This window comes from Tachyglossus aculeatus, chromosome 11, assembly GCF_015852505.1.
Source record: "Tachyglossus aculeatus isolate mTacAcu1 chromosome 11, mTacAcu1.pri, whole genome shotgun sequence".
Classification (NCBI taxonomy): Eukaryota; Metazoa; Chordata; class Mammalia; order Monotremata; family Tachyglossidae; genus Tachyglossus; species Tachyglossus aculeatus.
In genome coordinates, this window is record NC_052076.1 from 34,079,475 (window position 1) to 34,221,923 (window position 142,449).

The window sequence follows — 142,449 nt, forward strand, 5'->3', positions numbered from 1 at the left end:
AGAGGGTGGGAAAGAGCCCAAATGAAGGTTCTGGTCAAGGCCTTCCCTATCCTGCAGGAAAGGGAGGGTGCTTGTGGCTTCCCCTCCCCACAGCACTTGTATATATTTAGATTTATTCCTCTATTTATTTTACTTGTACATATTTACTACTCTATTATTTTGTTAATGATGTGCATATAGCTGTAATTCGATTTATTCTGACGGATTTGACACCTGTCTACGTGTTTTTTTTGTTGCCTGTCTCCCCCTTCTAGCCTGTGAGCCTGTTGATGATGATGATGGTGGCATTTGTTAAGCGCTTACTATGTGCAAAGCGCTGTTCTAAGCGCTGGGGGAGGTTACAAGGTGATCAAGTTGTCCCACAGGGGGCTCACGGTTTTAATCCCCATTTCGCAGATGAGGTAACTGAGGCACAGAGAAGTGAAGTGACTTGCCCCAAGTCACACAGCTGACAGTTGGCAGAGCCGGGATTTGAACCCATGATCCCTGACTCCAAAGCCCGGGCTCTTTCCACTGAGCCACGCTGCTTCTCCTGTTGTTGGGTATGGACCGTCTCTACATGTTGCTGACTTGTACTTCCCAAGCACTTAGTCCAGTGCTCTGCACACAGTAAGCGCTCAATAAATACGATGGAATGAGTAATATTTATTTATTTATTTTGCTTGTACATATTTATTCTATTTATTTTATTTTGTTAATATGTTTTGTTTTGTTGTCTGTCTCCCCCTTCTAGCCTGTGAGCCTGTTGTTGGGTAGGGACCGTCTCTACATGTTGCTGACTTGTACTTCCCAAGCGCTTAGTACAGTGCTCTGCACACAGTAAGCGCTCAATAAATACGATGGAATGAATCGTATTTATTTATTTATTTTACTTGTACATATTTATTCTATTTATTTTATTTTGTTAATATGTTTTGTTTTGTTGTCTGTCTCCCCCTTCTAGCCTGTGAGCCTGTTGTTGGGTAGGGACCGTCTCTACATGTTGCTGACTTGTACTTCCCAAGCGCCTAGTCCAGTGCTCTGCACACAGTAAGCGCTCAATAAATACGATTGAATGAATCGTATTTATTTATTTATTTTACTTGTACATATTTATTCTACTTATTTCATTTTGTGAATATGTTTTGTTTTGTTGTCTGTCTCCCCCTTCTAGCCTGTGAGCCTGTTGTTGGGTAGGGACCGTCTCTACATGTTGCTGACTTGTACTTCCCAAGCGCTTAGTCCAGTGCTCTGCACACAGTAAGCACTCAATAAATACGATTGAATGAATCATATTTATTTATTTTACTTGTACATATTTATTCTATTTATTTTATTTTGTTAATATGTTTTGTTTTTTTGTCTGTCTCCCCCTTCAAGACTGTGAGCCCGCTGTTGGGTAGGGGCCGTCTCTATATGTTGCCAACTTGTACTTCCCAAGCGCTTAGTCCAGTGCTCTGCACACCGTAAGCGCTCAATAAATACGATTGAATGAATGAATAAAGTTGAAGATGACAGGCTGCCTTCCTTGTGTCAAAGCCCTCACAGAGAAACCCCTGAGAAGGGGAAAATGGTGGATGACCTAAGGCAAACCCACTCAACTCCCCATTTCTGAATAACTAGAGCATTTGCCACAGAGAAGTGAAGTGACTTGCCCGAAGTCACACAGCTGACAAGTGGCGAAGCCGGGATTTGAACCCACGACCTCTGACTCCAAAGCCCGTGCTCTTTCCACTGAGCCACACAGCTTCCAAGCATAGAGTAACATGGTACCCTCCCAAGCATAGAGTAACAACTCAATAAATACCATTAATTGGTTGATTGCCTAGACTGTTGCCAACTTGTACTTCCCAAGCGCTTAGTACAGTGCTCTGCACACAGTAAGCGCTCAATAAATATGATTGATTGATTGATTGATTGATTGACTGTGAGCCCGTTGTCTGGACCGTGAGTCCATTGTCTAGACTGTGAGCCTGTTGTTGGGCAGGGACTGTCTCTATATGTTGCCAACTTGTACTTCCCAAGCACTTAGTCCAGTGCTCTGCACCTAGTAAGTGCTCAATAAATGCGATTGAATTAATTTGCCAGTTTGGCATAGTGCTCCGCCACCTCTGCCCTAGAAGCAGCGAGACTTCTTGGCGATGCCTCAGCCCATGTGGCAAAGGAGAAGAGAGGCCTTTGGGGGAAACCTGGTTTCCAGAAAGGGAACTCCGTGTCTTTTCTCAAAAGGGGAAACGAGATATTTTTCGGGATGTGGGAAGGCCCGAATGGAGGAAGGAAATGGGGGGAGAGAATTCTTGGTGAGAGGAAGTGGGGCGCTGGCTAAATGTCACCTCATGAGTGCTTAGAACAGTTCCTTGCACATCGTAAGCGCTTAATAAATGCCATTATTATTATTATGAGACAGTGCCGGGATTCAAGCCGAATTGATTCGGTTCATTCATTCAACCGTATTTATTGAGCGCTTACTGTGTGCAGAGCACTGTACTAAGTGCTTGGGAAGTACAAGTTGGCAACACATAGAGACGGTCCCTACCCAATAGTGGGCTCACAGTCTGGAAGGTTCTTGTGTATATTTGTACATATTTATTATTCTATTTTATTTTAGAGGAGAAGCGTGACTCAGTGGAAAGAGCACGAGCTTCGGAGCCACAGGTCATGGGTTCAAATCCCGGCTCCGCCGCTTGTCAGCCGGGTGACTTTGGGCAAGCCACTTCACTTCTCTGGGCCTCAGTTCCCTCATCTGGAAAATGGGGATTAGGACTGTGAGCCCCACGTGGGACAACCTGATCACCTTGTTCATTCATTCATTCATTCAATGGTATTTATTCAATCAATCGATCAATCGTATTTATTGAGCACCTATGTGCAGAGCACTGTACTAAGCGCTTGGGAAGTACAAGTTGGCAACCCCCAGCGCTTAGAACAGTGCTTGGCACATAGTAAGCGCTTAACAAATACCATTATTATTATTATTATTATTATTATTATTATTTTTAACGGCCCTTTTCCTTCAACGGGGCGCGCGCCCCGCCCCCCCATTGGCCTTTTCCCTTTAACGGGCCGTACGCCGGCGCATGCGCTCCGCCCCACCATCGGCCTTTTCCCTTTAAGGGGGTCGCGCGCCGGCGCATGCGCCCCGCCCCTTCTGGGCCGAGCCCCGCCCAGCAACGCCCATGCGCGCCCCTCCCTCGCCGTCTACCCTTCCCTTTAACGGGTCGCGCGCCGGCGCATGCGCCCCGTCCCTTAGGGACCGCGCCCCTCCCTAGCCGCCGACCCTTTCCTTTTACGGGGCGCGCGTCGGCGCATGCGCCCCGCCCCTTAGGCCCCCCCCCAGCCATCGTGCTTTTCCCTTTAAAGGGGCGCGCGCCGGCGCATGCGCCCCGCCTACAAACGCCTGCGCTGCACTGCTGTCGTCCCTTTCCTCTCCCCCTCGTCCCCCTCTCCATCCCCCCCGTCTTACCTCCTTTCCTTCCCCATAGCACCTATATATATGTTTGTACATATTTATTACTCTATTTATTTATTTATTTTACTTGTACATATCTATTCTATTTATTTTATTTTGTTAATATGGTTTTGTTCTCTGTCTCCCCCTTCTAGACTGTGAGCCCATTGTTGGGTAGGGACTGTCTGTATATGTTGCCAACTTGTACTTCCCAAGCGCTTAGTACAGTGCTCTGCACACAGTACGCGCTCAATAAATACGATTGATTGATTAATTTTAACGGGTCGCGCGCCGGCGCATGCGCCCCCCCTCTCCCCCATCGTCCCTTTCCCTTTAACGGAGTGCGCGCCCCCAGCCATCGTCCCTTTCCCTTTAACGGACAGCGCGCCGGCGCATGCGCCCCGCCCCTTCGGGGCCGAGCCCCTCCCAGTAACGCTATAGCGCCCCCCCCCCCCACGTCCCCGTCTACCCTTTCCTTTAGCGGGGAGAGCGTCGGCGCATGCGCCCCGCCCCTTAAGGGCCGAGCCCCCGTCGTCGACCCTTTCCTTCAACGGGGCGCGCAACACCCGGCCTTCTTTCTTTAACGGGGCGCGCGCCGGCGCATGCGCCCCGCCGTCGGCCCTGTCCCTTTAACGGGGCGCGCGCCGGCGCTCAATCGAGCGCTTACTGTGTGCAGTGCACTGTACTAAGCGCTTGGGAAGTACAAGTTGGCAACATCTAGAGACGGTCCCTACCCAACAGTGGGCTCACAGTCTAGAAGACTGAGCATGCGCCCCGCCCCTTAAGGGCCGAACGACTAGTACTTCCCAAGTGCTTAGTCCAGTGCTCTGCACCCCCCCACCCCCTGCCGTCGACCCTTTCCTTTAATGGGGCGCGCGCCCCCAGGCAATATGGCCCAGTGGAAAGAGCCCGGGCTTTGGAGTCAGAGGTCATGGGTTCGAATCCCGGCTCCACCACATGTCTGCTGTGTGACCTTGGGCAAGCCACTTAACTTCTCTGAGCCTCAGTTACCTCATCTAAAACGGGGATTAAGACTGTGAGCCCCACGTGGGACAACTTGATCCCATTGTATGTCTCCCCCCCGGCGCTTAGAACAGTGCTCTGCACATAGTAAGCGCTTAACAGATACCATCATTATTATTATTATTATTGTTATCGGCCCTTTCCCTTTAACGGGGCGCGCGCCGGCGCATGCGCCCCGCCCCTTAGGGGCCGAGCGCCCTCCCCCTCAACGCCGTCGACCCTTTCCTTTAACGGGGCGCGCGTCGGCGCATGCGCCCCGCCCAACGACGCCCGCGCGCGCTCCCGCCTCCCCGCTGTCGGCCTTTTCTCTTTCATTCATTCATTCATTCAGTTGTATTTATTGAGCGCTTACTGTGTGCAGAGCACTGTACTAAGCGCTTGGGAAGCACAAGTCGGCAACATATAGAGACGGGCCCTATGCAACAGCGGGCTCGCAGTCGGAGACAGACAACAAAACAAAACATTAATAAAATAAATAGAATATGTACAAGTAAAATAAATAGAGCAACAAATATGTACAAACACATATACAAGTGGTGTGGGGTGGGGGAGGAGGGGGAGAGAAAGGAAGGGACTCAGTCTGGGAAGGCCTCCTGGAGGAGGTAAGCTCTCAGTAGGGCTTTGAAGAGAGGAAGAGAGCTAGCTTGGCGGATGTGCGGAGGGAGGGCAGCGTGGCTCAGTGGAGAGAGCCCGGACTTTGGAGTCAGAGGTCATGGGTTCAAACCCCAGCTCCACCAATTGTCAGCTGTGTGACTCTGGGCAAGCCACTTCACTTCTCTGGGCATCAGTTACCTCATCTGTAAAATGGGGATGAAGACAGTGAGCCCCCTGAAGGACAACCGCACGCAGGGGCATCCGCCGTCGACCCTTTCCTTTAACGGGGCGCGCGCCGGCGCATGCGCCCCGCCCAGCAACGCCCGCGCCCTACCCCCCCCACACCGTATCGTCCTGTTCTCTTTAGCGGGACGCGCATCGGCGCATGCGCCCCCCCCCCCCCGCTATCGGCCTGTTCTTTTTAATAGGGCGCGCGCCGGCGCATGCGCCCCGCAGTCGGCCCTTCCCTTTAACGGGGCGCGCGCCGGTTCATGCACCCCGCCCCCCCACCCAGCTATCGGCCTTTTCTCTTTAATAGGGCGCGCGCCGGCGCATGCGCCCCGCCCCCCGCTATCGTCCTGTTCTCTTTAACGGGACGCCCGCCGGCGCATGCGCCCCGCCCCCCATCGGCCTTTTCTCTTTAATAGGGCGCGCGCCGGCGCATGCGCCCCGCAGTCGGCCCTTCCCTTTAACGGGGCGCGCGCCAGCGTATGCGCGCGCCCCCACCGCTATGGGCCTTTTCTCTTTAACGGGGCGCGCGCCGGCGCATGCGCCCTCCCCCCCCACCGCCGGTATCGTCCTATTCTCTTGAACGGGGCGCCCCGCTCCTTAGGCGGCCGAACGACTTGTACTTCCCAAACGCTTAGTTCAGTGTTCTGCACACAGTAATTGCTCAATAAATACGATCGAATGAACTGTACGAATGAGCCCCCCTCCCTCCGCGCCGTCGACCCTTTCCCTTTAACGGGGCGCGCTCCCACCGCTATCAGCCTTTGCTCTTTAATGGGACATGCGCCCCCCCGCTATCGTCCTGATCTCTTTAACGGGACGCGCGCCGGCGCATGCGCCCCGCCCCCCCATCGGCCTTTTCTCTTTAATAGGGCTCGCGTCGGCGCATGCGCCCCGCAGTCGGCCCTTCCCTTAAACGGGGCGCGCGCCTGCTGATGCGCGCGCCCCCTCCGCTATGGGCCTTTGCTCTTTAACGGGGCGCGCGCCGGTGCATGCGCCCCGCCCCCCAGCAAGCTATCGGCCTTTTCTCTTTAACGGGGCGCGCGCCGGCGCATGCGCCCCGCAGTCGGCCCTTCCCTTAAACGGGGCGCGCGCCCCCTCCGCTATGGGCCTTTTCTCTTTAACGGGGCGCGCGCCGGCGCATGCGCCCTCCCCCGCCTTCGGTATCGTCCTGTTCTCTTGAACGGGGCGCGCGCCGGCGCATGCGCCCCGCCGCCGGCCCTCTAACAGGGCGGGCGTCGGCGTATGCGCGCGCCCCCTCCGTTATCGGCCTTTGCTCTTAAATGGGGCGCGCGCCGGCGCATGCGCCCCGCCCCCACCCAGCCATCGGCCTTTTCAATAGGGCGCGCGCCGGCGCATGCGCCCCGCAGTCGGCCCTTCTCTTTAACGGGGCGCGCGCCAGCGTATGCGCGCGCCCCCTCCGCTACGGGCCTTTTCTCTTTAATAGGGCGCGGGCCGGTGCATGCGCCCCGCCCCCACCCAGCCATCGGCCTTTTCTCTTCAATAGGGCGCGCGCCGGCGCATGCGCCCCGCAGTCGGCCCTTCCCTTAAACGGGGCGCGCGCCAGCGTATGCGCGCGCCCCCTCCGCTCTGGGCCTTTCCTCTTTAATAGGGCGCGCGCCGGCGCATGCGCCCCGCAGTCGGCCCCTCCCTTTAACGGGGCGCGCGCCGGCGTATGCGCGCGCCCCTCCCCTTATCGGCCTTTTCTCTTTAATGGGGCGCGCGCCGGCGCATGCGCCCCGCCCCCCACCCAGCTATCAGCCTTTTCTCTTTAATAGGACGAGCGCCGGCGCATGCGCCCCGCAGTCGGCCCTTCCCTTAAACGGGGCGCGCGCCCCCGCCGCTATCGCCCTTGGCTCTTTAGCGGGACGCGCGCCGGCGCATGCGCCCTCCCCCCTCCGATAGCGTCCTGTTCTCTCGAACGGGGCGCGCGCCGGCGCATGCGCCCCGGCCGTCGGCCCTGTCCCTGGAACGGGGCGCGCGCCGGCGCATGCGCCCCGCCCCTTCGCCGGCGGCCGCTTCTCGTCAGGCCCCTGAGGCGGCGGCGGCTGAGGCGACGGCTGTGGCGGCTGAGGCGGCGGGGACGCGGGCCCTTCTCCTTCCTCCTCCTCCTCCGTCCTCCCCGGGGCCATGGCGGGCAACGTGAAGAAAGGGTCGGGGTCCGCCGGCGGCGGCGGCGGGGCCGGGGGCGGCGGGGCCGGGGCCGGGGGCGGCGGCGGCGGGGGCCTGATCGGGCTGATGAAGGACGCCTTCCAGCCGCACCACCACCACCATCACCATCACCACCACCACCATCACCTCAGCCCCCACCCGCCCGGGGCCGTCGACAAGAAGATGGTGGAGAAGTGCTGGAAGCTCATGGACAAGGTGAGAAGGGCCGCCCGGGACCCTGAGGGATCAATCGATCAATCAATCGTATTGATTGAGCGCTTACTGTGTGCGGAGCACTGGGCCAAGCGCTTGGGAAGTCCAAGTGGGCAGCATATTCATTCATTCAGTCGCCTTTATTGAGCGCTTACTGTGCACTGGACTAAGCGCTTGGGAAGTACAAGTTGGCAACATATTCATTCATTCAATCGTATTTATTGAGCGCTGACTGTGTGCAGAGCACTGGACTAAGCGCTTGGGAAGCACAAGTTGGCAACGTATTCATTCATTCAGTCGCATTTATTGAGCACTTACTGTGTGCGGAGCACTGGAGTAAGCGCTTGGGAAGTCCAAGGTGGCAACATATTCATTCATTCAGTCGCCTTTATTGAGCGCTTACAGTGTGCAGAGCACTGGACTAAGCGCTTGGGAAGTACAAGTTGGCAACATATTCATTCAATCGTATTTATTGAGCGCTTACTGTGTGCAGAGCACTGGGCCAAGCGCTTGGGAAGTCCAAGTTGGCAACATAGAGAGACGGTCCCTACCCAACATTCATTCATTCATTCAATCAATCGTATTGATTGAGCGCATACTGTGTGCACAGCACTGGACTAAGCGCTTGGGAAGTCCAAGTTGGCAACATAGAGAGACGGTCCCTGCCCAACATTCATTCATTCATTCAGTCGTATTGAGCGCTTACTGTGTGCACAGCACTGGGCTAAGCGCTTGGGAAGTACAAGTTGGCAACATATTCATTCATTCAGTCGCCTTTATTGAGCGCTTACTGTGTGCAGAGCACTGGAGTAAGCGCTTGGGAAGTCCAAGTTGGCAACATAGACGGTCCCTACCCAATATTCATTCATTCATTCACTCGTATTGATTGAGCGCTTTCTGTGTGCACAGCACTGGGCCAAGCGCTTGGGAAGTCCAAGTTGGCAACATATTCATTCATTCAGTCGCCTTTATTGAGCGCTTACTGTGTGCAGAGCACTGGAGTAAGCGCTTGGGAAGTACAAGGTGGCAACATATTCATTGATTCAGTCGCCTTTATTGTGCGCTTACTGTGTGCAGAGCACTGGAGTAAGCGCTTGGGAAGTCCAAGTTGGCAACATATTCATTCATTCAATCGTATTTATTGAGCGCATACTGTGTGCAGAGCACTGGAGTAAGCGCTTGGGAAGTACAAGTTGGCAACATATTCATTCATTCAGTCGCCTTTATTGAGTGCTTACTGTGTGCAGAGTACTGGAGTAAGCGCTTGGGAAGTACAAGTTGGCAACATATTCTTTTATTCAGTCGCCTTTATTGAGCGCTTACTGTGTGCAGAGCACTGGAGTAAGTGCTTGGGAAGTCCAAGTTGGCAACATATTCATTCATTCAGTCGCCTTTATTGAGCGCTTACTGTGTGCAGAGCACTGGACCAAGCGCTTGGGAAGTCCAAGTTGGCAACATAGAGAGACGGTCCCTACCCAACGTTCATTCATTCATTCACTCAGTCGTATTTATTGAGCCCTTACTGTGTGCAGAGCACTGGACCAAGCGCTTGGGAAGTCCAAGTTGGCAACATAGAGAGACGGTCCCTACCCAACAGCGGGCTCACAGTCTAGAAGGGGGAGACAGACAACAAAACAACACATATTAACAAAGTAAAATAAATAGAATAAATACGAACAAGCAAAATAAATAGAGTAATACATGCATACAGACATATATGCATTCTTTCATTCAGTCGTATTTATTGAGCGCTTCCTGTGTGCAGAGCACTGGACCAAGCGCTTGGGAAGTCCAAGTTGGCAACATAGAGAGACGGTCCCTACCCAACATTCATTCATTCATTCATTCAATCGTATTTATTGAGCGCTTCCTGTGTGCAGAGCACTGGACCAAGCGCTTGGGAAGTCCAAGTTGGCAACATAGAGAGACGGTCCCTACCCAACATTCATTCATTCATTCGTATTTATTGAGTGCTTACTGTGTGCAGAGCACTGGACCAAGCGCTTGGGAAGTCCAAGTTGGCAACATAGAGAGATGGTCCCTACCCACATTCATTCATTCAATCGTATTTATTGAGCGCTTACTGTGTGCACAGCACTGGACTAAGCACTTGGGAAGTACAAGTTGGCAACATATTCATTCATTCAATCGCATTTATTGAGCGCTTCCTGTGTGCAGAGCACTGGACCAAGCGCTTGGGAAGTCCAAGTTGGCAACGTAGAGAGATGGTCCCTACCCAACATTCATTTATTCAGTCGTATTTACTGAGCGCTCACTGTGTGCACAGCATTGTACTAAGCGCTTGGGAAGTACAAGTAGGCAACATATTCATTCATTCAGTCGCATTTATTGAGCGCTTCCTTTGTGCAGAGCACTGGACCAAGTGCTTGGGAAGTCCAAGTTGGCAACTTAGAGAGACGGTCCCTACCCAACATTCATTCATTCAGTCGTATTTATTGAACACTTACTGTGTGCACAGCACTGGACTATGAGCTTGGGAAGTACAAGTTGGCAACATATTCATTCATTCAATCACATTTATTGAGCGCCTGCTGTGTGCACAGCACTGTACTAAGCGCTTGGGAAGTACAAGTTGGCAACATCTAGAGACAGTCCCTACCCAGCAGTGGGCTCACAGTCTAGAAGGGGGAGACAGAGAACAAAACAAAACATATTAACAAAATAAAATAAATAGAACAAATATGTACAAATAAAATAGAGTAATAAATATGTACAAACATATATGCATTCATTCATTCAATCGTATTTATTGAGCACTTACTGTGTGCAGAGCACTGGACCAAGCGCTTGGGAAATCCAAGTTGGCAACGTATAGAGATGGTCCCTACCCAACAGCGGGCTCACAGCCTAGAAGGGGGAGACAGACAACAAAACGTATTAACAAAGTAAAATAAATAGAATAAATACGTACAAGGAAAATAAATAGAGAAATAAATACATACAAACATGTATACATGCATTCATTCATTCAGTCATATTTATTGAGCGCTTACTGTGTGCAGATCACTGGACCAAGCGCTTGGGAAGTCCAAGTTGGCAACATCTAGAGACAGTCCCTACCCAACAGTGGGCTCACAGTCTAGAAGGGGGAGACAGAGAACAAAACAAAACATATTAACAAAATAAAGTAAATAGAATAAATATGTACAAGTAAAATAGAGTAATAAATACGTACAAACATATGTACAGGTGCTGTGGGGAGGGGAAGGAGGTAAGGTGGGGAGTGGGGCATGGAGAGCGGGAGGAGGGTTCCAAGGTGATGAGGTTGTCCCCCAGGGGGCTCACAGTCTTCATCCCCATTTGACAGATGAGGGAACTGAGGCCCAGTGAATAATAATAATAATGATGATGACATTTATTAAGCTCTTGCTATGTGCAAAGCACTGTCCTAAGTGCTGGGGAGGTGACAAGGTGATCAGTTTGTCCCACAGGGTGCTCACAGTGTTCATCCCCATTTTACAGATGAGGGAACTGAGGCCCAGAGAATAATAATGATAATAATGATGGCATTTATTAAGCACTTACTATGTGCAAAGCACTGTTCTAAGCGCTGGGGAGGTTACAAGGTAATCAGGTTGTCCCACAGAGGGCTCACAGTCTTAATCCCCATTTTACAGATGAGGTAACTGAGGCCCAGTGAAGTGACTTGCCCAAAGACACCCAGCTGACAATTGGCGGAGACGGGATTTGAACCCATGACCTCTGACTCCAGAGCCCGGGCTCTTTCCACTGAGCCACCCGGCTGCTTCTAAGCGCTGGGATGGGGGAGGGGGTACCTGGGGTGGGGGGCTTTAGCCCTGGGACAATAATAATAATAATAGTAATAATGATAACAATGGTCTTTGGTAAGCGTTTAATCAATCAATTGTATTTATTGAGCACTTACTGTGTGCAGAGCACTGTACTAAGCGCTTGGGAAGTCCAAGTTGGCAACATATAGAGACAGTCCCTACCCAACAGTGGGCTCACAGTCTAAAAGGGGGAGACAGAGAACAAAACCAAACATACTAACAAAATAAAATAAGTAGAATAGATATGTACAAGTAAAATAAATAAATAGAGTAATAAATATGTACAAACATGTATACTCTGGGGAAAGCACTGTTCTAAGCGCTGGGATGAGGGCGGTCGGGAGGTGGGGGAGAGGGGCTCTATCCCTGGGGTCGGGGCTGTTAAATCCACTCTGGGCCCAGACCTTTAGGGGCGGCCCAGCCGATTCGAGGGAACGGTTGTCGTTATGATAATAGTAATAGTCACTGGTCAGCGTTTACTATGTGCCAAGCACTGTGTTAAGCGCTGGGATGGGGGAGGGGGTGCCTGGGGAGGGGGGTTTTAGCCCCGGGGTCGGGGCTGTTAAACCCACTCTGGGCCCGGACCCTTAGGGGCAGCCCAGCTGATCCCAGGGAATGGCCTTCATAATAACAATAATAACGATGGCATTTGTTAAGTGCTCACTATGTGCCAAGCACTGTTCTAAGCGCTGGGATGGGGGAGGGGATGCGTGGGTCGGGGGGCTTTAGCCCTGGAGTCGGGGCTGTTAAACCCACTCTGGGCCCGGACCTTTAGGGGCAGCCCAACTGACCCCAGGGAACAGCCTTCATTATAATAATATATATGTATATAAGTTTGTCGGGGCTGTTAAACCCACTCTGGGCCCGAACCCTTAGGGGCAGCCCAACTGACCCCAGGGAACGGCCTTCATTATAATAATATATATGTATATAAGTTTGTACATATTTATTACTCTATTTATTTGTTTATTTATTTTACTTGTACATATCTATTCTATTTATTTTATTTTGTTAGTATGTTTGGTTTTGTTCTCTGTCTCCCCCTTTTAGACTGTGAGCCCACTGTTGGGTAGGGACTGTCTCTGTATGTTGCCAACTTGTACTTCCCAAGCGCTTAGTCCAGTGCTCTGCACACAGTAAGCGCTCAATAAATACGATTGATGATGAATAATAATAATAGTAGTAGCCGTCTTTGGTTAGCACTTACTATGTGCCAAGCACTGTTCTAAGCTCTGGTTTGGGGGAGGGGGTGCCTGGGGCGGGGGGCTTTAGCCCTGGGGTCGGGGCTGTTAAACCCACTCTGGGCCCGGACCCTTAGGGGCAGCCCAGCTGACCCGAGGGGGCCGAACGGCCTTCATAACAATAATAATAATAATAATAATAATAATAATAATAATGGTCTTTCGTAAGCGCTTACTTTGTGCCAAGCACTGTTCTAAGCGCTGGAGGCACATACAAGGTAATGAGGTTGTCCCACGTGCGGCTCACAGCCTTCATCCCCATTTTACAGATGAGGGAACTGAGGCACAGTGAAGTGACTGGCCCAGAGTCACCCAGCTGACAGGTGGCAGAGCCGGGATTCGAACCCACAGCCTCTGGCTCCCAAGCCCAGGCTCTTTTCACTAAGCCACAGAAGGGGGTGGGGAGGAGTGGGAGGTGGTGCCTGGGGCCGGGGGCGTATATGTTTGTACATATTTATTACTCTATTTATTTTACTTGTACGTATCTATTCTATTAATTTTATTTTGTTAGTATGTTTGGTTTTGTTCTCTGTCTCCCCATTTTAGACTGTGAGCCCACTGTTGGGTAGGGACTGTCTCTATATGTTGCCAACCTGGACTTCCCAAGCGCTTAGTACAGTGCTCTGCACACAGCAAGCGCTCAATAAATACGATTGATTGATTAGCCCTGGGGTCGGGGCTGTTGAATCCACTCTGGGCCCGGGCCCTTAGGGGCGGCCCAGCTGACCCGAGGGAATGGCCTTCATAATAATAATAATGATGGTATTTGTTAAGTGCTTACTATGTTCCAAGTGCTGGGGTAGATACTGGGTGATTAGGTTGTCCCCCGTGGGGCTCACAGTCTTCCTCCCCATTTTACAAGTGAGGTAACTGAGGCTCAGAGAAGTGAAGTGGCCTGCCCAAGGTCACACAGCGGATAAGGGGCGGAAGCGGGATTAGAACCCATGGCCTCAGACCCCCAAGCCTGTGCTCTTGCCTGTAAGCCACGCTGCTTCTGTCCATTCATTCAGTCGTATTTATGGAGCTCTCACTGGGGGCAAAGCACTGTACTAAGCGCTTGGAAGGTACACTACAGCAATAGAGACAGTCCGTGCCCTCAACGGGCTTACAGTCTGGGGGAGAGGGGAGGCAGACATCAAATCAAGTAAGCAGGTATCAATATTCATTCATTCAATCGTATTTATTGAGCACTTACTGTGTGCAGAGCACTGTACTAAGCGCTTGGGAAGTACAAGTTGGCAACATATAGAGACAGTCCCTACCCAACAGTGAGCTCACAGTCTAGAAGGGGGAGAAAATAGATTATAGATAGATCTATTTATCTATTGATTCCTGCCTACTGGTTTTGTTTTGTTGTCTGTGTCCCCCGTCTAGAGTGTAAGCCCATTGTTGGGTAGGGATTGTCTCTCTCTCTTGCCAAATGGCACTTTCCAAGTGCTTAGTACAGTGCTCTGCACACAGTAAGCGCTCAATAAATATGAATGAATGAATATAGACATAAGTGCTGTGGGGCGGGGGGAGGGCAAATTGAGTTGAGGTGACAACGAAGCAGCGTGGCTTAGTGGAAAGAGCACGGGCTTTGGAGTCAGGTCACGGGTTCAAATTCCGGCTCCACCAATTGTCAGCTGGGTGACTTTGGGCAAGTCACTTGACTTCTCTGTGCCTCAGTTCCCTCATCTGTAAAATGAGGATTGACTGTGAGCCCCCTGTGGGACAACCTGATCACCTTGTATCCTCTCCAGCGCTTAGAACAGTGCTTTGCACATAGTAAGAGCTTAATAAATGCCATTATTATTTTATTATTATTATGTGGAGGGGAGGGGGAACTGAGAGAAAGGGGGCTTAGTCTGGGAAGGCCTCTTGGAGGAGGTGAGCCTTTGGTAGGGCCTTCGTTCATTCATTCAATCGTATTTATTGAGCGCTTACTGTGTGCAGAGCACTGTACTAAGCGCTTGGGAAGTCAAAGTCGGCAACATCTAGAGACGGTCCGTACCCAACAGCGGGCTCACAGTCTAGAAGGGGGAGACAGACAGCAAAACAAAGCATATTAACAAAATAAAATATGTACAAGTAAAATAGAGTAATAAATACATACAAACACATATACAGGTGTTGTGGGGAGGGGGAGGTAAGCAGGGAGCTCAGTGTGGGAAGGCCTCTTGGAGGAGGTGAGCTCTCAGTAGGGCTTTGAAGGGATGGAGGATGGATGGAGGACGGGTCTGGGTTCTAATCCTACCATGATGGGGGGAAGAGGGGTTGGTTGGTGGATTTGAGGAGGGAGGGGTTTCCGGGCCAGAGGTAGGACCTTGGGCCAGGGGTCAGTGGGGAGACAGGTGAGATGACTGTGAGCCCACTGTTGGGTAGGGACTGTCTCTATATGTTGCCAACTTGTACTTCCCAAGCGCTTAGTACAGTGCTCTGCACACAGTAAGCGCTCAATAAATACGATTGATTGATTGATTGACGGAGGCCCAGTGAGAAGGTTAGCCGCACCAGAGGAGCGGAGCGTGCGGGCTGGGATGGAGAAGGAGAGACCGGGCAAGGTGATGGAGAGCTTTAAAGCCAATAGTGAGGACTAGGGCGGTAGGATGGAGGCTTCCCATGAAGGAATAACCTTTAGAGGTCCCGGGTGCTCCGTGCTGGGAAGAATTTAAAACCATCGGTTCTGGGATTTGAGGGGGCTTCAGTTCAGAGACCGGGATGGAATTTCCCCTCCATATATAGTAGCCGGATCTGGCGCCGTTTCCTGTGGGAACGTTGACTCCAATCCACTGCTGAGGTTGAGCTTTTGTATTCGGTGGTCTCCTGATCCCGTGCATCACCACCCTAAAGATGCACGGCGGAGGGCAAGGAAGTTAAGCAGTGCATCTCACACTTTTGGCCTGGTTTTTTACTTATTATTCCGATAGAGACTGTATCCTCTGAGCCTACCCCAAGCCCCGCACTCTGTTCTCGGGCCCTCACAATGATTTGTCTAGTTCCATTTGTGCAGCTCAAGTGAGCTTCCCTTTTGCAAGAGCGAAAAGTATTTCAGCACTGCAGAATTGTTCAACCAGTTTGGGTTTGGAGATCATCACCAGTGATATTTACTGAGCACTTCTTGTGTGCAGAGCACTGCCCTAAGCCTTTGGGAGAGTACAATACATAAAGTTGGTAGACACGTTCCCTGCCCACAGCGAATTTACAGTCTAGAGGGCTGGACTGATGTTTAACTTTCTCCCACAGGCCGATTATTGGAAAATAGCCCGGGTTAGTCCAGGGAATTTGGAGTTGTCAGTCTGAAGTATTGGAGAACTGCATTTTAATAACAGTAATAGTGGTGTTTAAGCGGTTACTATGTGCCAAACACTGTACTAAGCTCGGGGGTAGATACAAGCTAATCAGGTTCCGCATGGGGCTCCCAGTTTAAGTAGGAGAAAGAACAGATATTGAATCCCCATTTTGCAGATGAGGGGATTGAGGCACAGAGAAGTTAAGTGGCTTGCCCAAGGTCACACAGCAGGCACATGGTGGAACCGGGATTCGAACCTAGGTCCCCTGGCTTCCAGGCCCATGCTCTATCCAATAGGCCACCCTGCTTCTGACATTTTTCACCTTTGTTAATGACAGTGGGGCTAAGGTGATTTCAGGAATTAGTCAATCAGTGGTATTTATTGAGTGCACTCATTAACTCTGGTGGAATTTAGCCTGGATTCCACATCAGTAAAATGAAAATTCCTCAGGGGAACATTTGGATAACAACGAATAAAAACCTCTTGTGAAGCACTTTGCAAAGGTAAGCGTGTTCTAGAAATGCTCAAGAAATCTTGTCACTAATACCACTCTTTTACATACCAGGGATTTAGAATTTGTTCAATCATTTATTGAGCGCTTACTGTGTGTAGAGCACTGTACTGAGCACTTGGGAGAGTACAATATACCAATAAGCAGACACATTCCCTGCCCACAGCGAGCTTACAGTCGAGAGGACTACTTCTCTAAACTATTTTCCCTGTTACTGGCTTCTGTAATTTTAGAGAATGTCCACCCTAGCTGAAGACCCAACTGTGTGTCAGATTTGGATTTAAAACCCTGGCCAGAGACCGGGCTTTCCCTTGGGTTGTGCACCCCTCATATTGGTTTAGAAATGGTGATTTTATCATCACTCCCAAAGCATAGGTCTGTTATTTCCATTCAGAACTGGCTTCTGAAATTGTTTTTTAAATGAGTCTTACAGCAAAGAGACCTTAGGCTTTGTTACTAATGCAGAGACCTTTGTAAGAGAGTGCGGGTGCGGTAAGTGCAAAATATTGAAAATTCAGTATTCCAAAGAACTACAAGTGTTCCTGGCAGTTCCCATTCCCAGGAATGAGGGGACATAGCCCTTAAGTACCCTTGTTCTGTGGGGTGGTGCGTTTAAAAAGGGCCCCATTAATTTTTCCCCTTTGATAGCTAAGAATTTGTGCGTTGCGTTGCGTTTTGAGCTTTTTACATCTGTAGAAGCTTTTGAGGAAGGTGGGGGCAAAAAGCATCAGATCTGGAGGTTCAAACCCGGTTTTCAAACTAAGACAGGTTTTTATTTATGTATTTTTTACCCAAAGCAGGGCTGCTGAAGTGATAGATGTATTCAGTAGCATCTTGTCTTTGAACAAGCGGGTCATCCCACTCTTCCCAGAAGGTTCAGCGTCTCACTTGGGATCCCACCACAACAAGATAGTGGCAGAGGCAGAGTGAAGTCTGTCCCAGTTCATTCATTCATTCAATTGTATTTATTGAGCACTTACTGTGTGCAGAGCACTGTACTAAGTGCTTGGGAAGTACAAGTTGGCAACATATAGAGATGGTCCCTACCCAATAGCGGGCTCACAGTCTAGAAGGGGGAGACAGACAACAAAACAAAACATATTAACAAAATAAAATAAATAGAATAAATATGTACAAGTAAAATAAATAGAGTAATAAATACATACAAACATATATACAGGTGCTGTGGGGAGGGGAAGGAGGTAAGGCAGGGGGAGGAAGGGGAGAGAAAGGAGGGGGCTCAGTCTGGGCAGGCCTCCTGGAGGAGGTGAGCTCTCAGTAGGGCTTTGAAGGGAGGAAGAGAGCTAACTTGGCGGATATGTGGAGGGAGGGCACTCTGGGCCAGGGGGAGAACGTGGGCCAGGAGTCGATGGCGGGGACAGGCGAGAACGAGGCACAGTGAGGAGGTTAGCTGCGGCAGAGGAGCGGAGGGTGCGGGCTGGGCTGGAGAAGGGGAGAAAGGAGGTGAGGTAGGAGGGGGCGAGGTGATGGAGAGCCCTGAAGCCGAGAGTGAGGAGTTTTTGCCCGATGCGTAGGTTGATTGGTAGCCACTGGAGATTTTTGAGGAGGGGAGTAACATGCCCAGAGCGTTTCTGCACAAAGACGATCTGGACAGCGGCGTGAAGTATGGATTGAAGTGGGGAGAGACAGGAGGATGGGAGATCAGAGAGGAGGCTGATGCAGTAATCCAGTCGGGATAGGATGAGAGATTGAACCAGCAGGGTAGCGGTTTGGATGGAGAGGAAAGGGCGGATCTTGGCGATGTTGCGGAGGTGAGACCGGCAGGTTTTGGTGCCGGATGGGATGTGAGCGGTGAACGAGAGAGCGGAGTCGAGGATGACACCAAGGTTGCGGGCTTGTGAGACGGGAAGGATGGAAGTGCCGTCAACAGTGATGGGAAAGTCAGGGAGAGGGCAGGGTTTGGGAGGGAAGATAAGGAGTTCAGTCTTGGACATGTTGAGTTTTAGGTGGCGGGCAGACATCCAGATGGAGATGTCCTGAAGGCAGAAGGAGATACGAGCCTGGAGGGAGGGAGAGAGAGCAGGGGCAGAGATGTAGATTTGGGTGTCATCGGCGTAGACATAGTAGTTGAAGCCGTGGGAACGAATGAGTTCACCAAGGGAATGAGTGTAGATAGAGAACAGAAGGGGACCAAGAACCGACCCTTGAGGAAGGGATGGGAGGGGAAGGAGGATCCCGCAAAAGAGACCGAGAATGAACGGCTGGAGAGATAGGTGGAGAACCAGGAGAGGACAGAGTCTGTGAAGCCGAGGTTGGAAAGCGTGTTGAGGAGAAGGGGGTGGTCCACAGTGTCGAAGGCAGCTGAGAGGTCGAGGAGGATTAGGATAGAGTAGGAGCCGTTGGATTTGGCAAGCAGGAGGTCATCGGTGACCTTTGAGAGGGCAGTTTCCGTGGAATGTAGGGGACGGAAGCCAGATTGGAGGGTGTCGAGGAGAGAGTTGGCGTTGAGGAATTTGACGCAGCGCATGTAGACGACTCGTTCAAGGAGTTTGGAAAGGAATGGTAGGAGGGAGATAGGGCGATAACTAGAAGGTCAGGTGGGGTCAAGAGAGGGTTTTTTGAGGATGGGAGAGACATGGGCATGTTTAAAGGCAGAGGGGAAGGAACCAGTGGAGATTGAGCGGTTGAAGATGGAGGTTAAGGAGGGGAGAAGGGACGGAGTGAGAGATTTCATAAGATGAGAGGGAATGGGGTCAGAAGCACAGGTGGCCGGAGTAGCACTTGAGAGGAGGGAAGAGAGCTCAGTTGCTAATGTACAGTTCAGCTGTACCATCTCCCATGCTCATGCGCCTGCAGTTTGCTCCTTTAACGGTAATACTGTAGTATTTGTTCAGCATTTACTGTGTGCTAAGTACTGGGGTAGATACAAGGCAATCAGATTGGGCAGAGTTACTATCTCACATGGGGCTCACAGTCTAACGAGGTGGAAAACCAGGTTTTGAATCGCCATTTTAACAGAGGAGGAAAAGGAGGCCCCGAGAAATTGTGACATGACCCAAGTCACCAACAGGCAAGTTGGTTTTAAGGACTTTTGAGAGCACAACAAAATAGTAGTCATAGTAGACTTGATCCTTGCTCTCAAATAATTTACAAAATAGCTGGAGAGCAGGACGGTAAAATAATTCACAAAGTGGGGAAGAAAGAAAAGGGGATGTAGTTTTTGGCACTAGTCCACACCCAATGGAACATTGTAGTCACTCTGTGATTCTTCAAAGCTTTTTTTCCCCTAGGATTAAATGATTCTAGAATGACAGACCGTTGGGAGGTGATGGGCAAATCTTCACATTTTACCCTCTGAAATCCGTCTGTAATAACCGGCCACGATGCACTTCCATTTGCCTGTATTCAAAAATGAACGTTGTCAAACTGAAATGGCTAAAAATATATTTCTGTTTTTTCTCCCTTAGCTCCTTTTCCTCCTCACCCTTACCCCCACCCCTGCCCCAAATCTATACAGATCTTTTTTGATATTTCTGTTTGGTGTCAAGAAGAGCTTATCAGGTGTGGTGTTTGGGTACTTCTCAGCCACCTGCTCAGGCTGAGAGACACTCTTCTACCCTGCCTCGTTATGAAATGAGAGAGGTGATATGGGGTTTTCTGCAGAGGTTGGTGTGGGCACTCAATGTTAGGAGGTTTTTGAGGCATGGGATAGGATCATGCACCTGGGAGATAGTGGATAGAGCCGTGTTTCCTAGCTGTGTGAGCACTGTGAATTTGCCACACCACTGGCCTGGGCCTGCCCAGCGAAATAAAAGATGGCAGCAGGGCCCCAGGTCTGGGCACCGCCACCTCCGATTTCACGCAAAAGCAGTCGAGTGTTTGGGAGTTTAAATGCACGGTGAAATCTGAAGATGGTGGCATCCAGAACTGGTGGGCCGTAACTCACAAAAATGGGAAGTTTTGAGTATTTCCAAAGATGTTTTGAAAGGTCACTCGGAACTTTTTGGTGACTGTGTTGGTTCGAAAGCTGACTGCAAACTCAGGACGCCCCCACTAAAATATGGGGCTTGAGGTCCATAACATTTGCCCGCATCTCAAAGATCTTGTACTTCCCAAGCACTTAGTGCTCCGCACACAGTAAGCACTCAATAAATATGATTGAATGAATGAATGAATCCCCAACAGTTGTTCCTTCCCTACCCAATGAAAGCCGAAACTTCTGACTGTTGACTTTAAGGCCCTCAATCAGCTTTCTCCCCCTTACTTATCTCTGTTCCTCTCCCACTCCACCTCCAGCTTGCCTGCGTCACTCCTCTGCTGAGAGCTCACCTCCTCCAGGAGGCCTTCCCAGACTGAGCCCCTTCCTTCCTCTCCCCCTCGTCCCCCTCTCCATCCCCCCCATCTTACCTCCTTCCCTTCCCCACAGCACCTGTATATATGTATATATGTTTGTACATATTTTTTACTCTATTTATTTATTTTATTTGTACATATCTATTCTATTTATTTTATTTTGTTAGTATGTTTGGTTTTGTTCTCTGTCTCCCCCTTTTAGACTGTGAGCCCACTGTTGGGTAGGGACTGTTTCTATATGTTGCCAATTTGTACTTCCCAAGCGCTTAGTACAGTGCTCTGCACATAGTAAGCGCTCAATAAATATGATTGATGATGATGATGATGATGATGAACCTACTCCCTGTGCCTCCTTCTCGACTCTTTCTCCTCCGACCTCTTGCTAGCATCCTCCGCTCGGCCTGGAACTTAATTCCTCTTCTCATCTGGCAGATGGTTCCTCTACCTGACATCAAAGCCCTTCTGAAAGCCCCTAGGAAGTTTTCTCCAGTTAACTCTCATGACCCCAACTTATTTCCTCCCTACAACCACTTTAGCACTTTCCTGCCACCCTTCAGAACTCACCCATCTGCCCACCCCCCATCCCTTAGCATTTACGTTCATCCCTTTATATTCTATTGCTTCCCCGTATCTGCAACCTGTTTTACTGTCAGTCTTCCCAGACTAGACAGCAAGATCCTTGAGGGCAGGCATTATGGTCTACCAGCTCTACTCTCCTAACAATAATTATCATTATTATGGTGCATGTTAAACACTTACTATGTGCCAAGAACCGTACTGAGCACGCTGGGGTTGCTGCAGAATAATCAGGTTGGACACAGTCTGTGCCCTACATGGGACTTCAGGTATTTGAATCCCCGTTTGACAGATGGGGAAATTGAGTCACAGAAGTTAAGTACTTGCCCAAGGCCAGACAACAGACAGGTGGCAGGGGACGGAATCAGCACCCGCGCCCCCTGATTCCCAGCCCTGTACTCTTTCCATTAAGCTATGCAGCTTCTCTTGGTGTAGTCTCTCATGGGCCTAGTGTAATGCTCTGCACAGGATGAATGCTCAGTAAATGCTACTGTTAGGTTGATTTGACCAAGCTATGATACGTTCCTTTTCAGTCTGGGAGCAGATAAAGAAGATACCGGAAATTCCTTTCCCCGACCTTTAAGCCCTGCTTGGGGACGATGGGGCCTTGGAGACGAAGGGAATCCTTGTCATCGTATGTAGCGGGACGATGGAAAACTACAAGATGGGGTGAAGGGATTTCCTAATCCTACACTGGGAGTCCCCAGATTTTCTAAAAAAATATTTTTGCCAGGGAATCAGTCTGAAACGACAAGGTTTATAGTGGAGTTCTCCTGGAAGAGATCTCCAGCGATGAACCTGAAGCCTCTGGAGGCTAACTGAAAATCAAGGGGCCGGAGTTGCCGGAACTCTCTTACCCGTGTTCGTTTTCCTAATCCGGAAAATGGGGAGAAGAACTGATTCTTAACTTGTAAGAAGAAAACAAGACTAAAAGGGAGGTGGTTTCAGAAGTGCTAAACATTGAAGAGTGTTCTCTTTTTTGGCAGAACTGAGTTGAGATAGCCCTCATTGCCTCTCGGAACCCCCTTTACGGGGATCTGTGTCCCTTTGGCAGGGAGGTGGCAACCCTGGGGCTCCCAGGGAGGGAGCTGTGGCAAGCGGGAAGTGGTGGGATGCTCTTCCAGAGGTCTTTCCCCCACCCAGCTGTCTCCTTCATCACCCCCGTGATGCCCAAGCAACCAGCCCCCGCCATCGCTGCCGCCCCTCTCCCATTGGGTAGAGAAGCAGTGTGATTCAGTAGAAAGAGCACGGGCTTTGGAGTCAGAGGTCGTGGGTTCAAATGCTGGCTCTGCCACTTAGCTGTGTGACTTCGGGCAGGTCACTTAACTTCTCTGGGCCTCAGTTACCTCAGCTGTAAAATGGGGGTGAAGACTGTGAGCCCGCTGTTGGGTAGGGACCGTCTCTGTATGTTCCCAGCTTGTACTTCCCAAGTGCCCTGCACACAATAAGCGCTCAATAAATACGATTGAATGAATGAATGTGGGACAACCTGATCACCTTGTAATCTCCCCAGCGCTTAGAACAGGGCTTTGCACATAGTAGGCGCTTAATAAATGCCATCCAAAAAAAAAAAAAGGGCTCCTTGCCATGGGCACAGGCCCACACATGGAGCAGCAGCTGGGCCAATTAATTCAGTGTCCCTCCCCTCTCCTCCCTTGCCTTTTATTGCCCCCCCACCCTGCTTATTGAGAGCTTTTTCTTAGAGCACATATCTTGAGCTGTAAATTGTGCAATGTACAGATCTGAATTCATTAACAAAGGTTAAGTGGTATCAGAGTATGGAGCCAGCCCTGCTCCGAAGATCTTTGCAGGGGCGGGGTTCCATCTTGCCTCGTTTTTTTTTAAGGAATATCTTTACTTAAGATGGACAATGTATTCCCTTTATACCTCGGATTTGGAGAAGGTGTCAAGCTTGATTTGATACTCCCAAACCTTACTGCAAACGATCAGGTTATTTCTAAGAGGAGCGGTATGGCCTAGTGGAAAGAGCAAGGGCTTGGGAATCAGAGGACCTGAGTTCTAATCTATCTCGGCTCCCGCACATACCTGCCTCTGGGCCTCAGTTCTCTCATCTGCAAAATGGGGATTTGGGCCTCGGTTCTCTCATCTGCACAATGGGGATTCAGTACCTGTTCTCCCTTCTACTTAGACCCTGAGCCCCTCATGGGATCTGATAATTGGTATCTACAGTACTTGGCACTTAGTGCTTAGCAAATACTACCGTTATTATTATTATCGTTGTAAATAATAATGATGAGGGTGGTGGGCTGTGAATGCTTCTGGGCCTCAGTTCTCTCATCTGCAAAATGGGGATTCAGTAGCTGTTCTCCCTTCTACTTAGACTGTGAGCCCCTCATGGGATCTGATAATTGGTATCTACAGTACTTGGCACTTAGTGCTTAGCAAATACTACAGTTATTATTATTATCGTTGTAAATAATAATAATGAGGGTGGTGGGCTGTGAATGCTTCTGGGCCTCAGTTCTCTCATCTGCAAAATGGGGATTCAGTACCTGTTCTCCCTTCTGCTTAGACTGTGAGCCCCTCATGGGATCTGATAATTGGTATCTACAGTACTTGGCGCTTAGTAAGTGCTTAGCAAATACTACAGTTATTATTATTATCGTTGTAAATAATAATAATGAGGGTGGTGGGCTGTGCATGCTTCTCAGTTGCGTTTGGATGGAAGTTGTTTTGATATAGGAAAGAGATGGCCAACTGTAGGACTCGTTTTCCCTACTCCCTCTCCCTTCTGTGTTGCCAGTGCATTTGACTCTTTCCCCTTTAAGCGCTTTTTTATTTGATTTTATTGGTATTTGTTAAGTGTTTACTATGTGCCAGGCACTGTACAAAGCGCTGGGGTAGATACAAGGTAATCAGGTGGGACACAGTCCATGTCCCTCACGGAGCTTATAGTCTTAATCCCCATTTTACACACGAGGAAACTGAGTCACGGAGAAGTTAAGTGACTTGCCCAAAGTCATCCAGCAGACAAACAGCGGAATAGGGATTAGAATCCAGGTCCTTCTGATTCCCAGGCCCCCTGCTCTAACCACTAGGCCATGCTGGATCACTTGATAATCACTCCACCCCCAGCCCCATAACACTTAGGTAAAATAATTTATTTTAATGACTGCCTCCCCCTCTAGGCTCTTGTGGCCAGGGAGCATGGAAGCAGCATGGCCTAATAATAATAATAATAATAATAATAATGATGGCATTTATTAAGCACTTACTATGTGCAGAGCACTGTTCTAAGTGCTGGGGAAGTTACAAGGTGAGCAGGTTGTCCCACAGAGGGCTCACAATCTTAATCCCCATTTTACAGACGAGGTAACTGAGGCCCAGAGAAGTGAAGTGACTTGCCCAAAGTCACACAGCTGACGATTGGCGGAGCCGGGATTTGAACCCATGACCTCTGACATCAAAGCCCGTGCTCTTTCCACTGAGCCATGCTGCTTCTCTGTAATGGGGAAGCAGCTCGGACTAGTGGATAGAGCCCGGGCCTAGGCAGCCAGCAGCACCTGTGTTCTAATCCTGCCTCCCCCACTTATCTGTTTTGTGACCCTGGGCAAGTCACTTCACTTCTTTGTGCCTCAGCTCCCTCATCTGTAAAATGGGGATTAAGAACTGTGAGCCCTATGTGCGGCAGGGGTCGGATCCAACCTGATTAGCTTGTGTCTAGTACAGTGCCCGGCGTATATTCATTCATTCAATCGTATGTATTGAGTGCTTACTGTGTGCAGAGCAGTGTACTAAGCGCTTGGGAGAGTACAGTACAACAATAAACAGACACATTCCCTGACCACAACAAGCTTACGGTCTTGGGGGGCGAGGGGGCAGAGATAGATATCAATACAAATAAATCATCATCATCATCATCATCAATCGTATTTATTGAGCGCTTACTGTGTGCAGAGCACTGTACTAAGCGCTTGGGCAGTCCAAGTTGGCAACATCTAGAGACGGTCCCTACCCAACAGTGGGCTCACAGTCTAAAAGGGGAAGATAGAGAACAAAACCAAACATACTAACAAAATAAAATAAATAGATATGTACAAGTAAAATAAATAAATAGAGTAATAAATATGTACAAGCATATATACATATATACAGGTGCTGTGGGGAAGGGAAGGAGGTAAGATGGGGGGATGGAGAGGGGGACGAGGGGGAGATAAATTACAGGTATGTATGTAAGTAGGAAGCACTTAACAAATACTATAGAAAAATCCCAAAAACTTTGTCTCATTTGGACTCTCCCAGTGCTCTGTACAAAGTGCTTAATAAATGCTGCTGATGGATGGACTCACTGCCGTCTGCCTTTTGAATCTAGCCACTGTTATCGAACAGGATGTAATTAATGGTGATTTTTCCATCAGGTGAGCAGGTCCCCTCACTGGCATCCACTCCACCTCAGTTCACAGGAAATATCTGGTTCACCAGTCACTTGCAACATCCTCAGGGTCGAGACCAAATAGAGCTCTCAACCCACTTGGCCAATCAGTGGTATTTATTGAGTGCTGCCTATGTGCGGAGCACTGTACTAAATGCTTGGGAGAGTCCCATGCAACAGAATTGGCAGACACGTAACCTGCCCAATCAATCAATCATTTATTGAGCGCTTACTATGTGCAGAGCACTGTACTAAGCGCTTGGGAAGTACAAATTGGCAACACATAGAGACAGTCCCTACCCAACAGTGGGCTCACAGTCTAAAAGGGGGAGACGGAGAACAAAACCAAACATACCAACAAAATAAAATAAATAGGATAGATATGTACAAGCAAAATAAATAAATAAATAGAGTAATAAATATGTACAAACATATATACAGGTAACACAACGAGCTTATGGCCTAGAGGGGGGTCAGTGGTCCATTTAGGATGTCTTAGTATTTACTCATTCATTCATTCGATCGTATTTATTGAGCGCTTACTGTGTGCAGAGCACTGTACTGAGTGCTTGGGAAGTACACATCAATCAGTGGTAACTTACTGAGCGCTTACTGTAGGCAGAGCACGGAACTAAGCCCTCGGGAGAGTGCAGGACACCAGAGCTGGTAGACACGGCCCCTGCCCACAGCGAGCACGCGGTCTAGAGTGTCGATGAGCACACGCTTGCTCGGCTTCCTTGGATGCTTTCGGAAACGTCCTCAAATTGTCAAACCAGCGGACGCTCCCCGCCCGTCCTTCGGAGGCGGTTTCTGGGTGCTTTTTCCACTCGCCGCTGTGAGATCATCATCATCAATCGTATTTATTGAGCGCTTACTGTGTGCAGAGCACTGTGCTAAGCGCTTGGGAAGTACAAGTTGGCAACATATAGAGGCAGTCCCTACCCAACAGTGGGCTCACAGTCTAAAAGGGGGGGACAGTGTCGAGCGACTGTGCAAAGTGCAGGAGGATACTGCTCGGTAAGTACAAAGCTCATTTCCTCACATAGCCTCAAGCCAAGGCCGAAAATATGGAAGAGGACTCGGGCCACTCTAGGATTTCCCCCATCTCTTTGATTTGTCGAGCTGCATTTTTCCTCAATGAAAGTTCAGGAAGGTTTGACGGGAGATAACGTGCACTCGCGAGATACCTGAAAGCGATGGGATGGGTAATTAGCTATTTGCTGCAGATGATCACTGATAGAGTGCTTTTAATAAGGGTGGTTCTGCCATAGGGTGGTATTTGAGGCATCTGATGTAGCAATTATTGCTCGGAACCTGAATAGAGTTTTGATAAGTGGGTGAAGGAGAACTGTAATTAAGAATTTAAGGGCCTTTTTGGGTGCCCATTACTCAGTGATACAGCTTCATTGAAAATAAAATGCAAGTTACTAATTGCTTTGTTTTAAAAAATTATAATCACTTTGAGACTGTGAGCCCACTGTTGGGTAGGGACTGTCTCTATATGTTGCCAACTTGTACTTCCCAAGCACTTAGTACAGTGCTGTGCACACAGTAAGCGCTCAATAAATACGATTGATAATGTCAACTTGAATTGCAGGGTGTGTATTTAAAAGCTGTACTGAGCCTCAAGTCACTGATTAAAAAAAGTCACATGAAGGAGAAAGACTCTAACATGCATCCTATCAATCCATCAAGGGTATTTATTAAGCACTTACTGTGTGCAGAACACTGTACCAATTCATTCATTCATTCAATCGTATTTATTGAGCGCTTACTGTGTGCAGAGCACTGTTCTAAGCACTTGGGAAGTACTGATCTGCAATTATGTCAAGGACAAAGGGTCTGGGCACTCTGGGGCTTTTGGTAGCCCCAAGGTTTGTGGGGACTGATGAGATTCATTCATTGTCGTATTTATTGAGCGCTTACTGTGTGCAGAGCACTGTACTAAGCGCTTGGGAAGTACAAGTCAGCAACAGATCGAGACGGTCCCTACCCAGCAACGGGCTCACAGTCTAGAAGGGGGAGACAGACAACAAAACAAAACATGTAGACAGGTGTCAAAATCGTCAGAAGAAATAGAATTATAGCTATATGCACATCATTAACAATATAGAATAGTAAATATGTACAAGTAAAATAGAGTAATAAATCTGTACAAATATGTACAAGTGGCAGCCCACCCTCCTCATCGTTGCTGTACCTTAACTCAGCCTGCTGCCTGATGAAAATACTCAGAGCTTGGGTACGCCACACCCGTGAGGAGGAAAGCCCGCAGACCAACCCCATGGGTTTGAAATATAACAATAATATTGTGTTATTTGTTAATCTCTTGCTTACTATGTGCTGAGCGCCAGGGAAGATCCAATCCAGTTGAGAAGTAGCTGTGGCTTAGTGGTTAGAGTCTGGGCCTGGGACTCAGAAGGACTTGGGTTCTAATCCCAGCTTTGCCAATTGTTCGCTTTGTGTTGGGGCAGGTCCTCAACTTCTCCGGGCCTTAGTTACCTCGTCTGTGAAATGGGGATTCAGCCCTACCTCCCTCTTAGGCTGTGAGCCTCATGCGGGACAGTTGAGAAGCAGCGTGGCTTAGTGGCAAGAGCTCGGATTTGGGAGTCAGAGGACGTGGGTTCTAATCCCGCCACTTGTCTGCTGTGTGACCTAGGGCAAGCCACTTAACATCTCTGTGCCAGAGTTACCTCATCTGTAAAATGGGGATTAAGACTGTGAGCCCCAAGTGGGACAACCTGATTAGCTTGTATATCTACCGCAGCACAGTGCTTGGCACGTAGTAAGCGCTTCACAAATACCATCATTATTATCTAACTACCGACGTAAGTAACGCGTGCCTATCTCAGTCCTTAGATCAGTGTTTGCTGCATAGGGAGTGCGGTAAAAAATACCGTAAGACAATATCAGGTTGGACATATTCATCCCCATAGTTGGTGTTTAGGTATTCAGGGCTCCTGGGGAGCTTGGGGTCTGAAAATCAACGTGGTGGGAGCTCTGAAAAGTGAGGTAATGTCCATTACAAGGGCTTGTCCCCCCTTGGTCTAGCCTAAGAAAGTCAAAGCGGATAGCGAGAGGGTACCTTCTAGACTGAGCCCGTTGTTGGGTAGGGACTGTCTCTATATGCTGCCAACTTGTACTTCCCCAGCGCTTAGTACAGTGCTCTGCACACAGTAAGCGCTCAATAAATACGATAGATTGAAGGAATCTTCTGAGTGGCAAAAGTTGAGCGCTTGTAGTAGTGGGAATGCCAGTAATAATAATGATTGTTGTATTTGTTAAACTCTTACTGTGTACAAAGCACTGACCTAAGGACTGGGATTCATTCAGTCGTATTGAGCGCTTACGGTGTGCACAGCACTGTACTAAGCACTTGGAAGAGTACAACAGTAAACAGACACATTCCCTGCCCTCAACGAGATTACAGTCCAGAGGATGATCGGACGAACAGATTGGACACAGTCCCTACCCCACATAGGGCTCACAGTTTGGGAGGGAGAATGTGTGTTTTATCCCCACTTTACAGATGAGGTAGCTGAGGAAGTGAAGCGACTTTCCCAGGGTCACACATCAGGCAAGGGGCAGGGCCGGGATTAGATCGTAGAACTGCTGAATCCCAGGCCTATTATTCCCCATCCACAAGATCACAGAGATGCTCAGGACTGCTTCTGGAGGAGCGCGGGGCGGGACTTGGAAAAGCAGAAGCAAACTCCTTTCATCATCATCATCAATCGTATTTATTGAGCGCTTACTATGTGCAGAGCACTGTACTAAGCGCTTGGGAAGTACAAATTGGCAACATATAGAGACAGTCCCTACCCAGCAGTGGGCTCACAGTCTAAAAACAGTGGGCTCACAGTCTAAAGCTCCTTTCAGAGCTTGAAGGACTCGCAAGGAGTCCGAAACTGAATTAGACGCTCGTTTTCTCTCCCAAACTTTAACTCTTTAAAGCTAAATTTTAAGGCTGAAGCTCAGCGCTTCATCTACCACGATTGAAGTCATTTTCCAGTTTTCTCCTGCAGATTCGAGACTCCTTCGGGCGGCCGAGGGAGCAACCCAGGGAAAAGAGGACTATGTATGGGAAAAGGAGTATAGGGTATGGAACGGGGCGCTGCTGGTCTGTCTCCCAGGGCTGTGCACATTCCTTTGACGTTGTCGGGAATGATGCCGCAAGTACCCAGGCCGAGAAGTAAACAAAAGGCAGCCATTTGTATTGCTGCAGGACTAAGAAAACAATATAAAGTTTGCCAAATGGAGGACAAACTCGGTAGCAAGGCAGTTGACGTTGCAGCTCTTTTCTTCCTTGCTCTTGACAATGGAGGGTTGCGAATGCTTTTCTCCCCCGCTTCTATTGTTAAGGAAGTTGTGTTTCCTAATTCAGGGGTGGAAAATTAAGCCGGCCAATGCCCAGACTCATTGGAGCACTTATCCATGCCGCTAATGTTAACTTCGGATGTGAAACGTTCACTTGGGACCCTTCCTGAAAGCTTTTCTAGAGGGGGCGGGTTGTCAAGGCTTGTTCCTCCCTCTCTCTTTTCCCCTCTCGCTCCCCAGGGATTTGCCTGATGCAAGTTCCTCCGTTCATTTGAAGCGTAGTCATTTCTGCCGTACCACCGTAGTTGTGTTCTGGAAGAAGCTTGCATTATGGGAATATTGCATTATAATGACCATTGATTCAGTGGGAATTAAGGGGTTGCGGGTAAATGTTTCCCGACGCAAATTCCTCTGTCGTGGCATCCGTCACTCGCAGAGGTGATTTACAGTCTTGGCATTCACTGTTCTGTCCGTGTATCTAAATCAATCACTCCTTCAGTGGCATTTATTGAGCACTTACTGTGTGCAGAGCACTGGATTGAACGCTGGGGAGAGTAGAATTCAGTAGAGTCGGCAGGCATGATCCCTGCCCTCAAGGATCTTACAGGCTAGAGGGGGAGACAGACGTTAAAATAAACTACCGGTAAGGGAAATGGGAGAGTTCAAGGATATCCTCTAGACTGGAAGCTCAGTGTGGGCAGGGAATGTGCCTGCCAACTCTGTTATATTGTATTCTCCCAAGTGCTTAGGACAGTGCTCTGCCCATAGTAAATGCTCAATGAATGCCATTGACATTTTTAGACTTTTAGACTTTTAGACTTTAGTCTTTTAGACTGTGAGCCCACTGTTGGGTAGGGACTGTCTCTATATGTTGCCAACTTGTACTTCCCAAGCGCTTAGTCCAGTGCTCTGCACACAGTAAGCGCTCAATAAATACGATTGATGATGATGATGTACATCTTGTAATACCGTAAAGCTTCAAAAATCCAGAGAATCACAAAGGACAATACAGTAAATAAAACGTTATGCACTGTAATAAGAAAGATGTTGTTTATTAAGTGCTTACTCTGTGTCAAACCCTAGGGTATGTTCCCCATAATCAGATTGGAGATTGTCCCTGCCCCAAGCAGGACCCCCACTGTAAGAAGGAGGGAGAGCGGGGAGTTTGTCCCCGTTTATAATAATAATAATAATAGTGGCATTTATTAAAACGCTTACTATGTGCAAAGCACTGTTCTAAGCGCTGGGGAGGTTGCAAGGTGATCAGGTTGTCCCACGGGGGGCTCACAGTCTTCAGCCCCATTTTGCAGATGAGGGAACTGAGGCCTGGAGAAGTCAAGTGACTTGCCCAAAGTCACGCAGCTGACAATTGGCGGAGGTGGGATTTGAACCCCTGACCTCTGACTCCAAAGCCCGGGCTCTTTCCACTGAGCCACGCTGCTTCTCAGCAGCTTGTTTATGAGGAGGCACAGAGGGATCAATCAATCAATCAATCAATCGTATTTATTGAGCGCTTACTGTGTGCAGAGCACTGTACTAAGCGCTTGGGAAGTACAAGTTAGCAACACATAGAGACAGTCCCTACCCAACAGTGGGCTCACAGTCTAAAAGGGGGAGAATGAAGTGACTTGCTCAAAGCTGCAAGGTGGGCAAGAGGTGGGAGTCTGTAAGCTTGCTGTGGGCGGGGATTGGATCTGTTTATTGTTATACTGTACTCTCCCAGGCAATCAATCAATCAATCAATCAATCGTATTTATTGAGCACTTACTATGTGCAGAGCACTGTACTAAGCGCTTGGGAAGTACAAATTGGCAACACATAGAGACAGTCCCTACCCAACAGTGGGCTCACAGTCTAAAAGGGGGAGACAGAGAACAGAACCAAACATACCAACAAAATAAGATAAATAGGATAGAAATGTACAAGTAAAATAAATAAATAAATAAATAGAGTAATAAATATGTACAACCATATATACATATATACAGGTGCTGTGGGGAAGGGAAGGAGGTAAGATGGGGGGATGGAGAGGGGGACGAGGGGGAGAGGAAGGAAGGGGCTCAGTCTGGGAAGGCCTCCTGGAGGAGGTGAGCTCTCAGCAGGGCCTTGAAGGGAGGAAGAGAGCTAGCTTGGCGGAGGGGCAGAGGGAGGGCATTCCAGGCCCGGGGGATGACGTGGCCCGGGGGTCGACGGCGGGACAGGCGAGAACGAGGTACAGTGAGGAGATTAGCGGCGGAGGAGCGGAGGTTGCGGGCTGGGCTGGAGAAGGAGAGAAGGGAGGTGAGGTAGGAGGGGGCGAGGTGATGGACAGCCTTGAAGCCCAGGGTGAGGAGTTTCTGCCTGATGCGCAGATTGATTGGTAGCCACTGGAGATTTTTGAGGAGGGGAGTAATATGCCCAGAGCGTTTCTGGACAAAGATAATCCGGGCAGCAGCATGAAGTATGGATTGAAGTGGAGAGAGCACTTAGTACTGTCCTCTCCACACAGTAAACGCTCAATAAATTCTATTGAATGAGTGACCGGGACTAGAACCCGGGTCTCCTGACTCCCGAGCCCGGGGTGCCTCAGACGGCTGAGGCAGAGGTTGGGGCACACGACCGCTTCACCCTTTGACCCTTTGATAGTCTTTTAGACTGTGAGCCCACTATTGGGTAGGGACTGTCTCTATATGTTGCCAACTTGTGCTTCCCAAGCGCTTAGTACAGTGCTCTGCACACAGTAAGCGCTCAATAAATACAATTGATGATGATGATGATGACCGACACTCCCTTTCTCCTCTCCCCGCCGGGATGTCCACACACTGCTTCTAGCTACGCCGGTTGTATTTGCACCAACCTATCGATCCTGTATTCCAGAACACATTCCTGTCCTAGGGAGAACATTCCCTAATTCTTTGAGCGTGCTCTAGCTCAGTCGTGTAATGAAAGCATCCATCAGGGCAGAAACGACTAGACTGGCTCGATTTCAGGAGCCAAAGAAGTTCTCCGTAGCGAGAGGCTCAGAAAAACGTGCCCTGCGCAGTTTTATCCCGACTCTTTGATCAAGTGGATGATCTCACGAACATCATCAATCGTATTTATTGAGCGCTTACTATGTGCAGAGCACTGTACTAAGCACTTGGGAAGTACAAATTGGCAACATATAGAGACAGTCCCTACCCAACAGTGGGCTCACTTCACACTGCTGCCCAGGTTATTTTTCTAAAGCATTCTGCAGAGATTTCTCCACTCACTAAATCAGTCAATCAGTCGTATTTATCGAGTGCTTACTGTGTGTATTTGGGAGCCATTCCACACCCGCATGGAGCTGTAACTCTTGAGCATCGGCATTAGTAGTTATGGTATTTATTGAGGGCCTCCTGGGTACTGTACTGAATGCCTGGGAGACACATCAGGAGCCTCTGTAAGACATGATACTTTTTTATGGTATTAAGTGTTTACTTTGCCCCAGGCACTGTACCAAGCGCTGGGGTCTTGCCTTTCGCCATCGAATCGTCTTCGACCCACAGCGGCGTCATGGATGCATCTCTCCCCAAACCCCCCACCTCCATCTGCAGTCATTCTGGTAGTTTATCCATAGAGTTTTCTTGGTAAAAATGCAGAAGTGGTTTACCACTGCTTTCCTCCGCGCAGTAAACCCGAGTCTTCGCCCTTGATTCTCTTCCTTGCCACTGCCGCCCAGCATAGGTGAGTTTTGACTTGTAGCAGTTGCCTTCCGCTCGGTAGCCACTTCCCAAGCTGGGAATGAAATGGATATGCCTCTGCCCGACTCTCCCTCCTGTAGTCGAGACTGGTAGAGTACTGGGAACGCTCCAGTTGTGACCCTGAGAGGGGAAGTGGTGGGTTAGATACAAGGTATTCAAGGTGAAAGTAGTCCGTGCCCCTCTTGGGGCTCACAGTCTCAATCCCCATTTGACAGGTGAGGTAACTGAGGCACAGAGAAGTGAAGTGACTTGCTCAAGTTTAAACAGCCGACGTGTGGGAGAGCTGGGATTAGAACCCAGCCCACTCCCAGGCCTGTGCTCCATCCACTGCTTCTCGGAGCGTGAGAAGGTACTGACCACAGGGAGTCTGCACTCTCCAACTGAGCAGATATACATGGAAATATCAAATATGCCTATATTTAAACAAGTGCCGAAGATGAACATCATTGAATAAACCATACACAAGTACGAGAGGGAACTGACTGAAGGTTTGATGAGATTTGGCCAAACTATTTTTTTTTATTATTAAATGGTACTTAAGTGCTTACTATGTGTTAAGCTTTGTACTAAACACTGGAGTAGATAAAGGATTGGGTTGTCCACAGTCCCTGTTCAACAGTCTAAGTAGGAGGGAGTAGGATTTAATCCCCGTTTTACAGATGAGTTACCGTAACAGGCACAGAGAAGTTAAGTGATGTGCCCAAGGTCACACAGCCAACAAGTGGCAGAGCTGGGATTAGAAGCCAGGTCCTCGGACTCCCAGGACTGTCCACTTTGTAAACTCGTTGTGGTCAGGAAACATGTCTACCAACTCTGTTATACTGAACTCTCCCAGGGCTCTTAGTACAGAGCTCTGCACACAGTAAGCACTCAGTAAATACAATTAATTGTTCTACTGATTGGTTTACTCCAGGCCACCGGCTTAGTCGGGGAAGGCTTGTCGGAGGAGGTGGTGGAATTTTTGGAGGGCTCTGAAGGGGCTTTAAGGCCCTCCGTCAGCCTTCTCCCTCTTACTCATCAACTGTCTTCTCCCGCTATTCATCCCTCCCAAGCTAACTTTCTCACTGCACCTCATATGTTGCCAATTTGTACTTCCCAAGCGCTTAGTACAGTGCTCTGCACATAGTAAGCGCTCAATAAATACGATTGATGACGATGATGATGATCCTATTCCTCCTTCTTTCCTCTTCCACCTCTGATCCCTTGCTCCCATCCTTCCCGCTACCTGAAAATTCCTCTCCCCTTCAAATTTACCCATCTTCCTCAGCTTCAAAATCCTCCTGAAATCCAACCTCCTCCAGGAGGCTTTCCTAGATTAATTTTCCTGCTCCTCAGGTCACATCTTCCCATCTACTGCCTCAGCTCTTAATATCTGATCGTTGTTTTGCGTAGCCTTTTTACCTTTCAAGGTGCTTTCACATCAATTGTTTCACTTGATCTCTCAATTAAGCATCATCTCAATACTTGGGCACTCTAAACCACCCATAGTACTTTTGTGCGTATCGATTTATTCATCGTCATCTCCACCTCAGTCATCATCAATCGTATTTATTGAGCGCTTACTATGTGCAGAGCACTGTACTAAGCGCTTGGGAAGTACAAATTGGCAACATATACAGTCCCTACCCAACATTGGGCTCACAGTCTAAAACTTGTACTTCTACCTCAGTCAGTGGTATTTATCGAGCGCTTGCTGGGTGCAGAGCACTGTACTAAGCGCTTGGGAGAGCACAGTACCACAGAATTAGCAGACACAGTCCCTGCCCACAATGAGCTTACAGTTTAGAGAAGGCACAGTACTTATTCATCTCTGAAGGATGTGTACCAGTTGTAGTCTTTCATCCCCCTTCTAGACTGTCTCTGTATGTTGCCAGCTTGTACTTCCCAAGCACTTAGTACGGTGCTCTGCACACAGTAAGCGCTCAATAAATACGACTGAATGAATGAATGAACATCTTCTCCACAGGACAGGTTATGGTGGGAATGAGCTCAAGTTTGTCTTGGCCAGACCTAATTCTCTTCAGATGCAAAATAGCCAATTTTCTAACCTCCCACTCTCCTTTTCCTCCTCTCTGTAAATAATTTTGGGCCTGTGTTCCCCATTAGTCTGCAGCCTCCCTGAAGGCAGGGGTCATGTTTTTGTTGCCTTGGTAATACTTTCCCTAGCACTTAGTACAGTTCTTTACCCCTTTAATCAGTATTGGTTTACTGATTAAAGTAGCTAGCAACCTTTAGATCTGACGACTATTTTTAGAACTCAAAGCTCCCCAAACCCCACCCTCCATGAAGCCTTCCCAGAGTGACCCTTCCTGACTCGAGGCATCGCTATTGCTCAGCAGCCTCAGTCAGTGGTATTTATCGAGCGCTTACTGGGTGCAGAGCACTGTACTAAGCGCTTGGGAGAGCACAGTACCACAGAATTAGCAGACACAGTCCCTGCCCACAATGAGCTTACAGTTTAGAGAAGGCACAGTACTTCTTCATCTCTGAAGGATGTGTACCAGTTGTAGTCTTTCATCCCCCTTCTAGACTGTGAGCCCATTGTTGGGTCGGGACCGTCTCTATATGTTGCCAACTTGCACTTCCCAAGCGCTTAGTACAGTGCTCTGCACACAGTAAGCGCTCAATAAATACGATTGAATGAATGAATCATATCTTATGTTTCTTTTTCACCTTACTTATGTTTTCTGTTAAACTGTATATTAGCCTTCTGCACACCCAAGGGTAAGCTTCACCCTTAGTGGCCTCGCCATTGAAGACAAAAAAGACGATAACGTGTATCCGTGAACTTGGTCTGGTCTCTCAAATTAGAGTTTCTGATTCCGGACGGCGCCACTTGGCTCTCCTTCTTTGTTAGTCATTGCTGTGTGTAGTGTAGCACTCTCCCCACTGTGGACACACAATCAAAAGGGGTTAGCTTTCTGACTTCTACATTTCTATCGTCTAAGAAACCACACGTTCAGGGCGGCTGTGGTATTTGTGTAACAATGTTAACCAGGATATTGGTGTGACTCTGTAGTGCTATCTTTTATCTACCTCAGCACTCAGAACAGTGTTTGATGAGAGCTGAACAAATACCATAACGATAATAATCTAAGAGGCTTTGAGTTTCATGGAGGCTCCATATAAATGCAAGAAATTCTTGAGTTTGAATCAATAAAGTCAGGTGACTCAGACGTTTTGTTTTGTCGTTTGTCTCCCCCTTCTAGACTGTGAGCCCGTTGTTGGGTAGGGACCGTCTCTGTATGTTGCCAACTTGTACTTCCCAAGCACTTAGTACAGTGCTCTGCACACAGTAAGCGCTCAATAAATACGATTGAATGAATGAATGAACATCTTCTCCACGGGACAGGTTACGGTGGGAACGAGCTCAAGTTTGTCTTGGCCAGACCTAATTCTCTTCGGATGCAAAATAGCCAATTTTCTAATTGGAAGCAAGAGAGAAAAACCAAATGGCCTAGTGGAGAGGAACGGAAAGCAGAAGTGACTGGAATGTATAGATTGTTTTTACCATTAAAATGTCATCCTTCCTGCAGGTGGGAGTTTGGATAGCTCTGCCTTCAGTGTGCGATACTGATCTTTGTTCGGTCTTCGTAGCCAGCATTATATCAGTCAGTCAACCGTATTAATTGAGTGCTTACTGTGTGCAGAGCTCTGTACTAAGCGCTTGGGAGAGTATAACAGTTGGCAGACGTGTTCCCTGCTCACGATGAGCTTACAGTCTAGTCTTATATTGTCTGCATGTTTTTGTTCACCTGTGTACATGTTTTTTGTTGTCTGTCTCCCCCTTCTAGACTGTGAGCCCGTTGTTGGGTAGGGACCGTCTCTATATGTTGCTGACTTGTACTTCCCAAGCGCCTAGTACAGTGCTGTGCACATAGTAAGCACTCAATAAATACGATTGAATGAATAGTGTTTGTTCTGTTATACTGTACTCGCCCAAGCGCTTAGTGCAGGGCTCTGAACACAGTGAGCACCCATAAATGCCAATGATTGATTAATTTTGAGATTAATGTGTAGTGTAAATGAGAACTAATGTGATCATCATCATCATCATCAATCGTATTTATTGATTTCAGCTGCCTTCCTGGCAGAGTAAGTGCTCAATAAGTACAACTGATCGATTCCTTTCCTTCTAGTATGCATTATGCGCTCTTTTCCCTGAAGTATTTAGAAAGTGGCACTGGGTTCCTAAAATATGATTTATTGTCATGTGCTTACACATTTTTCTGATTCAACATATATCGCTGCCCAGAAAGTTCAAGGTATTGTTTTTTTAATCGAGATTTAGGCAGTGGGGCACGGCACACCCTCCTCGGGCCCTCTTTCGGTTTTGAAGACTCAGTTATGGGACCGTTCAGTGAGTTATTTGCTCGTAGCTTTTAAAGTGCCCCAGACAGCCAAGTGACTTCTGGTCAATTTCTTTCAGGTGGTGCGTTTATGTCAGAACCCCAAACTGGCTTTAAAGAACAGCCCGCCGTATATCTTAGACCTGCTGCCAGATACCTACCAGCATCTGCGCACCATCTTGTCAAGATACGAGGGTAAGATGGAGACGCTTGGAGAAAATGAGTACTTCAGGGTCTTCATGGAAAACCTGATGAAGAAGACCAAGCAGACCATCAGCCTCTTTAAGGAAGGGAAAGAGCGAATGTACGAAGAGAACTCTCAACCCAGGTAACGGCGACACTTTATAAATTCCTGCGAATTGGATATGTGTGTGTGTGTGCTAGAATATGCTTTCTGACCTGGATACGTGCTAAACGATCCGATCCAGGCTTCCCTGAATTCTAGGTATCGTGAGTTGCTTTGGAGGCGGGAGGGGAGGAGAGTGAGTTAAGGGGAAGGTGGCAGGCCATGATTTTTAAGACCCCTGTGCAAATGGAAACAGGAAGCGTTTTTCCTCCGGAGTGGAGGCTGCCTTCTGCATTAGCAAATGAACAGAGAAAACACCGAATACCTTAGCTGCAAAAGTTTAGTCTTGCCTCATTTGAAATCTAAAGAATAAGCCTGGTGTAGTTTGTCTTGTTCAAATCACCTTGCCCTGCTTCAGGCTGGGAATAATGTTTCTTGTCCCAATTACCTTGCAGCTATTAGCCACAGGTGTCTGAGCCCAGCTGTGTGTGGGGATAATGTTCAAGTGCTTCCCGTTTGTTCAGGCTGAACAGCTTTAGGAAACTGGGTGGGATTGTATTGTTAAAAAATGTATTAGAAAAAAAGTTCCTTTTTCAGTGTAGCGAGGCTCTAGGGTTTGGAAATGAGAAATGGTTTTAAAGAATTTTTCCCAGAAGCTCAGAACAGAAAGGGAACTGGGTTGGTTCGTTTTTCATGCAATCTCCTTTCTGTTAGGACTGCGAGCCAGAGAAATGTGGAAATAACACCAGAGACAGTGTCTTAGTAGTGGCTGGCAGGAGGGAAGATGTCTTTGCAGCGATAGTTTCTTTCATTTGAATTAAAAGCACACATGCAAAAATAGATTTCTATAATATGATTTTTCAGTATGGATTGTGGTATTCCCTTTTGGCTCGGTTTCCTGTGTCTCCTCATGAACTGAGCTAGTGTAGTTTGTGGGTGGTGCATTTTATAAAAATAGTCGTTTCTCCCTACCCGATTTCCTCATTTTGGTGCTTCTTGTGTAGGAGGAGAAAGCAGAACATAGCATTGAACAGATCATCTTTCGTTTTGGCTTTAGATGAAGGTTGCAGATGGATTACTCTTTTTTTTTTTTAATGGTATTTGTTAAGCGCTTACTACGTGCCAGGCACTGTACTAAGCACCGGGGTACATACTCATGTGGTTTATGTTCATCTCTTCAGCTGGGATTCCATAACTGCTGAGTCTGCTTGGGGCAAGCCTAATGGCAGCTCGTGAGCATGTACAGAATGGTGTTTAGTACAGTGCTCTGCACACGGTAAGCTCTCAGTAAATACCATTGATAAATTGATTGATGTCACAGATTGTGCCCAGAGCTGGACGGTATTTGATTTGTTAGTTTGAAGGCAATAGGGGAGGATTTGCTAGTAGTTCACTTTTGTTGCAGTTCGTCACAGCAAGGCCTGAAAAATGTTAAGATTGAGGTCATGCAGATGGGATATTTTTTCTGCAAAAGTTTAGCCTTGCCTCATTTGAAATCTAAAGAATAAGCCTGGTATAGTTTGTCCTGTTCAAATCACCTTGCCCTGCTTCAGGCTGGGAATAATGTTTCTTGTCCCAATTACCTTGCAGCTATTAGCCACAGGTGTCTGAGCCCAGCTTTGTGCCGGGATAATGTTCAAGTGCTTCCCGTTCGTTCAGGCTGAACAGTTTTAGGAAAATGGGTGGGATTGTATTGTTAAAAAATGCATTAGAAAAAGCATTCCTTTTTCAGTGTAGCCAGTCTCTACAGTGCATACGTCCTAGTATTGGAACTTTGAATTTGCCTAATGCTCTTCTATTTTCAAAGCCCTTTCACATCAGTGATCTCATTCCATCCTTGCACCGTCCCCGGGAGGCAGGAGGAGGTAGGCCTTGTCCTTATTGTACAACTAGGGAAACTGAGGCTGAGAAACCGGAGGGTGTACGTTGGGCCAGTGACAGAGCTTAGACTATTGGTGGTGCCTCAGAATGAGCTCTGTCCCACACCTGCCTCATTTAAACAGGATTCCTGTGGTCTTGGGCCCTCTGAGATCTGCCCCGAGGTTGCCCCAAAGTGGCAGCAGAAGGGGGTAGAGGACTGGGGTCTGGCCAAGCCTGAAGTGCAATGTGTCGGTCAGTTAGGAAAGTTGAATTCCAGGCCCCGGGGGCTGACTTGGAGTCAGGACTAATGGTATTTGGTTCCAGGAGCAATGAACTCAGCAAGACCTGCAAATGGTAGATTGGCCCCGGACAGATTTGGGCCGGAGTTTACCTGCAAAAATACGCATGCTCCAAGATACTTTGCTATAATATTGTTTCCTGTGCAGCCACCTACTTCGTAAAAGAAACTTTCATTCATTCAGTCAGTCGTATTGGTTGAAAGCTTACTGTGTGAAGAGCACTGTATTGAGCGCTCGGGAGAGTACGATATACCATAAAACAGACACAGTCCAGGCCCACAGTGAGTTTACAGTCTAGAGGGGGAGACAGGCGTTAATATAATTAAATAAATTACTGATATGTACATAAGTGCTGTGGAGCTGGGACAGGGGAAACTGTTTCTCCTTTATCCGAGATGGAAGACTTAAGAGTTTGGACAGAACGTAGAACTAAGTGGTAGTACTGTCTTTTAAGAAAGATTAGGGTGTCCTAAAGGGGACTCATTTTCTAGAAATTAGGATTGGAGAACAAATGGGGGAATGGAAATACCAAACAATGCTTGTTACCCTGGGAAATGTCACCATTTGCCCAAGCAGGCATGCGGTGAAGGATCGTCATCAGCCTCCCAGCGGGGACCCCGTACAGTGGCAGGCCGCCATCTTTTCTGGGATTCCAGATCTTGTTTTCTACCTCCATGGAAAGAGCTGGAGCAATTGTCAAGAATATTTTTTTCAGTTCTATCCCGGTTCTCCTTCTACCTTTCTGTTCTTTATTTTTTCACTAACTCTCATTCTGTTTCTTCCTTCCTAACTGATGGCGGGGGGGTCCTTCAAGGCCCTGCTCTGGGTCTCCTCTGAGCTCATCCATTTATGTGTCTTCAACCACCCCTCTAGGCGGGTGAGTCCTAAATCGATCTCACTAGCCTTGACCTTTCCCCATCCACTCTCTTGCAGTGTCCCTTGTTGGCAGGACAGCTCCATCTGGTTGTTTCACCGACATGGACTCCTCTTCTCCCTCCAAACCCTCTTCTCCCATCCCTTTTGACAACACTCCCATCCTCCCTGTCTCTGAAGCCCACAACCATGGACTTGTTCTTGACTCCTTTACCTCTTTCAGCTCTCCCATTCAGTCCTTCTCTAAATCTTACTCGTTTTCCCCCCAAATCCCCATCTGCCTCTTCTTCATCCCAATGCCCACTACCCTGGTGGTTCCCAAAATCAATCATTCATGCATTCATTCAGTCGTATTTAATGAGCGCTTACTGTGTGCAGAGCACTGTCCCAACATATTTGTCCCACTGTGTCCCAGTCATATTTAAGTGCTTATTGTGTGCAGAGCACGTTACTAAGCACTTGGGAGTGTACAGTATATACAAGATGACAGAGTTGGTAGTCACATTCCTTGCCCACAACGAGCTTATAGTCTAGAATTTATAGTCTAAATGGTACTCTCCTTGTGGGTGGGGAACATGCTTACCAATGCTGTTATATTTTACAAGTGTTCTGCCCACAGTAAGTGCTCAGTAAATATGACTGATCGATTGAAGCTTGTCATATGCCAGCTGGACTGTTATGGCAGATGTCAGCCTCTCCCCCATCTCTGATCTTTACTTGCCTCTGTGACTCAGATCATCTTCCTAAAAAGCCACTCATCCCACGGCTCTCCTCTCCTCGAAAGCCTTCGGTGGTTATCTATGCCCCTTTGCGTCAACCAGAAACCGTCGACCGTTGGCATCAGACTTCAGCTCCCTCTCTATCCATTCTCTTCTACCGCAGCCCCGTTCACGCTCTCCGTTTCCACCCAACGATCATACTCAGCGTGTCTCGTTCTTGTTTTTCCCCACCACTGACCTCTTTCTCACGTCCTCTCGACTCACTCCCTCTCCCTTCAAATTTGTTGGGACACAGCTGTCCCCATCAAATGTTTTTTAAGTACTTACTGTGGGCCCAGGCACTGTACTAAGCGCTGGGGTAGGTACAAGCTAATCAGGTTGGACACAGTACCTGTCCCAGATGGGGCCCACAGTCTTCACCCTCATTTTACAGATGAGGTAATTGAGGCACAGTGAAGTGACTTGCCCACAGTCACCAGCAGACAAATCGTGGAGCCAGAATTAGAACCCAGGCCCTTCCTACTCCCAGGCCCTTGCCTTATCCAGAAAAGCAGCGTGGCTCAGTGGAAAGAGCCCGGGCTTTGGAGTCAGAGGTCATGGGTTCAAACCCCGGCTCTGCCAATTGTCAGCTGTGTGACTTTGGGCAAGTCACTTAGCTTCTCCGTGCCTCAGTTCCCTCATCTGTAAAATGGGGATTAAGACTGTGAGCCCCCCGTGGGACAACCTGATCACCTTTTAACTTCCCCAGTGCTTAGAACAGTGCTTTGCATATAGTAAGCACTTAATAAATGCCATTATTATTATCCACTAGGCCACAGGTCTGAAGTCCCACCTCCTCCAGAAAGTTGTCTTGGATTATTTTATCTTTTCTCCAGGTCACGTCAGCACTCACAAGCTCATATCACACTTTTGTCCATTTTGATATGCATGCCCTCTTCTTAAACATTCTTCCCCCTTTCTGTAAATGATTGTGTGTCCATTTCCCCCATTCATTTGTAAGCTCCTTGTGCACTGGAGCCGTCTCCCCTATGTCTATTGTACTCTCCCTAGCACTTAGTACAGTGCTCTGCACAAAGTAGCAGTTCAGTAAATACTTTACATTTGCCACCCATTTGCTGTTTACCGTAGAAATAGTCAGGCTGCTGAATGGTAAGCCTTGAGGGACCCATTTGTGTGCTTTAACCTAAGCTATAAATAAAAAATGCCTTTGTTGAAATAGACTTGGGCAGCAAAGTACAATCGAGTGCTCCGCCCATAGAGGCTCAATAAATTTGATTGATTGAATGTTTGAGCCAAGTGCATTCCAGATGTGGACAACATCACCCACCTTTTATTCATTCATCCAGTCAGTATTATTTATTAAGCGCTTACTGTGTGCACAGCACTATACTGAGCGCTTGGGAAAATACAGTACAACAATAAACAGTGACATTCCCTGCCCGCAACAAACTCACAGTCTGGGTTGGGGAAGCATTGCCCTAGGGGAGTGCCGGGGGGGGGGCATTAAAAAATAAAAATCGAGGTGGGCCAAAGTGGCCCAAACTTTGATGGTCATTCTTCCTAGAAAACAATTTCTTGCCCCATGCCTTTCCCTGCCTGGAGGTGCTAGTCTTCTGCCCTCCCCCATTCTTTTTCTCCCCCCGATGGGATTAGAGTTTCTCTGGAGGGCAGATGTGACCTTAACTCGACTAGGAATGTGTCATTCTCCAGAAGCAAACATTCAGGCCCTTGCCGAGTTTGCATGGAACAACAACCCTGCCCTGGCTAAAGGAGGCTGGTTGAGTTTAGCTAGATTTAGAAACCCCCTACGTCATATTAGGGGCCATTTATGGGAGGGCAGATGGGCCATCCCTACTCAGGAGGATGCATTTCAGGAAGGGCTTGTTCCTCCACGGATCCTTTGGAACACCTGGGCTCAGGAAAGATTTCCGGGTCGGATGGCAAGGGTGCAAACGTTTCATTGAAGAAGAGACATCCAGATCATGTTCGTGTCAGCTTATATGCAGAAAGGACATCAGGTGTACTTCCAGAACCTAGAGATAAACATGTCCTTTGTGTTTTGGTGTTTAGCAAATGAATTCAGCTAGGATCCCGGGCCGTATTCTGGCCTGCTGTCGCTGACTCGAGTTGTTGCACCTGTCTCTGCGACGACGGCTTTCAGGAAGTCAAAGCGGGATGATAGTCGTGGGTGTTACTTGATACTGAGGAATAAGTACAGCCAACGGCCCCAGACTTGGAAGGGAATGGAGGCTTTCTTGCCGTACTTTCTCAGGTGGCTTGAGTAAAATTACCAAGACTGGTGGAGGCCTATTTTGAAGGAAATAGAAGAAGTCTTTAACTTAGTGTCCTAGGCGGTTCACTTCAAAGCTGTCATGCATATTTTATTACAAACGTTGGTAAAGAGATTCACGGGCGATCTTCACGGTGCAAGAACTATGCTTTGTCGTTTTCTCAAGGGACCTTAAGTGTTCCTTAGTGCCATTAGCCTTAACCAGAAAGCTGAGCTTGCTTTTTAAGCGAAATCACGATCGTCGGGTCAACAAAAATGCTCTGGAAGCAACTCTGCGGTCCCGGTGGTCGGACCACGGCCTCGATCGTGCGCTGGCCTGGAAATGGAAAGGGAGGGAGCACTCTTCCAAAGGGACCCCCAGCACTTGAAATGAAGGTCACCACTGCTGAAGCTCGTTCCTCTGGACTGTAAGCTCGTTGTGGGCAGGGACTGTGTCTGTTTATTGTTGTATTGTACAGTGCTCCGCACACAGTAAGCACTCTATAAATACGACTGAATGAATGAAACTGAGGCAGCAGGGAACACTCGCTTCCCGTTTCCAACTCCGGGGTCCTATCTAACCGACACCGTGTCCCCCAGTTGACCCTCGGGCCCAGAGAGCGAGCCGACTTCAGCCCCCCGACTGCTCTGGGGGCCTACTATCGGACAGGTGGATTCCAGGAAACCACCATTGGGTCAGAAAAGAGGCTAATCTTCTTATGTGTAAGCTGAAAACACGTTCCTGTTCATGAGCCTTTTTGCAGTCACTGCTTAGGTGTCTTGTGTGGGTTGGGCAGGAAAATGTGGTGTGTAACAAGTGAGGTGCAGATGGTTACATTACAGCCCTGTGACATCCCCCTCCTCTACCCCCCCACCCCCCGCCACCTTAACTTGGAGGGGACTCATCTTGGACAACTGCTAAAAATGAATGTTTTGTACTTTTCTTTCAGAGCCGCTTGTCTCTAGCATTGAGATAAGGTCCCTCCTAGTTACCAGATTGCGCTGGGATTTCCAGTCCACAGTGTGTCTTCAGAAATCCACCGAGGGAATTCTCATTTGGGTGGAAGAGCTCGTAGATTATTCCCCAGAGCAGTGCATCTTTACCAAACCCCTGTCCGTACCCACGTTGTAAGGCACGTAATCGGATTGCTGTTTTGGAAGGCATTCAGAGGGTTTGACGCTCCCTAGATCGTTTAGGAAAACAGTTTGGTTTTTTTCATCTGAAGCGCCCTTGAAGATATCCCTCTGTCCTGAAGGAAGATGGGATACGCTTGAATTTGTCTTGAGCCCTAGCCTCCCCTCTTTCCCTTTTCATTCCAGGAAATCAGTTTGGGGGACATCCTGGGGTGGCTCCAACTTCCGAAATGTCTGACGTTAGCTTTTAAAGTGTTCCGGCAAGAGGGAGTCATGATGATTATTTCTTCCCCTCTGTAAAAATGGCCCTTTGGAGAAGCTCACAGACCTGGCTTTTCTGAGAAACGGAGCCTTCACGTCAAGGAGTTGAAGCATGTTTTAATAGTCCTGTCTTTCAATAACATGCTTTCTGCGCAGCAGTGCTGCCTCAGCAGGATTACAGGAGCCTCCCATTTGCTCCGGGGTAGACTGTCAACTAATCCATCCAGGAAAAATGCTGCAGATATTCGCTGCCTGTCGGAAGTGGGAATGCTTACGCAGCTTCTGAAAGAGGAAGGAAGCTGATCCTAAGGAGGGAACTTTATTTCGACTATTTATTTATTTATTTTTGAGGCCGTGTTTCTCTGGTTAACTGCCGGGTGAGACGTTGCTTGGGTTTCTGGTCTGAAATGCTTCTCTTTGTTCCAGGCCCCCCTCAACCCCCGTGAGTCCAAATAGAATATTTCTGACTTAGAAGGGCAGAGAGAAAGTGATAGAGGAGAGATTTGAGGATTCGATGATAATGATAATGATCATAAAAAGACCAGTGATACTGTGCTCAAATGATAGCATTGCGTTTAAGTGTCTGCTGGCTGGTAGGGAGCCACACCAATTAGTCAAACCCTCTCCTAATCACTTGGCTCTAATGAAGCTAACCCAGAGGCCTCCAAAGCCACAGTACTTGTGAGAGCGATATCTGCATTTCAATTAGAGTATTTTAAAGAACAATCTCTGTGTTGGCCAGAAGAGCAGACTCTCTTGCCTGGCTGCAATATACAAGCAGCAATTACCCACTTAACTCCCTTCAGAGGAATCAGTTCTCTTGAGATGCTGGGAGCATCAGATCCCAAGCGACGTGTTTCTGGTTTTTTTTTGTTTTTTTTTCCCCCCACATTGAGCACCAAACACATAAATGGGCCCGTGGCTGCCGCAACCCCAGATCTCCTGGAGTGAATCCGGCATAGTGGGCACAGGATTCCAGGCAATCACTAGACTGTAAGCCCCTTGTGGGCAGGGATCACGTCTACCCGGAGAAGCAGCGTGGCTCAGTGGAAAGAGCCCGGGCTTGGGTGTCCAAAGTCATGGGTTCTAATCCTGGCTCCGCCACTTGTCAATCAATCAATCGTATTTATGGAGCGCTTACTGTGTGCAGAGCACTGTACTAAGCGCTTGGGAAGTACAAGTTGGCAACATATAGAGACAGTCCCTACCCAACAGTGGGCTCACAGTCAGCTGTGTGACCTTGGGCAAGTCACTTCTCTGTGCCTCAGTGACCTCATCTGCAAAATGGGGATTAAGACTGTGAGCCCCCCGTGGGACAAGTACAGTGCTCTGCACACAGTAAGCGCTCAATAAATACGATTGATTGAATGAATGAATGACAATCTTATCACCTTGTATCTCTCTCAGTGCTTAGAACAGTGCTTGGCACATAGTAAGCACTTAACAAATACCATTATTATTATTATTATTACCTATTCAATTGCATTATAATAATAATAATGATGGCATTTATTAAGTGCTTACTATGTGCAAAGCACTGTTCTAAGCACTGGGGAGGTTACAAGGTGATCAGGTTGTCCCACAGGGGGCTCACAGTCTTAATCCCCATTTTACAGATGAGGTAACTGAGGCACAGAGAAGTGAAGTGACTTGCCCGAAGTCACACAGCTGACAAGTGGCAAAGCCTGGATTTGAACCCATGACCTCTGACTCCAAAGCCCGTGCTCTTTCCACTGAGCCACGCTGCTTCCAAGCATAGAGTAACAACTCAATAAATACCATTAATTGGTTGATTGCCTAGACTGTGAGCCTGTTGTTGGGTAGGGACTGTCTCTATGTTGCCGATTTGCACTTCCCAAGCGTACAGTGCTCTGCACACAGTAAGCACTCAATAAATACGATTGAATGAATCCCCATCCCCACTGCTCTTCACCCGCAGGTGGGTTTCTTTTACAAATGGACCCGGCTATTGAAATTCCAGATTTGAGGGCTACTTAAGTCAGGATTCAGGTAATCGGATTCTGATTGATGGTCTTAACTTCTTGTCTCTTTGGAGGGGGGTCTTAGTCTTTATAGTTTTAAAATAACTGGTTTGACAGTCTACATAGTAGTTTTTAAAGGGAAGGGGATGTGTCTGTTTATTATTCTATTCTACTCTCCCAACCTCTTGGTACAGTGCTCTGCACGCAGTAAGCTCTCAATAAATACGACTGAATGAATTAAATGAATAAAAAACGTGAAATCCTTGGTCATTAAGATACTTTCCTAAGGAAACCCAAGATATCAACCAGGGGTATTTACTGAGTGCTTAACATGTGCAGAGCACTGTACTAAGCACTTGGGAGAGTACAGTATGACAGAGTTGGTAGACAATCAATCAGTCAATCAATGTGCTTAGAACAGTGCTTTGCACATAGTAAGCGCTTAATAAATGCCATTATAAAAAAAATCAATCGTATTTATTGAGCGCTTACTGTGTGCAGAGCACTGTACTAAGCGCTTGGGAAGTACAAGTTGACAACATTCTCTGCCCACAAGGAGTTTACAGTCTAGGGGGGAGGCAGGCAGTAAAAATCAGTAAATTATGGATAGGAACATAAGTGTTGTGGGGCTGAGGTTGGGGTGAATAGCAAGTGCTTATCACCTTGTAACCTCCCCAGCGCTTAGAACAGTGCTTTGCACATAGTAAGCGCTTAATAAATGCCATTATTATTATTATTATTACAATATGACAGAGTTGGTAGACAACATTCTCTGTCCACAAGGAGTTTACAGTCTAGAGGGGGAGGCAGGCAGTAAAAATCAATAAATTGTGGATATGAACATAAGTGCTGTGGGACTGAGGTTGGGGTGAATAGCAAGTGCTTATCACCTTGTAACCTTCTCAGCGCTTAGAACAGTGCTTTGTATTTAGTAAGCGCTTAATAAATGCCATTATTATTATTATTACAATATGACAGAGTTGGTAGACAACATTCTCTGCCCACAAGGAGTTTACAGTCCAGAGGGGGAGGCAGGCAGTAAAAATCAGTAAATTATGGATAGGAACATAAGTGTTGTGGGGCTGAGGTTGGGGTGAATAGCAAGTGCTTATCACCTTGTAACCTTCCCAGCGCGTAGAACAGTGCTTTGCACATAGTAAGTGCTTAATAAATGCCCTTATTATTATTAAGGTAAAGATACAAGAGCATCGGGGATGTAGGAGGGAGAGGGAGTAGGGTGAATGAGGGCTTAGTCGGGGAAAGCCTCTTGGAGGACATTTGATTTTAGGAGAGTTCCGAAGGTGGGGAGAGTGGTGGGCTGTCAGTTTTGAAGGGGGAGGGAGTTTCAATTAAGGGTAAAGTTCAAAGTGCGTAAGTGACACAGAAGGGAGAGGGAGGGGGGAGAGAAGATGAAGGCTTAATTGGGTAGCCCCTCTTGGTTGAGAATGTGATTTTAAAAAGGCTTTGGAAGTAGGAAAAGTGGTCGTCCGTGTGGATGTACTAATAATCGTATTAATAATTGTGGTATCTGTTAAACGCTTCCCCACAGCACCTGTATATATGTATACATGTTTGTACATATTTATTACTCTATTTATTTTACTTGTACATATCTATTCTATTTATTTTATTTTGTTAGTATGTTCGGTTTTGTTCTCTGTCTCCCCCTTTTAGACTGTGAGCCCACTGTTGGGTAGGGACCGTCTCTATATGTTGCCAACTTGTACTTCCCAAGCACGTAGTACAGTGCTGTGCACACAGTAAGCGCTCAATAAATACGATTGATTGATTGATTGATTGATTCAGGCCAGAGTCAGGATGTGGGCCCTGGGGGGCAGTGACAAGATCGAGGTACAGTAAATTGGAATTGGGGCCGCGAAATGCGCAGACTGGATTGTAGTAGGAGAGAGCTCATTAAAGAGAAAAAAAAACATTAGCAAAATATTAACTCAGTCCCAGACTAAGCCTCACGTTTCTTCATCTCCCATTCTCTTCTGCCTTGCCCTGACTTGCTCCCTTTGCTCTTCCCCACCCAGCCCCACAGCACTAAAGTACATACGATAATTTTATTTATTTGAATTGATGTCTGTCTCTCCCCACTCTAGACTCTAAGCTTGTTGTGGGCGGGAAATGTCACTTTATTGTCCTGTTGTAGTTTCCCAAGTGCTTAGTGCGGTGCTCTGCACACAGTAAGCTCTCAATAAATATGACTGAATGAATGAACTGGAACTGGACATCTCAGATGAGGGATTTTGGAGGGGGCAGTTTTCTGCCCCTTCACCCCAGCTGTGCTAGAGGCTGTACTCCCACTTTAGACTGGAAGCTCATTATGGGCAGGGAACATGTCTGCTAATTCTGTTGTACTCTCCCAATCAATCAATCGTATTTATTGAGCGCTTACTGTGTGCAGAGCACTGTACTAAGCGCTTGGGAAGTGCAAGTTGGCAACATATAGAGACAGTCCCCACCCAACAGTGGGGTCCCAAGTACTTAGTGCAGTGCACTGTACATAGTAAGTGCTCAATAAATACCATCGACTGACAGAGATCAAGCCGGCTCCGATGGGCTTTGCAGGGAAAGTTGAATCCCGCCTGTGGGAAGATTGAGATGCGGGAAATGCAGTTCACCATCGAAAGCCATTAGGAGGATAGCTAGGCCGTCAGGGGAATGTTTTATTCTCGGTGAAGGTATCCTCTGCCCTCCAGTTTCTCGTCAGGCTAATGGTGATTTTGAAGGAGCCATCCTTTCTCCCCACCGGCCCAGGATTGATTCCCGCATTAGTGACTGGGGAGGGGCCTACCCAGAAAGGCATTCTCATTTGCTCAGTTATTTTCCTCATGGGAATAAAAAAGAAAAAAGGTAGGAGAATTTAAGATTCCAAACCTCTGAAGGTTCGCTGTGTCATTCGGTGAGCCAGCAGTAATAGGGTTCCTAGAAATCACGCGTTCTGGAATTTTTTTGGCAAGCAGAAGGTACTAGACTCTTTACAGGGAAGCAGTATGGCTCAGTGGAAAAACGGGGTTTGGAGTCAGAGGTCATGGGTTCAAATCCTGGCTCCGCCACTTGTCAGCTGTGGGACTTTGGGCAAGTCACCTAACTTCTCTGGGCCTCAGTTACCTCATCTGTGAAATGGGGATTGTGACTGTGAGCCCCCCGTGGGACAACCTGCTCACCTTGTAAACTCCCCAGCGCTTAGAACAGTGCTTTGCACATAGTAAGCGCTTGATAAATGCCATTATTATTATTATTATTATTATTATTATTATTACAGGGGGCGGGTGTTGTTTCATTTATCAGTCATATTTATTGAGCGCTTACTGTGTGCAGAGCACTGTACTAAGCGCTTGGGAAGTACAAATGTTTAAAATGTTTTAAAACTTTCTCTGCCCAGTGAAGAGGGAAGTTAGTACATTATTCTGGGATAATCTTCCTGTTTCGTTCTAGATTTGCAGTCTCTAGATGGTAAGCTCTTTGTGGGCAGGGAGCACGTCTTTCAACTCTGTTTTATTGGACTGTCCCAATTCTCTGCATACAGTAAGAACTCAGTATATTCCACTGATTTTTGCGGTCTTTTTTTCTCCTCCTTCGGAAAAATCATCATCAATCGTATTTATTGAGCGCTTACTGTGTGCAGAGCACTGTACTAAGCGCTTGGGAAGTACAAGTTGGCAACATATAGAGACAGTCCCTACCCAGTAGTGTGCTCACAGTCCCGGCGTGCCTTTTCTGAGTGTTTTGTACCAGGTTTTAGACTGTCAAGATGTCAGGCCTCCTGTTTGTTAACCGTATTGTTTTATTAAGGCTTCTGCTGATTTATAGTTTCGTGGTACCGTTATTATGCGAGGCGCTTAAAATAGCTCTTAAATGCTTCGAGTGCCGCTTTGCTGTCTGAAGATGTGTATGTGTGATTTCTTCCATTTTCTGTCAATTTACACCTCCAGACACAATCTTTTGCAACAGACACATCTGTCCGCTCGGGCATTTTTCAAAAGTTCCCTTTGTGCTGCAGTGACTGGGTTTAGGGCACACAATGAGCCCTGTTTGCTTTATTGCTTAGCAGTGACAATATGCAAGTCCCACACAAGCTCTGCTGAGCAGAAAGGAAAGGATAAGAAGGCAGTGAGTCAGGGTGAAAAACCCTGGAGGCCGAAGCGCTGGAAAGAGCTGCTGATATTCTAAGCATTTCCTCAGCATTTCTATATATAGCACACCAGAAAACAACAATTAGGCCTTTGGTTAGAGGTGCTGGCTACTTCAGCCTCATCGGATCCTAACCAAAGATAAAGTCCAACTTTATCAAAAATAGGAAGCTTCAATCAATCAATCGTATTTATTGAGCACTTACTGTGTGCAGAGCACTGTACTAAGCACTTGGAAAGTACAAGTTGGCTTCAGGCAGAACACCCCCCGCTTAGAGTTTCTAAACACTTTCCGTTCACTCTTTTTTTCCCTAATGGTTTTTGTTAAGCGCTTTCTATGTGCCAGGCCCTGTCCTAAGCGCCGGGGCAGATACAAAGCTCATCGGGTCGGACACGGTCGCTGTCCTTCGTGAGGCTCACAGTCTTCATCCCCATTGTACAGCTGAGGTAACTGAGGCCCAGGGAAGTGACTTTCTCAAGGTCACACAGCAGACAAGTGGCGGAGCTAGAATTAGAATCCAGGTCTTTTTGACACTCAGCTCTACCCAATAAGCCGCGCTGCTTCCCCTGACTTGTCCTGGGCTCCCGATCAATCAGTCAGTCAGGTGTTTACAGTCTCTAGACTGTAAGCTCATCGTGGGCAGGGATTGTGTCCGTTTTATGGAGAAGCAGCGTGGCTCGGCAGAAAGAGCCCGGGCTTTGGTGTCAGAGGTCATGGGTTCAAATCCCAGCCCTGCCAGTTGTCAGCTGTGTGACTTTGGGCAAGTCACTTAACTTCTCTGGGCCTCAGTTACCTCATCTATAAAACGGGGGTTAAGACTGTGAGCCCCACGTGGGACAACCTGATCACCTTGTATCCTCCCCAGCGCTTAGAACAGTGCTTTGCATGTAGTAAGCGATTAATAAATGCCATTATTATTATTGTATCCTCCCCAGCTCTTAGAACAGTGCTTTGCACATAGTAAGCACTTAATAAATGCCATTATTATTATTGTTATATTGAACTCTCCCAAGCTGGTAGTACTGCGCTCTGCGCTCAGTAAGCGCACAATAAATACAAGCGACTGACTAAGTACTTGGGAAGGCACAATATAATTGAGTTGTTCGATGAGAATCCTCACCCACGAGGAGCCTAGAGTTTTCCCCGGGGATGGGGGGGAAACTGATATTAAAAGAAATTAGAGCTAGGGAATAGACCATGAGGGTATTTTAGACTGTGAGCCCACTGTTGGGTAGGGACTGTCTCTATATGTTGCCAATTTGTACTTCCCAAGCGCTTAGTACAGTGCTCTGCACATAGTAAGCGCTCAATAAATACGATTGATGATGATGATTTGCTTGTGTTATGGGGCATCAAAGTGCTTATGGGGACCCAGCCAAATCCTGTGCAGTGGGGCCACTCCTCCTATGTCCATCAAAGCCTTGCCCAGTCTGCTTTGGAGCCAACAGCTTCCTTTTGGTGTTTTGGTGCTAATATGCAACAGGCTCCCTCTAACTAAGATGTACTGATAAGGTTAATGAAGAGAGGGCTCAAATTTTGACTCTGATTTTTCCGGTAGGTTGGTAGAACAGACGGACCCTAAAATCTCCCCTCAGTTCCTGGCCTGGCGTCGGCCCAGTGGGCGTGCTTTGAGACCCTCCAAACCTGCCATCTAAAATTCACTCCATTTCCACCGATCTCCAGTATTGCAGAGGGGGGGTGGGTCATGGGTGGGTCACAGAAGTGGGTCAGACTGTTCCCTTGGAAGACTTGACCACTGACAAGTCGTTGACTCAGAAATGGTAAGTTAACACATAGAAGTGAACAGATAGGATACTCTTATGCTCCAAAACGCACCAAAACGCGGATGCTGATTTTTAAAACAGACGCGCCGAAGAACTGGCCTCTCAGGGTGCTTTCTGTTTTTACCGTCCCTCAACATTTGTTTAAGGAAGTGGTATGGGGAAGTTCTAGCCAGCAGGCCAAGTCAAAAAAAAAAAAAAAAAAGCACTTGTCTAAATGGACAGATCCTACAACGTGCTAGGACTCTTGCTTAATATAATGGTCAGAATGTTTTCAGAATCCAAGTTGAGCAAGGACAGAGGGTATGGGGAAACAGAAAAGGAGGCCAGTTTCAAAAACACGGACATGATCGCGCTTGAACTAAACGATCCTGCGAGGCTGCACAGTCTTCATGGTGGAGGGTTTTCTTTTTTTAACTATTTTTGTTTTTTTTCCAACCACACAGTCGACCAAAAGTGCTAACACAAGAATATCACGCCTCAGTGGCGTTTCCCTAAATGAACGTGGCGTGCGTTAGCAAACGCCCCAAATTTGGTTCTCATTTGCACAGATGTAAGCAGTGCTTGAGTGAGGGAAGAAGGGGTGTGTGTGTACGTGTACGCACGTGCATATTGTTTTTCTAGCCTTCCCTACTTGTAACAGTGACCAACTTTAGAGCAATCCATCCAGGGAGGAAACTGACGGCTACCAGCGCGGCAGCCCGTGGACCTGCTTTCAAACTTTTGAATTCGGGAGACGGTTGGGACGGGAGATGGGAGAAGCCCTACTTCACTGGAAGTGAATCTTCTCATTCCTGCCCTCTTAATAGTCCAAAAATCACCCGGTCCATCTGCCTGTTTCCTCTTTCCTCTTCTCTGCTTGGTGAAATGACTCAAAAATCAAGGCCGTGTTGGTAGACGCGGCAAACGTTCTCGGCTTCCGTGATGTAATGTTCAAGATCTAAAATGTCTCGGTTAATAGGGCTGCAGTGTCAGAATGTAAATTTGATGTGTGTCTACCAACTCTGTGGTATTGTCCTCTCTCAAGTGCTTAGTACAATTCTGCACTCAATGTGTGCTCAATAAATAAATGATTGATCAGTTTTTGTTCGTTTTTTTTAAGAGTTTGCCATTTTTAAGGTAGGCCAGAGGCTCAGGACCCCTTCTAGATGGTCGTTTTCTTCTTTTAAACCACCCAAGTAGGGAAGAGTTAAACAACACTTGGTTCACTTCCTGCATTGCAGCTTGGTTGAAAAAGTAGTTCCGCTGTACAGAATCTATTTTTAAAGCTGCTTTCTGTGTGCAGAGGACACCCGGCCTCCAGAGTTAGAAGTGTCAACTCTCAATATATTTCATTCCGCATTCTTAATAGACACCAGTGTTTGTGGGCGAGGTTTGGAGTTTGCACTTGATAGCAGCTGTTGCTGCAAGGGAAGCGGTATATAGACTCCTGTTCTTTGGTCACTGAACACCTCACCAGCCTGAGTCATCCCATCAACATAAATTCTCCAGCTTGAGAGGAGCCCATGGGATGAGGGCTGGCAATAAATAACACTGCCCCGGCACGAGAGAGAGCCTCACCTTGAAATACTCTCGGCTTCGGCAAACCCGGGGCTCGATAAATATTTCACGTTTTTATAGATCTGGACCGAAACAGTAGGCAATCTGTCGTATTTATCAAGTGCTTACTGTGTGCAGGGCACTGCACTGAGCACTTGGGAGAGTGCAACCCAGTATATCAGATACGTTCCCTGCCCCCAGCGAGCTTACAGTCCAGTGGGGGATACGGACATTAAACAAAATTACAGATATGGACATATGTGCCATGGGGCTGAGGGGGGTGGGTTGTAAATGAAGGGAGCAAGGTGGATCGATCATTTCCGGAGTATTACCTGAGAACTTTTTGTCATTCTAAAAATATGAGCATTCATTCATTCATTCAATCGTATTAATTGAGCGCTTACTGTGTGCAGAGCACTGTACTAAGCGCTTGGGAAGTACAAATCAGCAACATATAGAGATGGTCCCTACCCAAAAACGGGCTCGCAGTCTAGAAGGGGGAGACAGACAACAAAACATGTAGACAGGTGTCAAAACCGTCAGAATAAACAGAATTAGAGTCCTCTAAGACCTAAAAAGGATCTTCGAACGGAAAGTAGTCTTCTCTGGTAAGAGATCTCTTCTTTTAAACCACCCAAACAAACAAACAAAAAACCCCAGCAGAACTTCCTACCAGACACTTATGCCAGGGCACTTAATGCTAGGCTGTGGGATTTTTGAGGCGGCTGATATGTGTCACATGCTCCATGTGTGCCGTAAGCCGTCTTAAAGTATAGAGCGCTAAAAAAATCCCTGATTTTTGGGTGCAACATTTCGGGGCTAGGCCCCGGGGGCAGTTGGAGCAGGCAAAATGAGTTTTTCAGGCACCATCCCTTTGGTCGCTGACTTGAATCCCCCGAGGAACGCAGGACCAAGCAGGGATACTTTCCCCCGACCCCCATTTTGCACGGGCGACACATAGTTGGTTGGACACATAGTTAGTTTTAGACTGTGAGCCCTTTTAGACTGTGAGCCCACTGTTGGGTAGGGACTGTCTCTATATGTTGCCAATTTGTACTTCCCAAGCGCTTAGTACAGTGCTCTGCACATAGTAAGCGCTCAATAAATACGATTGATGATGATAGTTGGTCATCTGCACAGCCGCCATCAGCAGTCCGAGGGAGGACATCCGACTGCCGGTTTGGCAAGAATTGGACATCAATCAGTCGTATTTACTGAGCGCTTCCTGTGTGCAGAGGTGGACAAAGAGAGGAAGGACTGGACAGACCACCCCGGCTTGCCAGGCAGTAGTTCCGGCATTTATTCACTTCTCACTGCCGTATAATAATAATTCTGGAAAGTACACCAGAAGCACAAGGCACATTTTCTGCCCGCAGGAGCTTTTGATGTAAAGAAGCCAGGCCTGGGCTGGCACAGGACTCTAACACGCTGCTTAAGAGCGGAAGCAGCTCGGTTAACATGAGTCAGTCAAGCAGTGATATTTATTAATAATAATAATAATGATGATGGCATTTATTATTGCTATGTGCAAAGCACTGCTCCAAGCGTTGGGGAAGTTACAAGGTGATCAGTTTGTCCCCCAGGAAGCTCACAGTCTTAATCCCCATTTTACAGATGAGCTAACTGAGGCGCACAGAGAAGTGAAGTGACTTGCCCGAAGTCACACAGCTGACAATTTATTGAGTGCTTACTGTGTGCAGAGCACTGTACTGAGCACATGGGAAAGTACACTCTGACGGAGTTGGTAGATATGATCCCTATCCACAAGGATCTTACGCTCTAAAGGGAGAGGCAGACATGAAAATAAATCACAGATGGGAAATAATAGAGCATAAGCATATGTACATAAGGGTTGTATGGCTGGGGTGAATATCAAAGTAATAATAATAATAGTGATGGTACTTGTTAAGCGCTTACTATGTGCCAAGCACTGTTCTAAGCACTGGGGTAGATACAAGGTAATCAAGTTGTCCCATGTGGGGTTCACAGTCTTAATCCCTGTTTTACAGATGAGGTAACTGAAGCACAGAGAAGTTAAATGACTTGCCCAAAGTCACACAGTTGACAAGTGGCAGCACCGGGATTAGAACCCACAACCTCTGACTCCCAAGCCTGTGCTCTTTCCACCAAGCCACGCTGCTTCTCTAAAAAATAATACTCGTGTTTCTAGGTGGTACTTTTATTACCAAAACGCCTTACAGTGGAAAGAGCACGGGCTTTGGAGTCAGGGATCATGGGTTCAAATCCCGGCTCCGCCATTTATCAGCTGTGTGACTTTGGGCAAGTCACTTAACTTCTCTGTGCCTCAGTTCCCTCATCTGTAAAATGGGGATTAAGACTGTGAGCCCCCCCCCGGAGGACAACCTGATCACCTTGTAACCTCCCCAGCGCTTAGAACAGTGCTTTGCACATAGTAAGTGCTTAATAAATTCCATTATTATTTAGGTATTTTCTCTTCACAACACACCGGCGAGGTAGGGTTCAGATATTATTACCCCTAGTTTACAGTGGGGGAAACTGAGGCATGGGACAGTTAAGTGACTTGCTCAAAGCCACACAGCAGACGGGTGTCAGAGCCGGGACTCGAACCCAGGACCTCCAGCTTTCAGACCCACGGCTCTTCCGTCACACCAGGCTACCTCCCCATCCAAGTGTATAGTTGATGCAGAGGGGAGGGTAGATAGGGGAAATGAGGGCTTCATCAGGGAAGGCCTCTTGGAGGAGGTGTGATTTTTAGTTGTATTTATTGAGTGCCTACTGTGTGCAAAGCACTATACTAAGCGCTTGGGAGAGTAGAGTATAGCAATAAACAGACACATTCCCAGCCCACAACAAACTTTACAGTCTAGAGGGGGAGAGAGACATTAATGTCAGTAAATAAATTACAGATATGTACGTAAGTGCTGTGGCGCTGGGAGTTTAAGGGAGTTTTGATGGTGGCGAGAGTGGTGAACTGTTGGATTCATTCATTCAGTCGTATTTATTGAGCGCTCACTGTGTGCAGAGCACTGCACTAAGCGCTTGGGAAGTACAAGTTGGCAACGTATAGAGATGGTCCCTACCCAACAGTGGGCTCACAGTCTAGAAGATATGAAGATATGTTGCCAGTTTGTACTTCCCAAGCGCTTAGTACAGTGCTCTGCACATAGTAAGCGCTCAATAAATACGATTGATGATGATGAAAGTGGGAGGCAGCCCCAGGCCTGAGGGAGGAGTTGGCCGCGAGAGAGACGAGAGAGGTACAGAGAGAAAGTTGATGTTAGAGGAGCTAAGTGTGCGTGATGGGTTGCTGGAGATCGGGAGGTAAGGTAGGAGGGAGAGAGCTGATGGAGTGAAATCAATCAGGAAGATGTCTTTCAAAACACAGCCACATAAAATGGATCAGGAGCGTGTCTGGTCAAACAAATGACTGGCATTTTTTTTCTTTTTGGGGCGGGGGGAGTGGTATTCGTTAAGTGCTTACTATGTGCCAGGCACCGTACTAAGTGCCAGGGTAGATACAAGCTAATCAAGTTGGACCCAGTCCCTGTCCCACATGGGACTCCGTCTTCATCCCCATGTTAAAAGTGAGGTAATTAATAATGACGGTTCTTGTTAAGCACTTACTATATGCCAAGCACTGGGGTAGATACAAGGTGACCACGTTGGACACAGTCCCTGTCCCACATGGGATTCCCACTCTTAATCCCCGTTTTGCCGATGAGATAACCGAGGCCCAGTGAAGTGACTTACCTAAGGTCACACAGCAGACCTGTCACGGAGCCTGGATTCGAACCCATGACCTTCTGAGTCCCAGGCCTACGCTCTATCCACTAAGCCACGCTGCTTCTCTGTGAGAGTTGAATTCCCTAAGAACTTAATCCAGGACAGAAGTCCATCCCTAGGGGAAGACAAGATCACCCCAAGGAACGCACCGGGCAGTGGAGCCTAATGGAAAGCACGCAGGCCTGGGACCCAGGGCACCTGAGCTCCACTCCTGACTCTGATACTTACCTTTTGTGGGACCTTGGACAAGTCACTTAACTTCTCTGTGCCTCTGTACAATGGCAAATGAAAATACTTGTTCTCCCTCCTACTTAGACTGTGAGGCAGGGACTGTGTCCAACCTTTCTTTCTTTCTTTCTTTCTCTCTTTCTTTCTTTCTTTCTTTCTCTCTTTCTTTCTTTCTTTCTTTCTTTCTTTCTCTCTCTCTTTCTTTCTCTCTCTCTTTCTTTCTTTCTTTCTTTCTTTCTTTCTTTCTTTCTTTCTTTCTCTCTCTCTCTCTTTCTTTCTCTCTCTCTTTCTCTCTCTCTTTCTCTCTCTCTTTCTCTCTCTCTTTCTCTCTCTCTTTCTCTCTCTCTTTCTCTCTCTCTCTTTCTCTCTCTCTCTTTCTCTCTCTCTCTTTCTCTCTTTCTCTCTTTCTCTCTTTCTTTCTCTCTTTCTCTCTCTCTCTTTCTCTCTCTCTCTCTCTCTCTCTCCTTCCTTCCTTCCTTCCTTCCTTCCTTCCTTCCTTCCTTCCTTCCTTCCCTCCCTCCCTCCCTCCTTCCCTCCTTCCTTCCCTCCTTCCCTCCTTCCCTTCTTCCCTTTCTTCCCTTTCTTTCTTCCCTTTCTTTCTTTCTTTCTTTCTTTTTTATTGAGCGCTTACTGGGTGCAGAGCACTGTACTTAGCACTTTAGCACATACAAAGCACTTGTATGTACATTAATATACATTATACATTAATATAATTAATATAATATATATAATATAATTATATATATATAATAGAATTAATATACATTAAGTGCTTAGTACAGTGCTCTGCACATAGTAAGCGCTCAATAAATACGATTGATGATGCAATATAACAATTAACAGGCACATTCCCTGCTCACAATGAGTTTACGGTCTAGAGGGGGAGACAGACATTAATAGAAATAATCCAGCGCTTAGAACAGTGCTTCCAGCGTGTAGAACAGTGCTTTGCACATAGTAATAATAATAATAATAATAATAGCATTTATTAAGTGCTTACTATGTGCCAAGCACTGTTCTAAGCGCTGGGGGAATACAAGGTAATCAGGTTGTCCCACAGGGGGCTCACAGTCTTAATCTCCATTTTACAGATGAGGTAACTGAGGCCCAGAGAATTTAAGTAACTTGCCCAAAGTCACGCAGCTAACATGTGGTGGAGCCGGGATTCGAACCCATGACCTCTGACTCCAAAGCCCGCGCTCTTTCCACTGAGTCATGCTGCTTCTCTGAGTATGCTTCACATAGTAAGTGCTTAATAACTGCCAATACTATTCAACAGATATGTACATCATAATAATTATTATTATGGTATTTGTCTAGAAGACTGTGAGCCCACTGTTGGGTTGGGACCGTCTCTATATGTTGCCAACTTGTACTTCCCAAGCACTTAGTACAGTGCTCTGCAAAATAAGCGCTCAATAAATATGATTGACTGATTGTTAAGCGCTTACTATGTGCCGACCACTGTTCGAAGCCCTGGGGCAGATGCAAGGTAATCAGGCATGAGACTCATAGCCTTAATCCCCATTTTACAGATGAGGTAACTGAGGTACGGAGAAGTTAAGTGACCTGTGGGGGTGGGAGGAGGGATGAATAAAGGGAGCATGTCAGGGTGATGCAGAAAGGGAGTGGGAAAAGAGGAAAGCAGGACTTAGGGAAGGCCTCTTTGTGGAGATGTGCCTTCAATAAGGGTATGAAGCAGGGGAGAGTCATTGTTGGATATGAGGAGGGAGAGCGTCCCAGGCCAGAGGACTTTTTAGACTGTGAGCCCACTGTTGGGTAGGGACTTTCTCTATATTTTGCCAATTTGTACTTCCCAAGCGCTTAGTACAGTGCTCTGCACATAGTAAGCGCTCAATAAATACGATTGATGATGATGATGATGATGACTTGGGCTAGGGGCCGGCGGCCAGATGGACGAGACGGAGGCACTGTGAGAAGGTTAGCACCAGCGGAGCAAAGTGTGCAGCTTGGTTGTAGTAGGAGAATAGCGAGGTGAAGTAGGAGGGGACAAGGGTAATCTGATCGTCTTGTATCTGGCCCAGCACTTAGTACAGTCCTTCATTCATTCATTCATTCAATCGTATTTATTGAGCACTTACTGTGTGCAGAGCACTGTACTAATCAATCAACCAATCAATCGTATTTATTGAGCGCTTACTGTATGCACAGCACTGTACTAAGCGCTTGGGAAGTACAAGTTGGCAACATATAGAGACGGTCCCTACCCAACAGCGGGCTCACAGTCAATCAATCAATCGTATTTATTGAGCGCTTACTGTGTGCAGAGCACTGTACTAAGCGCTTGGGGAGTACAAGTTGGCAACATATAGAGGCAGTCCCTACCCAACAGGGGGCTCACAGTCTAAAAGGGGGAGACAGAGAACAAAGCCAAACGTACTAACAAAATACAATAAATAGAATAGGTATGTACAAGTAAAATAAATAGAGTAATAAATATGTACAAACATATATACATATATACAGGTGCTGTGGGGAAGGGAAGGAGGTAAGATGGGGGGGATGGAGAGGGGGAGAGGAAGGAAGGGGCTCAGTCTGGGAAGGCCTCCTGGAGGAGGTGAGCTCTCAGTAGGGCCTTGAAGGGAGGAAGAGAGCTAGCTTGGCGGATGGGCCGAGGGAGGGCATTCCAGGCCCGGGGGACTTCCTGCATAGTAAGTGCTTAAATAGAAATCTGGACTATGAATGGCCATTTTCCTCCTGTTATTTCTGCAGTTGAAACCATTTTGGTGTAACCGTGTGCAAGTCCTAGAAATCAGTTTCTCACGTGAACCCTGGAGTGCTTTCAAATGCTGGCTCCTTTGTTTTTCTCGAAAAAAGAAAGCTCTGATCCATCCCCCAGCTTCGCTCCCCAATCTAGGCAATCTCTTGACTTTAAATCATTCACGTTCCTCTCCTACTTCACGCTCCTTGCCCGTTTTTGCCTAAACTGTTGAAACACACCAAGCGGTGCACAGTTAATAGAGGTGAAACAGGCTAGTTTCTTAGCCCTGTTGTTGCCCTCTATGAAGTCCTCAACGTTTGGAAATTTCTGCTTCTCTCAGTAATTCATTGAGGGAGGCATCTTAAAGGAGGGGAGTCTTGCCCTATGAATCAAACATTCCCATTTATTGCACGCTTACCCTTTGCAGAGCCCTGGGCTAAGTCCTTGAGAAAGTACAATGCAATAGAGTCAGTTGACCCCATTCCTGCCCACAAGGAGATTGCGAGGCTAGTGAGAAAGGTTGTACAGTTGCCTGCTAATTCTTGCATGGCTAGATAGTAAATTGACTACATATTGGCCCTAGGGGATTGAAGTTGTGTACCTGGGAATTTTTTTTTTTTTTTTGGCTCATAGCTAAAGGAAAAAAATGTACTAGAAGGTTGGCAAGGTGACCCAAACCAACCTTTTAACTCTGACTCTCACTGAATTTTCCCGTCTCCAATCCATCGCTCCCACCTCTGGAATTCCCCCTGCCCCTCCCTGCACCCCTTCCAGTGTGCTGTTGTACTCTCCCAAGCGCTTAGTACAGTACTCTACACACAGTAAGCGCTTAACAAATACGATGACTACGAGACCACATCTCTCTCCATCTTGAAAGCGCTGCTAAAACCCTGCCCTTTTTATGGTATTTATTAAGCACTTATGTGGCAGGGACTGTATTAAGCGCTGGGGTGGATACAAACAAGTCAGGTTGGACACAGTCCCTGGGCCACGTGGGGCTCACAGTCTCAATCCCCATTTTACAGATGAGGTAACTGAGGCACAGAGAAGCGAAGGGCGCAAGGTTACACAGCAGACGTGGCAGATTCAGGATTAGAACCCTCTAGACTGTAAACTCATTGTGGGCAGGAAATTTGTCTGTCTACTGTTATATTGTAGTCTTCCAAGCATTCAGTACAGTGCTTGGCACACATTAAGTGCTCAGTAAATATGATTGAATGAATGAATAAATTAACCCACGTCCTTCCAACTCCCAGGCCGGTGCTCTATCTACTTAGGCCATGCTGTTTCTCAAGTGGGTGTTTTTTCTGAAAAATGCATTTTTCTGAAGTCCTTGCAAAGGTAGGGCTTTCATGATATTAGTGAGGAAAAGTAGGAAGGCGGTCAAGTTGTGCTTACCCAGGAGAGAAAGAGGCAGGCTGATCATGAGGGGCATTGTATTGGCTATTCAAAACAAGCTCCATTTGCTGCCCCTAAGCCTCTGTACGTTCAGTATGTCTTCACACTGTTCATCAAGCGCTTAGTACAGTGCTCTGCACACAGTAGGCGCTCAGTAAATACGATTGATGATGATGATGATCAGCCCAAAGTTTGCTTTTAAAAACTGGTCACGCTTCCCCTCTCCTCCCCCTCCCCCTCTTCTCCTTCCCTCCCCTTTCCCCTCTCTCCCTCTCCTTTCTTTCCTCCCTTCCTCTCCCTCTCTCCCCCTCACCTTCCATCTCTCCACAACCATCTTGTTCTCTGGAGACCAGTTGAGGGTGCTCTATCCCTAAGGAAAAGGCGGCAATCCCAATTCTGGGTCCGGGAAAGCTGCCGTGCTACTACCGCACTTGTGTGTTTATAATGCTCCCCATCCCACCTTGGCCGAATTCTTGAAGTTAATCATTCATCAATCAGTGAATTACATTTAGTGAGCGCTTACTGTGTACAGAGCACTGTGCCGACTGCTCGGGAACGTACAGTACATCGGAGCTGCCACGCAATTCCCGCCCACAAGGAACTTAAGAAATACAAGGGGAAGATGGTCATTAAGATAGATTAGGGTTAGGGGAAGGAATAGAATCGAAGAATATATACAAAAGTCCTGTTGGGATGGGTCGAGTGTGAAATCGCAGCCGAGTTCGCAGTCGACGCAGAGGGGAAATCAAGGGCGTAGTCTGGGAAGGCCTCTTGGAGGAGATGTGATTTTGAGGCCGGTTTTGATGGTGGGGAGAGTGGCAGGCTGTCAGATGTGAGAGAAGCAGCGTGTCAGAGAAGCAGTGTGGCTCAATGGAAAGAGCCCGGGCTTTGGAGTCAGAGGTCATGGGTTCAAATCCCCGCTCCGCCAACTGTCAGCTGTGTGACTTTGGGCAAGGCACTTCACTTCTCTGTGCCTCAGTTCCCTCATCTGTAAAATGGGGATTAAGACTGTGAGCCCCCTGTGGGACAACCTGATCACCTCGTAACCTCCGCAGCGCTTAGAACAGTGCTTTGCACATAGTAAGCGCTTAATAAATGCCATTAAAAAAAAAATGTGAGGGGAGGGAGGGAGTTCCAGACCCACGGGAGGATGTGGGCATGGGATCGGTGGCGGTGTAGATGAGAACAAGGTAAAGAGAGTCGCTCTAAGCCGAGGCTTTTAAGACGTTGGCAGGCTCGTGACTTGGGAGGGCCAGCTAGAATTCACCCAGCCTTGGCCCGTAGGAGCCTTCATTTCCGTGAAGAGGCTGACAATGCAGATTTCTGGCCATTTCAGAGAAGCGAGGGACTTCAAAGCCCTACCTTTGCAAGGACTTCAGAAAAATACATTTTTCAGAAAAAAAAAAAAAAAAAAACACCCACTTGAGAAACAGTATGGCCTAAGTAGATAGAGCATAGGCCTGGGAGCCGAAAGGACGTGGGTTCATTTATTCATTCATTCAATCATATTTACTGAGCACTTAATGTGTGCCAAGCGCTGTACTGAATGCTTGGAAGAGTGCAATATAACAGTAAACAGACAAATTTCCTGCCCACAATGAGTTTACAGTCTAGAGTGTTCTAATCCTGAATCTGCCACGTCTGCTGTGTAACCTTGCGAGGAAAAACCCAAATTGATTTTCAGCAGCTGCCCCAGTCAGCTCTTTGAATCGCTCTTGTTTACCTGCTGCCGGAGCATCTGAGATTACCGTAAGTCGTTTCACCACCGAGATCCTGTTTCTTGGCCACTAGAGCTAGATGCCGCAAGCTCTCTCACACCTGGAACGGCGTCTTGGAAACCTTTATTATTCTTTTTTCTTAATAGTATTTGCTAAGCGCTTAGCACTGGAGTGGATACGAGCTAATCGGGGTCGACGCAGTCCCTGTCCCACAAAGGGCTAACAGTCTTAATCCCCGGTTCACAGATGGTGTAACTGAGGCACAGAGAAGGAAATGACTTGCCCATGGTCACACAGCAGACAAGTGGCGGAGCCGGGATTAGAACCCAGGTCCTTTGACTCCCAGGCTGGTGTTCTTTCCACTAGGCTGCACAGCTTCTCAGTTGCTTCTTAATTCTTTAATTGTGTTCAAAAGGTCCCTGCAGGACTTCGCTGCTGAAACAGACTAAATCAGCTCTGGGGATGGGTTATCCCTATCGGCAAAGAGGGGCTCTGCTTACCTGCGTGAGATCCAACTCCTCATCTTCCCACCCTAACCCTGTCCTCCCCCAGCTCTTTCTCATCAATCAATCAATCAATCAATCGTATTTATTGAGCGCTTACTGTGTGCAGAGCACTGTACTAAGCACTTGGGAAGTACAAGTTGGCAACATATAGGGACAGTCCCTACCCAACAGTGGGCTCGCAGTCTAAAAGGGGGAGACAGAGAACAAAACCAAACATACTAACAAAATAAAATAAATAGAATAGATATGCACAAATAAAATAGAGTAATAAATCTGTACAAACATATATACATATATACAGGTGCTGTGGGGAAGGGAAGGAGGTAAGATGGGGAGGATGGAGAGGGGGATGAGGGGGAGAGGAAGGAAGGGGCTCAGTCTGGGAAGGCCTCCTGGAGGAGGTGAGCTCTCAGTAGGGCCTTGAAGGGAGGAAGAGAGCTAGCTTGGCGGATGGGCAGAGGGAGGGCGTTCCAGGCCCCGGGGGATGGCGTGGGCCGGGGGTCGATGGCGGGACAGGCGAGAACGAGGCACGGTGAGGAGATTAGCGGCGGAGGAGCGGAGGGTGCGGGCTGGGCTGGAGAAGGAGAGAAGGGAGGTGACAAGCCCATAACCTTGGCATTATCGTCGACTCACCTCTCTCATTGAACCCACATATTCTCCCCCTCTAGACTCTAAGCTCACTGTGGGCAGGGAATGTCTTTTTATTGTCATATCGTACTGTCCCAAACGCTTAGTACAGTGCTTTGCACACTGGAAGCTCTCAGTTGATAATAATAATAATGATGGCATTTGTTAAGTGCTTACTATACGCAAAGCACTGTTTTAAGCGCTGGGGAGGATACAAGGTGATGAGGTTGCCCCACGTGGGGCTCACAGTCGTCACCCCCATTTTACAGTTGAGGGAACTGAGGCCCAGAGAAGTGAAGTGACTTGCCCAGAGTCACCCAGCTGACAAGTAGCGGAGCCAGGATTTGAACCCATGGCCTCTGACTCCCAAGCCCGGGCTCTTTCCACTGAGCCACGCTGCTTCTCACTATCGACTATTCAACCCGTCACCAATCCCTTCACAGCATCGCCAAAATCCGCCCATTCCTTTCCATCCAGACTACTGCTGCGCTGATCCAAGCTCTTATCCTAGCTCGTCTGCCTCCTCGCTGACTTCCTTGCTCCTTGTCTCTTCCCATTCCAGTTCTTACTTCACTGTGCTGCCCTGATCACTTTTTCTGAAAAACCATTCAGTCCACGTCTCCCCACTCCTCAAGACAACCAGTGGTTGCGTATATACCCGCTCGCTTTATTCATCCCCCCCAGCCACACAGCACTTATGTCTTTATCCGTCATTTATGTTTATTAATGCCTGTCTCCCCCCCAGATTGCTCATCATGGGCAGGGGATGTGTCTGTTTATTATATCACACTCTCTCAAGCGCTCAGTACAGTACTTTGCACACACTAAGTGCTTGACAAATCCGATTGACTACATCATCATCATCAATCGTATTTATTGAGCTCTTACTATGTGCAGAGCACTGTACTAAACGCTTGGGAAGTACAAATTGGCAACACATAGAGACAGTCCCTACCCAACAGTGGGCTCACAGTCTAAAAGGGGGAGACAGAGAACAAAACCGAACATACCAACAAAATAAAATAAATGGGATAGATATGTACAAGTAAAATAAATAAATAAATAAATAGAGTAATAAATATGTACTACACTTCTGCATCAAACAGAAACTCCTTACCATCTGGTTTAAAGCCCTCAGCCACCTTGTACTTCCCAAGCGCTTAGTACAGTGCTCTGCACGCAGTAAGCACTCAATAAATACGATTGAATGAATGAATGAATGAACTCACCCCCCCCCTTCTACCTGACCATTGATTAATTCATTGATAGGCAACACATGTTTAGCTTAGTGCATTTATCCACTGTTGGGTAGGGACCATCTCTATATGTTGCCAACTTGTACTTCCCAAGTGCTTAGTACAGTGCTCTGCACACAGTAAGAGCTCAATAAATACGATTGAATTGAATGAATGAATGAATGCATTTGGTTTTCAGGAATTCAGGAGACGGGGTGGATTCTCTGTGCTTTGACTTGGACTTTTATAGAAGGCAGAAACTCCTCACCCTGGGCTTCAAGGCTCTCCATCACCTCGCCCCCTCCTACCTCACCTCCCTACTCTCCTTCTACTGCCCAGCCCGCACCCTCCGTTCCTCCACCACTAATCTCCTCACTGTACCTCGCTCTCGCCTGTCCCGCCATCGACCCCCGGCCCACGTCATCCCCCGGGCCTGGAATGCCCTCCCTCTGCCCATCCGCCAAGCTAGCTCTCTTCCTCCCTTCAAGGCCCTGCTGAGAGCTCACCTCCTCCAGGAGGCCTTCCCAGATTGAGCCCCTTCTTTCCTCTCCCCCTCGTCCCCCTCTCCATCCCCCCGCCTTACCGCCTTCCCCTCCCCACAGCACCTGTATATATGTATATATGGTTGTACATATTTATTACTCTGTTTATTTATTTATTTATTTATTTTACTTGTACATTTCTATCCTACTTATTTTATTTTGTTGGTATGTTTGGTTCTGTTCTCTGTCTCCCCCTTTTAGACTGTGAGCCCACTATCGGGTAGGGACTGTCTCTATGTGATGCCAATTTGTACTTCCCAAGCGCTTAGTACAGTGCTCTGCACATAGTAAGCGCTCAATAAATACGATTGATTGATTGATTGATTGATTATAGGCATTTTACCTCTCCCCGCCCCGCTCCGTCCCCCCCAGACTGTAAGCTCGTTGTGGGTGGGGAATGTGGATGTTTATTGTTGTATTGTACTCACTCAAGCGCTTAGTACATTGCTAGTAAGCGCTCAATAGATACGATTGACTGAACGAATGACCATTACCACCCACTCAGTCTATGGCAGTGCCAAGCCGTGTTGGCGAACGAATCCAGAACGAATGTCAGGATGTGAACGAGAAGATCCTGCCGCGTTAATGTATTTCTCAGGCTGAAAGGTATTCTGGAGCCGTGAGGACCTTGTTTTAAGCACTCTCAACGCCAGGTATTCGCTAGACATTAACTGCTTATTTAACAGACGTCGGTTCTGGTTTTGAGATTACTCAGGCACTGTGGAGCCTACCCTTGGCTTTACCCTTGGCTTTACTGTTTTCTAACTAGTTGGAAAAAAAAAAGGTGTTGGGGGAGGCAGGGGAAGGAGAGTGAAGCAAAGACTTCCTGCTGACCTCAATGTTATAATGCCTGTGTAAACACCGGAAGGGAAATGACTGGAAATCAGAAATTAGATTTCAGCTTGGCTCGCCTCCTTTTCCACTCTAGCCGTTTGATACACCCCTTCTTTTCGAGTAGACCCGGCTACTTTGGAAAGCCCAGCTTTAGGCCATCCGAAGGGTGTCTTCACGGGGCATTTCCGAAAAATGAGTTCGTATCCCTGGAAACTGCCAGCTTTCCCCTACGGGATTGTACGAAGTAACTGTAACAACTCCAGACGCAGACCCCGCACCCCTCCCCTTCTTTCTCTGCCCACGGGAAGCCCTCAGTAAATCCCATTGATGGATTGGGAGTTGGAAGCCGGCTGTTTGAATCCTGAGCCGTTGCCCTCCAGGGACCACCCCCCTGGCCAGACTGGGGCTCAACAACGTTTTCCGGTCCCTTTTGGGACTGGAACTCTACCAGTAATCCTTTTTAAGGGAGAGACAAATAATGATAATAATTCTGGTATTTGTTAAGCGCTTACTATGTGCCAGGCACTGTACTAAGCGCTGGGGTGGAAGCAAGCAAATCAGCCTGATGCAGTCCCTGTCCCAAGTGGGGTTCACAGTTTCAGTCCCCAGATGGGGTAACTGAGGACCAGAGAAACGAAGTGACTTGCCCAAGGTCACACAGCAGGCGAGTGGTGGAGCCGGGATTAGAACCCATGACCTTTTGATTCCCAGGCTATCCACTTTGCCATGCTGCTTCTTGACAAGGAGGGGAAAGGAGGAAGGGGAAGGTACAATCAACCAGTCAGTCAAGAATAATTATTTAGCACTTAACTCTGTGTAGAGCTTGGTACCCAGCCCTTGGGGAGGTACACGGGAGTTAGTAGATATGATCCCTGCCCTCAAGGAGCTTAGAATCAAGCAGGGAAAATCGGCCCTAAAGTAAATATCATGTAGGGGGAAGTAAAAGAGCTTAAAGCAAAGTAGTAGGAAGGGAGTGAGTACCCAGTGCCTAGGGGATCTGGAAGTGAAGTGTCAACCGAGGGGCAGATAGGGTGGGAGGTGAGAGATTCATCAGGGAAGGCCTCCTGGAGGAGATGTTAAATTCAGAAACTCCTCATCTGGTGTGGTTTTCCAGGTCCGGGGTCTGAGAAACCAGCATCTTTGGGGAACTGGGAGACGGGGGAATCCCAAAACTCTCAGGTTCACGGTCCTACCCGTGGCCCAGTCACCCTGGTGTAGCTTTTCAATCAGTCAGTCAACCAGTGGTATTTACTGAGTGCTTACTATGTGCAGAGTACTGTATAAAGCACTTGGGAGAATATAATACAGAAGAATTAGCAGACACGGTCACTGCCCCATTTTCAGAACCCTTGGCTTTAGGTGATTCTGGGATGGCTTTTAGCTGACGAAGTGAAGTGTCAGTTGATATCGGTCAATCAGTGGTATCTATTAAGCAGCGTGGCTCAGCGGAAAAGAGCCCGGGCTTTGGAGTCAGAGGTCATAGGTTCAAACCCCAGCTCCGCCAATTGTCAGCAGTGTGACTTTGGGCAAGTCACTTAACTTCTCTGTGCCTCAGTTACCTCATCTGTAAAATGGGGACTAAGACTGTGAGCCCCACGTGGGGCAACCTGATCACCTTGTAACCTCCCCAGCGCTTAGAACAGTGCTTTGCACATAGTAAGCGCTTAATAAATGCCATCATTATCATTATTATTATTATCATTAAGTGCTTATTGTGTGCAGAGCACTGTGCTAAGCACATGGGAGAATACAACACAGTAGAGTTAGTTGGTTAGGGAAGCAGCACGGCCTAAAGAATAGACCCCTGGGACTCAGAAAGACCTGGGTTCTAATCCCATCTCCGCCTCTGGTCTGCTGTGTGGCCTTGGGCAAGTTACTTCACCTCTGTGCCTCAGTTAGCTCATCTGTAAAATGGGGATTAAGACTGTGAGCCCCACGTGGGACAGGAACTGCGTCCAACCCAGTCACCTTTCATCTATCCCAGTGCTTAGTACAGTGCCGGGCACACAGTAAGCACTTTTAACAAGCACCACAATTATTATTAGACATGACCCCTACCCACAAGGGGCTTGCAGTCTATGATCATATGACCGCCCAGCATAATTTTAAGTTTAGTTTTACGTTCACCTGACCCATCCCACTGTCTAGACTGCAAGCTCATTGTGGGCAGTGACTATGTCTTTTTATTTTTATATTGTCCTCTCCCAAGCCCAATTGTACTAAGCAATTGTCTGCACCCAGTAAGCACTCGATAAATACGATGGACTGATTGGCCGCCCACTGCTTGAACAGTTTCAAGCCGGCACCATGCAGTGCAGACCGGGCTTAGAAGCGAGTCAGTTTGATATGTCATTTTGGTTTCAGGGTGAAACCTTACAGTTGGCAATGTAGCTGGCATAATTTGAACACCTCCCCACGGATTGCTATGGGAGTTTTGTGCGACGGTTTTCCTTTTCCAAAGAACAGGAAGCCGGAAAGGGAACGGCCTGCTCTAGGCCGAAGAGGACCCACGTTGAAATTTAAGCCCGGTGTAGCCGTGCTTCCTTAAGGCGTCCATCAGAAGTGTTACTGCACCTGGATTCTCTGCGGTGGAGGCCGGGTTAGGTAGCCTGACTTAACCGGGTATTTCTGGGGTGACTTCTGAGCCAGGGTTAGCCGGGCCCCACGTCTTTTAGCAGAGAGAGGGAGAAAAGAAGCCTACCTCTCTAAGAGGTTTTTAAAAGGTGCAATGGCTTGGCCGTGAACCATGACCTGGATGACTAATTTCCCAGTCAAATTATCTGACGAGCGGAGCTAGAGATCGGGATGCATATATGTGAATCATCGGGGCAGGCGATATCAGCATCCTGGCTCACCGGGATTTTCAGGCTTGAATTTTGTTTCTAAAAGTGCCCTTGCAGCCCGAACGATCCGTGACGTTGGTGGCGTGAGGGGGCTGGTATCTGTTGACCACTGAGGTTGTGCAGGGCACTGTGCTAAGTGCTGGGCTGGAGAACAAGGCAAGCAATTCAGACGCAGTCCCTGTCCCTCCAGGGACTCGCAGTCTGAATGGGGAAGGACCCAGAGTCATTAAAAGAAGCTAAAACAGGAGTCGGTTACCCACGGCGGCCACAACCCACCCAAGGGTTGGAACAGGTGGAAGGAGGAGGTGAGAGTGAGACTGTTAGACTGTGAGCCCACTGTTGGGTAGGGACTGTCTCTCTATGTTGCCAATTTGTACTTCCCAAGCGCTCAGTACAGTGCTCTGCACATAGTAAGCGCTCAATAAATACGATTGATGATGATGATGATGAGAGAACCCCAGGGCGTGGAGTGGGAAGGAGAGTGTGGCCCCGAGGGGCCCCGGCGTCTGTCCACCCTCTTCAACCCCGCGGGGTCAGAGAGATTTGGTCCTAAAGTTCAATCAGTCAATCGTGTTTATTGAGCGCTTGGGAGAGTACAGTACAGTAATAAGCATCATCATCATCATCAATCGTATTTATTGAGCGCTTACTATGTGCAGAGCACTGTACTAAGCGCTTGGGAAGTACAAATTGGCAACATATAGAGACAGTCCCTACCCAACAGTGGGCTCACAGTCTAAAAGCATTCATTCAGTCAATTGTATTTATTGTGTGCTAAGCGCTTGGGAGAGTACAGTACACTAATAAGCATTCATTCAGTCAGTCGTATTTATTGCGCGCTTACTGCGTGCAAAGCACTGTGCTAAGCACCTGAACAAACGCATTCCCCGCCCACCGCTAGCTTTCAGATTAGAGGACAGTGTCTTCAGTACCCGGTTGGGAGATGTGCCCTCTGAAGATGTCTTCAAATTCCTCACCTCGGTCGAGCGTGGAGATTGACGGAGCTTATTCGTACTTTTTGAGCCTACGGCTGTTTCTGGGTAGTTGTAACAATAAAATGAGGCTCTCGTCTGTAAAATGGGGCCAAGACACCTGTCCCCCCCTCCAACTCTTCGACTGGATGCCCCGTGGGGGAAGGCATTGGTGTCCGCCCGATCACCGTACCTACCTTGGTGATACGGCACCTAGGAAATGCTTACTAGCCAGGTATTGTATTCTCCCAAGCGCTTAGTACAGTGCTCGACACACGTTTAGTGCTCAAGAAATACAATGGACTATTTTACTTGTACATATTTATTCTATTCTGTTAATATGTTTTGTTTTCTCTGTCTCCCCCTTCTAGACTGTGAGCCCACTGTTGGGTAGGGCCCGTCACTATATGTTGCCAACTTGCACTTCCCAAGCGCTTAGTACAGTGCTCTGCACACAGTAAGCGCTCAATAAATACGATTGAATGAATGACCATATTAATAATAATATTAATTATTAACAATGAATTATTAATAATAATTGAGAAGCAGCGTGGCTTAGTGGGAGGAGCACAGGCTTGGGAGTCAGGGGGCGTGGATTCCAATCCTGGCTCCAACGCTTGTCAGCTGTGTGCCTTTGGGCAAGTCACTTCACTTTCTGTTTCTCCCCCTTCTAGACTGTGACCTCCCCCTTCTAGACTGTGAGCCCGTTGTTGGGTAGGGACCGTCTCTATATGTTGCCAACTTGGACTTCCCAAGCGCTTAGTACAGTGCTCTGCACACAGTAAGCGCTCAATAAATACGATTGAATGAATGAACGAATGAGTGTCTCAGTTCCCTCATCTGTAAAATGGGGACTAAGACTGTGAGCCCCACATGGGACAACCTGATCACTTTGTACCCCCCCAGCGCTTAGAACAGTGCTTTGCACATAGTAAGCGCTTAAGAAATACCATTATTATTATTAACAATTAATTACTAATAATAATTGAGAAGCAGCGTGGCTTAGTGGGAGGAGCATGGGCTTGGAAGTCAGAGGACATGGATTCTAATCCTGGCTCTGCCACTTGTCTGTTGGGTGACCTTGGGCAAGCCACTTCATCATCGTCATCATCATCAATCGTATTTATTGAGCGCTTACTGTGTGCAGAGCACTGTACTAAGCGCTTGAGAAGTACATGTTGGCAACATATAGAGACAGTCCCTACCCAGCAGTGGGCTCACAGTCTAAAATGGGGAGACAGGCCACTTCCCTTGCCACAGTTACCTCGTCTGTAAAAATGGGGATTAAGACTTTGAGCCCCACGTGGGACGACCTGATTAGCTTGTATACCTCAGCGCTTAGAACAGTGCTCCGCACATGGTAAGCGCTTAACAAATACCATTATAATAATAGTGATGATGCCTATGAGATCACCTCGCTGATTGTGGGGGGCTTCATTTTTCACGGGCAGGCAACCCAGTTCTGTGAATATTTCTCTTTTCCTTTTCTCTGCCCTGTATATGGAGTGCTTAATTACCTTGCCAGCTCTTGATTTCATTAGCGCATGGAGGTTCCTGAGTTTGGAGGTGTGTAAAGTCTTCCTTTAACGAGCACCTTGGGCTTTATTGAAATTGCTGGACCTGCCCCCGGAGCCCGACGTAAACTACTGAACCGAACCTCCGGGGAAATCTCTCTTCTGAAGTACAGCTGCAGGTGTTAGACACCGGGAACCCGCCGGCGACGGTCAGGAAGGGTAGAGTCGATCACTGAGATGCTTGTGGTTTTTCACAGAAAGGCTTCAAATTTCAAGTGAAATTTGTTCTGCCTGCGGGAAAGTGTCAGTTGTGGTTGGAGCGTTTGAAGTAATGGCGATGGGGCAGTGACCGCCGTCGGCATCCTACCTTTTTAGATGGGTGCACCTGTATTTATGATCTTATGATCCAGGTTTGATACTGCAGCAAATGGGCAAGTGGAAGCCGAGTAACTGCTTATTTTTGCGGTGAGATCGGTATGCGTGCATTCGCCAGAAGCAAGGGGCGTGCACCTGTTGGGAGCTCAGGAAGAGCCTTCCCCTTCTCTCCCTCCTCCCCCGCCCCCAACAACTTCACCCCCCACCAGAGCGTGTGGCCAAGCCTGCTGACTGCATCCCGGCCTGGCCCGCACTGCGACTCGTCGAGGGACTGCAGCCTCGCAGTTGTTCTTACTTTCCCCGAGAACTCTCCCTCACCAGCTTCTGAGGAAGTGAAACGGATCTTTTCCAGTTCCGGTTGTACAGGAAGCTGGCCTGTCGATTTTGTGCATTGAAAGTAGATTGCGTGCCTCCCAAGCTCGCCTTCTCGCCGTACCCCTTTCTCGACTGTGCCCCCGGCCCCGCACGCCTGCCCTCCCTCCCTCCTCTCTTCCCCGTAATTCCGACAGGCGCCGGCTCTCCCTGGCTTCGAGGGCCTCCTCTAATCCCACCTCTGCCTGGAGGCCCTCTCCGATTCAGCTCCATGTTTTCCCAAGTCAGGACCACCCGACAGCCACCTTGAGCACCTGTGCATATTCTTGGCTCTCACTGATTTCCACAAACCTATTTATTTATCCTTCCCAACTCCTGCTGTCAACAGCTGTAAGTGAAAGGCCTCCAGGAGGCCTTCCCAGACTGACCCCCTTCCTTCCTCTCCCCCTCGTCCCTCTCTCCATCCCCCCCATCTTACCTCCTTCCCTTCCCCACAGCACATGTATATATATGTTTGTACGTATTTATTACTCTATTTTACTTGTACATTTCTATTCTATTTTGTTAGTATGTTTGGTTTTGTTCTCCGTCTCCCCCTTTTAGACTGTGAGCCCACTGTTGGGTAGGGACTGTCTCTATATGTTGCCAACTTGGACTTCCCAAGCGCTTAGTAAAGTGCTCCGCACACAGTAAGCGCTCAATAAATACAATTGATTGATTGATTGATTAATGTTATTTTCCATCTCTAATGGTGAGTTGGCCCTCTGAGCCCATTGTTGGGTAGGGACCGTCTCTGTTTGTTGCCGACTTGTGCTTCCCAAGCGCTTAGTACAGTGCTGTGCACACAGTAAGCGCTCAGTCAGTATGATTGAATGAATGAATGAGGAAGTAATAGGGAAGCAGTATGGCCTAGTGGAAAGAGTGGGAGTCTGGGAATGGCGGTTCTAATCCTGGCTCTGCCACATATCTGCTGTGTGACCTTGGACAAGTCATTGAACTTCTGTGCCTCAGTTACCTCATCTGTAAAATGAGGTTGAAGGCTGTGAGCCCCACGTAGGGACTGTCTCTATATGTTGCCAGCTTGTACTTCCCAAGCGCTTAGTACAGTGCTCTGTACACAGTAAGCGCTCAATAAATACGATTGATTGATTGAAGGACGTGGACTGCGTCCCACCCGATTAGCTTGTATCTACCCCGGCGCTTAGTACAGTGCCTGGCACGTAGTAAGAGCTTAATAAGTACCATTAAAAAAAGGTATATACATAAGCAGTGTGGTGGGGAAGGTTTAGGTGGTTCAGTGGTAGTTTTGAGGAATATAGGGTGGAGAGAGTAGTCAAGAAAAGCCACTTAGAGGAGATGTGATATCAGAGGGCTTTAAAGTTGGGGAGAGCAGTGGTCGGCGGGGTGTGAATAGGGAGAGAGTTCCTCTCTGGAGGAGGAAGGTTGCTGGCTAGAAAGATGAGGGAGCACAGTGAGTAGATTAGCCTGAAAGGAATGAAGTGTGCGAGTCGGAGTACAGTGGGAGAATAATAATAATAAATATGGTATTCAGGTGCTTACTGTGGGCCAAGCATTGTATTAAGCGCTGGGGTAGATATGAGGTAATCAGGCTGGACGCAGGTCCTGGCCCCATCATCATCATCAATCGTATTTATTGAGCACTTACTATGTGCAGAGCACTGTACTAAGTGCTTGGGAAGTACAAATTGGCAACATATAGAGACAGTCCCTACCCAGGCTTACAGTCTTAATAATAATAATAATAATGGCATTTATTAAGCGCTTACTATGTGCAAAGCACTGTTCTAAGTGCTGGGGAGGTTACAAGGTGATCAGGTTTCCCCATGGGGGGGGGCTCACAGTCAATCCCCATTTTACAGATGGGGTAACTGAGGCACAGAGAAGTTAAGTGAGTTGCCCAAGGTCACACATCCGGCAATTGGCGGAGCCAGGATTTGAACCCATGACCACTGACTCCAAAGCCCGTGCTCTTTCCATTGAGCCACGCTGCTTCAATGTGGGAGGGAGAGCAGGTCTTTAATCCCTATTTTACAGAAGAGGAAACTGAGGCACAGGGAAGTTAAGGGACTTGCCTAGGGCCACCCAGCAGGCAGATGGTGGAGCCAGAATCAGAATCCAGGTCCGGGCTCTGTCTCCTAGGAGAGCAAGGTTCGGGAGAGAGGGGGAGAGAGAATACTCTGGCGAAGTGCCTTAAAAGCGGTGGTTAGGCCTAATGCGGAGAGGAAAGAGTATAATTGTTTAATGTCAGCTAAGTATTACATACCCCAGAGCTTCCAAACTGGCAGGCTTCATCGGCTGAAATTGGGAGAACCGAGAGGTTCCTCTTTCTCATCGACCCTTCAGCTTGTGTTTAGATAATGGCAAGAGGAGTGCATGTCTTATTCCTCAGCATTTGCTCAGTGTAATCATCAATCGTATTTATTGAGCGCTTACTCTGTGCAGAGCACTGTACTAAGCGCTTGGGAAGTACAAATTGGCAACATATAATGGATTATCATTGATAATGGATTATCACTCATCCAGGCAGAACAGATCAGCTCTTCCTACCTTCTTTTCCACCAACCCCTTTAAAACAGAGATGAGCCAGCATGGGTTGATAGTAATAATAATAATAATAATAATAATAATAATAATAATAGCATTTATTAAGCACTTACTATGTGCAAAGCACTGTTCTAAGCGCCGGGGAGGTTACAAGGTGATCAGGTTGTCCCACGGTGGGGGGCCTCACAGTCTTAATCCCCATTTTACAGATGAGTGACTGAGGCACAGACTTGCCCAAAGTCACACAGCTGACAACTGGTGGAGCCGGGATGGAAAGGGCATGGGACCCAGGAGACCAGGGTTCTAGTCCCAGCTCCGCCTCTGACCTGCTGTGTGACTAGGCAAGTCAGTTATCCTTTCTGCGCCTCGGTTTCCTCAACTGAAAAACGGGGGCAGAGACAGGCTCTTTGTCTCTTAGATTGCAATCCCCATGTGGGACAGTGTCCGTGCCCACCCCAACCAATCAGTCAGGGGTATTTATTAACCACTTATTGGGTACCGAGCACTGTACTAGACGCTTGGGAGAGAACAATACGGTAATTTTGGGGGACATATTCCCTGCCCACAAGGAGCTTCCAATCCTTATCATAATGCTTGGCACACAGTAAGTGCTTAATAAATAGTATTAGATGCGAGAATGTTTAGTTTGAAGGCAACTAGAGTATTTGGTATGTGTATGTGTGTGTGTATATGTGCTTGTGGCATCCTCACCACAAGCTTATACAAGCTTAAGAGAAGCAGCATGGCTCAGTGGACAGAGCCCGGGCTTTGGAGTCAGAGGTCATGAGTTCAAATCCCGGCTCCGCCACTTGTCAGCTGTGTGACTTTGGGCAAGTTACTTCACTTCTCTGGGCCTCAGTTACCTCCTCTGTAAAATGGGGATTAAGATTGTGAGCCCCACGTGGGACAACCTGATCACCTTGTTTAGAACAGTGCTTTGCACATAGTAAGCACTTAATGAATACCATCATTATTATTATTATACACACACACATAAGGTCACACATATGTAATCCCTTTTCCTTGCCCAAGAGATCTTTGAAAGATGTTTGCCTTTTGGGGAGAACGTTTTATGGAATCATGTCTGGGTTTCCTCAGACTCTTCCCGGTGTCTTGATGGGGAGATGCATCGTGTGGTAAATGTCTTAATTTTGGTTTGTAAATCTTGCCTTCTTGATCATTTGTAGGCGCAATCTGACCAAACTGTCCCTCATCTTCAGCCATATGCTGGCAGAACTCAAAGGCATTTTCCCCAGTGGACTGTTTCAGGGGGACACATTTCGGATTACCAAAGCGGATGCGGCAGAATTTTGGAGGAAAGCGTTTGGAGAAAAGTAAGTAACTTTGCCTACTCTGGGTAATAATAATAATAACAACAATAATAATAATAATAATAATGGCATTTATTATGCACTTACTATGTGCAAAGCACTGTTCTAAGCGCTGGGGAGGTTACAAGGTAATCAGGTTGTCCCACGGGGGGTTCACAGTCTTAATCCCCATTTTACAGATGAGGGAACTGAGGCACAGAGAAGTTAAGTAACTTGCCCAAAGTCACACAGCTGACAATTGACAGAGCCGGGATTTGAACCCCTGACCTCTGACTCCAAAGCCCGGGCTCTTTTCCACTGAGCCACGCTGCTTCTCTAGGTAGGCCGGGGAAGAATCAGTCGTTTGCGGCGAATGGCTGTAGGTAGTTCTGAAATCAACGTGCACAGCCGCACTGGTTCATAGCTCTTGGGCAGAGTTAGGACACGATGCGCAAGCGTTAAAAAAAAGGAAATTCAAGCAGAAAATATCACGCCTAAACCCTCGCTCTGGCAAATCCTTGTCCAGCGAACCATTTGGTACAAAGTAGACCCGGTTAATTTTGTCTGGGGCGAGCCTTAGCCCAGTCATCAATCAGTCAATCATATTTATTGAGCACTTACTGTGTGCAGAGCACTGTACTAAGCGCTTGGGAAGTACAAGTTGGCAACATATAGAGACAGTCCCTATCCAACAGCGGGCTCACAGTCTAAAAGGGGGAGACAGAGAGCAAAACCAAACATACTAACAAAATAAAATAAATAGAATAGATATGTACAAGTAAAATAAATAGAGTAATAAATATATACAAACATATATACATATATACAGGTGCTGTGGGGAAGGGAAGGAGATAAGATGGGGGGATGGAGAGGGGGATGAGGGGGAGAGGAAGGAAGGGGCTCAGTCTGGGAAGGCCTCCTGGAGGAGGTGAGCTCTCAGTAGGGCCTTGATTAACTTGTATCCACCTCAGCGCTTAGAACAATGCTTGTTACATAGTAAGCGCTTCACAGATACCTTTTAAAAAAAACAAGTCATCAAAGCAGTGGTTTCAGCAGGGCTGGGGTAGTTTGACAGCCCTAAGAGAACGGTGGAATGTGCCTTTTGCTGGCAAGTAGCGCTTGGAAAGCTGACCAGTCTTTTTCTCCCTCTCCCTTCCCTCACCCATTCCATCCGGGATACAAACACAGTAGCACCCCGAGGACGATTCAGATCGCTTTTAAGCAGCCGGCATCTCCGTTTGGTCCCACCCCTGATGCCTTCCTGCCGAGCCGGCTGGAGTTGTCATGTGGGGTCCCGTCTCTCTCTCTCTCTCCGTTCCAGGACCGTAGTTCCTTGGAAGAGTTTCCGCCAGGCTTTGCACGAGGTGCATCCCATCAGCTCCGGGTTGGAGGCCATGGCCCTGAAATCCACCATCGACCTGACGTGCAACGACTACATTTCAGTCTTCGAGTTTGACATCTTCACCCGACTCTTTCAGGTAGGTCAGGAGCAGCTGATGCTGTCAACCAAACGGCTGTTCTGCCTTTAATCAAATTCTGCATCTGGCAGTGGAATGGCATACGAGGGCATCCTCACCCCAAGCTGAATTGGCTCCTTATTGGCCTGTTCTTCCCACCTGGTGCTTTGGTTCGGCTGAAGTTCCTTGTACAGTTTCCCGGGTTTCCTATCCAGATCCCACCGGTGCTTAAACCTACCCCCTCTCCTCGGGCAGATTTTACAGCTGACTTCAACGTGCCCGCTGTTTGATCTAGATTCTCATGCATAACGTAGCACTTCCTTTTCGCCTTTCCTGGCTTCCCATCCTCCGCCCCCATCTCCCAGGTATCGGTTTTCCCTTTGTGGCTCCGCCACTTGTCTGCTGTGTGACCCTGGGCAAGTCACCTCACTTCTCTGTGCCTCAGTCGCCTCATCTATAAAATGGGGATTAGGGCGGTGAGCCCCACATGGGACAGGGACCGTGTCCAACCCGATTTGCTTGTATCCATCCCAGCGCTTAGTACAGTGCCTGGCAAATATCGTAGATTATTATTATTATTAGCACCCCTGCCCTAAACCGGCTTTATTCCCCTAAGAGGGCCAGGCTGTAGACTTTAGGCTGCACGGTCTGTCATCACTCTTTTCGTTTCTTTAGCCGTGGTCCTCTCTGCTCAGGAACTGGAACAGTCTCGCCGTGACTCACCCCGGTTACATGGCTTTCCTGACGTACGACGAGGTGAAAGCTCGGCTCCAGAAATTCATTCACAAGCCTGGCAGGTCCGTCCCCGCTCCCGTCCCTCCCACCTTCCCCCCTCTCCTCCACCCGCGGCCCCGGATTAAAGGTTGGCGCAGTCAGTTTTCGTTCCCTCTTGGCCTCTGGCGAGCCCTGCTCCCCACCAACAAGGTTCTGCTGGTCTGTCCCGGAGCTGTTTGGGCAACCAGCCTGCGGGCTTCGGTAAAGAGGCAGGACGGGTTGGGATTTTCCAAACAGTTGGGAATATTGGGCTCATCTGCCCTCTGCCTTCAGTCTGGGAGTCAGAACATGCGCTTCCCCCGCCAGCCCCACAGCACTGTACATATCTTTAATTTATTTAATTGTACTGATGTCCGTCTCTCCCCGGCGCCCCGAGACTAAGCTCATTGTGGACAGGGAATATGTCTGTTTATTGTGGTATTGTGCTCTCCCAAGTGCTTAGTACGGTGCTGTCCCCACAGTAAGCGCTCAGTAAATACGATTGAATGAAAGAATGCTTCTCCAAGGTGGTACCTCCTCACCCTCATCCCACCGGACACTGAAGCTCTGTCTCTTTCTCTCCTCAGTTACATTTTCCGGCTGAGCTGCACTCGACTGGGTCAGTGGGCCATCGGCTACGTCACCGCTGACGGGAACATTCTCCAGACGATCCCCCACAATAAACCTCTCTTCCAAGCACTGATCGATGGCTTCAGGGAAGGCTTGTGAGTAACCTCCGCTTACCATCTGATCAAGGCCTGGATCTTCCAGGCTGTAGCGGGTCCCTGCCGTTCAACTCTTCGCTCCACGTTCTTATGAGGGTTTCAGCCCCAGGCAGCCCCTGAATCAGGTGGATTGGTTCCCTTTCCCTTCCCTTTCTTCGATTCCTCTTGGGAATTTTTTGTTTCGTTTTGCTTTTGTTCCTTCTTGAAGACTTCGCCGTGCTAGGGTTCAGCGGGTCCTCAGCTCTTGCAGGTTCGGTGGGCAAGTGATCGTCCTTGCCTCCTCTTGAAAATACAGGATTCCAAAAAAAGCAACAGAAAAAGAATCCGTTTGCCCAGTTTTCCCCAACTCCTTCCCACATTGGCACCAGTATCATAACAGTTGTGATCCCTTTGGCCACAGCGTGGGTCATTAGCCATTTTATTTATTTTAAATGGAATTTGTTAAGAGCTCACTTTGTGCCAGGCACTGAACTAAACCCTGCAGTAGATACATCGGAGAAGCAGCGTGGCTCATTGGAAAGAGCCCGGGCATTGGAGTCAGAGGTCATGGGTTCAAATCCCAGCTCCGCCGCTTGTCAGCTGTGTGACTTTGGGCAAGTCACTTCACTTCTCTAGGCCTCAGTGACCTCATCTGTAAAATGGGGATTAAGACTGTGAGCCCCCCGTGGGACAGCCTGATCACCTTGTAACCTCTCCAGTGCTTAGAACAGTGCTTTGCACATAGTAAGCGCTTAATAAATGCCATTATTGTTATTATTATTATTAGAGAGGACCCAGTCCGGGATCCACATGGGGCCTGGATGTCAGAGGATGTGGGTTCTGATCCCAGCTCTGCCACATGTCTGCTGTGTGACCTGGGGCAAGTCACTTCACGTCTTTGTACCTCAGTTACCTCGTCTGTTAAATGGGGATTAAGATTGTGAGCCCCGTGTGGGACAAGGACTTGGGTCCAACGCGATTCCCCTGTATCTACCCCAGTGTTTAGATCAGTGCTCGGTACATAGTGCTTAACAAATACTATTATTATTACTGTTTCTCGTTATTATTATTAAGTTGGCAGAGCCGGGATTAGAAACCCGGTCCTTCTAACTCCGAGGCCCATGCTCTAACCACTAGGCCGCACCGCTTCTCTTCCTAACATTAACAGCTTAGTAGTAAAACGGTCTTTCATATGCTTGTACAAAACCCATCTGTATAGCTCTGTGGTAGTGGTACTGTGTCTCAGATAAATTCTCTGAGGGGCCTAGTTGGCCGTTGACACTCTTTCTCTCGCAGTGATTGGGTATCGTCAGACAGCTCCCCTTCCAACCTGGTGGGGCCAGCTCATCTTCCTTACTCGAGAAGCAGCGTGGCTCAGTGGAAAGAGCCCGGGCTTTGGAGTCAGAGGTCATGGGTTCAAATCCCGGCTCTGCCAATTGTCAGCTGTGTGACTTCGGGCAAGTCACTTCACTTCTCGGGGCCTCAGTTCCCTCATCTGTAAAATGGGGATTAAGACTGTGAGCCCCACGTGGGACAACCTGATCACCTTGTATCCCCCCAGCGCTTAGAACAGTGCTTGGCACATAGTAAGGCCTCCAGGAGGCCTTCCCAGACTGAGCCCCTTCCTTCCTCTCCCCCTCGTCCCCCTCTCCATCCCCCCATCTTACCTCCTTCCCTTCCCCACAGCACCTGTATATATGTATATATGTTTGTATATATTTATTACTCTATTTATTTTACTTGTACATAGCTGTTCTATTTTATTTTGTTAGTATGTTTGGTTTTGTTCTCTGTCTCCCCCTTTTAGACTGTGAGCCCACTGTTAGGTAGGGACTGTCTCTATATGTTGCCAATTTGTACTTCCCAAGCACTTAGTACAGTGCTCTGCACATAGTAAGTGCTCAATAAATACGATTGATGATGATTTATTGAACGCTGACTGTGTGCAGACACTGTGCTAAGTAGGGACTGTCTCTATGTGTTGCCAATTTGTACTTCCCAAGCGCTTAGTACAGTGCTCTGCACATAGTAAGCGCTCAATAAATACGATTGATTGATTGATTGATTGATTGATTGATGAGTAAGCGCTTAACAAATATCATCATCATTATTATTATTATTATTATTACTAACCTGTGCACAGAACCCCCCCCCCCCAAGCCCCAGGCCCATGGGAGGCTTCCAGGTTCTCAGGAGGTGCCCCCAGTGTCTGCGGGGTCGCCCTGCCCTCCATTTGGGTTTCTGGATTATTCGCCCCACTAGCGAGGTCAGGATAGCTGCACCCTTTGGTCCCAAAAGGAGCTGCCAGTTTGAATTAGAAGCCACTGCGTAATGCTCTTCACGGAGCCCAAAACAGAAGCCCCTCCTCCTGCGCTGAACCCGGGAGGGTGGTGTTTCTCTCTTCCCTGGACCACCCTGACTTATTTTACCCTTTCTGTGGCACCAGGCATTTCCCATGGGGTTCATTCCTGCACCGCCACCCCCTCACCCACCCAGCAACATTTTCCTACTTTGAGTGGAGTGTGCCATTTCAGAGAGAATCAATCAATCAATCGTATTTATTGAGCGCTTACTGTGTGCAGAGCACTGTACTGAGCGCTTGGGAAGTACAAGCTGGCAACATATAGAGACAGTCCCTACCCAACAGCGGGCTCACAGTCTAGAAGGACCGCCAGGAGCCGATTTCCAGTCCTCGCTTTCCCCCACAGTTTCGTATCCGCTCCAAAGTCCCCAAGCCAAAACCGCTCGCTGTGGGCAGGGAACGGGTCTGGTTGTTTTTAAATTGTACTCTCCCAAGCGCCTAGCACAGTGTCTGCACACAGTAAGCGTTCAGTAAATACGATTGAAAGATCGAATGAAACCTCTAAACCGGCCTCCGGGTTTTGGCGGGAAACAAGACAACGGGCAGTGAGAAGCCGGGGTTCCCAAAGGTGGAGAATGAGCATCGGGGTCTTGCTTTGTTTTGAAGCTATTTGTTTCCCGATGGGCGGAATCAGAATCCTGACCTGACGGGCTTGTGTGAGCCTACGCCTCAGGACCACATCAAAGTCACCCAGGTGAGCGGAGGACCCCGAGGCAGCGGGGGTCTCCATGCCGTGTCGGCTCAGCCGGCGAGGCTACTGGCCGGGGAGGCCGACGGCTCCGGCCGGTCGGGGAAGGGGGTGGATTCGACAACGTCCGGGGAGGTCTCAGTGGGTTCGTCTTCCCATCCTTCGTCGCTTTTCCCCCCAGCCAGGTGACTTGAAAAAGTCCAGTGGGGCCGCGTAAAGGGAGATGCTTCGTCCCACCCTGAACGATGCTTCGGAAATGGTCCCCGGGTCCTGCGTTGAGCTGGACTTTGGCCCTCGAGGTCGCGGCGCGCCACGAGATCTTTTCGTCTCCTTTTCCCCCCCGCCAGGAACAATACGAGCTGTACTGTGAGATGGGTTCCACCTTCCAGCTGTGTAAGATCTGTGCCGAAAACGACAAGGATGTCAAGATTGAACCCTGCGGTCACCTCATGTGCACGTCCTGCCTCACGGCCTGGCAGGTAAGGGAGGACGTCCAGACCCCACCCTCCCCCGAACCAGGATGACCACCGGCGGGCGGGGGGGCGAACGGGCCACTGAAGAGGCGGTAGGGGAACGTGTTGGGGGCCGGGTGGGTCGAGAGGGAGAGACCGAGCCCAAATCAACCTCCTTTTCTCCTACGCAGGAGTCAGAAGGCCAGGGCTGCCCTTTCTGCCGCTGTGAAATCAAGGGCACGGAGCCCATTGTGGTGGATCCATTCGATCCCAGAGGCGGCGGCGGAGGCCTACTGAGGCAGGGGGCGGAGGGAGCCCCCTCCCCCAATTACGACGACGACGACGACGACCGAGCCGACGATTCCCTCTTCATGATGAAGGAGCTGGCTGGCGCCAAGGTAAAACCCGCAGCTGAGCCACGTCGGAGTTTGAGGCGCCCAGAATTCCCGACTTAACTCTGAGCCGCCCCTTTCACGGCATTCCCGCTGTGCCAGGAGCAGCAGGGGGCCAGTTGGTGGGCAAGATGGGCAGGGAAGCGGGGGCTCTGATCCAGGGACCACGGGCAAGGCCAGAGGGGAGAGCCCCCCGGCGAGTTTCCCTGAGGACCGTGGGCCGCAGAGCGGCACCTCGGCCTGCCAGCCCAGCCCGCGTCCGGCCGGTTCCGACGTCTGATAGATCACACTTCTCCTCCCGCCCCGATAATGCTGCGCTGCAGCGGAAATGCAGCCGTTTTCCCCGATCAATGAGAAAGAGCAAGGAGCTCGAGATGGGTTTCATCTCCGCTCCCTCCCCCGCCGCCTTTCTCCCTGCCTGGCGCTGATGACCGGAATAAGTACCAGGCGGGCTGTTTGGCTGAGGAAGTGGACTGTCCTGTCATGAACTAATCTGGACCCTTGATGAATGTGGGCAATATTCGGTGACTGTCTTCCGCCGGGGGCTGCTTCCCACCGGGGAGTGGATGCAGGAGAAGAATTCCGCATGAATCACTGCACCAGCTCCCGCTGCTGCTTCCGTTGTTCCCACTGCTCCCGCCTCTGCCGCTCCGTTGCTTGCTGTGGGCCCGGAGAAGGAGAAACCTCACTTTGTTCCTCCTTTATAAATACGTGATTAAAAACCAATTCTAGAGGCGCTTATTTATTAGACCGTCCCGGCCCCCTGCCTCCTAAGATAGCGGCTCGTTTGGCTATCTGCAGAGTCCCTCCTGTAAAAACAAAATCCTCCTCCCGTCCATTTTGAGCTCTAGAGGAAAGCCCGTAGAGATCTAAATTGTCACTTTTCAGGGTCCAGTCTTTGTCCTCTGAGTTGATTTTTTTTTCCCAGCCACAATTTGCTGCTTAGAGCCACGCTGGGTGTGTGTGTTTGTGTGTGGTGTGGGTGTATATACTCCGTGCATTTTCCATTTAAGTAGAAAAAAATGAGGTTAAAGATGAGGCGGTTTATCAGGATGAAGAGTTGAACCATTGTTCTGGTGGAAACAGCTTTCCAGGACAGCAGCAATTAGGGTGGTTGGTTTAAGACCCTTTGGCTAACACAATAAGAGAAGCAGCGTGGCTCAGTGGAAAGAGCCCGGGCTTGGGAGTCAGAGGTCATGGGTTCAAATCCTGATTCCGCCACTTATCAGCTGTGTGACTTTGGGCAAGTCACTTCTCTGGGCTTCAGTGACCTCATCTGTAAAATGGGGATTCAGACGGTGAGCCCCACGTGGAACAACCTGATTACCCGGTAACCTCCCCAGCGCGTAGAAACAGTGCTTTGCACATAGTAAGCGCTTGATAAATGCCATTATTATTATTATTAATAATAATAATAATAAATAATGTAATCTCCTGAGAACTCTCCCCTTTGCCGGGTTTTGAGGCTGAGAGCGCCCTCTCGTGGCAAAGTGAAAATATTCCAAGGGCTACAAAATACCACTGGGCTCCGGTCGATCAGTGCTATTTATTGAGCGTTTACTATGTGCTGAACACTGTACTGAGAGTTTGAGAGAGGAAATCAATCAGTCGTATTTATTGAGTGCTTACCGTGTGCAGAAAGAGCACCGTTCTAACCACTTAGGAGAGTCCGGTATAATAGTATTCAGAGTGTGCAGAGAAGCAGCGTGGCTCAGTGGAAAGAGCCCGGGCTTTGGAGTCAGAGGTCATGGGTTCAAATCCCAGCTCCGCCACCTGTCAGCTGTGTGACTTTGGGCAAGTCACTTAACTTCTCTGGGCCTCAGTTACCTCATCTGCCCAGACTGAGCCCCCTCCTTCCTCTCCCCATCCCCCCTGCCTTACCTCCTTCCCCTCCCCACAGCACCTGTATATATGTTTGTACATATTTATTACTCTATTTATTTTACTTGTACATATTTATTCTACTTATCGTATTTTGTTATAAGTTTTGTTTTGTTGTCTGTCTCCCCCTTCTAGACTGTGAGCCCGCTCTTGGGTAGGGACCGTCTCTATATGTTGCCAACTTGTACTTCCCAAGCGCTTAGTACAGTGCTGTGCACACGGTAAGCGCTCAATAAATACAATTGAATGAATGAATGAATAAAAGAATAATAATAATAATGGCATTTATTAAGCGCTTACTATGTGCAAAGCACTGTTCTAAGCTTTGGGGAGGTTACAAGGTGATCAGGTTGTCCCACTGGGGGCTCACAGTCTTAATCCCCATTTTACAGATGAGGTAACTGAGGCACAGAGAAGTTAAGTGACTTGCCCAAAGTCACACAGCTGATAAGTGGTGGAGCTGGGATTTGAACCCATGACCTCTGAATCCCAAGCCCGGGCTTAAAACTGGTGATTAAAACTGTGAGCCCCCCCAGGACAACCTGATCACCTTGTAACCTCCCCAGCGCTTAGAACAGTGCTTTGCACATATTAGGTGCTTAACAAATACCATCATTATTATTATTATTATTAGACATGTTCCCTGCCCACAGTGAGCGTACAGTTTAGCGGGGAGACAGATGGTAATATAAATAAATAAATTAGCAGTATGTACGTAAGTGCTGTGGGGTGGAGGGAGGGGTGAATAAAGGGTACAAATCCAAGCAAGGGCGACCTGGAAGGGAGTGGGAGAAGAGGAAAAGAAGGCTTAGTCAGGGAAGGCCTCTTGGAGGAGAGGAGCTTTTAATGAGATTTTGAAGGTGGGAAGAGTGATCGTTTGTTGGTTATGAAGTGAGAGGGAGGGCAGTCCAGGCCAGAAGGAGAATAAAGTGGTCGGTGGTGAGATAGATGAGATTGAGTTACAGTGAGTAGAATACAAGAGAGTCGGTAGACAAGATCCGTGCCCTCGGGGAGCTCGCAGTCTAGCGGGGGAGGCAGACGTGAAAATCATCACAGGTCAGGGAAACGGCAGAATATAGGGGTTCATAAAGTGTTGTGTGGCTGGGGGTGGGGTGAATAGCAAAGTGCTTAAAGGAAAGAGTCCCAAGCGCACAGACGACAGAAGGCAGGGCGAAAGGGATGGAGGAGTCTATAGGTTAGTCAGGGAAGGCTTCTTGGAGGAGATATGATTTCAGTCGGCCTTCAGAGAGGGGGAGAGTGGTGGTCTTTCAGCTTCTCTGTCAGTGGTCGCCTTGGAGAAACTCACCCTGGTCCTTGAGAAACGAGGTTTTCCAAGAACGGTTTTGGAGGTTGGGGTCCTGGTCCAGCCTGGATGCCGTCTGCCGTCTGAGGGTGCGCTTGGGAGAGTACAATATAGCAGAGTCGATAGACCCATTCCCTGCTCATAATGCTAGGTCCCTGTCTCGGGGCCCCATGACTGCAGGGATGCCTACCGTGGGATGCCTACCGCCTGCCAACACACCTTTCATTCATTCATTGTCGTATTTATTGAGCGCTTACTGTGTGCAGAGCTCTGTACTAAGCGCTTGGGAAGCCAAGTTGGCAACACCTTTGCCAACAGCCGGGCAGTTCCCGTGCCCCTCCCCGCCCCCGACCCACTCCGGCTTATAGTTCAGTCTTCCCGCCCCCTGACCTTTGGTGTGACCCAACCCTGACATTCAAACCTTTTGATCCTGAAAGCGAGTTCAGTTGTCAGCCTGTAGATCATCAGGAGGGCAAGGCTTTGGGAGGGAGGCCCAGCGGGTCTTTTCCTAGAGCACAGATTCACCTAGCAAACTGCTCTTTTCAGGTTGAGCGCCCTCCTTCTCCGTTTTCCATGGCCCCCCAAGCCTCCCTTCCCCCGGTGCCCCCTCGACTTGATCTTCTGCAGCAGCGAACGGCCGTCCCCCCGGGGGCTCCCAGTCCTGGAATAGCGTCCAAGGTGAGAGCCGCCCTTTCTCGTCCGTCGTCGTCCATCTCCCCGGGCCCTGGGGCGAGGGGCTGGCCCGGGTGGATCCGGTTCTCACCGGCCGGTCGGTGTCTCCTCCACAGGCTGCTCCTGGCTCCCTGCACAAGGATAAGCCTCTGCCGGCCCCCCCCCACGCTCCGAGACCTCCCTCCGCCACCCCCTCCGGACAGACCACATTCCATCGGGGCAGAGGGCCGGCCCCAGCGCCGCCCGTTGCCCTGCACGCCTGGCGACTGCCCAGCCAGGGACAAACTGCCCCCCGTCCCCTCCGGCCGTCCCGGGGAGCCCTGGCTGTCCCGGCCCATCCCCAAAGTGCCGGCCGCGCTGAGTCCCGGCGACCCCTGGTCCGGCCGGGAACTGACCAACCGGCACTCGCTTCCCTTTTCGCTGCCGTCCCAGATGGATCCCAGGGCGGATGGGCTCAGGCACGGAAGTACCTTCAGCCTGGACACCCCGCTGGTGAGCCCCAGCTCCTTACGGGTGAGGCGGGGTGGCGTGTCCCTAGCACGCCGATAGCGATTTTTTGCCAGCTCAGTCAGTCATATTTATTGACTGTACTAAGCGCTTGGGAGAGTACAGTATAACAGAGTCGATAGACCCATTCCCTGCTCATAATGCTAGATCCCTGTCTCTGGGCCCCATGACTGCAGGGATGCCTACCGTGGGAAGCGCTGCCAACACGCCTTTCATTCGTTCATTCAGTCGTATTTATTGAGCGCTTACTGTGTGCAGAGCACTGGACTAAGCGCTTGGGAAGCCAAGTTGGCAACACCTTTGCCAAACAGCCGGGCAGTTCCCGTGCCCCCCGGGCCCACTCCGGCTTATAGTTCAGTCTCCCCACCCCCTGACCTTTGGTGTGACCCAACCCTGGCATTCAAACCTTTTGATCCTGAAAGGGAGTTCAGTTGTCAGACTGTAAATCATCAGGAGGGCAAGGCTGTGGGAGGGAGGCCCAGATTTAGTTGATTGAGGGGGGCAGGGGATGGACACAAAGCCTGGGAAGGCAAGTTCAAGTTGGTCCATTCACCAATTCATCCATTGTCGTCTTTATTGAGCACAGAGCACTGTACCAAGTACTTGGAAAAGCACAGTGCAACGTTCCCTGCCCACAGCGAGCTTGCAGGCCAGAGGCGGGAAGACAGACATCAATACAGATAAATAAATTACAGATAAAAGTGCAGTGGGGCTGGGAGGGGAGGAGAACAAAAGGAGCAAGTCAAGGTGACACAGAAGGGAGTAGGAGAAGAGGAAAGGGCGGGAACGCTTAGTCTGGGAAGTCCTCTTGGAGAAGATGTGCTTTCTGCCTTAAAGCGGGGCAGAGTTGACTTGGGAAGTTGTTTTTCCAACCTGAATTTCTCATTCCAGAGTCTGAATAGCAGTGCGCCATTGGGTCCGGAGTGTGAGCACCCAAAAATCAAACCCTCCTCTTCGGCCAATGCCATTTATTCTCTTGCCGCCAGGTAAGATGTTTAAGCTCAGCGTTTCGTGCGGGTTCCCCTGGCCCACCCTGGGGACTTGATTCCTTAAAGTACCCGTGGTTGACAAGATCAAAGACTTAAGGGATAAAAGGGGTTGGGGTTAGTGACTACCCAATTTCTGTCATATCCGGTAAAATTCAAGGAGGCCAGTGGAAAAGCCAAGCCCCCCAAAAAGCACTCTTAATTGGAAAGCACTTTTTCCAGCTGGCGGGGCTTTCCCTAATTACCTCCCGAGTTGTTTAATTCTGGCAAATTTATAAGTGAACTTTAAGTAGTTACGCTGAAGTTCCCCGTGTAACCGTAGTGACCATAGCGGGAGAAGCGTAGGGTTGTCGGGAAGTTCCCTGCAACCGAGAGCCCCAAAAGTCGCACAGAGTCAATCAGTGGTATTTATTGAGCGCTTACTGTGTGCGGAGCACTGTACTGAACGCTGGGGAGAATACGGTACCACAGAGTTGGTAGACACGCTCCGTGTCCACAAGGAGCTTACAGTTCAAAGCGGGGAAATGTGAATAACAAGTGCTTCATGGGTACAGGTCCAAGCACGTAGGCGATGTAGAAGTAGGAGGGTGTTAGGAAAATGGGGGGCTTGGGGAAGGTGTGTTGGAGATGTGATTTGGGGAGGATTTTGAAGGTGGGGAGAGAGGTGGTCCGTCGTAGATAGGGTTCAGCGTCTGAGGGAGGATGTGAGGAAGGAGTTGGGAACGAGATAGACTGATCAAGGCCCGGTGAGCAAACTGGTGCTGGAGGTGCCGAAGTGTGTGGGCTACACACACTTTAACTGGAGAAGGAGATCAGTGGGGAAGGTAGGAGGGAGCAAGCTGATTGAGTTCTTGAAAGTCGAGGGTGAGTTTCCGTCCGACGCGGACCTTATAGACAACTACTGGAGGCTCTTGAGAGGAGAGAGCTGGGTTGAACTTTTTTCAGTTGATTTTCGAAAAATGATCTGGGCAGTCGGCATGGTCACACAGTGGATGGAGAGGAAAGGGCGGATTTAAGTGATGTTGTGGAGGTAGAACCGACAGGATTTGGTGACATTGAATATGTGGGTTAAAAGGGGCAGGAGGTGAGTCGAGGGTAATGCCAGGGTTACAGACTGGTGAAACGGAGGGTAATGGTGTTGTCTACAGCGATGGGAAAGACGGAGAGGACAGGTTTTGGGTGGGAAGATGAACAATTCTTCTGTGCTCCAACCTGGTAAACCTGGGTCCTGGGTGATGGTGGGCTGGAGCCACCAGGAAGTATCCCCGACGCCCACCCCATCCCAGAGCTGGGTTTCTCAGCGTCTCAGATCCCAGCAGGCCAATGTCTCTGCCTGCAAATTCCGGCTTAGTCAAGCCCTGGCCTGACGTGTGCTGCTTGGACCGTCTGCCAGAACCCATTTGCAGCTGATTTATTCCAAGCCTTGAGAGGTTTCCTGCCCCTGGACTGTGTGTCAGCTCTTCTTGATTGAATTTATTTTCCTGTGCTGTTTTCCGACCTTCTCTCTCTTCCTCCTCCTCCTCCTCCCCAAGACCTCTGCCTGTGCCAAAGCTGGCAGCTGGGGAATCGTGCGACAGCGGTGAGGACACGGAGTACATGTCCCCGTCCTCGCGGCCCCTGGTGGAGCTGAAGCGGCCTTTGGAGGTGACCCACAGTCTGCGGTGAGCACCAAGTACCCCCCGGACTTTCGCCATCCAGGGCGTGGGCGATGCCGGCCCCACGGGCCCCCTTGTTTTTCTCTGTTTCGACCCGGGGGCAGATGAGAACTGCGATCCCGGGCATCATCCCCGCTTCGGAGCTCGCCGATCGGCCCTCATCCCCGTACTGGCACCGAGGGTGATCGACAGCCCCCGACCCCGCTCCCCGGCCACACGCCGACCCCTCCCTGGCCCTGCCCGGCTTTATTTTGCCCTCCAGGCAGTTCCAGTCACAATTGCGCTTGTGTGATCTGGCTGGACAGTGAGCGGTTCAGGCGAAGGGAGGAGGATGTCATCCCCTGAGAGAGCTAGGGAATGGGCTCTTTCAACGGGGTTCCACGCGGGGTGGAGAAACTCCTCCAGTTGGTTTCCTCGAAGATGACAAATCCTGTTTCTGAAGGGCTCTGTGTGTGTGTGTGTTTGTGTGTTTGATTTCCTCTTCCCCTCCTCCCACCACCCAGGACATTTGACAGCGACCAGCCTCTGGACAGCTGTACTTATGAAGCCATGTACAACATCCAGGCCCAGGCCGCCGTGGCCTCAGGTGTGCAGATCAATGCTGCGGCAGGTGAGGCTCGCCGGCACGGCCTAGAAAATGACCAGACCGGGTAGAAGGCAGGGGGTTTGACCTGCTGGCAGGGGGGCACACTGGCTTGATCCAAGTAGAAAGTCTCGCCGAGCATCATCCTCATCATCATCAATCGTATTTATTGAGCGCTTACTATGTGCAGAGCCCTGTACTAAGCGCTTGGGAAGTACAAATTGGCAACATATAGAGACAGTCCCTACCCAACAGTGGGCTCACAGTCTAAAAGGGGGAGACAGAGAACAAAACCAAACATACTAACAAAATAAAGTAGAATAGATTTGCACAAATAAATTAAATAAATAAATAAATAGAGTAAAAAAATATGTACAAACATATATACAGGTGCTGTGGGGAAGGGAGGGAGATAAGATGGGGGGATGAAGAGGGGGACGAGGGGGAGAGGAAGGAAGGGGCTCAGTCTGGGAAGGCCTCCTGGAGGAGGTGAGCTCTCAGCCGGGCCTTGAAGGGAGCAGAGTCACGTGATTTCCTCCTCCGGTTGCCCAGGCAATAGACCTGAAACCGACCGTGAAAAGCCCTTTCCCTTTCCCAGCCGACTCCCTGCTTGTCCTTGCGCCCGGGGAAGGCCCGCAGGCATCTGGGCGCTGCCCTGCCCAGGCCTGCCAGGCTGGCGGCACCCCCTCCGTTCCCACCGCTTTGCAGCCCGAGTGAAATTCTTTCACGTGTGGGTGGCGAGCAGCCCACTCCTCCATTAACCGGCTCGCCGGGTTAAAGGGCGAAAAAGCCACCCGCCTCGGGCCCCTGCCTGCCTTTGGCCGATCCTCCGGGAGAAGGGGAGGGTGAATTTTGGAACGGCACGCCCCTCAGACTGACCTCAGGGTCAGTAAGCCGTTCGGCCCGCGGCGGACGAGGGAAGGAGATTCAGGCCATCTCCGGGGGCTCGGTCCGTTCCTCCGTACAAGAGGAAGCTCACCATTCTGCCTCTACAGCGGAGGCCGACCTGCCGGCGGCTCGGGCCAGCAACGGCCCCGAGGAGTCCGAAAACGAGGACGACAGCTACGACTTCCCCAAGCCGCCCGTGCCGGTGATCCTGGCCCGCCGGACGCTGTCGGACATCTCCAACGCCAGTTCCTCCTTCGGCCGGATGTCTCTGGATGGGGAACCGACCCCTGGTGAGTGGGGCTCGCGGAGGCCGGGCCCTGGCAGGGCGGGAGCATCAGGGCCTCGCCGGGCATATGTTGTGTGCGTGGAGCGCTGGCACGGGGCCGGGGCGGGGGGGGCCAAGAGGGGAAACGCAGACCCCGTAGCTCCCGGACGAGGTTGGCCGGACCGAACCCCACAGCTGCTGGCTCTCGTCAGCCGAGGGCCCGAAGCCCCCAGAGTGGCAGCTCCTACCGCACTGGGCTGCTAATGAGATCCGTAGCTGTTCCAAGAGAACATAATGCCTCACTGGTGATTAAAGTGGATGGTGCAGACCACACGTTTCTGGCTCCTGGCTGAGTTCCCGGGGCCCGGGAGGGGCTCTGGCTGCCGAGAGCGCTCGGGGCGGTGACCGCCCGCCCGGCCGGCCCCAGCCCCCTCGCACCTGTTGAGCCCTGCGGGGAGGCGCCCGGAGCCGCCGTCGCTCGGGAAACCCGAGGTGGCTCCTGTGGGCAGCAGCTGTCGGAGAGGGAGGCGGGGGCTCTCCTGGTGCGGGCACCTGGGAAGGCTGCGGTCTTCCTAGCCGCGGGCCCGGTGTCTCCCAAGCATCTCCGGAGGGGGCTCGGCAGGCCGTAGGGAAAGTCCGGGCCGCAGTCGGGGCGCTTGCCCGTCAGGATCTGGGCCCCGGGCGAGAGCCCCCGCCCGCTGGCTCCGAAACCGGGAATTGGTCTGAACCCGCCGTGCCCGCTCCCCACTTTGTCCCCACCCTTCCAGGTTTCATCGACGGGTCCCAGGTTCCCGAGAGGCCCCCCAAGCCCTTTCCTCGGAGGATCAACTCGGAGCGGAAAGCGGGGGGCTGCCAGCAGGGTGGTGCCGCCGCCGCCGCGGCCCCATCTCCCCAGCTCTCCGGAGAGATCGAGAGCCTCATGAGCCAGGGCTACTCCTACCAGGACATCCAGAAGGCGTTGGTGATTGCCCACAACAACATCGAGATGGCCAAAAACATCCTCCGCGAGTTCGTCTCCATCTCCTCCCCGGCCCACGTGGCCACATAGCCCGCCGCCTCCGCGCCTGCGGCGACAGCGGACCAACCTGCCGGGCTCCCCCGCCGGCCCAGCGGGCCCCCGAGGAGGCCGGGGCGCCTTCGGAGACTTCCTCCCGGGGCCTCGTCCCGTCTCTCGGATGGCAGGTCTGTGGTTCAAGATTTCAAAGCTGTGGGACGAAAAAGGAGCAGCCAGTCCAGTGCGTGTCGTCTGGGGTTGGCAGTGGGCGTCCCGCTGGGGTGGGGTTCTCCCCCTCTGTCCCCACCCCATCCTGATGGCGGTGGGGAGGGCGGGGAGAGGGATGGGGGCGGGATTTTATTACACAGCGTGGGCCAACTGGGTCCTTAGGAGTGAGAGGCCGACGGGAAGGCACTTGTGCCGTGACTTCCGAAGGCTTTGCTTTCCCCAGGTGGTGTGTATGTTGTACGTGTGCGTATCGGTGTCCGTCCGTCCGTGGTCATAAGATTAGCCCGCTGTGTATGTTGATCCCAGGCATCCGAGGAAGAGATCCCATGATGACTTCCATCTCCTGGGGGTATTGCCCCATCTCCCCCGCCCCCGCCCTCCCAGCTCTCCCCTTTCGCCTGGATTGTTTGCGCTGAGTTCTGTGATTTTTACAGCCTCCCTCTCCCCGGCGTCCTCCTTCCCTTCCTTGGTGCTTCGTTCGCCCCGGGCAGGCCGGAACCGGTCTCACTAACCAGGGGGTTCAAAATGACGAGTTTTGTGTGCGGTTGTGTTGGCTTGTTTGTCGGGTGGGTGGGCGGGCGGGCGGGAGGGAGGGGGAAACCAGAATTATCGCTGTATCATTACAGACGTGTTCGACATTAGCAGCTAACACTGGTCACTCCGAAGCACTGTTTCTATAGGGACACGGAATGGGGGAGATATTTTAAGTCTCCTAATTGCACGATGGCGGTAACGAGGTAGAGGCCTTCGGATACATTCCACGCCCTCCCCGGCCCCGCGGGCTGGGGCTGCCGGTTGCCTCGGTGGCCGGAGTCCGGCCTGCCCGGGGTCACCGGGCCTGCGGATTTGTGGGAGGGGAGAAGCAGCGGTTCTGGGGACACGGGGCCGCTTCCCTCGCCCGGCGGGGTAAAAAAATGGACAGGACCAGACACCCCACCTGCCCCGCCCCGCCTCAGGCCTCGGTCTTCCTCCCCTTCATTCACACAACATCTGTTTTGGCCAATCTGGGCTGCTCCTGCAGGGCCCGAGCCCGAAGCCCATTTGCAGAAAGGAGTGGCAGGCGGGCCATGCTCCTCTCCTCCCCTGAGCTACTTCTGCTCCTTCTGTCCGTCCACGAGACGTGGGCAACCGGGCGCTGGGCCTTCGGGCCGGGGCCTCGAGCGGAGTGGGCAGCGGGGGAGGCCGAGAGGCGGCCCCCTGCCTCTGGAAGCCAGGCCCGCCCCGGGGAGGGGAAAGGCCCGCTTGTACCAGCCGGGCGGTTCGAGCCAGGAGGGAGCGTCCGAGGGGTGGGGGCCGGCTGCCGACCGGCAGCTGCGGGGAGGTCTCCCCTCCCCACATCTCCATGTGGGACTCGGGAAAAATGTGGCCGCCCCTCCCTGCGTTCGTGCAGGGCGAGGGCCGGAGGCCAGTCCTGGGTCTCCTACTGATTTGGCAGCTGCGCCGGGCGGCCCTTCATCAGCCGACCGGCCGCAAGTCGGAGCGGGAACGACCTCCCGGCCCCGGAGAGAGCCGAGCACCCACTTCCCGGATTTCACTCCCCGCCCAGGCCGTCCCGCCGGCCCCTTCCTCCAACCGTCCTGCCCCATACGGGCCTCGGTAGCACCCCGCTTGGACCCACGGTGGCCAAGGCGTGGACGGGCTGGCCCGGCCCCGTTCTGAATCCCACGGGGCGCCTCCGCGTCGGGATTGAAGGCCCACGACACCTGCCCTGGGGGCAAACCCCTCCCTCCCCCGTCCCCCCTACCACGGCCTCATCCCACTTAGGAGCCAGGCTAGGCCGGGACTGGCAGATGGGCCAAGGATTCTCCACCCTAAACCCTTTTGGCTGGAATTCCCGGGTCCTTGCGTTTTCAGGGGAAAGGCCGGGCTACTTGCTGCGAGCCGTTCCAGGAAGGGACGAGGAGGCCGGAGGGGCCGCCGAGGCCCGGGAGGCCTGCTGCCCACCCCCAGCCCAGGTGACTCACGTTTCTCCTGCGAGGGACCGTGCCCCAAAATGGATGTGTTTCTGCTCTGTTTTCATTTTCTCACGTGGGGAGGAAAAAAAACAAACAAAGAACCAAACGTTTTGTGCCTTTCTAAGGGAAGCCTGCATCCCTGGCTGCATTTCAGTACCTTAATGTGGAGTCCCAAGGGCCTCGCCCTCCCTGGCAGCCTCGGCATCCGTCCCGGGCCCCGGCTGGGTCCCGCGGCCTAACCGGGGATGGGGGGCGGTTGTCCGGGCCTCTCCCACCCCCGAAACTGGGGTGGCTTCTGGGGTCTTGGACCCCAGCCCCTCCCTGCCTCTCAGCATTAAACAGTTCGTGCCTCTGGGGGCTCCTCCACTCTCCGGGGAGGGGGCCGCGGAGGGGAATCCGCCCCCCCTTCATCCCAAGCCCGGCATCCCGTCCGGAAGCGGCTCCGTCCGACCGAGGAAGGGCAACGGTCCTTTTCTCCGTGGCGTTTTGCCCCCGTCGCGTCTCCCCCTCGTTTCACTCGTTCCCCACCCGAAACCAATGATGGGGGCAGGAGAGAAAAGCAGATTCTATTTTTTAATTCACACTCTTCATCCTTTGGCGATCCTTGGGGTGGGCCGGGGCCAGGGGAGGAGCCAGTAGCTTTTACCTCCCTGGGACGAGGAAGATCAATTTGTAGGATATCAGTGTTAAACACACAAGACAAGATTTTCATGGACTATTTTAAAAAGTATAAGTGTCATTAATATAAGAAAATTTATATTAGCAGTATTTAATCACTCTCACCTGTAAAGAATAAGAGAAACAGAAGGTAAATATTCTTACAGAGACTAGCGGAGCTTTAAGATTCATTTTGGGTTTTTTCGAGTCCTCGTTTTTTGCCAGTCCGTCGTCGACGCGTAGAGGTCGGTTATACTAATGTTATTTATTAATTTTCTTTTTCATTCCCATCCGCAGCCCACTAAAGAGCTTTTTTTTCACGCACCCGTGTCCGTCCCCAAAATTTATTTTTAAATAAAGTTCCTTTTGTTGTAGCAGACTCGCTGTCCGGGCTTCCTGAGGGCCAGACCAGCCGGCCTCCCCCAAGGAAGGGTGGGAAAGGGGCGAGGGGGCCGAGGGCCAAACGGGTCCCGGGGGCCGGGGAGGGGGGCGAGCCTCGTCTTCCCCACGTCGGGCAACCCGGGGCCTCCCGCTCCTCGCCGGGGGCCGGAGTCAGGCCGGAGACAGACGAGGCAGAGAGCAGGCCGTGGGACCATTCAGCTTTATTGTCACTTACATACACGCACACACTCACATATATATATATATATGTATATATATAAAAACAACCTGCAACAGAGAAACTGGTAAATTTACACTCAATCTGACAGAACTCGCTCTCTATAAACCGAGCCCCAGCGCCGTTCTTAACCGCTAGTACCGTTCGACCCCGTGCTAAAGTAGGGAAAGGGGTCAGTCCCGGCCTAGATCTCTCTGCCGGGGGCGGGAGAAGACAGATGTTGCCAACTTGTTCTTCCCAAGCGCTTAGTGCAGTGCTCTGCACACCGTAAGCGCCCAATAAATACGACTGCAAAGAAAGAGGCAAGAGAGCTGAAATGGTCACCCACGCCTTGGCCGCCGCAGGACTCTTGGCCCCGGAGAGAGGCCCGCGGCCGCGGGAGCTGCACAGTGTTTGTCGGGCGAGGCTGTGGGTTGGGGGCTCACAGTGTTTGGGGGGGCGGAACCAGCTTTACTCCACTGAGCCCAGAGGAGGGTGATGGGGCGGAGCAAGGGGGGGCCCGAGGGCCCCCCGAGGTCTCTCCGGAGCAGACCGTGGGGCGGGACGGGGGGCTCTCCCCCGGGTCCGGGACCCCCACCGCCCGGGAGGGAGGGAACGGGCCCGGGCTCCGCTCTCCGGGGGCCGGACCGGGTTGGGTCTATCCCGCCGACCATCTGCAGGGCTCTGGCCTCCGGCCCAGGCGCTGGGGAGGAAGAGGAGCAGGAGGAGCAGGAGCAGCTGTTCAGGAGGGGCGGGGGGGGGAGCGCGGCCTGGACCCGGGACGCTAGTGCTTCACATCGATGTACTTCTCTCCCTGGAAGAGGAGGAGAGTGAGGGCAAGGCCAGGAACGGTGCCCGGGGACGGAGGGAGGGGGCGAGGGCTCCGTGGAAGATGCTGCACAAGCCAGGAAAGGGAGGGTCGACCCCCACCCCACCAAGGGGAAGCAGCTGGGGCGGGGGGGAGGTCCGGGGTCATCCTCGGGTCCTAAGCCACAGCCATGCCGAGGGGAGCGGTGCTCTCTGACCTCTGACCTCCCCGCTGGCTTCCCCTCTCCCCGCCAACCCCTTCCTGCTCCTGCCCCTCTCCCCCAGGACCGGCTCCGACCGGGCAAATGGACACGTGGGACCTTGGCCTGCTAAAGCAAGGCCAGGAGAGTCCTGAGGCTTAGGAGCCTGGGGCCCTCGCCCTGGCCTTTCTAAGGCCCAGCCTTGCCAGAGGGCAAAGGTCAGGGAAGGAGAGGCAGGGCAGGCCCGGCTCCTCAGCCCCGGGAGTTGGGAAAGGGCCCAGCCATCCGGCGGGCACTGCCTAGGGGAGCCCACTTCCTACCTCGTCTCCTGGAGCCCGCTTGCTGCCGTTGGTGCCCTGGAGCAGGCTCATCTCCTCGGGGAGCTTATCTGACTTAACTTCAACTACAATCTCGTCCTTACGCACTGCAGGCAGCGTGCTGGGAGGAGGGAGGGAGGGAGGGATGGATGGATGGGGAGAGGTCGGCGAGGAGGGCCCGGGGCTGGGCTGGGAGGGGAAAGGGGGTCTCGGGGGACTCGTTCGGGAGAGGTCGGAAGAAAGGGAGCCAGGGCGAAGTGGGTCTGTGCTCTGCCGGCGTGATAGGGGTTGGTGAGCCGGGGGGGGGGCGGGTGGCACAGCCGGGATGGGGCCGGGGGCGGACACGAGACGGGACGGGCGGGCAGAGGCCCGTCGGGAGCCGCCCGGGAAGCGGGAGGTGGCGGCCGGCCGGCTTACATGTCCTGTTTGCCCGAGCGGCCGCAGGGCAGCTTGCCCTTCTTGTGGAGGAAGTAGAGGACGGCTCCGAGCACGGCCAGGACCAGGATGCAGACGATGATGGCCACGATCACCACCCCCTTGCTCTCCTGGCGCTTATGCTCTGCTCTCCAGAGACACCCCCCGCCCCCCCGGCCCCGGTCAGGGTCTGGGCCTCCCCACCGGGGCCGCCCCGGGCCCGGCCGCCCCCTTCCCGGGGCGACGCTTACCTTTCTGCACGGCATCCCCTGCCGTGGGCGCGGGGAGGAAGGAGAGCGACAGGTGAGACGGGGCAGCGGGTGCCCACGGGGGCCCTCCCCGGGCTCCCCCGGCCCTTACCTGTGGAGGTGCCGTTGGGGCCGGCCCGGTTGGTGGGGTCGGCCCTGGGGGTGGAGTTTGGCATGGTGGTGATGCCCGGAGTCAGGGTGGTGAAGCTGACTGGGAGAAGCAGGTGGAGGGAAAGGTTAAAGGAACCGAAGGCCCGGGGCCCGGTCCGCGGGAGGGGGACCGCTACTCACTCAGCTCCAGGAGGATGGTGGTTTTGTTGCTGCCCAGTCTGTTGGTCGCTTGGCACACAACGCCCGTCTCCAGGAGCTCGGGGGTCACCAGCACGCTTAGGGTACTCAGCACGTGGTGGTTGGCGGTTTGGTGGAGGACCTGCCCAGGAGAGGACGGCCGGTTCGGGGCAGGGAATCCAGGGCTGGGGGCGGGTGAGGGGAGGGGGAGGAATTCCTAATAATAATAGTGATGCCATTTATTAAGCGCTTACTATGTGCTTAATAAATACAAGGATACAAGGTGATCGGGTTGTCCCACGGGGGGCTCACAGTCTTCATCCCCATTTTCCAGACGAGGGAACTGAGGCCCGGAGAAGTGAAGTGACTTGCCCAGAGTCACACAGCCGACAACTGGCGGAGCCGGGATTGGAACCCGTGACCTCTGACTCCAAAGCCTGTGCCCTTTCCACTCCTACTCACCGTGCCATTGGTGCTCCAGCTGAGCTTGGGCTGGGGGTGTCCCGAGGCCTCGCACGTCAGGTTCACCAGCTCGTTTTCCCGCACGGGTACCCGCCCGGGCTTCGCCGTCACCCGCGGGGACCCTGGGAGGGGAGGTGGGGGGGAGAAAAGGAGGTCGCTGCCGCCGTGGGACCCCCACACCCTGGGCCCCTTCCCCATGGCCAGCACCGGCCCCATAGCTCGTATTAAAACCAAAATCGAGTGCCTTGCCCCGGCGGGTAGCTTGGGGTTGAACCCGGTTCCTCCCTCACCCAGGGAGAGGGAGAGGGGCGGTCAGTGGCCGGACCCCCCCCCCCAGGGCACCCCACCCCTCGCGCCCCGGCTCTCACTGTGGACGGAGACGTTGAAGGGCTTGCTGCGGGCCAGGCCGGCCACACCGGGCACGGATGCCACGCAACGGTAGCCCCCGGCCGTGTCGCGGCTCAGGTCGCTCAGGTGCAGGACGGGGCCCGTCGCCAGGATCTTGGAGCCCTGGCGGGACGGGGGTGGCCGAGTCACACGGGGCAGAGGGCCGGATCCCACCCCCTCCGGGACCCCCGGGTCCACCTGTCCCAACCCCTTCCTTCCCCCTCTCACCTTTTCCCGCTGCCACTGGAAGTCCAGTGGCAGGTTGCTGTCCGCAGAACAGTTCACGGTCAGGCTACCACCCTCGTGGCCCACGGCCACCTTGGGATGGACTCGGACGTTGGATACGTCTGTGAGGAGAGCGGGGGGCAACAGGTGGGTGGGGGCTGCCTTTCCTGAGGACGGGGGTAGGGTTGAGGGGAGCGACCCTGCCCTTCTCGGGGAACGGTAAAGACACTAATGTCATTTCCCCTCAATCACCCTCAGGGTTGGGGGTGTGCCTGGAAGGCCGGGGTCATAGGATGGCGAGGGCGGGAGTCATTTCCAGGAGCCGCGGTCCACGGGATGGCTCCTGATGCCGGGTGGTAGGCCGAAAGAGCTGAAGGCCAGGGCTCGTGGGAAGCACTCGAGATTCTCCGGCCGGCAGAGAGCCACCCACGGCCGGCTGGGAAGGGAGCGGGATGAGCACGGCCATCCCGGTGGAGAATCCCACTGCTCTGAAGCGACGGGTCCCCGCCGGATGATGAGAGGATGAAGACCCGCCTGGGACAACCTGCCTGCTGACCTGGGGTGCTGAGGACCACCGCTGGTCAGAGTGTCCTGCTGGGCATCATCCCCGCCTACCGCCCCCAGTAAGCATGTTGGACGCGCCCCCCTTCTCCAGCGTTGACCCCTCCGCGTGCCGCTGCGCCAACGCCCTCCCCCACGCCCAAGCCCCCTTACAGTTCACCAGTAGCTGCTGCTCGTCGCCAGTCAGATCGGTCAACGCGTCGAGGTCCAGGCCCCGGCACTGATAGTGACCGCTGTCCAACCTGGAGGCCGCCTTCAGTGTCAGGGGCCCGCCCCGGGTATCCTTCAGTTCCTGCCACTGCCCCGTGGCATCCTTGGTGGAAGGATTCAGGGTCAAAACGGGCCCCCCGTGCCACGGGAGCGCGCCGCCATCCCTCCCTCCCTCACGGGCCGGCGCCCACCCTCGCCCACCTTCTTCCAGTAGGTGAATTCCGGCGGCGGGTTCCCGTCGGCTTGGCACTGCAGCACCACGGTGTCCCCCTCTTTGAGCGGCGCAGCGGGCGACACCTCCAGCCACACTTTCTCGGACGGATCTGGCCGGGCAGAGGGGAGCCGGGGGCCAGCCCGGGTGCCCGGTCGCGGCCAGGTCGGCTTGGCCTGGCCCGGCGGGGGCGGGGGGCCCTGCCCCTTCCCCCACCCCCGTCCCCGGGGACTCACAGAAGATGGGGATGGTGATGTCCTTGGACTCCAGCATGTGCTCTCCCCCTGGTAGCCGGTAGCTCAGCTCGCAGTAGAAACGGGCATTTTCGTCCCCCTTCTCCAGCTGGGCCCAGAGGCTGCTGCTCACGGTGTACAACCCGTTGGACTCTTTGATCCGGGTCGAGAGGATGTTCACCTCTAGGGAGGGCAGGGCAGGGGGTGGCGTCGTTCGGCCTTCCACCCTGGGCCCCCTCCCCGGTGCCCCTCAAGCCTGGGTCGCAGGCCCTGAGGGGGTGGGGGGGTCTGGTCCACCCACTGGTTGCCCACTGAGCGGGGGCAGTGGGCATGGAGGAAAGCAGGACTCTAGAGGTGCTGGACGGTCCGTCCCGAAACATGAAAAAGGGCGTCCCGAGGGCTGCCCGCGGGGCTGCCGTGTGCCCTGTGGGGCTGACCCAAGGTGGCGGAGAGTGGCATCTAGGACGGGGAGTGGCTACAGGCCGGGGGCAGCAGGGGGTAACGCGTGGGTACCCACTATCTTTCTCCTGCTTCAGGGATGTCCGATTCTTGTACCAGGTAACATTGGGCGCGGGGTACCCGTTTTTACCCACGCAGTTGGCGATCTGAAGAGGCGAAGAAACCATCAGTCTCCCTGGCTTCCGGTGCTCCCCCCCCTGCCCAGCTCTTGCCAGCCCCCTGGCCCTCCTGCCGGCCTGGGCCCAGGTAGCCCTCACCTCTTCCAGGTTCTTGTTGGTGACGGAGATGCCTGTGGTGGTGACCTGGATTGTCGGCTCCTCGGGGGCTTCTGCAAAGCGAGGGATGGGCAGAGCGGGCGTGAGGGGAAAGGGGTCGAGGGGTCCGCGGGACCCGAACGGAAGAAGCCACGGGGGCCGCGGTGGGGCCGCCGGACTCACTGTAGACCCGTAGCTGGGTCCGGTTCTCCTGCGTCCGGGAGTCGGTGGCTCCGACCTGGCAGACGAAGTCCCCCTCGTCGCGGGGAGTGACCTGCGCCAGGTCCAGCTGGGTCTCGCCCACCAGCGAGAGCCGGTCCTGGAACTCGCCCAGGTTGGCCTGGCCCTTGCCCTTGTACACGTAGAAGATGGGATTCCGCTGGTCCTTGGTGAGCTGGAGGCGGGAGAGGAGGGCCGAGACGGGATGGAAATCCCACGGGGGAGGGGGGAAGGGGCACCGAATGACCCGGGCGGCGCCCGGGGGGCTGGCAGGCAGGGCGGTACCGGCTACCCCCCACCTCCCCGCGGCCCAGGGCAGAGGGAGCGCCCACTCACGTAGAACCATTTGATGTAGCTGTAGTTGCCTTCCGGCAGGAAGAAATCGCAGCGGAGGTGTGCCGTCTCGCCCACCTGGACCTCCAGCAGGTCTGGCATCAGCACCTCCACCTCGCCCGGATCGGCTGGACCACGGAGGGGGCGAAGAGGAGAACTCACTTCAGGGTCTCCACTGGGGCAGCTGTCTCCAGTTCCCCCGTTCCAGCTGTTTCCTCGAGGCCCTCCGCTCCAGAACAGCTGCAGCCCCTCCTCAAGGCCTGCCCTCCGCTACCCACCTCCTCCCGGGACCGTGCCAGGCCGGGGGGTTTGGGGGGGGATGGTGGGGGGGGTGCAGAATCGCGGGCGGAGACCCCCCGGTCACCTGTCCGGAAAGGAGAGGGGCAGGCTGCGGAGCTGGGGGGCCCGAGGGGCTGAGGGGGGCAGCCCGGGCCCGGGGCCAAGAGGAAACCCACCTCCCCTTCCAACCCGGTGACCTCAGGCAGCGGGAATGCACAGGAGCCACAGAGCGCCCATTGTGCGGCTCCCTTTCCCTCTACGTCACCCGCTTCTCCCTCCGTGCCCTCTGACCCCTGGGGAGGCCTGGGCAGGGGGGAGAGGAGTGGGCGGCTCCTCTGCCCCCCAAACACCCAGGGAGAGCTGCCCACCGCCCCTAGCTCCCGGCCCCAAGTCGGGGGAGCCACTCGGCCGCCCCCAAACCCCCAGTGCCCGGGTGGGCCCTATGCCCCGGGAGACTGTGAGCCCGCTGTTGGGTAGGGACCGTCTCTATATGTTGCCAACTTGGACTTCCCAAGCGCTTAGTCCAGTGCTCCGCACACAGTAAGCGCTCAATAAATACGATTGATTGATTGAGTGACATCAGCGGTGCCAGTCCTGGCTGCTGACGTCCCCCCGGCTTCATTCATTCATCCAATCAATCGTATTTCGAGTGCTTACTGTGTGCAGAGCACTGGACTAAGCGTTGCCGACTTGTACTCCCCAAGCGCTTAGTACAGTGCTCTGCACACAGTAAGCGCTCAATAAATTTGATTGACTCATTGAGTGACCTCAGCGGTGCCAGTCCTGGCTGTGCCCCGGGGTGGTGACGTCCCCCCGGCTTCATTCATTCATTCAATCAATCGTATTTAGAGTGTTTACTGTGTGCAGAGCACTGGACTAAGCGTTGCCGACTTGTACTCCCCAAGCTCTTAGTACAGTGCTCTGCACACAGTAAGCACTCAATAAATTTGATTGACTCATTGAGTGACCTCAGCGGTGCCAGTCCTGGCTGTGCCCCGGGGTGGTGACGTCCCCCCGGATTCATTCATTCATTCAATCAATCATATTTAGAGTGCCTACTGTGTGCAGAGCACTGGACTAAGCGTTGCCGACTTGTACTCCCCAAGCGCTTAGTACAGTGCTCCGCACACAGTAAGCGCTCAATAAATACGATTGATTGATTGAGTGACATCAGCGGTGCCAGTCCTGGCTGCGCCCCAGGGTGGTGACGTCCCCCCGGCTTCATTCATTCATTCAATCAATTGTATTTAGAGTGTTTACTGTGTGCAGAGCACTGGACTAAGCGTTGCCGACTTGTACTCCCCAAGCTCTTAGTACAGTGCTCTGCACACAGTAAGCACTCAATAAATTTGATTGACTCATTGAGTGACCTCAGCGGTGCCAGTCCTGGCTGTGCCCCGGGGTGGTGACGTCCCCCCGGATTCATTCATTCATTCAATCAATCATATTTAGAGTGCCTACTGTGTGCAGAGCACTGGACTAAGCGTTGCCGACTTGTACTCCCCAAGCGCTTAGTACAGTGCTCCGCACACAGTAAGCGCTCAATAAATACGATTGATTGATTGAGTGACATCAGCGGTGCCAGTCCTGGCTGCGCCCCAGGGTGGTGACGTCCCCCCGGATTCATTCATTCATTCAATCAATCGTATTTAGAGTGCTTACTGTGTGCAGAGCACTGGACTAAGCGTTGCCGACTTGTACTCCCCAAGCGCTTAGTACAGTGCTCTGTACACAGTAAGCACTCAATAAATTTGATTGACTGATTGAGTGACCTCAGCGGTGCCAGTCCTGGCTGTGCCCCGGGGTGGTGACGTCCCCCCGGCTTCATTCATTCATTCATTCATACAAGTTGCCGACTTGTACTTCCCAAGCGCTTAGTCCAGTGCTCTGTACACAGTAAGCGCTCAATAAATACGACTGATTGATTGATTCACTAAGTGCTTGGGAAGTCCAAGTTGGCAACATCTAGAGACAGTCCCTACCCAACAGCAGGCTCACAGTCTGGAAGGGGGAGACAGACAGCAAAACAGAACATAGAAACCAAATCAAATCGATAGAATAAAAACGTGCAAGTAAAATAGAGTAATAAATAAATAAATATGTACGATGTTTACAATCCAATATGTACTGCCCGGCCTGTGTCCGCACCGACTCTCCCACAGGTGCCAAGGGGGAGCGGGGGATTGCCCTCCACATCGACCCTCCGGGCATCTAGACTGTGAGCCTGCTGTTGGGTAGGGACCGTCTCTATATGGTGCCAACTTGGACTTCCTAAGCGCTTAGTCCAGTGCTCTGCACACGGTAAGCGCTCAATAAATACGACTGACTGAATGAATGAATGCGGCGGGCTGGCGGGAGAGGGCGGGAATCCGGGCACCGGTGCCAACGCAAACAGCCGCCGCTCCGCTCCGGGGACCCCGGAGGGCCCGGCTGGAGGGGTTGGGGGGGGAGGGGGGGAGGTCCCAAGCGCTTAGTACAGTGCTCCGCACACAGTAAGCGCTCAATACATTCGATTGATTGATTGATTGGGAGGGGCTGCCAGCCGCTGCCCGTCCAGGATCCCCCGGCCGGGAAGCTGGAGCCCCCCCAGCCCCAGCTCACTAGCTCACCTCCATTCTGGCCCGATGCCCCGGCATGAGGAAGCCGGAATCCCCCCCGGACGGGGGCTGGAGACCCCCTACAGCCCCCTGCCCCCCCCCCCCCATCTCTCCATTGGGTCCTTCTCCCCCCGGACAGCGGGCTGGCTGGAGACCCCCTACAGCCCCTTGCCCACCCCCCCACCCCCCCATCCCTCCATTAGGTCCTTCTCCCCCCGGACAGGGGACTGGAGACCCCCTACCACCCCCCTACTCACCCCCCCCCACCCCATCATTTCTCCATCAGGTCCTTCTCCCCGCGGACAGCGGGCTGGAGACCCCCTACAACCCCCGGCCCCCCCCCCCCAACCCCATCATTTCTCCATCAGGTCCGTCTCCCCCGGGACAGGGGGCTGGAGACCCCCTACCGACCCCCTGCCCACCCCCACCCTATCTCTCCATCAGGTCCTTCTCCCCCCCCCTGCCCCCCCAACCCCCCCACCCCCCATCATCTCTCCATCGGGTCCTTCTCCCCCCGGACAGGGGGCTGGAGACCCCCTACAACCCCCAGCCCAGCCCACCCGCCCCCTCCCCCCTCCCACCCCCTATCATCTTTCCCCGTCAGGTCCTTCTCCCCCCGGACAGCGGGCTGGAGACCCCCTACCAACCCCCTGCCCCCCCACCCCCACCCTATCTCTCCATCGGGTCCTTCTCGCCCCGGACAGGGGGCTGGAGACCCCCTACAAACCTCCTGCCCCCCCATCATCTCTCCATCGGGTCCTTCTGCCCCCGGACAGGGGGCTGGAAACCCCCTACCAACCCCCTGCCCACCCCCCCCACCCCATCATCTCTCCATCAGGTCCTTCTCCCCCCGGACAGGGGGCTGGAGACCCCCTACAAACCCCCTGCCCCCCCACCCCCACCCCATCATCTCTCTATCGGGTCCTTCTCCCCCGGGACAGGGGGCTGGAGACCCCCTACAAACCCCCTAAACCCTCCCACCCCATCATCTCTCCATCAGGTCCTTCTCCCCCCGGGACAGGGGGCTGGAGACCCCCTACCCACCCCCTGCCCCCCCACCCCCACCCCATCATCTCTCCATCGGGTCCTTCTCCCCCGGGACAGGGGGCTGGAGACCCCCTCCATCCCTCCCCTTTAGGTCCTTCTCCCTTCCCCTGCACCCCTTCAAGTGTCAGCCCCCCATGTGGGGCGGGGGTCCCCTCTTCCTCCTCCTCCTCCTGCCAAGGGCTTGGCCCCAGGAGCCCGGGTGGGAAAGGGCGCGCCCCCCACCCACTCCCCAGAGCCCCCTGGCCCGGGCACCCTCGGGCTGGGGGAGACCCCCCCACCCCCAGGTTGAGGCCCAGGCCTCTGCCAACTGACCGGCCACTCTTGGGGAGCAGAAGGCGACGAGCAGGAGGATGGCACAGGGCAGGCGAGGGCAGGCCAGGCCGCTCAGCTCCATGTTGTCCGGCCGGAGGGCGACGGCCGACTGAGGGAGGTCGAGGCTGCTCGGGGGGCTGACGTCAGGGCCGGGAGGACGGACACAGGGAAGGAGGGAAGGAGGGAAGGAGGCAGGGAAGGAGGGAGGGAGGCAGGGAAGCAGGCAGGGGGCACCGCCTGGCACCTTCTCCTCCCTCCCGCCCAGGGAATCCTCCCTCCTGATCGCCCAGTTACCGTGGCTCAGTAGCAGTAATAATAATCATCATCAATCAATCGTATTTATTGAGCGCTTACTGTGTGCAGAGCGCTGGACTGAGCGCTTGGGAAGCACAAGTTGGCAACATGTGTCGGTATCTGTTAAGCGCTGACTATGTGCCAAGCACCGTTCTAAGCGCCGGGGTGGATACAGGGTCATCAGGTTGGCCCACGTGGGGCTCACAGTCTCCATCCCCACTTTCCAGATGAGGGAACTGAGGCCCAGAGACGCGAAGTGACACGCCCAGAGTCGCACGGCTGACAAGTGGTGGAGCCGGGATTTGAACCCACGACCTCTGACTCCAAAGCCCGGGCTCTTTCCACTGAGCCACGCTGATTCCCCAAGCTGCTTACCGGGCTTGGGACTCGGCGCGTAGTAAGCGCTTAACAAATGCCATCGTCATTATTATCAACCCCCATTTTCCAGATGAAGGCACTGAGGCCCAGAGATGTGAAGTGACTTGCCCAAAGTCGCACGGCTGACAAGTGGCGGAGCCGGGATTCGAACCCACGGCCTCCGACTCCAAAGCCCGGGCTCTTTCCACTGAGCCACGCTGCTTCCCCAAGCTGCTTCCCAGGCTTGGGACTCTGCGCGTAGTAAGCGCTTAACAAATGCCATCATCATTATTATCAACCCCCATTTTCCAGATGAGGGCACTGAGGCCCAGAGACGCGAAGTGACTTGCCCAAAGTCGCACGGCTGACAAGTGGCAGAGCCGGGATTAGAACCCACGACCTCCGACTCCAAAGCCCGGGCTCTTTCCACTGAGCCACGCTGCTTCCCCAAGCTGCTTCCCGGGCTTGGGACTCTGCGCGTAGTAAGCGCTTAACAAATGCCGTCATCATTATTATCAACCCCCATTTTCCAGATGAGGGAACTGAGGCCCAGAGACGTGAAGTGACTTACCCAAGGTCACCAGAGAAGCAGCGTGGCTCAGCGGAAAGGGCACAGGCTTTGGAGTCAGAGGCCATGGGTTCTAATCCCACCTTCACCACTTAATAATAATGATAAGGTTGGGACTTATTAAGCACTTACTACGTGCAAATAAGTCTTCTAGACTGTGAGCCCACTGTTGGGTAGGGACCGTCTCTATGTGTTGCCAACTTGGACTTCCCAAGCGCTTAGTCCAGTGCTCTGCACACAGTAAGCGCTCAATAAATACGACTGAATGAATGTGCAAAGCACCATTCTAAGCGCTGGGGAGGTTACAAGGTGATCAGGTTGTCCCACGGGAGACACACAGTCTTCATCCCCATTTTACAGATGAGGGAACTGAGGCCCAGAGAATAATAATAATGATGGCATTTGTTAAGCGCTTACTATGTGCAAAGCACCGTTCTAAGTGCTGGGGAGGTTACAAGGTGATCAGGTTGTCCCACGGGGGGCTCACAGTCTTCATCCCCATTTTACAGATGAGGGAACTGAGGCCCAGAGAATAATAATGATGGCATTTTTTAAGTGCTTACTATGTGCAAAGCTCCGTTCTAAGCGCTGGGAAGGTTACAAGGTGATCAGGTTGTGCCACGGGGGGCTCACAGTCTTCATCCCCATTTTACAGATGAGGGAACTGAGGCCCAGAGAATAATAATGATGGCATTTGTTAAGCGCTAACTATGTGCAAAGCACCGTTCTAAGCGCTGGGGAGGTTACAAGGTGATCAGGTTGTCCCCCGGGGGACATACAGTCTTCATCCCCATTTTCCAGATGAGGTAACTGAGGCCAGAGAAGAATAATAATAATGGCATTTGTTAAGTGTTTACTATATGCAAAGCACCGTTCTAAGCGCTGGGGAGGTTACATGGTGATCAGGTTGTCCCACGGGGGACACACAGTCTTCATCCCATTTTTCAGATGAGGTAACTGAGACCCAGAGAATAATAATGATGGCATTTGTTAAGCGCTTACTATGTGCAAAGCACTGTTCTAAGCACTGGGGAGATTACAAGGTGATCAGGTTGTTCCACCGGGGGCTCACAGTCTTCATCCCCATTTTACAGATGAGGGAACTGAGGCCCAGAGAAGTGAAGTGACTTGCCCACAGTCACACAGCGTGGCTCAGTGGAAAAAGCCCAGGCTTGGGAGTCAGAGGTCATGGATTCGAATCCCGGCTCCGCCACTTGTCAGCTGTGTGACCTTAGGCAAGTCACCTAACTTCTCTGGGCCTCAGTTCCCTCATCTGTAAAATGGGGATTAAGACTGTGAGCCCCCCGTGGGACAACCTTGATCACCTTGTATCCCCCCAGGGCTTAGAACAGTGCTTGGCACATAGTAAGCGCTTAACAAATACCACCATTATTATTATTATTATTAAGTGGCAGAGCCGGGATTTAAACCCATGACCTCTGACTCCAAAGCCCGTGCTCTTTCCGCTGAGCCACGCTGCTTCTCTGGTGACCTTGGGCAACTCACTTCACGTCTCTGGGCCTCAGTGACCTCATCTGGAAAATGGGGATTGATAATACTGATGATGGCATTTGTTAAGTGCTTACTATGCGCAAAGCACTGTTCTAAGCGCTGGGGAGATTAGGTTGTCCCATGTGGGGCTCACAATCCTCATTCATTCAATTGTATTTATTGAGCGCTTACCGTGTGCAGAGCACTGGACTAAGCACTTGATCCCCATTTTACAGATGAGATCACTGAGGCTCAGAGAAGTTGAGGGGCCCGTGTGGCAGAGCCGGGATTCGAACCCATGACCTTCCTACTCCCAAGCCCGGGCTCTTTCCCCTGAGCCACGCTGCTTCTCTGAGCAGCAGGATTAAGACCGTGAGCCCCAAGTGGAACAATCTGATCACCTTGTATCATCAATCGTATTTATTGAGCGCTTACTGTGTGCAGAGCACTGTACTAAGCGCTTGGGAAGTACAAGTTGGCAACATATAGAGACGGTCCCTACCCAACAGTGGGCTCACAGTCTAAAAGGGGGGGGGTGTCCCCCCCAGAGCTTAGACCAGTGCTTTGCACATAGTGGGCGCTTAACAAATACCATCGTTATTATTATTATTACTTTCCAAGCGCTCAGTTCAGTGCTCTCCAAACAGCAAGCGCTCCATAAGATGTAAAATGGGGATGGTGAGCCCCACGTTCTCCCCCCTTCTAGACTGTAAACCCTGTTTGGGCAGGGATTGACTCTCTTTGTTGCCGAATTGTACTTCCTGAGCGTTTAGTACAGTGCTCTGCACACAGTAAGCGCTCCATAAATACGATGGAATGAATGAAAGAATGACAGGGACTATGTCCAACCTGATTTGCTTGTATCCACCCAGGCGCTTAGAAATAATAATAATGATGATGGCATTTGGTAAACGCCTACTAGGTGCGAAGCACTGTTCTAAGCGCGGGGCGGGGGGGATCCAAGAGAAGCAGCGTGGCTCAGTGGAAAGAGCCCGGGCTTTGGACTCAGAGGTCATGGGTTCAAATCCCGGCTCTGCCAACTGTCAGCTGGGTGACTTTGGGCAAGTCACTTAACCTCTCTGTCCCTCAGTCACCTCATCTGTAAAATGGGGGTTAAGATTGGAGCCCCACATGGGACAATCTGATCGCCTTGAATCCTCCCAGCGCTTAGAACAGTGCTTTGCACATAGTGAGCGCTTAACAAATACCATCATTATTATTATTATTATTACAAGGTGATCAGGTGGTCCCACGTGGGGCTCACAGCCTTCACCCCCATTTTACAGATGAGGTCGCTGGGGCTTAGAGAAATTAAATGACTTGCCCGAGGTCATCATCATCAATCGTATTTATTGAGCGCTTACTGTGTGCAGAGCACTGGACTAAGCGCTTGGGAAGTCCAAGTTGGCAGCATGTAGAGACAGTCCCTACCCAACAGTGGGCTCACAGTCTAAAAGGGGGAGGCAGAGAACAAAACCAAACATACTAACAAAATAAAATGGATAGAATAGACATGTACAAGTAAAATAAATAAACAAGTAAAATAAATACAAGTATCAATAAATACGATTGATAGATTGATTGATAAATAAATAAATAAATAATAAGTAATAAATATGTACAAACATATATACAGATCCTGTGGGGAAGGGAAGGAGGTAAGATGAGGATAATTATTATCATTATTACTGTTATTATAGCTAATCAGGTTGGAAACAGTCCATGTCCCACGTGGGGCCCCCCAGTCTTAATCCCCATTTTACGGATGAGGCCACTGAGGCACGAAGGAGTGAAGTGACTTGCCCAAGATCACAGGGAAGACCAGTGGCGGAGCTGGGATTAGAACCCAGGTCCTTCTGACGCCCACGCCTGGGCTCTACCCACTAGGCCACACTGCAGGTCGCACAGCAGACAGGCGGCGGGACCTCTGACTCCCGGCGCTTAGCACAGTAAGCGCTTAACAGATACCATTCATTCATCCAATCGTATTTACTGAGCGCTGACGGCGTGCAGAGCACTGGACTAAGCGCTTGGGAAGGACAAGTTGGCAACATATGGAGACGGTCCCTACCCTACCAAAATTATTATAGCAGTAAACCCAGCCCGGCCGCCCCCGGACTCCTCTGGTTATCATTCAACCATATTTATTGAATACGAAGCAGCGTGGCTCAGTGGCAAGAGCCCGGGCTTTGGAGTCAGAGGTCATGGGTTCGAATCCCGGCTCCGCCCGGGCTTTGGAGTCAGAGGTCATGGGTTCAAATCCCGGCTCCGCCCGGGCTTTGGAGTCACAGGTCATGGGTTCGAATCCCGGCTCCACCCGGGCTTTGGAGTCAGAGGTCATGGGTTCGAATCCCGACTCCGCCCGGGCTTTGGAGTCAGAGGTCATGGGTTCGAATCCCAGCTCCGCCACCTGTCTGCTGTGTGACCTCGGGCAAGTCACTTAACTTCTCTGAGCCTCGGTTAGCTCATCTGTAAAATGGGGATTAAGACTGTGAGCCCCACGTGGGACAACTTGATCACCTTGTATCCCCCCCCAGCGCTTAGAACAGTGCTCTGCACATAGTAAGCGCTTAACAAATGCCATTATCATTATTATTATTTATTATTATTATTTATTGAGCGCTTCCTGTGGGCAGAGCACTGGACTAAGCGCTTAATCGATCGGGTTAGCGATCGGGCCGGGCCGGACTGTGCCAGGCGTCCTCTCTCTCTCTCTCCCCCTGATCCTTCCCCTTTGCCCAGCCCCTGTTGGCACAGTTGTTGGCACAGTTGGCACGCCGGTCCCCAGGCCAGGCGGGCGCGGCCCAGTCCAGAGACCTTTGCTCTGGCTACTAGAGATGGCCACGGGGGCATGCGGATGATGGCCGCCCGCCGGCCCCCCTCGCCCCCCACCCCAGGCCCAAGGATGGGTAGGGGTCAGGAGGCCGAAGAAAGAGCCTGTCCCTTCTCCCCTCCTTTCATTCATTCATTCTTCAGTCATATTTATATGTAATAATAATAATAATAATGTTGGTATTAAATTAATTGATGTTAAGCGCTTACTATGTGCAAAGCACTGTTCTAAGCGCTGGGGTAGATGCAAGGTAATCAGGTTGTCCCACGGGGGGCTCACAGTCTTCATCCCCATTTTCCAGATGAGGGAACTGAGGCCCAGAGAAGTGAAGTGACTTGCCCAAAGTCACACAGTTGACAAGTGGAGGAGCCGGGATTTGAACCCACGACCTCTTGACTCCAGAGCCCGGGCTCTTTCTACTGAGCCACGCTGCTTCTCTCTCTCTCTCTCTCTCTCTCTCTCTCTCTCTCTCTTCTCTCTCTCTCTCTCTCTATATATTGTATATATGTTTGTACATATTTATTACTCTATTTATTTATTTTACTTGTTCATATCTATTCTATTTATTTTATTTTGTTCGTATGTTTGGTTTTTTTCTCAATATATATATATTGTATATATGTTTGTACATATTTATTACTCTATTTTACTTGTACATATCTATTCTATTTATTTTATTTTTTTCGTATGTTTGGTTTTTTTTCTCTCTATATATATATTGTATATATGTTTGTACATATTTATTACTCTATTTATTTATTTTACTTGTACATATCTATTCTATTTATTTTATTTTGTTCGTATGTTTGGTTTTGTTCTCTGTCTCCCCCTTTTAGACTGTAAGCCCACCGTTGGGTAGGGACTGTCTCTAGATGTTGCCAACTGGTACTTCCCAAGCGCTTAGTCCAGTGCTCTGCACACAGGAAGCGCTCAATAAATACGATTGATGATGATGATGATGATTTATTGAGCGCTCATTCAGTCATTCATTCAATCGTATTTATTGAGCGCTCACAGTATGCAGAGCACTGGACTAAGCGCTTGGGAAGTCCAAGTCGGCCGCATCTCGAGACGGTCCCGACCCAACAGCGGGCTCGCACTCTAGAAGGGGGAGACGGACGACACTGCTCACCGTGTGCAAGACACTGGACTAAGCGCTCGGAAAGTACAATTCGGCAACATGTAGACACAGTCCATTCATTCGTTCATTCAATTGCATTTATTGAGCGCTTACTGTGTGCAGAGCACTGGGCTAAGCTCTTGGAAAGTACACTTCGGCAACAGAGACAGTCCATTCATTGATTTATTCGTTCAATTGTATTTATTGAGCGCTTACTGTGTGCAGAGCACTGGACTAAGCGCTTGGGAGACTACAATTCGGCAACATATAGAGACAGTCCATTCATTCATTCATTCGATAGCATTTATTGAGCGCTTACTGTGTGCAGAGCACTGGACTAAGCGCTTGGAAAGTACAATTCGGCAACAGAGACAGTCCATTCATTCATTCAATCGTATTTATTGAGCGCTTACTGTGTGCAGAGAACTGGACTAAGCACTTGAAAAGTACAATTCGGCCACAGAGACAGTCCATTCATTCATTCATTCATTCATTCAATCATATTTATTGAGCGCTTACTGTGTGCAGAGCACTGGACTAAGTGCTTGGGAGAGTACAATTCGGCAACATATAGAGATAGTCCATTCATTCATTCATTCGATAACATTTATTGAGTGCTTACTGTGTGCAGAGCACTGGACTAAGCGCTTGGAAAGTACAATTCGGCAACAGAGACAGTCCATTCATTCATTCATTCAATCGTATTTATTGAGCGCTTACTGTGTGCAGAGCACTGGACTAAGCGCCCACTGTTGGGTAGGGACTGTCTCTATATGTTGCCAACTTGTACTTCCCAAGCGCTTAGTACAGTGCTCTGCACACAGTAAGCGCTCAATAAATATGATTGATTGATTGATTGATTGAAAGTACAATTCGGCAACATATACAGTCCATTCATTCATTCATTCGATAGTATTTATTGAGCGGTTACTGGGTGCAGAGCACCGGACTAAATGCTTGGAAAGTACAATTTGGCAACAGAGACAGTCCATTCATTCATTCATTCATTCATTCAATCGTATTTATTGAGCGCTTACTGTGTGCAGAGCATTGGATTAAGCGCTTGGAAAGTACAATTCGGCAACAGAGACAGCCCATTCGTTCATTCATTCAATTGTATTTATTAAGCGCTTAATGTGTGCAGAGCACTGTACTAAGCATTTGGGAGAGTACAATTCGGCATCATATACAGTCCATTCATTCATTCATTCGATAGTATTTATTGAGCACTTACTGTGTGCAGAGCACTGTACTAAGCACTTGGGAAGTACAATTCGGCAACATGTAGACAGTCCATTCATTCATTCATTCAATTGCATTTATTGAGCGCTTACTGTGTGCAGAGCACTGGGCAAAGCACTTGGAAAGTACAATTCGGCAACAGAGACAGCCCATTCATTCATTCATTCATTCAATCGTATTTATTGAGCGCTTACTGTGTGCAGAGCACTGGACTAAGCGCTTGGGAGAGTACAATTCGGCAACATATAGCGATAGTCCATTCATTCATTCATTCGATAACATTTATTGAGCGCTTACTGTGTGCAGAGCACTGGACTAAGCGCTTGGAAAGTACAATTCGGCAACAGAGACAGTCCATTCATTCATTCATTCAATCGTATTTATTGAGCGCTTACTGTGTGCAGAGCACTGGACTAAGCGCCCACTGTTGGGTAGGGACCGTCTCTATATGTTGCCAACTTGTACTTCCCAAGCGCTTAGCACAGTGCTCTGCACACAGTAAGCGCTCAATAAATATGATTGATTGATTGATTGATTGAAAGTACAATTCGGCAACATATACAGTCCATTCATTCATTCATTCGATAGTATTTATTGAGCGGTTACTGGGTGCAGAGCACCGGACTAAGCGCTTGGGAGAGTACAATTCGGCAACATATAGAGACAGTCCATTCATTCATTCAGTCGTATTTACTGAGCGCTTACTGTGTGCTGTACTGTACTAAGCGCTTGGGAAGTACAAATCGACAACAGATGGAGACGGCCCCTACCCAACAGCGGGCTCACAGTGTAATAATAATAATAATAACAATAATTGGCATTTGTTAAGCGCTTACTATGTGCAAAGCACTGTTCTAAGCGCTGGGGAGGATACAGGGTGATCAGGTTGTCCCACGTGGGGCTCACAGTCTTAATCCCCATTTTACAGATGAGGTAACTGAGGCCCAGAGAAGTTAAGTGACTTGCCCAAGATCACGCAGCAGACATGTGGCGGAGTCGGCATTCGAACCCATGACCTCTGACTCCAAAGCCCGGCCTCTTTCCACTGAGCCACGCTGCTTCTCTGAAACCCCCAGATAGACCTAGGCCGGACCGAGGCCGAGGGAGGAAACCTGAATTCCTGGGTGCTCTCCTCTGGGCGCCCCCCAACCCGCCTGGGCCTCAGTTTCCCTTTCTGGTCAGGTAAGCGGGGAGGAGAGAGTTAACCAGAGGGGTGAGAGGATCCCAGTCCGGGGTGGAGTCCACTAGTGGGTCCCATCCCAGGCCTGCCCGGAGATTGCCGCAGCGAGGCCTGTCCAGCCACAGCCCCCCTTCCCTCGCCCCAAATCGATCGCGGATCCGATTTCAGCCTTCTGTTTTCCGGAGGAGAAGCCGTCCTCTCCCTCCTTTCAGCCGCCCGCCCCTTCCCCCGTGATAATAATAATCACGATGGCATTTATTAAGCGCTTACTACGTGCCAAGCACTGTTCTAAGCGCTGGGGAGGTCACAAGGTGATCAGGTTGTCCCACGTGGAGCTCACGGTCTTCATCCCCATTTTACAGATGAGGTCACTGAGGCCCTACTGAGAGCTCACCTCCTCCAGGAGGCCTTCCCAGACTCTCCCCCTCCTCCCCCCTCCATCTCCCCCGCCTTACCTCCTTCCCTTCCCCACAGCACCTGTCTATATGTCTGTACATATTTATTACTCTCTTTATTGATTTATTTTACTTGTACATATCTATTCAAGAGAAGCAGCGTGGCTCAGTGGAAAGAGCCCGGGCTTTGGAGTCAGGGGTCAGGGGTTCGAATCCCGGCTCTGCCGACTTTGGGCAAGTCACTTCACTTCTCTGGGCCTCAGTTCCCTCATCTGTAAAATGGGGATTAAGACTGTGAGCCCCCCATGGGACAACCTGATCTCCTTGTAATCTCCCCAGCGCTTAGTACAGTGCTTTGCACATAGTAAGCGCTTAATAAATGTCATTATTATTATTATTCTATTTATTTTATTTTGTTAGTATGTTTGGTTTTGTTCTCTGTCTCCCCCTTCTAGACTGTGAGCCCGCTGTTGGGTAGGGACCGTCTCTAGATGTTGCCAACTTGGACTTCCCAAGCACTTAGTCCAGTGCTCCACACACAGTAAGCGCTCAATAAATACGATTGATTGATTAGTTGGTTGATCAGGTTGTCCCACGTGGGGCTCACGGTCTTCATCCCCATTTTACAGATGAGGTTACTGAGGCGATCAGGTTGTCCCATGTGGGGCTCACGGTCTTCATCCCCATTTTACAGATGAGGTCACTGAGGCCCAGACAAGCGATTTGTCCAAAGTCACAGAGCTGAGCCCGCTGTTGTGCAGGGACCGTCTCTATATGTTGCCAACTTGTACTTCCCAAGCGCTTAGCACAGTGCTCTGCACACAGTAAGCACTCAATAAATACGATTGAATGAATGAATGAATGAATGACAAGTGGCGGAGCAGGGATTTGAACCCGTGACTCTGACTCCAAAGGCTGTGCTCCTTCCACTGAGCCACGCTGCTTCTCCCATGTCCATTCCAGCCCCCAACTCCTCTCAGTGGGTCATGGGTTCAAATCCCGTCTCCGCCGATCGTCAGCTGGGTGACCTTGGGCAAGTCACTTCACTTCTCTGTGCCTCAGTGACCTCATCTGTAAAATGAGGGTGAAGACTGGGACCCCATGGGGGACAACCCGATCACCTCGTATTCCCCCCAGTGCTTAGAACAGTGCTTTGCACATCGCGTGAGCGCTTAACAAATACCATCATTATTATAGTCGGCCCTCAACCAATCCCACCATTATTATAATTTCGGGGGGGGACTAGGCGAATTCAGGGGGGCTGGGGGAATTTAGTACTTAGTAAGCGCTTAGTCCAGTGCTCTGCACACAGTAAGCGCTTAATACATACGGTGGAATGGATGAATGAATGAACTCGGCTGGGGAAGAGCCGTGATCCTCTAGACTGAGCTCGCTGTGGGCACGGAATGTGTCTGATGTGATAGGTCCCTCTCCCAAGCGCTTAGTACAGTGATTTGCACACTCGATAAATACAATTATTAATAATAATATTTTTTGTTTTGTTGTCTGTCTCCCCCCTCTAGACTGTAAGCCCGCTGTTGGGTAGGGACCGTCTCTAGATGTGGCCAGCTTGGACTTCCCAAGCGCTTAGTCCAGTGCTCTGCACACAGTAAGCGCTCAATAAATACGAATGAATGAATGAATGAATGAGGGAATAAATCTGATGGGGGAGAGGAGAGCCAGGGCTGACTGAGTGGGGGGATCCTTGGCTCTGGTCGGGGGAAGGGGGAAGAGGAGCTGGGAGAAGTCCGGAGGTTGGTAATGGGAAGGGGGAAGGCCGGGAAAAATGAGGTGAAGGATGCTGATGGGGAGGGGGTATTCATTCATTCATTCATTCAATCGTATTTATTGAGCGCTTACTGTGTGCAGAGCACTGTACTAAGCGCTTGGGTAGTACAAGTTGGCAACATATAGAGACAGTCCCTACCCAACAGTGGGCTCACAGTCTAGAAGGGGGAGACAGATGACAGAACAAAACATATTAACAAAATAAAATAAATAGATAAATAACATGTACAAGTAAAATAAATGGAGTAATAAATATGTACAAATATACACGGGTGCTGTGGGGAGGGGAAGGAGGTAAGGCTTGGGGATGGGGAGGGGGAGGAGGGAGAGAGGAGACTGAGGAGAGGGCTCAGTCTGGGAAGGCCTCCTGGAGGAGGTGAGCTCTCCCACGTGGGGCTCACAATCTTAATCCCCATTTTACAAATGAGGGAACTGAGGCCCAGAGAAGTGAAGTGACTTGCCCAAAGTCACACAGCTGACAGTTGGCGGAGCTGGGATTTGAACCAGTGACCTCTGACTCCAAAGCCCGTGCTCTTTCCACTGAGCCACGCTACTTCTGACGATTGTGGAATTTTAAGTGCTAACCGTGGGCCAAGCAGTCAATCAATCAATCAATCGTATTTATTGAGCGCTTGCTATGTGCAGAGCACTGTACTAAGTGCTTGGGAAGTACAAATTGGCATCACATAGAGACAGTCCCTACCCAACAGTGGGCTCACAGTCTAAAAGGGGGAGACAGAGAACAGAACCAAACATACCAACAAAATAAAATAAGTAGGATAGAAATGTACAAGTAAAATAAATAAATAAATAAATAGAGTAATAAATATGTACAACCATATATACATATATACAGGTGCTGTGGGGAAGGGAAGGAGGTAAGACGGGGGGATGGAGAGGGGGACGAGGGGGAGAGGAAAGAAGGGGCTCAGTCTGGGAAGGCCTCCTGGAGGAGGTGAGCTCTCAGCAGGGCCTTGAAGGGAGGAAGAGAGCTAGCTTGGCGGATGGGCAGAGGGATTGGGGGCATTCCAGGCCCGGGGGAGGACGTGGGCCGGGGGTCGATGGCGGGACAGGCGAGAGCGAGGTACAGTGAGGAGATTAGCGGCAGAGGAGCGGAGGGTGCGGGCTGGGCTGGAGAAGGAGAGAAGGGAGGGGAGGTAGGAGGGGGTGAGGTGATGGACAGCCTTGAAGCCCAGGGTGAGGAGTTTCTGCTTGATGCGCAGATTGATCGGTAGCCATTGGAGGTTTTTGAGGAGGGGAGTAATATGTCCAGAGCATTTCTGGACAAAGATAATCCGGGCAGCAGCATGAAGTATAGATTGAAGTGGAGAGAGACACGAGGATGGGAGATCAGAGAGAAGGCTAGTGCAGTAGTCCAGACGGGATAGGATGAGACAGGATAGGATGAGATGGGATAGGGGTACTGGGAGGAGTGAGGAGAATTATAATAATAATCATAATAATAATCATAATAGCATTTATTAAGCACTTACTATGTGCAAAGCACTGTTCTAAGCTCTGGGAAGGTTACAAGGTGATCAGGTTGTCCCACGGGGGGGCTCACAGTCTTAATCCCCATTTTCCGGATGAGGGAACTGAGGCCCAGAGAAGTGAAGTGACTTGCCCAAAGTCACCCAGCTGACAAGTGGCGGAGGCGGGATTTGAACCCACGCCCTCTGACTCCAAAGCCCGGGCTCTTTCCATTAGAGGCATGCTGCTTCTCAAGAAGGAGCTGAGAAGGAAGCTGCTGGGCCTTGGGCCGGCGGGCGGGCGGGCGGGGGGAAGTCGGCGGTGATGAGGTCTGAGATGACTTCGCAAACCACCTCATCTCCTGTTCCAGAAGACCGGACATCCTCACTCCCTGAGTCCAGCAGGGCGGGACTCTCTCCCTCGCTCCTCTCCCCTTCAACCTCCCAGTGGGGAAACTGAGGACGCGGGAGCCGGGGACGAGAGGGGAAAGGCCGGAGAGAGGATCCCGGCGTCCCCAGCTGTCTGGGGAGTTAGGCCGGAGAAAGGGTGGCTCCCTTTCCCCAGAGAGGACGGAGGGTAGGGATCGGGATGAGGAAAAAAACCCAAAACGGCATTTATTAAGCGCTTACTATGTGCAGAGCGCTGTTCGAAGCGCTGGGGAATTTAAAGATGGCATTTATTAAGCGCTTACTATGTGCAAAGCAGAGTGTTCTAAGCGCTGGGGAATTTACGAGGTGATCAGGTTGTCCCACGGGGACGGTCTTAAGCCCCGTTTTCCAGATGAGGGAGGGGAGGCCCAGAGAAGTGAAGTGACTTGCCCAAAGTCACACAGCTGACGAGTGGGGGAGCCGGGATTTGAACCCATGACTTCTGACTCCAAAGCCCGGGCTCTTTCCACTGAGCCACGCTGCTTCTCTATGTGAAGCCTAACAGGACCCCCCCGCCTTAACCTCCTTCCCCTCCCTACAGCACATGTGTATATGTCTGTACGTATTTATTACTCTATTTATTTTACTTGTACATATCTATTCTATTTATTTTATTTTGTTAATACGTTTTGTTTTGTTGTCTGTCTCCCCCCTTCTAGACTGTGAGCCCACTGTTGGGTAGGGACCGTCTCTAGATGTTGCCAACTTGGACTTCCCAAGCGCTTAGTCCAGTGCTCTGCACACAGTAAGCGCTCAATAAATACGATTGATTGATTGATTGATTGATTGATTCTAATGCTAACCTCACTCTACCTCGATCTTGCCCGTCTCGCCGCCGACCCCTCGCCCAGATCCTGCCTCTGGCCTGGAAAACTCTCCCTCCTCATATCAGACGGATAATTCCCCCGCCACCAAAACCTGATTGACGACACGCCTCCTCTAAGAAGCCTTCCCTGACTGAACCCTCCTCCTCTCCTCTTCTTCCGCTCCCTTCTGCGTCACCCAGGCTTGCTCCCTTTATGATGATGATGACTGTGAGCCCACTGTTGGGTAGGGACTGTCTCTATATGTTCCCAACTTGTACTTCCCAAGCGCTTAGTACAGTGCTCTGCACACAGTAAGCGCTCAATAAATACGATTGATGATGATGATGATGATGATGACGGCATTTGTTAAGCGCTTACTATGTGTGAAGCACTGAGGTGGAAAAGCACAGGCTTGGGAGTCAGAGGTCATGGGTTCTAATCCCAGCTCCGCCACATGTCTGCTGTGTGACCTTGGACAAGTCACTTAACTTCTCTAGCCTCAGTTCCCTCATCTGTAAAATGGGGATTAAGACTGTAAGCCCCACGTGGGACAACCTTGATTACCTTGTATCCCCCCAGCGCTTAGAACAGTGCTTTGCACATAGTAAGCGCTCAACAAATGCCATTATTATTATTATTATTAGTAGTAGTAGTAGTAGTAGTAGTAGTAGTAGCAGTAGTAGTAGTAGTAGTAAGCGCTGGGGAAGATACGAGGTGATCAGGTTGTCCCACGTGGGGCTCACAGTCTTCATCCCCATTTTACAGATGAGGTAACTGAGGTACAGAGAAGTTAAGTGACCCGCCCAAAGTCACACAGCTGACAAGTGGCAGAGCCGGGATTAGAACCCATAATAATAATAATAATATTGGCATTTGTGAAGCGCTTACTATTTGCAAAGCACTGTTCTAAGCGCTGGGGGGGGGGGGTACAGAGTGATCAGGTGGGGCCCACGTGGGGCTCACAGTCTTAATCCCCATTTTACAGATGAGGTAACTGAGTCTCAGAGAAGTTAAGTGACTTGCCCAAGGTCACACAGCAGGCATGTGGCAGAGCCAGGATTCAAACCCATGACCTCTGACTCCAAACCCCGGGCTCTTTCCACTGAGCCACGATGCTTTATTCATCCCTGCCTCCCAGCCCCACAGGATATACCCTACCCAACAGTGGGCTCACAGTCTAAAAGAAGCGCTTAGTCCAGTGTTCTGCACACAATAAGCGCTCAATAAATACACTTGACTGACTGACTGACCCTGCGCCCACTGTTGGGTAGGGACCATCTCTATACGTTGCCAACTTGGACTTCCCAAGCGCTTAGTCCAGTGCTCTGCACACAGTAAGCGCTCAATAAATACGATTGAATGAATGAATGTATATATGTTCTTTTACTTGTATATATTTTACTTGTGCATATTTATTCTGCTTACTTTGTTTTGTTAATATGTTTTGTCTTGTTCTCCATCTCCCCCTTCTAGACAGTGAGCCCACTGTTGGGTAGGGACCGTCTCTATATGTTGCCACCTTGGACTTCCCAAGCGCTTAGTCCAGTGCTCTGCACACAGTAAGCGCTCAATAAATACGATTGAATGAATGAATGTATGTATGTTATTTTACTTGTATATATTTTACTTGTACATGTTTATTCTGCTTACTTTATTTTGTTAATATGTTTCGTCTTGTTCTCCATCTCCCCCTTCTAGACCGTGAGCCCACTGTTGGGTAGGGACCGTTTCTATATGTCGCCAACTTGTACTTCCCAAGCGCTTAGTACAGTGCTGTGCACACAGTAAGCGCTCAATAAATACGATTGAGTGAATGAATGTATATATGTTCTTTTACTTGTATATGTTTTACTTGTACATGTTTATTCTGCTTACTTTATTTTGTTAATATGTTTCGTCTTGTTCTCCATCTCCCCCTTCTAGACTGTGAGCCCGCTGTTGGGTAGGGACCGTCGCTATATGTTGCCACCTTGTACTTCCCAAGCGCTTAGTACAGTGCTGTGCACACAGTAAGCGCTCAATAAATACGATTGAATGAATGAATGAATGAATTAATGACCTCTGACTCCCTTCCCTGCCTCTTTCCAAAGCTGTGAAGCCTCCCGGACTCCCATTGAGAATGGGATTGAATCGCTGGAGCTCTTTGGTGGGTTTTTCTGGCTGCAGAAGAGGGAAAATGGTCTGGAATGTGTATGTGTTGTGTGCATATGCTTTTTTTTGGGGGGTGGGGGGCTTGCATCCCCTTCCTCAGGCCCAGGTGGGGCTCATAGCAGCTCCTGAAGGGCAGGAAAAGGAGGAGGTTGGCTGGGGTCCAAGACAGTAGTGTTTTGTTTGGTTTTCTTTTGTTTTGTTTCTTTGTCATGGTGTTTGTTAAGCGTTTACTAAGTGCCAGGCCTAGTTCTAAGCTCTGGGGTAGATAATAATAGTAATAATGGCATTTATTAAGCGCTTACTATGTGCAAAGCACTGTTCTAAGCTCTGGGGGGATACAAGGTGATCAGGTTGTCCCACGAGGGGCTTACAGTCTTAATCCCATTTTACAGGTGAGGGAACTGAGGCCCAGAGAAGCCAGGTGGACTTGCCCAAGGTCACGCAGCAGACAAGCGGCCGAGTCGGCATTAGAACTCAGGCCCTTCTTGAGAAGCAGCGTGGCTCAGTGGAAAGAGCCCGGGCTTGGGAGCCAGAGGTCATGGGTTCTAATCCTGGCTCTGCCACCTGTCAGCTGTGCGACTTTGGGCAAGTCACTTCACTTCTCTGGGCCTCAGTTGCCTCGTCTGTAAAATGGGGGTTGAGACTGTGAGCTCCCCGTGGGACAACCTGATCACCTTGTATCCCCCCAGCGCTTAGAACAGTGCTTGGCACATAGTGAGCACTTAACAAATACCATTATTATTATTATTATCCTCAGGCTGGTGCTCTAGCCACTAGGCCACGTTGCTTGGGTTCTGGGACATTCAGGGATGGCGAGGTGCGGCAGACCCCCTGCCTCCCTCCTTCAGTGCTTGCTTGGACCCGGAGTCCCGCTACCCCCATCCCGCCCATCCCGTTTCCTGATCCGGCCAGCTGGGAAGGAGGAGCTCAAGAAGGGTGAGGGAAGGAAGGAAACCGAGGCTGATTAAGAGCCATTTGCAGCTGCGGCCTGGTCGAGCAGAAGGCGGTGGGGAGGGCTGGACATCCCCCCGCCACGCTCCAACCCTCTCCTCAGAGCTTCGGGCTGCTCGGTGGGGCGGGGTTGGGGGGCTGCAGGATGGGGAGCCCACTGGGAGGGGCATGGATGGGCGAGAGGGAATCCCAGGTGGGAGTCCTGGGGGCCAGCGCCCTGGCAAGGGGTGGGAGAAGATGCCCTAGGGGCTTAGGCGGAGCGGAAGGGGAGGATGGAGGCAGGAAACAGGACACTAGAGGTGCGGGGGCTCAGGGATGCGAGAGAATAGGGGGAAGCGACCCCCCCAACAAGACCGCTCGCACACCCAGACAGGCCATTACACGCGTGTCCTGCGCACCTGCCCCCGGTCCGAGGGAAGGGGCAGATGATGCTGGAGGGAAGGGACCCTGGTGGCGCGGGGGACTTGGGTGAACTGAGGGCCGGAGGGTGGGAGGGGTGGGGAGGGGGGTGTCTATTTTTAACCCCACACAGCTTTGGAAAAACCGTGAGTTCATCTCCGCGCAAAGCGCCTAGGGCGGCAAAGGCCCCATTGTGTGGGCCCGGGGGCTGGGGGGCGGGAACGGGGGGGAGAGCCCGGGACCGGTGGGGAGAGGGCGGGGGGCACACAATGGCGCGGATTATACTGGGCACGGGCAGGGGAAGCGGGAAGGGAGGGGGGCGCCGGACGTGTGCGTCACGGCTGGCCTACTGGACTCTTAGGCCGGAGCTGCCCCCCCGCCTCCCCTTCCCCCCCCCCGCCCCGGCCGACCCCCTCCCCGGGTCCCCCCCCACCCGGAACCCCGAGCCGCCAGCTTCCCAGGGTCTGTTTCCCAGGCCCCCGGCATTCCTGCCGCTCCTCCGGGAATGCCGGGCTCCCGCCGTCTCTGCTGGGAGGGGAGGCCGCGGGGCGGGAGCTGGAGTGGCTGGAGAGGCTGGGGCCCCCCCGAGAGACCCCCCCCAGTCCAGCTCCTCGGGCCTGGCTCCCGGAGGAGGCTCCGGCCTCCTGAGCAGGGATGGGAGCAGGCTGCGACCCCCAGCTCAGCCCCGCTTCGACCCTCTCCCGGGGCCTCCGGTCCCGCTCTGGCTCCCTTGCCCTTTGTGACTTCGACCCCTGAGCCCTTCCCTTACACACACACACACAAAAACACACACAAACACACCACAACCCTCTCCCCAGCCCAGACTCTCTACTACTGGGAGCCTCCAACAGAGAGGTCAGAGGTCAGAGGGCACATGCTCTCTGGTGCCCAAGCCTGGCGGGAGCAAAGCCGGGCCGGCCCGTGGGGAATGGAGGGAAAGGAGGGAGTTGGGGGGGAGGAAGGGTCTGGGGGTGGGCCAAGGGAGTGCTGGGGGGGGGGGCGGGTCCCTGCCTGGGCTAACATTACCATAAATGCTCACAGCTCTGTTCCCTCGGCTAAGGAAGAAGGCAGAGGCGGGCCTGGTCGCGGAGCCAGGCGCCTGGAACCGGACACCTGGGATCCAGTCCCCTGGGCTTTCCGGGCTGTGACTCAGTTTCTCCGCCCCCTCTCCCTTCCTCCCACCGTCCAAGCGCGGAAAGTCCCAGAGGAGCGTGGGGGTCGGAACCACCTGAGCTGCACCCCCCACCACCACCCCGCCGTGGGACCCCACTTTAGCCAGGCTTCCCTTCGCCCCCAACCGGGCCAGGAACCACTCATTCAGTCATTCAGTCGTATTTATTGAGCGCTTACTGTGTGAAGAGCACTGGACTAAGCGCTTGGGAAGTCCAAGTTAGCAACATATCAATCAATCGTATTTATTGAGCGCTTACTGTGTGCAGAGCACTGGACTAAGCGCTTGGGAAGTCCAAGTTAGCGACATATCAATCAATCGTATTTATTGAGCGCTTACTGTGTGCAGAGCACTGGACTAAGCGCTTGGGAAGTCCAGGTTAGCGACATATCAATCAATCGTATTTATTGAGCGCTTACTGTGTGCAGAGCACTGGACTAAGCGCTTGGGAAGTACAAGCTGGCAACGTATAGAGACGGTCCCTACCCAACAGTGGGCTCACGGGGAGGGGAGAAGCAGAGGAAAACGGGGGGGGGCGCTTACTGTGTGGAGAGCACTGTACTAAGCGCTGGGGAAAGATCAAGACGACAATCAACAGACACATTTCTTGCCCGGAACGAGGTGGTCAGACTAGGGCGGGGGACCCCCAGAAGGAGAACCTTGGGCCTGTCCTCAGGTTCATTCATTCAATCGTATTTACTGAGCGCTTCCTGTGTGCAGAGCACTGTACTAAGTGCTTGGAAAGTACAATTCGGCAACAGAGAGACGGTCCCTACCCCACAACGGGCTCCCAGTCTAGAAGGGGGAGACAACAGAACAGAACAAGTAGGTCAATACCATCAAAATAGATAAACAGAATTATTCATTCATTCAATGGTATTTATTGAGCGCTTACTGTGTGCAGAGCACCGGACTAAGCACTTGAAAAGCACAAGCGCTTAGTGGAGAAGCAGCGTGGCTTAGTAAAGAGCCCGGGCTTGGGAGTCAGAGGTCATGAGTTCCAATCCCGACTCCGCCCCGTGTCAGCTGTGTGACTTTGGGCGAGTCACCTCACTGTGCCTCAGTTCCCTCATCTGTAAAAGGGGGATGAAGACGGCGAGCCCCCACGTGGGACAACCTGATCACCTTCTTTCTCCCCCAGCGCCTAGAACAGCGCTTGGCACATAGTACGCGCTTAACAAATACTATTATTATTATTATTATTATTATTATTACCAATCAGCAGCAGATAGAGACAATCCCCGCCCGCAATGGGCTCCCAGTCTAGAAGGGACAACCTGATCACCTTGTAACCTCCCCAGCGCTTAGAACAGTGCTTGGCGCATAATAATAATAATGATGGCACAGGCTAGAAGGGGCTGCTGGCAAGGCCGTGAGCGGGCATCAGGCTTGGGATGGGAAAGGGCCTGGTCCCTGGGGGGCTTCGGTCAGGGGAACAAGCTGCCCCAGCTCTGCCCTCCCCTCCCTCCAGCCCACTCCAGCCCCCGGACTCCAGAGGAGTCCTAATCCCCTGGGATTAGGGGATTAGGTGAAAGTTGCAGGCCTTGGATGGGGAAGAGCGGACAGGGTAAAAGACTTGGAAGACTTGGAATCCACTGACACCTCTCTCCCCCTCGCTTCCCCAGGAGAAGGTCACATCCGTTCCCAGAAATAACTAGGACGCCGGAGGAATGTATTTGGGATTGTTTAACGGTGAATCCCAGGGAGAGGCCTGCTCCCCGGGGAGGGGGTCCGGGCACAGGGCCGAGCTGCCCCTTCAGGGGGCATTTCACCCCTCGGAGAAAGTTGCCTCCCGCCCCCCAGTTGCCTTCCCCCTCCGGCGCTGGCACCTATCCAAGTTGGGAGAAAACGATCCCACGGCAACCCTTGTCCTAGCTGAGGTGCCCAGGGAAGGAACCCAGGTGAGGGAAGGGGGGCTACACCAGGCCTGGCCCATCTTCCCTTCCCCACGACCCCACCTCTGGCCCTATCCGCCCATCTCTGAGCTGTTTTTAGCAGCGGGTGGTAAACACATCCGAGTTCGCCGCAAGGCTCTGGGGAGGAGGCGGCCGCCAGCGGATGGACGGATCCTCAGGAACTCGGGAGTCTGTTGCCGGGGCAACCACACGACCCACAAAGATGGGACTTGGGTCTGGGGGTCTGGCCTTCCCTCTCCCCTTTTCGTCTTCCTCTCCGGTTCTCTGTCCCTGCTCCGGCCTGGTCGCCGCCCCCGAAGGGGACGGTAGAGCTGGGCTGCGACTGGTCATTCGGTCAGTTGATCCTATTTATTGAGCACTTGCCATGCACACAGCACTATACTGAGCGCTTGGGAGAGTACAATAGGACAACAAACGGACACATTCCCTGCCCACAACGAGCTTATAGTCCAGAGGGGGAGATAGACATCAATAGAAATCAAGGAATTACAGCCATGGACTTAAGTGCTGTGGGGCTGGGAGAGGGGATCAATCAATCAATCAATCATATTTATTGAGCGCTTACTGTGTGCAGAGCACTGTACAAAGCGCTTGGGAAGTACAAGTTGGCAACAAAACAATATGCAACTGTCTTATAACCTGCCAGTTTCTTTCTTTCTGAAAAAAAATTTGATAAGCATTTAGCGTCAGGCACTGTACTAAGTGCTGGGATAGATAAAAGACAATCAGGTTGGACACAGTCCATCTCACATGGGGCTCACAGTCTTAATCCCCATTTTACGGATGAGGTAACCATGGCACAAAGAAGTGACCTGCCCAAGATCATACAGGAACCGAGTGGCAGAGCCGGGATTAGAACCCAGGTCCTCTGATTCCCAGGCCCCAGTGCTTTTCAGAAGAAGTTTAGGGGGCACTTTATCATCATCATCATCATCAATCGTATTTATTGAGTGCTTACTGTGTGCAGAGCACTGTACTAAGCGCTTGGGGAGTACAAGTTGGCAACATATAGAGACAGTCCCTACAAGTTATCCTCAGAAAAAGTAGATAACAAGAAATGCAGAAGTTAAGTTTAAGGATGCTAGGGATGATTAGAACTAAAAACAATAACTGTGGTGCGTGTTAAGTGCTTACTACAGGCCAAGCACTGTATTAAGTGCTGGGGTAGATGCAAGGTAACCAGGGTGGATGCAGTCCCTGTCTCAATTACGGCTCATAGTCTAATTGGGAGGGAGAACAGGCATTCAGTTCCCTAGAATAACTAGAATTAAAGATTTTGAAGCCACTGGATTAAATAGACCTATCAACTATTTGGTTTCTGTCAGTTTTAAGTGCTTTAATTTTGCTTTGCACATGAAAGAGCACCAAGTCTCTAGACTGGGTCAGAAGAGAGACTCAAGAAGAGGATCAATCAATCAATTGTATTTATTGAGCACTTACTGTGTGCAGAGCACTGTATTAATGAGTAAAGGGAGCAAGTCAGGGCCACCCAGGAGGGAGTGGCAGAAGAGGAAAGGGGGAGCTTAGTCAGGGAAGACCTCTTGGAGGAGATGTGCCTACAATAAGGATTTGAATAGGGGGGAGAGTAATCATCTATTGGATTTGAGGAAGGAGGACGTTCAGGCAGAGGCAGGATGTGGACAGGGTGTCCGACGGCGAGACAGATGCGATCGAGTTACAGTGGGAAGGTTAGTGTTAGAGGAGGAAAGCGTGTGAGCTGGGCTGTAGGAGAGTACCAACTTGTTGCCAACTTGTACTTCCCAAGCGCTTAGTACAGTGCTCTGCACACAGTAAGCGCTCAATAAATACAATTGAATGAATGAATGAATGAGAGTAGTGAGATGAGGTAGGAGGGGGCAAGGTGATGGAGTGCTTTAAAGCCAATGGTGAGGAGTTACTGTTTGATGCGGTGATGGATGGGGAGCCACTGGAGTTTCTTGAGGAGTGGGGAAACATGGCCTTGAACGTTTTTGTAGAAAAATGATCTGGGCAGCAGAGTGAAGTATGGACTGGAGTGGGGAGAGACAGGAGGCTGGGAGGTCAGCAAGGTGGGATAGGATAAGTGACTGTATTAACGTGGTAGTGGTTTGGATGGTGAGGAAAAGGTGGATTTTAGCGAAGTTGTGAAGGTGGGACTGACGGGAAAAAGTGATGGACTGAATATGTGGGTTGAAAGAGAGGAGTCAAGGATAATGTCATGGTTACGGGCCTGTGAGCCAGGAAGGGTTGGTGGTGCCATCTCCACTGATGGGAAAGTCAGGGGAAGGACAGGGTTGGGAGGGAAGACGAAGAGTTCTGTTTTAGAGATGTCAAGTTTGAGATGATGGTGGGACATTCATTCATTCATTCGTTCAATCGTATTTATTGAGCGCTTACTGGGTGCAGAGCGCTTGGGAAGTACAAGTCGGCAACATATAGAGACGGTCCCTACCCAACAACGGGGGACATCCAACTAGCGTGGCTCAGAGAAGCAGCGTGGCTCAGTGGAAAGAGCCTGGGCTTTGGAGTCAGAGGTCAGGGGTTCGAATCCCGGCTCCACCACATGTCTGCTGTGTGGCCTTGGGCAAGTCACTTAACTTCTCTGAGCCTCAGTTACCTCATCTGTAAATGGGGATTGACTGTGAGCCCCACGTGGGACAAACTGATCATGTTATATCCCCCCAGCGCTTAGAACAGTGCTTTGCACATAGTAAGCACTTAACAAATGCCATTATTATTATTATTATTATTATTTTAGGCAGGAGACTGCGGAGAGGGAGAGAGATCAGGGCTGGAGATGTAGATCTGGGTATCATCCTCATATTGAAACCATTCATTCATGGTAGTTGAAGACATTCATTCATTCAATCGTATTTATTGAGCGCTTACTGTGTGCAGAGCACTGTACTAAGCACTTGGGAAAGTACAATACAGCAATAAAGAGAGACAATCCCTGTCCACAGTGAGCTCACAGTCTGTGGGGGGAGACAGGCATCAGTACAAGTAAACAGACATCAATATAAATAAATAATAAATAAATAAAATGACAGATATGTACAGAAGTGCTGTTGGGAGGGGAGGGGGGAAGAGCAAAGGGAACAACTCAGGGTGACCCAGAAGGGCATGGGAGATGAGAAAAAGTGGGGCTTAGTCTGGGAAGGCCTCTTGGAGGAGATGTCTTCAGTAAGGCTTTGAAGGAGGTGGGAGAGTCATTGTCTGGTGGATTCATTCATTCATTCAATCGTATTTATTGAGCACTTACTGTGTGCAGAGCACTGTACTAAGCGCTTGGGAAGTACAAGTCGGCAACATATAGAGACGGTCCCTACCCAACGGTGGTCTCACAGTCTAGAAGGGGGAGACAGAGAACGAAACAACACATATTAACAAAATAAAATAAACAGAATAAATATGTACGAATAAAATAAATAAATGGAGTAATAAATATGTACAAACATATGGATTTGAGGAGGGAGGGCATTCCAAGCCAGAGGTAGGACGTGGACCAGGGGTCGGCGGTGAGAAAGGCAAGCCACTTGCGGCAGAGTGGACAGAGCCCGGGCTGGGAGTCAGAAGGTCATGGGTTCTAATCCCGGCCTCACCTCTTGTCTGCTGGGTGACCTTGGGCAAGTCTCTTGGCTTCTCTATGCCTCAGTTACCTCCTCTGTAAAATGGGGATTAAGACTGTGAACCCTATGCGGGACAGGGACTGTGTCCAGCTGGATTTGCTTGGAACAGTGGGAGACAGAGGAGGAACCCATGAAACAGTCTGAGAATGAGCGGCCAGAGAGATAAGAGGAGAACCAGGAGAGGACAGTGTCAGTGAAGCTGAGGTTGGATGCTGTTTCCAGGAGAAGGGGGTGGTCCGTAGTGTCAAATAATAATAAGGATGGCATTTATTAAGCGCTTACTATGTGCAGAGCACTGTTCTAAGAGCTGGGGAGGTTACAAGGTGACCAGGTTGTCCCACGGGGGGCTCACAGTCTTCATCCCCATTTTACAGGTGAGGTAACGGTGGCACAGAGAAGTTAAGCGACTTGCCCAAAGTTACACAGCTAACAACTGGCGGAGCCGGGATTTGAACCCACGACCTTGACTCCAAAGCCCACTGAGCCACCTTGATTCTCTAAAGGGAGCTGAGAGGTGGAGGAGGATTAGGACGGAATAGAGGTCGTTGGATTTGACAAGGAGATCGTTGGTGACCTTTGAGAGGGCCGTTTCTGTGGAGTCGAGGAATGGAAGCCAGACTGGAGAGGGGCAAGGAGAGAACTGGAGGAGAGGAGGTGAAACAGTGAGCGTAGAAAACTCGCTCAAGGAGTTTGGAGAGGAACTGTAGAGGGGAGATGGGGCGGAGGGATAATAATAATAATAATAATAATGGCATTTATTAAGTGCTTACTATGTGCAAAGCACTGTTCTAAGCGCTGATAGATGCTCTTCTTTGCCCTCTACGTTTGGGAGGTTCCCCAGAAGCGGCGTGGCCTAGTGGAAAGAGCACAGGCCTAGGAGTCAAAGGACTTCAATCAATCAATCAATCAATCAATTGTATTTATTGAGCGCTTACTGTGTGCAGAGCACCGTACTAAGCGCTTGGGAAGTCCAAGTTGGCAACATATAGAGACGGTCCCTACCCAACAGTGGGCTCACAGTCTAGAAGGGGGAGACAGACAACAAAACCAAACATAGTAACAAAATAAAATAAATAGAAAGGATATGTACAAGTAAAATAAATAAATAAATAGAGTAATAAATCTGTACAAACATATTTACAGGTGCTGTGCGGAAGGGAAGGAGGTAAGACGGTGGGGATGGAGAGGGGGAGGAGGGGGAGAGGACTTGTGTTCTAATCCCAGCTCTACCAATTGCTTGCAGTGTGACCTTGACAAATCACTTCACTTCCCCGTGCCTCAGTTCCCTCATCTGTAAAATGGGGATTCAATACCCATTCTCCTTTCCACTTAGACTGTGTCTGACCTAGTTAATTTGTACCTGCCCCAGCAGTTAGAACTGAGAAGCAGCGTGGCTCAGTGGAAAGAGCCCAGGCTTTGAAGTCAGAGGTCATGGGTTCAGAACCCGGCTCCACCAATTGTCAGCTGCGTGACTTTGGGCAAGTCACTTAACTTCTCTGTGCCTCAGTTACCTCATCTGTAAAATGGGGATGAAGACTGTGAGCCCTCCCGTGGGACAACCTGAACACCTTGTAACCTCCCCAGTGCTTAGAACAGTGCTCTGTACATAGGAAGTGCTTAATAAATGCCATTATCATCATCATATAGTAAGCACTTAACAAATATAATAAAAAAAGAGGGTAGGTACCTTAGCTTCCCTCCTCACCCCTGCCCCCCACCCACTCTCTTGTCTCTGAGACCTGGAGGTTCCCCCAGGTTCCTTGTGCCCACTTTGAGCTCCCCTCTTCCAGACTGTGAACCCACCGTTGGGTAGGGAACCGTCTCTACAGGTTGCCAACTTGTACTTCCCAAGCGCTTAGTACAGTGCTCTGCACACAGTAAGCGCTCAATAAATACGATTGAATGAATCGCAGCTTAGTGGCAAGAGCCCACGTTTAGGAGCCAGAGGATCTGGGTTCTAATCCCGGCTCCACCGCTTGCTTGCCGTGTGACCTCAGTCAAGTCGCCTCACTTCGCTGTGCTCGTTTTCTCCTCTGCCAAATCATCATCATCATCATCATCATCAATCGTATTTATTGAGCGCTTACTATGTGCAGAGCACTGTACTAAGCGCTTGGGAAGTACAAATTGGCAACATACAGAGACAGTCCCTACCCAACAGTGGGCTCACAGTCTTAAAGGGGGAGAATGGGGATAAAATACCGGTTCTCCCGCCCTCTTAGACTGTGATCGTTATGGGGGACAGAGGCTGTGTCTGTATATTAACCGCAGTACTCGACCCAGGGTCAGGGCTTAACAAATACCACAATTATCATTACCATCCCTGATGAGCGGAGCCTTCTCTGCACCTTCTCCTCCCCAAGCTCTGCTTCCTTCCTCCCCACCCTCCTTCCCTTTCCACTCTCCATTCCCTTCCCGCAATAAAATTCAAAGCCCCCCCCAACATTCACCCTTGCTCCGGCCCACGCAGTGCCACACCCAAACTCACACCCTCAAATTCTCACACACTCGTAATGCCTCTACACAAACTCACACACCCACACACTCTCAAATTCCCACACACACACATGTACGCTAACAGCCCCCTCCCTCCACCCCGCCATCTCACAGACATACTCCTCTCGCTTCTCAGTGTCTTCGGATTTCAACCAACAGACCAAGATCCAGTGGGGAATTTAGAGTTTTAGAGCCAGAATCCCGAGCTTGAAAATAACAGAGCTTCTCATCTTCCCTCTTCAACCCGCTCCTCCTCCTAACTTTCCCATCCCCTCTGATTTCCCCGTGACTGAAGTCAGTATCCTTGGTAATCTTCCCGTCATTTGGCTTTTGTATCCAATCTGCTGCTAAAATCTGCTGGTTTTTTCCCTAGGGACATTTCCAGGCTCCGCCCTTTCCTTCCACCCTTAAACATCCCTGATTGTCATTATGACAGGATTATTGTTTAGGTTTTATTGTACACATCCTTCGACTCATTTTTCCGTGGTATTTGTTAAGCGATTACTACGTGCCAGGCACAGTTCTGAGTGCAGGGGTGGATACAAGCTAATCAGATGGGACACGGTCCATGTCCAACGTGGGGCTCCACTGTCTTAATCCCCATTTCATAGATGAGGTGACTGAGACCAAGGGAAGTTAAGTGGACTTGCCCAAGGTCACACAGCAGACAGGTGCTGGAGCCGGGACTAGAACCCATCATCATCATCATCAATCGTATTTATTGAGCGCTTACTGTGTGCAGAGCACTGGACTAAGCGCTTGGGAAGTACAAGTTGGCAACATATCATCATTATCATCAATCGTATTTATTGAGCGCTTACTATGTGCAGAGCACTGTACTAAGCGCTTGGGAAGTACAAATTGGCAACATATAGAGACAGTCCCTATATAGAGACAGTCCCTACCCGGGCCCGTGCTCTATCGACTAGGCCACTTCTGTCCACGATTCATTGAATTAGAGAAGCAGCGTGGCTCAGTGGAAAGAGCACGGGCTTTGGAGTCAGAGGTCATGGGTTCAAATCCCGGCTCCGCCAGTTATCAGCTGTGTGACTTTGGGCAAGCCACTTCACTTCTCTGTGCCTCAGTTCCCTCATCTGTAAAAGGGGGATTAAGAGTGTGAGCCCCCCGTGGGACAACCTGATCACGTTGTAACCTCCCCAGCGCTTAGAACAGTGCTTTGCACATAATAACTGCTTAATAAATGCCATTATTATTATTATTATGTCTCTCTCCCCCTCTAGACTGCAAACTCCTCGTGTGCAGGGAACATCTACCGACTGTTATATTGTAGTCTCCCAAGTTCTTAATACAGTGCTCTGCATACTGTAGGCGCTCACTCTATCCAATTGATTACTTAATTGATTATACCCAGATACTTCCACTCCCTGTAGTTGATCTTAGTCAGTCTGCCCTACTATAATAATGATAATAATGATGACATTTATTAAGCGCTTACTATGTGCAAAGCACTGTTCTAAGCACTGGGGAGGTTACAAGGGGATCAGGTTGTCCCAAAGGGGGCTCACAGTCTTAATCCTCATTTTACAGATGAGGGAACAGAGGCCCAGAGAAGTGAAGTGACTTGCCCAAAGTCACACAGCTGACCATTGGCAGAGCCGGGATTTGAACCCATGACCTCTGAATCCAAAGCCCGTCCTCTTTCCCCTGAGCCACGCTGCTAGATTGTAAGCTCCTGGAGGGAACTTACCTCTTCTTCACCAGCTCTACCTCTTCTCTTACACTGTATTTGGACAAGCGCTTAGTACAGCGCTCTGAGCCCAATAAGCACTTGATAAATAGCACGGATTGATTGACGGATAGTCAAAAGATTGAGTGAAAACCCACTCTGGCAGAATCGAGTGTAATTTCTAGTACTTGTAGTTTCGAGTGTAGTAGTAGCTCACTCTCCTTTCCTCTCGAAGATGGTGATTGTGGATGCATCTTGGAAACGGTGGCGTCTTCTCAGTGCTCTATATTTTAAGAAGGAGATAATTGTGCCGTCTCCCAAGGTCCAGACCTCCTCCTTGCTTGTAATAATAATTACGGTATGAATTAAGTCCCCTCTCAGGGTCACACCTGGAGAGTTACCAGTACTCTACCAGTCTCGACTACGGGAGGGAGAGTCAAGCAGGGGCGTCTATAATTCTGTTTATTTATATCGATGCCTATTTACTTGTTCTGATGTCTGTCTCCCCCCTTCTAGACTGTAAGCCCGGTATGGGCAGGGATTGTCTCTCTTGATGGCTGAATTGTAGTTTCCAAGCACTCAGTACAGTGCTCTGCACACAGTAAGCGTGCAATAAATACAATTGAATGAATATCCACTCCATTTCTAGCTCGGGCAGTGGCTAGCGAGTGGAAGACTCCTTCCCGAGTGCTTAGTCCAGTGCTCTGCACACAGCTTAGGCGCTCAATAAATACGATTGAGTGAATGAATGAATGAATCAATCAATCAATCAATCGTATTTATTGAGCGCTTACCGTGTGCAGAGCACTGGACTAAGCTCTTGGGAAGTCCAAGTTGGCAACATATAGAGACGGCCCCTACCCAACAGCGAGCTCACAGTCTAGAAGGGGGAGACAGACAACAAAACAAAACATATTAACAAAATAAAATGAATAGATACGTACAAGTAAAATAAATAAATAGAGTAATAAATCCATGCAAACATATATACCTGTGTGTATCCGAAGGGAGCTGTGACTGTGTGTGATTGTGGGTTTGTCCGAGGGGTGGCTGTGTCTGTGTGAGTGTGGGGTGTGTGTGTGTGTGTGTGTGTGTGTGTGTTTGTGCTCTTTTAGACTGTGAGCCCACTGTTGGGTAGGGACTGTCTCTATATGTTGCCAACTTGTACTTCCCAAGCGCTTAGTACAGTGCTCTGCACACAGTAAGCGCTCAATAAATACGATTGATTGATTGATTGTTACACATCACAGCTCACCTGTGCTGGGCAGCAGCGGCTTGGGAGAGAGTCGAGGGCACAGACTCAAGTTTACCGTGTGGAAGGATGCAGTGGTAAACCACTTCTGTATTTTTACCAAGAAAACTCTGTGGATCCACTACCATTGCAGATGGAGGTGGGGCGTTCTGGGAGAGATGCCTCCATGGCGTCACTGTGGGTCAGAAACAACTCGAAGGCATAAGATAAGACCTTAGCGCTTAGTCCAGTGCTCTGCACACAGTAAGCGCTCAATAAATACCATTGAATGAATGAATGAAAGTGGTGGAGCCGGGATCGGAACCCAGATCCTTCAGGCTCCCGAACCCGGGCTCTAACCACTAGGCCATGACCCAGACATCATCATCATCATCAATCGTATTTATGGAGCGGTACTGTGTGCAGAGCACTGTACTAAGCGCTTGGGAAGTACAAATTGGCAACATATAGAGACAGTCCCTACCCAACAGTGGGCTCACAGTCTAAAAGGGGGAGACAAAACCAAGACATATCATTTAGCTCACCTCCTCCAGGAGGCCTTCCCAGACTGAGCCCCCTCCTTCCTCTCCCCTTCTTCCCCCTCCCTATCCCCCTGCCTTACCTCCTTCCCCTCCCCACTGCACCTGTATAGATGTACATATGTTTGAACGGATTTATTACTCTATTTATTTTATTTGTACATATTTATTCTATTTATTTTATTTTGTTAATATGTTCTGTTTTGCTGCCTGTCTCCCCCTTCTAGGCCGTGAGCCCGCTGTTGGGTAGGGACCGTCTCTATATGTTGCCGACTTGGACTTCCCAAGTGCTTAGTACAGTGCTCCGCACACAGTAAGCGCTCAATAAATACGATTGAATGAATAAGACCATTTATTAAGTGCGTACTAATTGCCGACCACTCTACTAGGCACAGGAAGGTAATCAATCGTATTTATCATCATCCCCCGATATCATGGAAATCGTCTTTCCACTAGTCCATGCTGCTTCTCTGGCTCTAGGCTGAGCCTTTGCTTGTTCTCCCCTCCAAGACTGTAAGCTTGTTGTGGGCATTCATTTCTTTTATTTCAGCCCACTGTTGGGTAGGGACCGTCTCTATATGTTGCCGACTTGTACTTCCCAAGCGCTTAGTACAGTGCTCTGCACACAGTAAGCGCTCAGTAAATAAGATTGATTGATTGATTTGTTCATTCAATCATATAGCGCTTGGAACGGTGCTTTGCACAGAGTAAGCGCTTAATAAATGCCATTATTTTTATTGTAACCTCCCCAGTGCTTAGAACGGTGCTTTGCACATAGTAGGCCCTTAACGGGTGCCATTATTATTATTATTATTCCCTGGGCCTCAGTTCCCTCATCTGTAAAATGGGGATGAAGACTGTGAGCCCCCGTGGGACAACCTGATCACCTCGTAACCTCCCCAGTGCTTAGAACAGTGCTTTGCACATAGTAAGTGCTTAACAAATATCAACATTATTATTATTATTCTCTGGGCCTCATTTCCCTCATCTGCCAAATGGGGATGATGACTGTGAGCCCCCCCGTGGGCCAACCTGATCACCTTGTAACCTCCCCAGTGCTTAGAACAGTGCTTTGCACATAGTAAGCGCTTAATAAATGCCATTATTATTATTATTATTATTATTATTATTATTTATAGAACAACTACCGTGTGCAAAACACTGAACTAAGCGCTTGGAAGAGTACAATAGAACAGGAAACAGACACATTCCCTGCCCACAACGTGCTTAGAGTCAGGGAATGTGTCTGTGAGCCTGTTGATGGGTAGGGATTGTCTCTATATGTTGCCGACTTGTACTTCCCAAGCGCTTAGTACAGTGCTCTGCACACAATAAGGCTCAATAAATACAATTGAATGAACGAATGAATGTTACATGGGTCTGCTGTAATCTCATGCCTCATATTTTTAACAGACACGTTCCCTGACTATAAACTCGTTGTGGGCAGGGAATGTGTCTGTTTCTTGTTCTATTGTACTCTCCCAAGTGGTTAGTACAGTGTTCTGCACACAGTAAGCGCTCAATAAATACGACTGGTTCCACAGCCAAAACAATCGCGCTGAGGATAGGACTGGATGCTTCTCCAGCTTCCCAGTCTCCTCGACCTGTATATATGTATATATGTTTGTACATATTTATTACTCTATTTATTTATTTATTTTACTTGTACATATCTATTCTATTTATTTTACTTTGTTAGTATGTTTAGTTTTGTTCTCTGTCTCCCCCTTTTAGACTGTGAGCCCACTGTTGGGTAGGGACTGTCTCTAGATGTTGCCAACTTGGACTTCCCAAGTCCAGTGCTCTGCACACAGTAAGCGCTCAATAAATACGATTGATTGATTGATTGACTAAGAGACAGCACTGTATTGAGTGCTCACTGGATCGATCAGTGGTATTTATTGAGCGCTTACTGTGTTCAAAGCACTGTACTAAGCTCTTGGAAGAGTACGATATAGCAATAAACAGACACAATCCTGCCCATAGCGAGCTTACGGTCTAGTCACCTCACTTCTCATGGGTTCTAATCTGGTCATGGGTTCTAATTCGGCTCCCTCACGTGTCTGCTGTGTGACCTTGGGCAACTCTTTTAATTTCTCTGAGCCTCAGTGACCTCATCTGTAAAATGGGCATGAAGACTGTGAGCCCCCCCCGTGGGACAACCTGATCACCTTGGAACCTCCCCAGCGCTTAGAACAGTGCTTTGCACACAGTAAGCGCTTAATAAATGCCGTTATTATTATTATATTGATGATTGATCAATCATGATTGATGATTATCATTATAGACGTTCAGTAAATACGGTACTACTAAATACGGTACTCGGCAGGCGCCAATCCCGGCCGCGCAGGGGGTGGGGTTCCCCCTAATCCCCGCCCCCTTCCCATGAAGAACCAATCAGAGAAGGGATCCCTTTCCGTGTCGGACCAATCATAGAGGGGTCCCTCCGTCCTGCGTCGGGCCAATCAGAGAGGCGCCCCCTTCCCGCGCCGCCCAATCAGAGAGGCGCCCCCTGCGTGCCCCGTCCCCACGCTGGGAATGTAAACACGGCCGGGCGCCGTTCAAACGGACCAATGGGCGCGCGGAGGCCCCGGGTTGGGAGTCGGGGATTGGGCGCCGGGGCCTCGGGCCCCGCCCCTTTTCCCTTCGCCGGCCAAGATGGCGGCGCCCAGGGCTGCTGGGCCTGCTGCGGGGGGACCCTGAGCTGCCCGGGCCCCCCCCGGGCCCCCCCTGGACCCCCCCCGGACCCCCCCGCCCCCATCCAGCCACCCCCCCGCCAGGACCCGGCCTTCCCAGGACCGGGTACCCCTTTCCCTGCCTAACCCCCGCACCAGGACCCCCAAACCCACCCCAAGGGCCTGACACCCTCCCCAGCCCCCCCAAACCCACCCCAAGGGCCTGACACCCTCCCCACCCCCCCCAAACCTACCCCAAGGGCCTGACACCCTCCCCAGCACCCCCCTCAAACCCATCCCAAGGGCCTGACACCCTCCCCAGCCCCCCAAACCCATCCCAAGGGCCTGACACCCTCCCCAGCCCCCCCAAACCCACCCCAAGGGCCTGACATCCGCCCCAGCCCCCCCCAACCCCACCCCAAAGGCCTGACACCCGCCCCAGGCCCCCCACACCCACCCCAAGGGGCTGACACCCGCCCCAGGCCCCCCAAACCCACCCCGGGGGGATGACACTCACCCCAGGCCCCCCAAACCTACCCCAGGGGGCTGAAACCAGCCCCAGGCCCCCCCAAACCCACCCCAGGGGGTTGACACCCGCTCCAGAGCCCCCCAAACCCACCCCAGGGGGCTGACACCCACCCCAGGCCTCCCAAACCCACCCCAGGGACCTGACACCCACCCCAGGCCTCCCAAACCCTCCCCAGGCCCCCTAAACCCACCCAAGAGGCCTGACACTGGCTCCAGGGCCCCCAAGCCCATTCCAGGGGGCTGACACCTGCTCCAAGACCTCTCAAGCTCACCCCAGAAGTCTGCCCTCCTCTCCAGGACCCCCAAGCCCACCCCAGGGGTCTGCTCTCCTCTCCAGGACCCCCCAAGC

The 142,449-nt window shown here is 50.7% G+C and overlaps 4 protein-coding genes across 4 annotated transcripts in view; 3 read left to right on the top strand and 1 right to left on the bottom strand.

Moving 5' to 3' along the window:
- The first annotated feature begins 7,283 nt into the window (after nucleotides 1-7,283).
- On the top strand, nucleotides 7,284-96,063 carry CBL (Cbl proto-oncogene). Its single transcript, XM_038754494.1, is given in 17 exon segments — nucleotides 7,284-7,639; nucleotides 38,206-38,453; nucleotides 78,611-78,757; nucleotides 80,055-80,211; nucleotides 80,866-80,987; nucleotides 81,531-81,668; nucleotides 84,616-84,703; nucleotides 85,045-85,176; nucleotides 85,341-85,547; nucleotides 89,272-89,403; nucleotides 89,514-89,555; nucleotides 89,557-89,889; nucleotides 90,796-90,890; nucleotides 92,423-92,551; nucleotides 93,049-93,155; nucleotides 94,124-94,306; nucleotides 95,049-96,063. Coding segments are annotated over 17 exon segments (2,778 nt in total). The 5' UTR covers nucleotides 7,284-7,402; the 3' UTR covers nucleotides 95,330-96,063.
- A 152-nt stretch (nucleotides 96,064-96,215) lies between these two features.
- Nucleotides 96,216-98,494, top strand: LOC119934453. The gene is made up of 2 exons (XM_038753950.1): nucleotides 96,216-96,691; nucleotides 96,727-98,494. The coding sequence occupies exons 1-2, from the start codon at nucleotides 96,418-96,420 to the stop codon at nucleotides 97,101-97,103; spliced, it is 651 nt and encodes a 216-aa protein (XP_038609878.1). The 5' UTR covers nucleotides 96,216-96,417; the 3' UTR covers nucleotides 97,104-98,494.
- A 215-nt stretch (nucleotides 98,495-98,709) lies between these two features.
- On the bottom strand, nucleotides 98,710-108,896 carry MCAM (melanoma cell adhesion molecule). Its single transcript, XM_038754596.1, has 17 exons — nucleotides 108,777-108,896; nucleotides 104,545-104,669; nucleotides 104,173-104,383; nucleotides 103,993-104,063; nucleotides 103,794-103,881; nucleotides 103,280-103,459; nucleotides 103,034-103,155; nucleotides 102,776-102,935; nucleotides 102,065-102,183; nucleotides 101,818-101,959; nucleotides 101,450-101,571; nucleotides 100,991-101,129; nucleotides 100,812-100,910; nucleotides 100,703-100,720; nucleotides 100,455-100,596; nucleotides 100,041-100,158; nucleotides 98,710-99,527 (listed from the first exon to the last, which is right to left on the bottom strand). The coding sequence occupies exons 1-17, from the start codon at nucleotides 108,856-108,858 to the stop codon at nucleotides 99,498-99,500; spliced, it is 1,968 nt and encodes a 655-aa protein (XP_038610524.1). The 5' UTR covers nucleotides 108,859-108,896; the 3' UTR covers nucleotides 98,710-99,497.
- A 33,365-nt stretch (nucleotides 108,897-142,261) lies between these two features.
- Nucleotides 142,262-142,449, top strand: part of RNF26 (ring finger protein 26) — a 1,967-nt gene continuing 1,779 nt past the window's right edge. The window contains exon 1 of the mRNA XM_038754200.1: nucleotides 142,262-142,449. This exon is cut by the window's right edge and continues 1,779 nt beyond it. The gene's annotated coding sequence lies outside the window, so the exon portion shown is untranslated.

Excerpts from the sequence above, each read along its gene's own strand:
- LOC119934453 (XM_038753950.1), top strand. The coding sequence starts at position 96,418 with ATGGACAGGACCAGACACCCCACCTGCCCCGCCCCGCCTCAGGCCTCG. Across the intron at positions 96,692-96,726 it reads GGCAGCGGGGGAGGCCGAGA|GGGGAGGGGAAAGGCCCGCT; the intron begins GGCGGCCCCCTG and ends CAGGCCCGCCCC.
- MCAM (XM_038754596.1), bottom strand. The coding sequence starts at position 108,858 with ATGGAGCTGAGCGGCCTGGCCTGCCCTCGCCTGCCCTGTGCCATCCTC. Across the intron at positions 103,460-103,793 it reads CCTGAAGCAGGAGAAAGATA|AGGTGAACATCCTCTCGACC; the intron begins GTGGGTACCCAC and ends TGCCCTCCCTAG. Across the intron at positions 101,130-101,449 it reads GCTGGAGCACCAATGGCACG|GTCCTCCACCAAACCGCCAA; the intron begins GTGAGTAGGAGT and ends TCTCCTGGGCAG.